Source organism: Canis aureus, chromosome 4, assembly GCF_053574225.1.
Source record: "Canis aureus isolate CA01 chromosome 4, VMU_Caureus_v.1.0, whole genome shotgun sequence".
In the NCBI taxonomy this organism is placed as follows: Eukaryota; Metazoa; Chordata; class Mammalia; order Carnivora; family Canidae; genus Canis; species Canis aureus.
In genome coordinates, this window is record NC_135614.1 from 56,483,191 (window position 1) to 56,627,369 (window position 144,179).

At 40.2% G+C, this 144,179-nt stretch overlaps 3 long non-coding RNA genes across 3 annotated transcripts; all 3 read right to left on the bottom strand.

Annotated features, from left to right (window-relative positions):
- Nucleotides 1-21,910: 21,910 nt before the first annotated feature.
- Nucleotides 21,911-87,760, bottom strand: LOC144311898 (uncharacterized). Its single transcript, XR_013377386.1, has 4 exons — nucleotides 87,629-87,760; nucleotides 82,818-82,971; nucleotides 50,572-50,671; nucleotides 21,911-22,347 (listed from the first exon to the last, which is right to left on the bottom strand). It is a non-coding gene; the product is annotated as an uncharacterized LOC144311898 (long non-coding RNA).
- A 36,446-nt stretch (nucleotides 87,761-124,206) lies between these two features.
- On the bottom strand, nucleotides 124,207-128,281 carry LOC144312754 (uncharacterized). Its single transcript, XR_013378330.1, has 3 exons — nucleotides 128,201-128,281; nucleotides 124,589-126,054; nucleotides 124,207-124,392 (listed from the first exon to the last, which is right to left on the bottom strand). It is a non-coding gene; the product is annotated as an uncharacterized LOC144312754 (long non-coding RNA).
- Nucleotides 128,282-129,930: 1,649 nt separating this feature from the next.
- On the bottom strand, nucleotides 129,931-134,181 carry LOC144312755 (uncharacterized). The gene is made up of 3 exons (XR_013378331.1): nucleotides 133,213-134,181; nucleotides 130,738-130,792; nucleotides 129,931-130,066 (listed from the first exon to the last, which is right to left on the bottom strand). It is a non-coding gene; the product is annotated as an uncharacterized LOC144312755 (long non-coding RNA).
- Nucleotides 134,182-144,179: the final 9,998 nt, after the last annotated feature.

Sequence of the window (144,179 nt, forward strand, 5' to 3'; positions counted from 1 at the left end):
CTGGGGTTTGGGGTGTCTCCAGCTCTTCAAACCAGAAGAACTTAACTCCTGTGACATTCAACACTGGAGTTTGTTGAAGTCTACGCAGGTGCTAACGGAACAGATGCTATAAGAGGAGTTTAGGTCAATAATAAACTGCAGGGACCTCTTTCAAATCCCAGCCATTTTTCTAGGGGTCTTCACAACTTCAGGTAAGAGAGAATCTTAGTGACTCCTACCCTTGAACTTCCTCCTGGGCTGCAAGTTGGACTTGTCTGAGAAGCCTGGACATGAACAATTCAAAGAAGAGAGATACTCACTGACATATCAGTTAAACCAGAGCTTCAACTTATTCCCTTTCCTCTAGATTGCATCATGCCTTTTAAAAATAATAATAATAATAATAATAATAATAATAATAATAATAATAATCAAAGGAAGGGGCCCTTAATGATCTTTATTTTCTCCTCTTAGTTCAATGCAGACAGCAAGGGAGAGGAGAATTCGTGGACTAAGCAAGTTGCCAGAGTGGCTGTTAAAGTGATGTGTGGAGGGGACAGCAGCAAAACCTGCTTAGTACTCAGAAACACCTGCTGGGAAATATTTTTTCTGCATGGGTTGCAAACAGTATTAAAACAATTTTCTTGCCTTTAACAAAAGAGGAGGGGTGCTAGGGGGCAGCTGATTCTGTGGGCTAGCATCATGGAACAAGACCAGAGAGAATTAAGAAATCAGCAAGAGGTGGAGAGAGTAGGCAAGGGGTTTCTGGCTACACTGGGGCCTAGAGCTCTGCTGAATTGACCCTTGCTCTGCAGCTCTGAAGGGAGTTTCTGGCTCAGGTCATCAATTCCCACTTGGCTGCCCTCATTTTTGAGTCTTTGGGGATTTCAGAGTGCTCGCTCAGCCTCAATTCTCTACAGCTGGTGTGGCAATGGCATTTTTATCGTGTGCTGAGGGTGAGGGAAAGACACATCCAGCTCCCTCCTGTCTCTGGGGAGGTCAGGAGCTAACATTCCCCTTCTGTCCACATTCTTTCTGCCCTAGTTCAGGTTCAGAGCACCTCTCAGCAGAATTTTTCAGATGGCCACCTACCAGGTCTCTCCACCTCTAGTTTTTCCCCTCAGTCCTCCACACTAGTGCCATAAACATCTAAAATGAAAGCAATCCTATCTGGCCAATGTCCCATAATATCTAAGGCTTCCTTTTGGCCACAGAATTCAGTCCTCACCTCTCAGCCCTGCTTGCCTTGATCTAACCCCAAGCCACCAATTCATCTTTAAATCTTCCATTAGGCTCATACCATCAATCTATGCTCAGAAGCTCATGATTCCCTCTGCCTTCCGAGAGGCCCCTCTCTCCCTGGCTTTGTTCTTGCTATTTGTTCTCTCAGTAGTGCCTTTTCTTGCCTACAGGGTTCTAAATTTCAAGCCCCAGGAAACTGAAGGAATAATGACATCATGGGCATAAATACAACATTTGGAAAGGAAAACAATTTCAAATTCGCATGACGTCAAGTTTGAGGTGGTAACAGGCCCTCCAAAAAAATATTCAAAGGATCAGAAATATATTTAATAGGTCCAGAAAGGAGAGCCAAAACCAGCTACATAGATTTAAGAGTCACTGTCTAGAAGACAATAGGTAGTTATAAACTGTTATGTTCTCCAGGGGAATAGGTGCTTTTGAGATTGTCTTTCTCACTGCTCAGATCCTTTTTCGATGTCTCATTTCATGTATTTTTAACCCTCTCAAAATTTCATCAGGCTGGTTTGGATCCCAGAAGAACCTGAATAATTAACATATGGATAGAGAGTGACAGTGGTGAAACATTTCATGAATTATGCCAACACCCATATTCCAAGATGGCCTTCTCCTTTAGGGGCACTCATTAACGTATTATACACAACAGCACTGAGACAGTAAGTTATATTCTGCTTCTGGTCTGTCCCCAGAGCACTTGTAACTTTCTCCCTCACTGTGTCCTACTTGCAAACAATCACATCAACATCGTAAAAGAATATTCCGAACTTTGAACTTTTCTTCTTCAACTGCTATCCTCTCAACAGAAGATCTAAAGAACTGGATGCATGAACACTTATGCAAAGTAGGAAAGATTTCTTTTGTTTTTCATCTTTCATACCTATAAAGAGGTTACATCGGTTATCACAGACAGGTTGTACTCAAGTGACAACCCCCAAAACCTCAGTGGCTCACAACCTTTATTTTTCACTCTTGCTACTTGTCCTTCTAGGTCATTTTATTTGGAATCTGAGGATAACAAAGCAGTGACTATGTAAGACATTGCTGGTTTCATGGCACAGGAGGGAACTCTTCACACTTCTGTGCAGAAATAATACGTGTCACACATGCTTACCATTGAGACTTTGTTTCTACTCGCATTTTGTTGACCAAAAGTAAATCACTTATCAACATGACAAATTATATAATCATTCCATCAGAGGGGAAGCAAATGTTGTGATCAATTACAATTTACGTGCAAACACAAATGTCATCCATTTGCTTATCTCAGCCAAGTTCAGGTACATGTGTTTAAATTGCCACCAACTGCATAAGCACCACATGCATGGACAGGCTGAGGAAATGAAATACAGGGGAACCGTGGCCACACATGGTAGGATAAGGACAGACTCTATTGAGATGCAACAACTCTCAATTCGAAAGCCACATAAAGACCCTCTGAGCTGCATGACTAGGTCTCCAGTCCAGCCCTGAGTGAGAGGCCCTGGCAGGAATGTAGCCTAACCAGCACTGTCTCATCCTAAAATCCAAATCTACAGCCACCTTCCTCCGCATTAGGTGATCTCCCATGAATTCAATCTTGTATCCAATTGTTTATTCAACAGCTATTTATTGTGCACCCACAATGCATAGGTTCTAAGCTCTTGGAAAACAGTGAAAATATCAGGACTTCTGCCCTTGGTAAGCTGATATTCTGGTAAATGGAGACCATTAATAAAAGACAAACATAAGAAATAAATTACATAGATTTGAGGATGAAAGTACTATATGAAGAAAAAAATACGTCAGGGAAAAATAGCCTACCTTCTCTAGAGGAAATGCTAGAAGCTCACAAATTAGACCAGGGCTTCTTAACATCAGTGCTATTGACATTTTGGAATGGATAATTCTTTGTTATGGGGAGCTTTGCTGTGTATCGTCAATTGTTTAATGGCATCTCTGACCTCTACCCACAAGAGACCATTTCCCCAGTTGGCATCCACTTCCCAAGTTTCAACAACCAAAAATGCCTCTGGATATTGCCAAATGTCCCCTAAAGGGTGCAGTAATCTTCAATTGAGAGCCACTGGGTTAGAGACACATAAGGTGTTCAACGTGTACTCAAATTTAAGTACAGATCCTCACAACTAGTCTCTTACCAGTTGACAACCTATCATCTACCAGCTGCATGACCTTGATTTCATTTCTTACCCTTTCTTATGTAAAACAGGAATAGTAGTGCTTTTCTCAAAGATGGGTTATAAGAATTCAATAACATGATATAGGTAAAGTACCTAGTACACACTGCCACGAAGAATAAACCTTTCCAGCTCAAAATCAGCAATTAGTAGCCCATTTTTCCATTTTGTGATCTTTTGATTAAGATAGGTTATCACTGTAGAGAATAGAGAATAAAGCTGGACCCTAACAGATTAAGCCAAGTGTCAAAACCCACGATTAGCAAGCAGAACTAAGACAATCCTCTCCATCCCAATTCCATCAGCCTTCTCACTGACCATACCACTTCTACCTCCCTAATTTTGATTGTAACCATTTAAGGACACGCCTACCAAGCCAAGCAAAAAGCGTACAAGTAAAGGAAAATATTTGAGTTATGACAGTTGTTACTGGAAATTGATTTAACTCACATGTAATGCTGACTGATACACTTTTGATGTGCCTTTCAGGAACCTCCAGATGGAAAAGCTCTGATCAAAAGGGCCCCATCCTGACCACCTCCAACACTGCCAACAGCATGGAAGCCCAGATCAAAGAACATTTTGTGTGTGGCTTCTCCTTGTCCCACTGAGTGTTAGTAAGGCAAGAGCTGGTAGTGCCCTATATCCAAGCTTCCCTTACTGGACCCTGGTACCTCAAAAGTGCAGATGCAGACAAGATTCAAATAACCAAATGAGTTGAGGAGGGGAATAAAGTAGAAAGACTAGATTAGACCATGGTCGACGGCTTTGGACAAGTAAGTGCATGCATCCTCCTGTTGCCATTTTAACAAGACTGGAGTCCTCTCAGAACACTAATTCCTCCCTGGATCACTGCTTCCCAAAGCAATAACATAAATCCACCTAACATTTAAGCAGAAGGATATTGAGCTTGGCAGATCAGTACAGTGTATGTTTGCCTCCTGGAGTGATAAGGTCACCTATTCAAGACCCACAAGGAAAGGTGTGTGGACATGCAGAGAGCCACAACATGAAGTGGCCAGGCCTAGTACAAAAAGTGGAGATAATCTTTGAAGAAACAAAGAATAATTGAGGAGAATCAAGCCAGATCCTTCCAAGAAACACAGGCTTGAGGTATCCAGCTGCCATTAACAAATGCAGAAAGTTAAAAACTGCATCCTGGTATTGAAGGGACATAAAAAGGAAGCATTATTATGTCTGGAACCCAAAAGAGGCAAGTTTCCAGCCCTAAAACATTGAACTTCAACTGCTTCATCCTGGTCAGGTGATTTTTCATGTCATTCAGTTCACAACCTCCCGAATCTAACCTGTACCTAACTTTTCAGACAAAACACCCAGGTGTCCATCATAACAGTATATCTTAGCAGGTGATCAAAACTTCTCAAACAATACAGAAGGAAACAGATATCTTCCCATGTTGTTGATAGCAATTTATATCAGTGCCACGTTTTGGAGAGTAACTGGGGAATGTCTAGCCCAATCTAAAAGTTAACATTTCATTTGGAAATTCCACTTTTAGCAATTTATCCAAAAGATACATGCATATGTGAACAAATTTGTGGGTACAGCTTTATGTAGTGTCTTTAGTAATAGCCAGAAACCAAGAACATTTTAAATGTCTATCAAAAAGGAATCTAGTTGAAACATGCCTGTGGAATAATAATCAGCTGTTAAAATGGATAAGGTATGTCTGCAGGTACTATGACAGAACAGATAATCTCCCAAATATACTGTTCAATGGAAAAAAAGAGCAAGATATAAGATTTACTATAGCATGCTACTCTCTATTCATGTAGAAAACGAAATCAGATGTGTATTCATACTTCTTTACATACACATGTATGAACATATATATACACACACACACTGATATTCACATATGTTCATATAGAATCTCTAGAAGGATGCACAAAGACATACAAGGATGCACATAGTAACAATAGCTGCCGCCAAGAAGGGAAGGAGACATTTCCTTTAATATGTTTTACTTTTTGCAGATATGACAGAGGACAAATTTTAAGGTAGATTTTTTGTAGGTTTCATAATCATTGTAGCCTGTAGAAGACCCTCAAATCTACACATCCAAGCAAGCCCCAACCTAGCTAAGAGGGCATACCAGGGATCCAGGAGGAGTCCTGCGAATGTTTTTAACTTCCCGTCATCTGTGTACATAGGATACAAATTTGCACATTATCCACTACAGTTTTTTTCCATTCTAAGGCATATTAACCTTGACACCTCAACACCCTCTTGAGCTACTTCAGCACACCAGTGGTTTGCAGTGAAAACTAATTTTCAAATTTGCCCCAGAAAATAGGATTTAAAAAGAAATCCACTCACTTGGGGACAACATGTTCAAGTCAAATACAAAAGGTTTACTGAAGCAGACAGCATGCCCTGAAAATCAGAGCGAGGGCAAATCATGAAAACACACTCTCATTTGCAGGTATAGGAGAGTGGCTTGGGGTGCCGCACCGGGGAGGAAACCTTCCCTCACACCCCCACCTCACCTGATTAAGGCTGCACTTCTGTGCTCTTCTCACACCCTCCAGCACACCACTTACCGTGCTGTGTTCTAATTGCCCATTTACACATCTGTCCCTCCTACTAGAGCACAGGCTGCTCAGGTTCAAGGGCCACATCATCACTCATCCCCCCAGCCGCTCACTCGGTATGTGGCAAACAGAGGATAGTTAATAAACATTTACTAAACCGGCTGCTCGGTTTCCCAGCAACACACGCAGTACTCATCAAGCACCGTTCTAGGTGCTTGTAACCTTTTGTACAATATTGAATGTTGCTACCCTTTGCTGTTTTAGGTATCCTTCTGCATTTAATACCCAGGTGAGGATGGAGGGGGCTATAAATGATAGAATGCACAGGCAGAGTTGGAATCATGATAGCTGTGTTAGCTGAAACAGGTTACCTCGTCTTCGGGAACCAGTTTTGTTATCCATGAAACAGAAATGTTATCACCCACCTTGCCAGTATGAGGTGAGGAGCAAATGAGATCATGTTGTAGTCTTGCTTGCACATGGCAGCCACTGAAGCAGTACTGGTTTCCATCTTTATCTTCCACATCCAAAAGTCAGGGGAGGGGCTTCCAGAGAAGGTCTCCCTTATTCACCTTGTACTGTCCTCATGCTAACCATGGTACCTCATGTGGACTGAGTGTTCCACAAAGGAGAGAAAATACTCTGGATGCAGTTGGACAGAAACTGGAAGCCAGGCTGTAGCTGAGTTTCAAGCTGAGTGTGGACAGACAAGTCACCTCAGCTCTGAGTCTCAGTTTCTTTTTCTGTAAAATGGATAGATCAATGCTAATCTCATGCAGTCTGGTGACTATTAAATGAGATGATACATTTAAAGTATGTAAAGCCTGAGAGCCAAGGGTCATGAGATGGTAGCACTTTTATTACCTATAATAAAACCCTTTGCCAACTGGGGCTTTGAGACACAAACACAACTCATGTTGATTTTACTATTTCCCTTGGGAGTAGAGAGAAGAGTCATACATCATGAAGAGATGCATTCTGCTAAGAACTAATTGTGTGAAAGGTAACCTGAAAGCAGTCCAGCTTTGAGGGCCCATGATCAGCCTCAGCGGAGAAAAGGAATTTGTCTGAGTAGCTACATGATTTTGCCAAACAGCACTACAGAAGGACAGCCTCCAGCAGGCTACATTAGAAGGTTACACAACTGCCCAGGAACCTGGGTAGTATATTTCCCATTTTTATGGATACAGAAACTGAGACTGAATTACTTGATCAGGAAAACTAAAATGTGGGTAAGCTGAACTTTACACCTAGGTCTTTTTGGACAATTAGCTCAATGCTCTTTCCACCACATCATCTGCCTTTAAAATAATAATAATAATAGTGATCAGAACCTCCCCACATAATAGATGACATTTCTCAAAGTATAATTTCAAAAAGTTAAAAATATAACCCCCCATACAAATATAGAATGAACATATGCCAACAACTTAAATCATTAAGGAAGAAAGCAGCTGGATAGTTCAAAGAGCGTTTGAGGAAAAGAAATTCATAAAGACAGAAAACAGATCCAAGTAAGTTCACTACATTTGTTAGGTTGGAGTCCTAAGGGGCAATAAGCCTATAACCTTTTGAGGTCCTCTCCATCCGTGGATGGAAAATTGTTTGAACCTTGATCCCACATTACTGCATCATAGCACAGAATCTGGTCACTAATAAATAAAGGTACATATCCTAGAATTATATGACCCTTGGGTAAGCTAATTCAACTATGCTCCAACAGAATATTGAAGGAACAAGCACTTTTCTTCTAATTCTGAATAATCTTCTAAACACTTTTTTTTTCTTCTAAACACTTTAAATGCACTTACTTTTGGGAAAGCATTGTGTTAACACTTCATGTATATTCATTCATGTGATCCTAGTGACAGTTGCTGTCGTTATCGCATTTTTATAGATTAGAAAAGTGAGACGCAGATGGATTGAGGGACCTGCCTAAGGTCAAAGAGCTAGTAAGTGGTATAGCAGGGATTTGAACTCAGACTGACACTATAACCCTCATCCTTAAGTAATATGGCATTTTCCCTTACCAAGATGGGGTCACGTGACACTCAGCTGTTACAGCAGGAGTTCCATCTCATCATTGTTGAATCCTGAGCACCTAGCTCAGTGTTCAACAGATGGATAATTATTAGTGTCTATAGGTTTTGCTTTTTGAACCCAGAGGTGAAACTAAAGAAAGCCATGACATTCCAATGTCAGTATGTGCTGAACACTGAGCTCGTTAATGAACTCCTAACTCGAGGTTTATGCTGAGCGATCCAGAAACATACCTACCAAGCAAACATAAAAGACAAGCCCCACCCGCACAGTCCACAGGAGAAACAGGTGATTGAGGACAGCAAATAGGACACATGTGGGGCCTGGGGGAATACAGGGTGCTGTGGAACACCACTACATGTGGGCTTCATGTGTTCAAGTGACCAGGGTCATTGGAGAATAACACTTGTCTATCTGTTACCGTTAGGCCCTAAAGGAACCATTTCAGGCCAAAGTCAAAGATTAGCCTAGTAGGGGCCTTATAAATGTCCTCATCAATATATTGCAGGGATTGGGACAGTTTGAGAAGACTGTGATGGTAGATGCAGTCTGGAGAATATGTACCACCTAATCAAGATCCCCAACAGGGCTGTGCCATAGTGGATGTTCAAATATAATTTGATGAATTTGATGAATGTGTCCATTTAAACGGATAGTTTATGGCTTTGTTTTATAAAGATTAGATGTGACCAATAAAATAAACTATTAGGTAAAAATACCTACTTGAAAACTTTGCCTTGAAGCTGAAGGAAGCATAAGTTGGCACTGAAACGCTCAGCTGCTCAAGCAAAGTACCCCACTGCTGTTCCTGACTTGGTCAGGCTATAGACCAACTATCTTCAAGCAAGGAAGGAATGGTGTTTCTCCAGGAGGGAGAATGGAAGAGCCATGGTTTTATGAGTTCCGACTCATAGCTCCTCCTGAGAAGAGAGTCTCTTACCAGCTATAATGAAGAGAATGGGGCCCGTGGAAGACACCAAAGAAAAGTAAGCCCAGCAGGGAAGAAGCCAATGATATATTTTATTCAATTAAGCCTGCTCTTTGTACATCCTTTTGGGCTTGAGCTAATGTAGCATGGGCCAATGGACATGGAATTAGTGCCAAGGCTTCCTACAATCAGCTGACACAAAGGCAGAGGTACCTTTGATACTCTTCTCCAGGATTTACAGTGTAGAATTCCATGCATACCTCAAGTCAAGAAGGTTCCAAATGTGTCTTATCCACCTGGTATTCCTAAGGGCCTAACAGAGTGTCTGGATCACATAAGAGATGCCACATATGCTCATTCTCTCTGGGCATGTGCCCTCTTGCATGCTTTGACCTGGCAGTTCCCATTCTAGAAGATGGACAGAAAGGAGCTGCATGCCACGCCTCTCAGCTTAAAAAAGAGCTTTGGTTACCTCACCCTGACAGAAAGTCAATGAGAAGCCATGTGATTTGTAGAGCCTGGCTTGAGCAAGCAGAGATGGATGGCCCAAGGCCAGGCTGGCCTCTGGGGTAAGGTGGCACTGGGCCAGTGAGTTCTTCTGGGAGGGTGATGTGGGCAAAGCTCGGCAATTTTTAATGCAGCTTTGAGCCCTTTCTAAAGGGAATTTACTTCCAAGCTTTGATCTTGGGTCTTTGTAGCTGAGGTCTGCATCTTTCAATAGAGAACTCCAAGTTGGCTTCTGAGAAGGGGTGGAATAGAATTGAAGGGTTTTTGTTTTTTAAGTTCTTGAAGCTTAATTAAGCTAGATATACCTGGTTCTTGGGGCATGCTCATACAGTACTTATTGAAGTAGCTAAAGTGTTCAGAGAGGTATAATACCCAAACTAGGGTTTCTAACAAGGTATATTTACCACTTCAAAATAGTCTATTTCTAATGTGTGCATACTAATGGGAAGGGGTGTAGGTTTCCAGGTTCTAGAATTTTAAGTTAAACAACACCAAAGCACCATCTAGGCCAGAGGTTGACACCAGTTTTTGTAATAAAGTTTTATTGGAACATAGCCATGCTGATTCCTTTCCAGGCTCTCTGCAACAGCAGAACTGAGTAGCGCAACAGCATGATCCGCAAAACCTCAATCGCTACCTGGCCCTTCACAGAAAAATGTTGCCAACCTCCTGTCTGGGCTTTCCACGCATTTTGCATTCTTTCCAGGTGAACAATAAGGGAAATTTCCTTGGCACTTTAGCTTACAAACTTGAACAGAATTTCTTTGCCTCTGACAAAGAACATGTCCTCAGCACTGTATCAATGATAATTTTTAACAATTTAATCAATGTATTTTTGCTCTCATTCCCAAGTCTATTGCAGCCTCCGAGCTTTTTGCCCCAAAGCAGGAGAAATCTTTGCCAGTCTTCAGCAAGATAATAAACAGGCTTGGAGAACAGGCTATTTGGAGGGGCTTTTCTAAATTCTTTATAATTCTTTTAAATCCCCATTTAACATAACCAAGGTCAGGCCACCGCTTCTCTAAACAGTTATATGCACCTGACACCTGATGGTCAATTTTACCCAAATAAAGCAATCACACTTTTCCTGTACTGGAGGGACTTTGGAACCCTGGCTAAAAGGGAACCATACTGAGGCCCCTTGGTCACTTTTTTGACCATAACTTCTGATTAATGTTGACTCCCTATGCTGCCACTGCATCAATTTCCATAACCCCAGGCTAAATGTTCATCTTTCTGGTCTGTGCTCAGTTACTCCCCATCGCCAGAAGTCATGAGTGGATGCAATTCACAAAGGGTAATGGAGGAGGTGGTGGTTAAAAAAAGTCATCAAATTGGGGCACTTGGGGCTCAGTTAGTTAATTGTCTGACTTGATTTCAGCTCAGGTCCTGACCTCAGGGTAACGAGATTGAGCCCTACATCAAGCCCCAAGTCAGGCTCTATGCTAGGTGTAGAGCCTGCTTGGGATCCTCTCTCTCTCTCTTTGATCCTCTCCCCCACCCCAATGACACACTCCCTTGCTCTTTCTCTCTCAAAATATTCTTAATTTTTTAAAAGATTTTATTTATTTATTCATGAGAGACACAGAGAGAGAGACAGAGACATAGGCAAAGGAAGAAGGAGGCTCTCTGTGGGAAGCCTGATGCAGAACTCGATCCCAGGACCCCAGGATCACAACCTAAGCCAAAGGCAGATGCTCAACCACTGAGCCACCCAGGTTCCCCTCAAAAAAATTCTTTAAAAAAAAATTCAACAAATCTACACATATACACATACATGGAAGATCAACTTACCCCCAATAAACTTAGGACTAGTTCATGTGTTCTTTGACTAACTTGTTCATTTATTCATTCAAAAGGTATGTAATATGCACCTAAAACACATCTAGCATTGACCTGGTGTCAATATTAATAAATTCTGGTGATACAGAAGTTAACACAAGAGAGAATGACTATCTCCTGGGGCTTATATTCTAATATGACGATCAACAAACCAGTGAATAAGTGAACATTACAAATTGTCATCACTGCTATGAAGGAAGCCATCAGGGTGAAATTATAGAGGGAACCTACTTGGAATGTTCATTGCCTAGAACAGTTCCTGGTACCTAGACTATGGACCATCTTTTTTTTTTTTATGACTCAATATACAACCAATTGTTTAAAATGCTGTATCTGTAATCACATCTATGTGGGCAGCTCAGGGCAACTTCAATTTGTAAAACAGGAATAACAGAAAGAGAGGAAAGTCCTAGAAGGCACTCCTTGCCTCCAATAAGATTATGATGGGCAAAACATTCTCTTTCAAGAGAATTTTTTAAACTTTTTTTTAAAGATATAATTATTTGAGAGAGTGAGCACAAGTGCACAAGTGGGAGGGGCAGAGGGAGAAGGAGAGAGAATCTCTAGCAGGCTCTACACTCAGCCAGGCTTGATCTCACAACCCTGAGATCACAACTTGAACCAAAACTAAGAGTCAGATGCTCAAGTGACTGTACCACCCGGGTACCTCCTCCTTCAAGAAAATTTTAAGGACAAGATATATACTTTACAAAGATCTCTCTCAGCAAGCTAATCTGGAAATCAGAACTGAGCTCAGTGGTTAAGAGAACAAAATCAAGTCAGATGTCCTAGGTCCAAGACCAGATTGATACATACTCATTATAGAACTTCAAGTTCTTAACTTGTCCAAGGCTCAGTGCCTCTTTAAGCTGGGCCTAAAAATAGTATATTATTATTATTATTATTATTATTATTATTATAGAAGATTCAATGAATTAACATTATTAAAACCACTTAGCAATGAACCCCACCTGTCACATGCATTCAATAAATGCTATGGCCCCCTCAGCTTCTGTGTGCCAGTCTCTTTGTGTAAGGATGAGAACAAATAATATTCACCTCATGGGAGTATTGAGAAGATTAAATGAACATAAAGCAACCACCATAGTAAGTGCTAGTAGGATCCTGCTCCGTAGGATCCCCAATTCTTATGAGGTGCCTTGAGGGGGGTGGTTGAGGGGGGTGGTTGCATCTATGTCTGTATCATAGATGCAAAATTTCAAGGATGTAGAGAAGCAGAAGAAAAATAGGGGGAGTGACTAGGGCATCTTTGCCCAGCATGAGGTGCCCCTGGCCACCTTCTGATGGGGATATAGACATGACCTAGGTACAACCAATCCTGGTACAGGGATGGGCAGATGATTTCAGCTGAGCCAGTTAGCCCTTCCACCAGTTTTTCTGGCTAGAGATGGTAGGAAAGTTCCCCCCACCCCACCCCTCACCCCCCGCTGCAAGTTATAAGAACAAAAGGCTGGAGCTATCTGAGGGCACACTGTCCCCTACATGGGGAGAAACCTTATCTGGAACAGAAGCAAGATGGTGACACACAAAAGATATTAAAGGAGAAATGAAAACCTAGAGCTCATGTCCCCATATCTAGTCACTGAGGTCCCTCTACATCTGCCACTTCCACATTTTATGTCAATGAAAAAAAAAAACAGAACTGAACAGTAGTTAGAGTAGTAACAACAGATTTTACTCAGGACTGTTACAGTAGGGAATGAGAGACCTCAATATAGAACTAGGCTCGTTTTTAAATAAAACATGAATAAGTGGGAATTTACTGCCAAGGAGCAGTGCAGGGAATCAGTGGATGGAAAAATACCAAGAGAAAACATCAAGGGTAGGAGTGTTGAACTAAATCACCCCCTAACAGGATCTTTACTGAAGATGGACCAGGATGAGCAGTTATCACCTGAGGATAGTAGATGTGGAAAAACCCCATTAGATATTGGGGGTGATCAGATATCAAGGTTGGGGACTCTTGCTAAACTTACTTAGGTTTTTTACTAACACTGTACTTTACAAGGAAGTGCACAGATAGGCCTAGGAGAAGGTGCAAAGTGCCCAGCTAAATCTTGGTCAAGCAGAGAATCTTTGTTACATTGGCTGAAACATTCCATTTTTCCTAAACTAGTTAAAATTGCCTTTCCTTATATCCAAAAGTCTAAAAAGGCTCTAAGAAGGGATCATCAAGCTCATTGATGACAAAAATGTGACAAGTATCACTTGTTGAGAGCTTACTCTGCATCACACTACATTACATATTTTTTTCTGCATCATTTCACCAAGTACAACTCTATGGGGTAAATACTTAGTAGTACCCCCTTTTTACACAGGGGAAATAAGCACAGAGGTATCAAGTAATTTGCCCAAGCTCAGAAAGTATCATAACAGAGATTCAAACCATATCTAACATCAGAGGCAAATACACATACCAAAGCCAGTGGGTCTTCAAGTAGAGTTCCTAGACTACCTGCATTAGGAATACTTCCGGTGCTTATGTAAAACGCAGATCACCAGACTCCTCCATCATTAAACCTCAACATGGGGATTAAAATTACAGTTCAGCAAGTTCATGGGAGGCACCGAAAAAGACACAAGAACATATTTTCTGGGTGATATCCTCACCATCACACTCACTATTCACCAAAATAAATCTGTTCAATGAGTAGTACTATTATTTCAGTCCTTCACAGAAGGAACCATATGAAGAATAAAAAGAAAGAAGGACAACAGGATGAATGGACAAGAATCAAGAGACCATCTCCCCAGTCTTATCCCCTCCTCCATATCCAGTCAGAGCTACAGACTCCATAAAAGCAAATCAAGGAGAAACAAGTTTAGCAACATGGCTTGCAGAATATTGTTAATAATTCTCCCCCTTGTACCTTGTGTATGGCTTAGGACCCAAAGGAGATAAAATTAAGAACTTACATAAAGACTGCTTAACCAACAATTTCAGACAGATCCTCTGAAAGCACATGGAGCTCCAAGAAGAATCAAAAGAAATAATAACAAGAATTTATTAGGTGCAGCTCAATTCTTCTTTGGCCACTTTGAATTGCTTTCCTTTCTCTCATTCTGGAAAGACATTTTCATTTTATTCTTATATTTGAGTTCATTTAGGTTTTTTTCCCTGAGAAGTAATGCTTTCTTGCCACTCCTTGTGTTTTATTTATTATACTTCACCCCCCATTAAGTTTCTCCCCAGAAAGGTTTTATCTGTATCTTGCAGATTCACCTCTCCTGTGACCCACCACTAGGAGATGATGGGCAGCTGTCCTCATTATTTTGTTACTCTGCACCAGCAAGCACTGCATTTCCACAGAAAGGAGAAAGGGAATAATGGCTAAGAATGCTGAAGTTCAGCACCTAGCTCATAGGAGTAACAGCAGGAGATCATGTTGGGTTTACAATTCTATCCTTAATCTACTCATTTTTGTTGTTAAGAGATCCAGAATCCATTTTTTTGCCATAGCTGTGGCCATAAAGTCAACACAGTGGAGATAGACCCTCTGAACTCAAAAAAACTCTAGGAGTTTCAACTGGGCACATGGTAGCCAAACTCACCTGAGGAATAATCTCACAGATTTTTCTGAGTCCCAACGTCATATGGACTCTTCTGATTGACTCCAAACCTCACTGCTACCGCCCCTACCCATCACCATGGCAACCCACTCAAGGAAAAGGAAGACATTTTCTCTTATGTGATATGTTTGAGGCCTTGCTTATCACTTGTTATTTCATGGTTTACATCACCACCAAACAGGCTTCGGTCAAACTGATTTATACCACCACCAGAGCACCTGGGTGGCTCCATAGCTGAGCATCTGCCTTCAGCTCAGTTTGTGATCCCGGGGTCCTGTGATCAAGTCCTGCATCAGGCTCCCCGCCCATGGGAAGCCTGCTTCTCCCTCTGCCTATGTCTCTGCCTCTCTCTGTGTGTTGCTCATGAATAAATGAAATCTTTTTTTAAAAATGTTTTCATACCGATGCCAAACAGGCAGCTAAACATAAATATTTAAAATCCCAAATAACCAAATTTAATATATCTTTCAAGGTATGCTACCCCCAAGCCTCCAAACTGTAGCAGAGACCTCTTAAGACACTCAGGAACTAGAGGAAAGCCATTTTGCACATATATGATTTCTCAAGGCAAAAGAGATTTGAAGGACCAGAACCAGACAAGTAGAGAATGGTAGGGTAGGAAGAATTAGAAATTTGTCTTCCTGTTTCACTCCAATACTATTTGAATATTAAATCTCTGAAATATCAACTTATTATCCTGCAACTCATTTTCCTGACTTGGACTCCTAGGGCAACAAATGAAGCAACAAACAATGTTCTGTTGTTGTTTTCACTGGCAATAATAAATGAGAATCACCTCCCCTCAACCAACACTACTTGGCCATTTTGCTGACATGAATTTGATAAGGGACTTTGCACAGTAATAGGAAAACTCTGCCTAGAGCTGCAACAGGCAGGTGTCATGTTGCCTGCTAATGACCCAGAGTCTTTTAACCCTCCTGGACCTGACTGAGGACTAATTCTCAATGTCCACGACATAAAACTAACATCCTATCTCTCAATAAAATATGTACAGTTCACTCTCAATACAATCAGAGATGGATAGCAGACTTAGGTCTTACTTCTTGTGTAGCCTAAATCTGGCTCTCTTTTCTGTTTGGGAAAACTGAAGCATCTTTCCAAGGGGTGTGTCTCTCTTGTCTAGCAAGTCATCAGTGCAACTTCGTTCTGACCTGTTGTAGTGGGCCTTGTGTCTGTTCTGTGATAGGCCCTACTTACTCCTTTCATTCTATCACACTGGTTAATAGATAAGCATAACTTCCCATTGGCTGGAACATCCATCTACATAGTTATTCTTCTATCCATGCGACATATAGTGTAGTATTTCCCACCCTTGTAAACATCATAGCACACCTAGATTTTATTTCATACTAGAGTAAACAGATGAAGCTACTATAGGTGGGAGGAGACTTGTCCTGGGACTCTGGCAATCCCTATTTCTGCGTGACCCCCCAGAAGGGCTGAACAATCAGTAACGCAACACACCTGTAACTCATCAGGGTACATTTATGCCAAGGTATCTGGTTGAGCATGGGTGGGAGCAGGCAGTCTGAGTTACTGTACTTGAGCCACACTAGGCTAAACCATGAGGACACATTCCAAGTAGGTTCTGGCCCTCATGGAGCTTACAGCTTACAGATAAGGGCAAATAATAAGCAAATTACTTCAAGAGTAACAGGTGCTACAATAGAGAAATTATGGAGGTGGCTCAAGCACATAACAGGAAAACCACCTAACCTGAGAAGTCTTACAGAGCTCAGTGAACTTTGGAAGTGATCCAAAACAACTGGGTGAGGATTTACCACTGTGAGAAGGTGAGAAATGTATTTAGAGGACACTTCACAAAGGATTAGCTGTACTAATCTGTTCTCCCTCTCCTTTTGAAATAGTCCTATCTAACTACTCCTTACACTCTTCAAGATCATTAACCATCGGGCTATTGTTGCATATAGAAGATACTTCTGAGATATAAGAATCTGTCAAATACTTTACATTTTCCTTCACATTTACCTATCATTCTCACATGGCCTATTACAAAAAAAAAAAAGCAACTTTCTTCTGAAATCTGCAGAATACTAACAAGTAGACTAACGATGCTTAACATTTACCAAGTGCTCAATACATGCAACCCACCATGCTGAGCATATTTACACGCACTGTATCTTTTGACTCCTCACAAGAATTTTATAAAGTAGATACTGTGTGCTTCCTTCCCCTTTTGCAGAAAGGGAAGGAGCGACTGAGACAAAAAGTTACTTATCCAAGTTAGGAAATGGTGGAGCTCCCAGGAAAAGCAAGCAGCACAAAGCCAGAACCACTACTCACACCATCAGGCAATACTGCCTCTGTCACAAAGAGACCAGAAAAACTCAAGACTACAAAAGGATTTGACAGCTGACAGGAACACTCATTTTCTAGCAAATATATTTATGTACTGAATATTCTTGATCACAGCACTTGCTTCTCTAGAGCTAAAGCCAGAGCTCCGTCTTGGGACTACTGCTGGAAAGTATCCTTGCCTTCTAAAAGGTAAACTGATATTTGATTTCTATGTGCAGAGAGTGTTAAACTGATACAGAAATGCAAGGAGCAATGTACAAAATCACAGACTTGCCATTTGGAAGTAACACCTGAAAACAGGAAGATCTTGCTGTTTGGGTTTTTCAGCATCAACTCTGGTGTCTGAGATTGGAGTTTTTATAATGGGATTGTTCACACCTGTTCTCAAACTCTAGCGTGATCAGAATCCCCTGGAGGGCTTGTTGAAACAGACTGCTGAGCCCCAACCCCATAGAGTTTCTAATTCATAGGTCTGAGTGTAGCCTGAGAATTTGCGTTTCTAACGAGTTCCCAGGTGACAATAATAATGCTGGTCTAGGGCCACATCTTACTCAGGCCTCAAAAGACGAAGTGACTTGTCCTGGATCACACAGCCGGCTTTTGACACAGCCAGAAGTCTTCCCTCCTGAAGCATGTGGTAGCTCTATTCTCTCTTCTCTTTTCCCCATCTAAATTTTTTGATATATTGTTTTTCCTTCATAACGACAGAAAGCTTGTCCATCACTAGAATAAATATGTGGGGTTAGGAAGTGATTACATTGAAAAATAGAGCAGGCCCATGCTTCTGCAATAAACTATCTTGAAGTCAAACTTAAATTCTTAGTTTTTTCCTCATATTTAACAAGCACACTCATGCATTCTGATTTGCCCAAGGTCAACACCAAGGAACTTCATGAAAATCCTTCAGTGGGGCGTCCAAGTGGCTCATTCAGTTGAGTGTCTGCCTTCAGCTCAGGGCCTGATCTCAGGATCCTGGGATTGACCCGTGTTGATTGATAGCGGGAGTCTGCTTTTCCCTCTCCCTCTGCCATCCCCCCACTCATGCCCTCTGTCTCTCTTTCTCTCAAACAAGTAAATAAAATCTTTTTAAAAATATCCTCCAGTTTGGAGTCAGGCCTCCTAGTTTTCCACGCAAACCTTAAAACTCATATTATTGCTTCTCCGTGATTCCCACAGGCAGTGTGTAAGAAAAAACAAGAGCCTGTGTCCAGTTCCAGCTTTGCCTTGGGCTGTCAGTCCCCTCTCTGGTCTCGGGGTTTTTTTACTTATAAAATGAGAAGCATAGCCTCTAAGGTCCCAATTCAGCTCCAACTTTCTAAAGAGCTGAGTAGAAACAGAAGCAACATGCCTGAATGACAATGAATTCTTTTTAAATAGCATACCATATAATATATATAATTTAACCACTGGGGAAGAAACATACAATCCTGGTGGAATAATAGTGGGGTGATGATAGTGAATAGAAGGCAGTAAGAGAGGTGGAGAGCCATTTGGGGCTGGGGCTAGGACCAGAAAGAGGAACAAATAAGTGGGCACGTTCGCAGTGATTCATTCTGTTTATCCTAGTTCCCCTTCCCTCCAGTGAATACATAGATCCATGACACATATAAGGATTTTTTTAAGACCACTTTATTTATAATGATTTCTCATTTATGCTTGGCAAAGAGACCAGAGAGGCAAAGAATGCTTGAGCATTTTTACAAGAAGAAGAGATGCTGTGGAGGGACACAATGTATTGCTCATTAAAGGAAAATTCACTCCCTGTGTAGCAGCAAAACATATGCCAACCAGAAATATTATTAAGCCAAATTTGCTCCCATTTAGGTAAAAGGATAAAACTGTCAAAAGTCTACAGTGCTATCATTTCAGAGTTAACACCTGTCAAGGAGAAAAGGAAAGTACCTTAGCGCATAATCTGTCTGAGAGTCAAGGTCAGAAGCAAGCGGGTCCTTCTTATTTTATTCATTTTTCCACAGGTACGAAAAGATTACATCTAGCAGATGGAGGCTTTTAGCATAAAATAAGCTCCTGTGGCTGCATTTACTTGCAACAACAAGAAATATATGGCTACAGATGACCATCTGTTTCTTAATTTTAAGGTGGAGGGCAAAGAAAGTTTTTAAACTTTAGTTTTTGGATTTACTAAATAATCATTATTATTGTTAAATACAGACATCATTAACAACCCCCCTACTGCACTGTTTGTCATCTAAGATCTTGCATATTGCATGAGGGGTTTTGCCAAAATGATAATACAGGGCATCAACACATATATATCAATAACACTTTTTTTAAGTGACCATGTTTGCAAATTAGCACCTAAGCACCCATTCCTGTTGAGAGCTCAATTTGCATTAGTGCATTATACTGTGCTCTGAGTGATTTATTCACACAGAAATGGGGCTGTTCCTGTTATTATGGGACACACAAAAAAACTGATGGGATTTACTGCACCTATTCTGAGACTTCCAAATAAGACCAAGGTGATCAAGAATAGAAAGGTAAGGCCAGACACCAGCAAGAGATGTGCGTGTTGTGACTAATTGAGAACTTCTACGTGGAGGCCCTGAAGAAATTAAGGGGCCTGGATGTTCACACCTGGCTCCTGCGAGGCAGATGGGGCCGCTGTGAAGATGGTGCTTGGAACATGTTCTGGTGGGAGGAACAGCATAGGAAAGATGCAGAGCTTGAGGGAATGGCAAAAGGGCCAATGCTCCAACCAAAGGGATAACCTGCAATGGCTACTCAGAATGGAAGAACTCAAGCCAACCTAAGACCAGCAGTGAGAAAAGCTCCATTCTGAGGTCCTGCACCTAATTTATTGTGCCAACCTATCACCCATCATGCATGGAGAAGTTCCTTCAGCCTATCATGTCCTCGATGGGATACTTAAAAGGGGAAAGCCTGGTACAGCAAAACAGAATGAACATAGTGTTGTGAAAAAATCTATGCTGTGAACCTAAGGAACATCAAGCAAAACCCAAAATAATACAATTTAGCTAGTTAGATACTGTCCGGGGGTTTCCAAATGCCAGTTTTGGAAGTTAGGCTACAAAGCATTCTCAGAAAATCCACATGAAGACTGAAAGTAGGGATTCCCAAGATAGATTCTCAGGCTTCTTTCCCCCAGTGGAGAATGGCAAGATGGATACAGACCCCCAATACTCTGCGATCATCAAACTCTTGTTAGCGTTTTCAGTGGAAGGGGAAGAGTTTGGGACATGAGTAATGCTAATAAATTAAAATAGATTTGTCTTATTTCTCTGATATAGGCCTGCAAATCAGTAATCTAACATTAACAAACTAAAGTATCCAGGTAGCAGGGTTTTGCCTTCTGAACCAAATTAACAGATGCAAAAGACAAAATTTCCTGCTTTTCAGAGGTATGATTCAGCTCCAGTTGCTGCAAGATGGACACATCTTAACATGCTGTCATCTCTTTAGGTACAATATTAGGGCAAAGCATTTAAACAAACTGTGTCCTGGAAACTAAAGATTTGAACTTATTACTGACACAGAGGAAAGTCATAGCAGGCTTTTTCAACTAAAAATAGTACCACCAATGCAGGAGAAGGTACAGCTCCATGGTCACCAGAGCCCATCAGGGTCCAACCATCCCACCCTCCTCCCATTTACCCCTATCCTCAAACTTAACTTGTTCCAACATGACTACTGGATTGTCGGCCATCACAAAGGCATTTCAGGCTGCAAGAGAAGAAGAGAAGGACAACGGGCACTTCTGCCACATGAGTAACTCCATTTAAGCAGCCAGTCTTAAAGATTCCACACAGCACTCTCACTTATAGCTCATCTGTCAGAATAGTCACATGGTTCTGGTTGCAAAGCAACCTGGGAATGTAGTCTTTCTGCTTGAGTCATTACCATCCCCATAAAATCAGAGTTCTGCTGTATGAAGAGGACTCTCAGATGACAACTGTTATAAGATAAAAGGAGCTAATATGAGTAAAATGTTTGGTGCAGTGCCTGATATATAGTAAACCCTGAATAAAAGATGAGAGTAGCATAGGAAGGGAATAAAATATCTTCTCCTCACTTTTGAGTTATTATATAACTGGTTGGTCTTTGTGACATTAACACAGTGTTCCCCAAACCCTGGTCATCTATATACCATCTTTGTGATTTTTCCCATATTGATATACTACCTGTGTCATTATTTAAATTTTTCTTTAAATCAAGTCAATTTTTACTTAACTATTTAGGTATACTATCTCCGTAAATAGGAAATCAATATGCCTCTAATACAATAAAAATTATCACTATTAAAATGAAAGTATTCATTTTGGATAGGACCAAAAACTATTTCATATGCCACATTTTAGAAAACGTTTCTCTGTTGAATGCCCTGGAGTAAATGACTTTTGTGATTGATTACCTCATGTTGGCTCTGGTCATTAATCAATCTCTGCTGCCATTTATTTGCTTCATCTAACACTGTACGATGGAGATGATTCTTTAAATATCTTTAGTAATTAGCAAAACTGGCATTTTCTTTAGGTTCAACCAACCTTTAATGAGAATTGATGACAAGAAGGATGTGGTTATGGGACTTTCCAGAAAGCTGACACATTCCACAGCTTTTTATTTTCTTTTTCAAGATCCAGACAGAATCGTATTGAGAGCTAATGATTGAACACATTGTCAACTCAACTATGTCTTCCATTTCTTTTCTTTCCTTTTTGGTCTCTGATTTATCTGTATGTAACTTTCCCCACCAAACTCCCTGACACAGCATTTAGTGTCCTCCATGATGCCTCCCTGCGGGCCTCTGCACACCCTAAAGTTCTTTTCCCCATAGTCTGAGCATGAGCAATTCTGACAATTTCAAGCTGCTGTTGACATCATGGTTACCTCAGATATAAACTGGCAACTTTGCCTCCTATCCCTGTTAACAGCTAACCCTGTCATGAGGGCAAAATAAGGCCACTTTTGAAAGTTGTTGGCAAAACAAGAAGGGCTACACAACAAAAGATAGCACCATCTAAGTCAGCTACCTTCATGCTGAAGTGATCGTGAGGATGGACTCCACACCCAGAGGACTTGGCTCACGACTGTTTATATGCTGCATGACCTTGAGGAAGCACTGCACCTCTCTGTGTCTCAGTTTCTTCCTCTGTAAAACAAAGATAGCATACAACACCACACAAGGTGGTGTGAAGAGTCAGTGGGTTAATACGGATAAAGCACCTAGAACACCTGGGACATACTTAGCTCTCAAAACATGTTAATTATTATTATTATTACCATCTGCAAAGCCTATCATTGAGTCTCTGGGTCCAGAGATTCATAGAATTGAATTCTGTGGAAAAGTAAGGAATTTTATTTGTCTTCCTGCTACTACCTTTTAGAAAAGGATCCCAGGGAGCAAAACTCCTTCCCACGGTCATCCCAGTGAGCTCTAGATTCAGGCAAATGTGATTTCAAATCCCAGCCCCATGACTCACTAGTGATACACGGTTAGGATACGTTGCTGTCCCATGTGCCAAGAAAATGGCGTTTCTTTATCCATGTCCCTACCAGACCTGCTCTTTCACACAAGAAAGAGCACAAGACCTGGGTATTGGGAAACAAGCAAACAAAAGACACACCCTAGATTCAGTCTATTCCAGCAAACCTACACACATGCAGTACTTTAAAATTCATTAGATGAGGTTCACCTTATCACCCTCCCTCCCAAGATGTTGAACAGGAATATGGGAGGCAGATTTATGTAAACTTGGAGAAGCAAGTACCTCCTAAAATTGTGTATACCTAAGCACCTCATGGCCATCACACTAGCCCCAGCCCTAGGGCAAGAGTACTCTGGTCTCATATTGACTTTGGGTATAAGCCAGCCACTTGGGGATCTCATAGTTGTTAGCAGTTCTATCCCTTGAGCATCCTGCTACTGTTGAAATCAGTGCCTGATGCATCTGTGTCTGGTCTCTATCGATGATAACCTAGAGAGATCCTCACTGCAGCTCTTGCTAAAGCTGCTAGTCCCGGTCACATCTTCCCATCCAGATTTTAGAAGTGGGCAGTCCACCAGCATCCTCCTTCATGCAGGTTGATGTCCCTCAGACCACTAATGACAGGAAGCACTCTCAGAAACATGTGGGAATGTCAGGGGTCCCTTCACACCACAAGGACACTGAAGGTGACTTAGAAAGCTATCTTTGGCCTTCTGTTTGCCTAACCATGCTGTGTTGCCAAGCTTTCCTTGATATGGCTCTCCCTCAGTTTGGAGCCAGGCAGCCTGAAGGCAATCTCTGCCCAGAGCCCCATATTCACCTTGAGTCCAAAGCCCTTGACCTGGTCACCTCCTCCACTAAGTCCACCCACCCCTGCTCCATCCGACCCAAAGCCCATAGTGGAGAGATTGGGACCCACATGCCCAGCTCTTGCCACTTCTCCTCATAAAAGCCCTGGTCAGAGGAGCAGGATCCTACTATTCTCATCATCACACTTTGCCATATCCTCATCCCAACATGGAGCAGGATGCCAAACAACCTAGCCAACAGGTCGAAGAGGTTTCTTCTCCACTCCATGAAAGAAACTATGACCTAAACCTTCCAAGTTGTCCTCTTGATATGCTAAAAATAAATTAAAAATAAATAAATGTCCTATCCTCTTCTCTCCCTACACCCCCTCCTTCTAAAACCTGGCTTTTAATCTTACTGCCTTGTCCCAAAATCTTATGCTAAGTATCAGAAGCTGATTAACTTATTCTATTACCTTTGCATTTCTGCTATAATGCTCCTTATACCGCCACCTCAACCTGAAGTAGATGAGTCACTCAGGACTTAGCTGGGGAGTCAGCAAACTATATGGAAGTGACAAAGAAGAAAGTGCACTTAATAATTTTTCAAAATATTATCCATGTTGCATTTATTGCCTTGGGCAAGTTTCATAATTTCTTGACCTTCAGTTTCAGTATCTAGAGAAAAAAATTATCATGGTTTAAACCATAGGGTAATTGGGATGATTAAAATTTTATGTATGTGCAGAGACACATGAGCAAATAGTCATACTGGCATTCATAATAATCTCAAACTGGAAAAATTCCAAATGCCCATCAATTTGTGAAAGGACAAACAAAAAGTTGTATAACTACATAATAAAATACTATTTGGTAATAAAAATGAATGGAAAGCTGGCACTTGGTACTACATGGGTGGATCTAAAAAACTTAGGCTACGTGAAAGAAGCTAGACTGAAAAGACTACATACTGTATAATTCTATTTATATGCAATATCCAGAAAAGGCAAATCCATAGAGACAGAAAGTAAAGCAGTCCAGGGCTGGGAGTGGAGATGAAATTGATTACAACCAGGCACCAGAGAAGAACTTGGAGTGATAGCGGTGTTCTAAAACAGGACCGTGATACAGTACTCACGTCTATATTTTACTCAAATCACTGAACTGTACATTCACACTGACTAAATGTTATGATATATAATTATACCTCGATGAAGTTGTTCTTAAGTGTTTCTGTATGTGTGTGGAGCCACACACAAGGCCTGACACAAAATCATCACTTAACAGATATTGATCACAACTGTTATCATGTTATTGAAATGCTTATTATTGCTATTAAACTCTCATTTCCCAAAAAAATAAAAAATAAAAAATAAATAAACTCTCATTTCCCATCACTTCCATGGCTATTGCCCCTAAAATAACTTGAGAGCTATTTATGTCTGGAAGATCATCTGCTTACTTAAAATGCCTATTATCAAAATCTTTGTATGTTCACAAATTCCAAGAGCTGCAACAGAAGGCCAACAAATGTCCTCATGATTTTATTGTCCTTGAAAATAAAAGGCAAACACACATTGTTAGAGTATTATTAGAATTCCCAACCGCTCTTTTTGCCTGTTGTGAAAGTCAATTTTCCAAATCACAATACTTGAGACTATAAATGAATAAATAAATAAAAACTAAGGCATTTAGCACACCTGCTTCAATCAGGTGCTGCAACCTTTTTATAGAATGTTAATATTTTTACCCTTCCCTTTAGTTTTTATAATGGATGCTCCTTCCTCAATGTTTAAAAGCATAACTACATCACCTACGTAGAGCTTGTAACCATTTGTTGCTATTCATAAGGTAATGTCTCTTTCAGCAGAAAAAGAAATCTGAGGCACGCATGCCCCTCTCATTAGCCAGGTACTCAGGCACATCTTTATGCTTTTTCCTTAAGGAATCTTTTTTGTTTTACTTTTGCTATGATTGACCAATCTACATTCTCCAGGGTTCAAAGACTCTTTGGCTTCATCCTCATTTGGCCTGTTTCCAAAATCCATTCCTTTGGCCTCCCCAAATTGGTCTTTGCCATATAGCCAGCCAGGTCCCTAAATTCCCAGTCCCCCTATCCACACACATTCTCTTTCTCACCACATGCCAATGAGATTTTACTCCCACCTTCAACCCAACCACAACTGCCTTCACCCCTCCAAGTCCTCAGTGACCTGGCTTCAGACTCCTGTCTCTGTCCTTCCAGCTCTATCCTTTAACTCAACACTCAGGACAACTTACCCTCTATTACCTGGCATGCATTTATTTTAGAATAAATGGCAGTATTTTTCTCCAGCATAAATTTGGTTATAAATGTCTCAAAGAAAAAGATCAGTGCTTCTATTTCTTTGAGAGTCCTCTGTCTCTCTCTTTCTCTTTCGGTCTCCCTCAGAGGTGAATTTCTCTAGCTCCATGGTTCTCAAAGCCTGGTCCCTGCCATTGGTGTCTCCTGTAAACTTGATAATAATGCAAAATCTCAGGCCCTACCCCAGACCAACTGAATCTGAAATTCTGAAGACAGAGGCCAGCAATTCACAGTTTCACAAGCCCTCCAGGTGACTCTAATGCACATTTAAACTGAAGTACCACTGCCCTCAAACAAGTGCCTGTATAATGCAACACTACTGTAATTGAGATCAATGGGCTACACACTTTGAAATCCTCACTATGTTACCGTATTTCTAAATTGTCAGCCACCCCATTAAAAAGACCTCTGTCGCCCTTCAGACATTTTGCCTTTACTGTAGCCAGACAACCACATTATGAGGATTAAAGCAAATCAACTGGTTAACTTCTGAGTTTCCAGAGCTGAGCTGACTTTATTACTGATCATCATCAGAGATGCTGATGGAAATAAAAAAGGCCTTTGGTGAGAACCATCTTGGCTTGTGTTCCATTGAAAACAAAGATGGGAGACATTCACCTTTGACAGGTTGAGGAGGATCAGTATAACAGGAAAGATCATTTGTAGCAAAGCTTTGACCAGGACTTAGAAAGTATAGCGCAATGATTTAAAAATCTCTTTAGTTAGGAGCACCTAGGTGGTTCAGTTGGTCAAGTATCTACCTTTGGCTCAGGTCATGATCCCAGGGTGCTGGGATCGAGCCCCTCATCAGGCTCTCTGCTCAATGGGGAGCCTCTCCCTCTCCCTCTGCCTGCTGCTCTGCCTACTTGTGGTGTGTGTGTGTGTGTGTGTGTGTGTGTGTGTGTCTGTCTGTCAAGTATTTTTTTTAATTTTTTTTTAATTTCCTTATTAAAAAAAAGTGGAGAATAGGCAGTGGCTTTCAAACAGCAGACATGATGGGTATATTAGCAGACTACAAAGGTGTATTAATCTTAATTCTTAAAAACTCCTTTTAAGTTATTGCTCTTTTTTTCACATTTGGAACTTCTAAGAAGATGTCCCTTTTTCTGTAGTCTGAAAACAATACACTTAAAAAGTCTTTGAAAAAGAACATAAGAGTGGAAGTAAAAAACATTTGCCTTGATAAGGCCAGTTTTTACAGATAATAGAGTGGAAGAAGATTGGGATTCATGTGAATGAAAACTATAAATACTTACTGATTGAGCACTGCATGTACATAATGCTCTCTGCTAAGAGGTGATCACCACCTCTACCATCAATTCACCATCATTCCTCCATGGATCTGCTGCAAGAGCCTCCTAACAGCCTTACCTGCTTCCATTATTGCATATAGCAATGGAGAGACTTCTTAAACATGGATCAGTCACCACACTCCCCATCCAGCACCCCACTCCCAAGGTTGCCATCACACTCAAAGTCCAGAATCCTACCCTTAACATGCTCCACCTATGTAGCCTGTGCTCTTCCTACAAGACCTCTAAACTCTTGTCCTACCTCCTCCTCTGACCTTCTTCCCTCCACTCCACCCCTCTTGTCTTACTGCTGTCATTTAAACATATTGAACACACTCTTACTTCAGGGCCTTTGCATCCGCTGTTCCCTCTACCTGGAACTCTCTTCCCCCCATAACAAAGTGGCTGCTTTCCGCGCTTCCTTCAGTCTCTATTCAAATGTCACCACAGCAGAGAAGCCACCTACAGAAAAGAGCACAGACATCCCTCTCTTCATTCTCTATCCTTATTCCTCTGTTTTTTCTCCTACCTGATGTATTATATTCTAATTTTTTAGCCTCATTCTTCTTGAGAATACTAGCCCCATACAAGCAGAGATTCTGTTTTGTTCACTTCTATATCCTCATCCTATGGTGCCTGGCACACAGTAGGTCCTCAGTAAATATTTGTTGGATGAAATAGTTGTTAGATTGATGAGGGACTACTAGGTGCTAAGGATACAAAAAGATAAACTACAGATTCCTGCCCCCAATGAGCTCACAATCAGGTTCATATTTATGTCCTTTCTCCTCTTGAAGACATTAAAATTGGTGGCGTATGCCAGTTCTGCAACATATCTGCTTCTCATGTTCACATTAGGAAAATGTGCAAACATATTAGAACCCAAATTGTTTCTATAAACCATTTGGTAAATCAAATTCATAAGGACAATTGGTTTAAAATTCTGCCTCCCGAAAAACCAATCTGTCACTATTCACTAGAAATAGCCACATTACTTCACTCTGTCTGATGGTAGAGCCAGGTATCTAGAAGTTCTTAATAACTGGTGAGTGACTTTGTTTGAATGTTAGTCCCAAGGAAACAGGAATGATGCACCTTTAAATGCCTCTAAGTGCAGGAAGGTCAACAAGATTTATGGTGTACCTAACGTGTAAAATACTTCACTTCATAAGTGATTCCCCAGGGAGTTGGAGAATCCTCAATAACCTTTCTTCCATGAAAGCAAGCAAAATAATCGTTACTATTAGAAATGCAGTTTCCTCATTAAGTCAGAGTAGTATGTCATGAGATTGACGTAAGCAATATTTTTCCCCTCTTCTGCCTTGTTTTAATGAAGGTAACATTATGAAGACATTTTCTCTCACTTTAACCAGTTGTGGAATAAAATGATTTTTTTCTTCCAAGTTTTTGTTTAAATTCTAACTAGTGAATCACTAAATCCTACACCTAAAACTAATACTATGCTGTATGTTAACAAACTGGAGTAAAATGATTTTAATAACACTCACCCTCCAGATAAACCTCACTTTTGGATTATTTGTTCCCTTGGTTACTGTATTTTTATATAGTAGAATCATGAAATAACAGCTTTTAGCACAAACTAGGATGTATTGGTGAAACATTAATCAATCATTGCATAGCAATGCCCTTGCGGAACCTAACTCAGGACATGGTTTTCAAAGGTCTTCAATGAAAATATATCCAAAGATTTTAAGTCCAATAAGTAAACATCTAACAGGAGAAATTCTTAGACTCGAAAATATAAAATATCACAAAGGTTGAAATCTGAGCCTTTGTGAATTGACTCCACATGGGTTGGTATCCCATCTCTGCATATGCCCTAAGTAAGGGGGTGACCTCTCTGCAGGGGTTCCCATCTCTCTGGGAGGAGGATATTCATTGGAAAATTCTCCCATGCCAGGCCCGGCATGTGGGGATTTCTAGTGAGAATCAGTCCTCTGCTATTCCAAAAAAACACCTGGAAGGGACTGATTTGGTTTCAAAGTTCCCTGTGGACCAATAACAACAAGCCTCTTGCCATTAGCCTGGCAGTAAAGACTGGTCCAATAAAAAGTTTTGCTCCATTACATCCAATTTTCATGCCTCAGAATCAGAAGCTTGAAGGCTGGTTGGTGATATATCCCCTTTCCACAGATGGCTCTTACAGAGGGCTCTACTACATACCCAGTCCTGATGGGTTCAACTGTAGAGAAGTACCAGTGTTCAAAGTCTGGACATTAAAGCTCCACTCAAGCTATATGGAAAATCAGAAACTCTAGCAAGCACTGGGGGGCCTGGCCTAAGGTTATTCTGGTGCATAACTTTCTGTTCTGAGCAGTTCTGTTATGTAGTCTCCTGAGCTAAATAATAGATACCAGACCCTAGAACACAAGTCTGTCTACCAGCAAGCGCTTCAAAGAAGGAGGGTGTGGAGTTTTATTAGCCAGAACTTACCAAGATATGGACTAGTGACATTGAAAGAGAGGAATGGATAGAGGAATGGGGAGATGTCTTTAGGTAACAGAGAATGACAAGCTTCGGCTGACATGTCAGAGAATTCAGGCAGCTTAAGAATCTAAGATCTCTCAAATTCCCTTGAGTATAAAGAAAAAAGTAAACAAGATGCAAAGATACCCTAAATATGAAGAAAGATAGAGGTTACAGGTTCCTAGAGATACCAGGTTAGGGGTCTCGGGAGCCTCTTCTCCAGTAATAGTTTAATGCTCAGGTTGGCTGTTATTCTGAATGACTTGTTGGTAATATTTCTAAATTTATGAAATGTATTTATTTATAAGATCTGGGGACTAAATAAATAACAGCAAATAACATTAGAGAAAAGACTTTAAAAATACTAGAGGACACATCAGGGGAAAGACTTTACAGAAACCAAAGTTTTTATGGACATAAACACCCCAGGGGGAGTTGCTGGCCTAACAGATTATGATTATAGGAATACCACCTACCCCCAGTAGTTCCCCAATAGTTCCCTATTGCAGCAGCACGAAATCAATTCGTGTGAGATTGGTCTTTGTCTTATAGATTCATCCATTATGAAATATTTTATCTATTTACTCAGAGACATTTGCCTTATTAGCCTAGGGCCCTCAGTGAAAGTGAATGGAGGTGCTCAGCCACAGTTAGCATGTGGGTTCTGGACTTGGATGAGCCTCAATGTGGACTTCAGCTCTACCACTCATGAGCTGAGGGCCCAGACAAGTTCCTAACCCTCCAAACCTGTAAACCGTGTGTCACAGTGCCTGGAGCAGCATCACCCAAGATGCCATTGAAAGAGAAGGGGCAATAGGAAGGGCTTGATGGAGCTGAACAACAGACAAGTCAAGCAAGAAACATCATCTCCCAGTGGAAAGAGGAATTTGGAATTCAGACAGATTGAAGACGTTTTTAGGTCCAACCATGGCAGGAAGATTCTGAATCTGTGTCTCATTCATCTTTTTCCTATGCATTTCCAAAAGTTAGCTAAGGGAAATGGCTCAGCATATCTTGCTCAAACTGAACTGGATTTGCAAACAAGGCAAGACTTAAGACTTACATCTATGAGTATTTCATCCCACTCGAATACCTACATCTGTTGTTTTTCATTTTCAACACTAAATGGAATATTTAAGGGCTGATTTATTCTCTTATTTATTTCACATGGCTAAGAATGGTGTGTGAAAATGGCTAAATATTTTTTAATTACCGTTAAGTAGTTTCCATGTGTCTACAAAACATCTGCATCCCACGCTGCAGGGGAAAAGAAAGAAAAAGAGGAGATCCCCACTTTTAAGAGGGGGAAAATCTAAATAGGCACATAAAGCATCCAAAAATCTGGAAGGAGTGATGTGGCCTTTTACAAAGAAAAGCAACAATAATGTACTGTTTTAAAACAGACAAAATATCTCTTTAAAAAGCTCGCTTTTAAAAAAAGGTCAGAGAAGTTTAAGGTTTACTCAAGTGTAAATGTCAATTGGAATAAGTGATACCTGTGAGAAAATGGGGAGACCACTGACCTTTTATCCAAAAGAAGGCTAGAAATGATGTCTAAGAAGGGTGAAGGGAGGGAAAATATTGTAAAGATTTTGAACAGAGAAAGAAGCAAGAATGAAGTAAAATTTAATTAAAATAAAAAGTTCCACACACAAGATGCTTTTAGTTGCTAAGCCATAACCAATCTGGTTAGACTTTTTAAAAGATGATATATTAAGTTATTAACTGATCCAACTGCAGGGGAAGTTTTACTCAAGTCTCATTGTGGTGCCAGACAACCTCTTTTAACCTCAGAACAGAGCTTCATCCTCAGACATACTGATCCCTGGTAGTCCCAGAAACTTCCATGTTCACACTTAAAAAAATCTGCTCACTGATGTAACTTAACCAAAATCCTTTAGTTTTCTCTTGATTAGTTTGATCTGGTTTATTTGCCCATCCCAGAGCCAAGTGCTGTGACCCAGAGTGGGGGGTGGGGAAAGGACATGCTGATTGGCTTATGCCCTTCGGAGCCTGTCCTTGGAGCTGAGAGGTCCATCCCACCCAAACCACATGGCTTGGCATACTGTGATCCATAGCAAGAAGATGGAATCAGAGAAAAGGACACAAGGTAAGCCACAAAAAGATATCCCCTTCACAAAAGAACTAGGTTTCTGTTTGAAAACAAGCATCATGCCTATGACTAAGCCACCCTTTCTTCAAAAGTTTGAAATGAAGTAATTTGCCCTCTTTTTTTAAAAAGATCTTTTTTTTATTTATTCATGAGAGACACCACGAGAGGGGCAGGCAGAGTGAAAAGCAGGCTCCTCGGTGAGAGCCCGATGGGGGACTCAATCCCCTGACTGATCCCTCCCTGAGCAGAAGGCAGATGCTCAACCACTGAGCCACCCGCATCCCAAACTAACCTGCCTTCTTAAGAGAAGAGCATACAAGCATCCTTGTGAACCTCATAAACTTATCACAACCCTATTTATCATCTAAAGAAATAGTATATATAAATAAGCACCATGAAATCAGCTTAAAGTGAAAAATCTTTATTTATTAAGTTGATGAGAAAAGGTGTTATTTTCTTAAATATTCAATATCACTAATCTAGACCAGTTTATAAAATTTTTCATAATCAGCATCTTACATGCTTTTCCAGCTTTATCTTCTTCACATTCTGTGCTCACCCCATTCTTTCTGTACAGTCAACATTTTTACCAGGATTTTCACAATTTCCTCCATCACAATTTTTACATATCTGTACAAAAATGTAGGTTATTTTTTTAAATTCCATTTTACCTCTATTATTGGCTTACTAAATATACCTTTTGTTATATTTTTAGTTGTTTCCCTAGGATTTATCAGCCTACCTTCAAATATGATGTGACTTCATGTAGAGTATAAGAACTCTACAATCCTATACCTCCAATTCCTCCCTCCCATAATTTATGATGCCACTGGTGTACATTTTACCTTTATAGACACCACACCCCAAAATACATCATTACCATTTGTGCTTTAGACAGTTATCTTTCAGAGTCTTTTAAAAATAAGAATAAAATCCCCTTCTATTTATCTTCATTTTTTACCATTTTTAGAGCTCTTTATTTCTTTGCCTACATCCATGTTTCTGTCTGATGTCATGTTACCTATGCCTGAAGACCTTTCTTTATTTCTTCTATCACAGGACCACTGGCAATAAATTCCCTCAGCTTTTGTTTACCTGAACCATTTCTCTACTTTACCTTCAATCTTGAAAGATCTTTTCACTGGGTATAAAATTTTGTGTGGCCATGGTTGTTGTTTTTTTTTTTTTCCTTTCAGTAATTTAAAGACATTACTTTATTGCCCACTGACTTGCATATCTTCTGAAAGAAGTCAGCTGTAATTCTTATCTTTATTCCCATCAATGTGTCTTTTTCTATAGGTTTTTTCATTTTTTTTTTATTTTTATTTTTTTTTTATTGGTGTTCAATTTACTAACATACAGAATAATACCCAGTGCCCGTCACCCATTCACTCCCACCCCCCGCCCTCCTCCCCTTCTACCACCCCTAGTTCGTTTCCCAGAGTTAGCAGTCTTTACGTTCTGTCTCCCTTTCTGATATTTCCCACCCATTTCTTCTCCCTTCCCTTATTTTCCCTTTCACTATTATTTATATTCCCCAAATGAATGAGAACATATAATGTTTGTCCTTCTCCGACTGACTTACTTCACTCAGCATAATACCCTCCAGTTCCATCCACGTTGAAGCAAATGGTGGGTATTTGTCATTTCTAATAGCTGAGTAATATTCCATTGTATACATAAACCACATCTTCTTTATCCATTCATCTTTCGTTGGACACCGAGGCTCCTTCCACAGTTTGGCTATAGTGGCCATTGCTGCTAGAAACATCGGGGTGCAGGTGTCCCGGCGTTTCATTGCATTTGTATCTTTGGGGTAAATCCCCAGCAGTGCAATTGCTGGGTCGTAGGGCAGGTATATTTTTAACTGTTTGAGGAACCTCCACACAGTTTTCCAGAGTGGCTGCACCAGTTCACATTCCCACCAACAGTGTAAGAGGGTTCCCTTTTCTCCGCATCCTCTCCAACATTTGTTGTTTCCTGCCTTGTTAATTTGCCCCATTCTCACTGGTGTGAGGTGGGATCTCATTGTAGTTTTGATTTGTATTTCCCTGATGGCAAGTGATGCAGAGCATTTTCTCATATGCATGTTGGCCATGTCTATGTCTTCCTCTGTGAGATTTCTGTTCATGTCTTTTGCCCATTTCATGATTGGATTGTTTGTTTCTTTGCTGTTGAGTTTAATAAGTTCTTTATAGATCGTGGAAACTAGCCCTTTATCTGATAGGTCATTTGCAAATATCTTCTCCCATTCTGTAGGTTGTCTTTGAGTTTTGTTGACTGTATCCTTCGCTGTGCAAAAGCTTCTTATCTTGATGAAGTCCCAATAGTTCATTTTTGCTTTTGTTTCTTTTGCCTTTGTGGATGTATCTTGCAAGAAGTTACTATGGCCGAGTTCAAAAAGGGTGTTGCCTGTGTTCTTCTCTAGGATTTTGATGGAATCTTGTCTCACATTTAGATCTTTCATCCATTTTGAGTTTATCTTTGTGTATGGTGAAAGAGAGTGGTCTAGTTTCATTCTTCTGCATGTGGATGTCCAATTTTCCCAGCACCATTTATTGAAGAGACTGTCTTTCTTCCAATGGATAGTCTTTCCTCCTTTATCGAATATTAGTTGCCCATAAAGTTCAGGGTCCACTTCTGGATTCTCTATTCTGTTCCACTGATCTATGTGTCTGTTTTTGTGCCAGTACCACACTGTCTTGATGACCACAGCTTTGTAGTACAACCTGAAATCTGGCATTGTGATGCCCCCAGATATGGTTTTCTTTTTTAAAATTCCCCTGGCTATTCGGGGTCTTTTCTGATTCCACACAAATCTTAAAATAACCTTACACATAAAGGAGCTAGAGAAAAAACAGCAAATAGATCCTACACCCAAGAGAAGAAGGGAGTTAATAAAGATTCGAGCAGAACTCAACGAAATCGAGACCAGAAGAACTGTGGAACAGATCAACAGAACCAGGAGTTGGTTCTTTGAAAGAATTAATAAGATAGATAAACCATTAGCCAGCCTTATTAAAAAGAAGAGAGAGAAGACTCAAATTAATAAAATCATGAATGAGAAAGGAGAGATCACTACCAACACCAAGGAAATACAAACGATTTTAAAAACATATTATGAACAGCTATACGCCAATAAATTAGGCAATCTAGAAGAAATGGATGCATTCCTGGAAATCCACAAACTACCAAAACTGGAACAGGAAGAAATAGAAAACCTTAACAGGCCAATAACCAGGGAGGAAATTGAAGCAGTCATCAAAAACTTCCCAAGACACAAGAGTCCAGGGCCAGATGGCTTCCCAGGGGAATTTTATCAAACGTTTAAAGAAGAAACCATACCTATTCTACTGAAGCTGTTTGGAAAGATAGAAAGAGATGGAGTACTTCCAAATTCGTTCTATGAGGCCAGCATCACCTTAATTCCAAAACCAGACAAAGACCCCACCAAAAAGGAGAATTACAGACCAATATCCCTGATGAACATGGATGCAAAAATTCTCAACAAGATACTGGCCAATAGGATCCAACAATACATTAAGAAAATTATTCACCCTGACCAAGTAGGATTTATCCCTGGGACACAAGGCTGGTTCAACACCCGTAAAACAATCAATGTGATTCATCATATCAGCAAGAGAAAAACCAAGAACCATATGATCCTCTCATTAGATGCAGAGAAAGCATTTGACAAAACACAGCATCCATTTCTGATCAAAACTCTTCAGAGTGTAGGGATAGAGGGAACATTCCTCGACATCTTAAAAGCCATCTATGAAAAGCCCATAGCACATATCATTCTCAATGGGGAAGCACTGGGAGCCTTTCCCCTAAGATCAGGAACAAGACAGGGATGTCCACTCTCACCACTGCTATTCAACATAGTACTGGAAGTCCTAGCCTCAGCAATCTATAGGTTTTTTCAATATTTTCTTCTTATTATTAGTTTTCAGCAGTTTGTATGTGTATTTAGTTGTGTGGTTTTTTAATTATTCTCAATTTTTTAATCCTTCTGGGAGTTTTCTGAGTTTCTTAGATATATAATTTGGTATATTTACTTATTTCTGGAATATTCTCAAATTTTTCTTCTGTCCCATTCTCTCTCCATCACTTTCTTCCTAGTGTTCCAATTATAAAAACGCCAAATCATGCGATATTGTGTCACAACTCTTGGATGTTTTGTTATGTTTTTTTCTCATTGTGTTGCAGTTTGGATAATTCTTACTGACCTATTTTCAGTTCATTAATTCTCTCCTTCTCTGTGTCAAGTCTACTGATAAGCTGAACAAAAGAATTCTTTATCTCTGATGTGTGTGTGTGTGTGTTCGTGTGTGTTTCTGGCATTTCTATGTAACTCTTCCTTATAGATTTTATCTCTCCACTAAAATTCCCCATCTGTTCTCATATGTTATTTTGTCCACCTTTTTGACTAGATCCTTTAACATACTAATCACAATTACTTTAAAGTCTCTGACTGATAGTTCTAATATCTTGATCATCTCTGAGTCTGGTTCTGTTGATTGCCTTGTCTCTTGAAAATGGGTATATTTGTTTTTATAATTCCTGTTTTGTGTGTCTCATAATTTTTATTAAATAACAGATATTGTGTGTAGAGCTGCGAGATCAATATTATTTATACCTGGAAATGGTCATGCATCTGTTTTGGTCAGGCCATCAGTGTCAGGAATTGAGTCATTCTAGCAAATGTAATGTAACAGAGGCTAAAAATGTGCCCGTGCAGTTATACCTTATAGTTATACCTATATCTTTTGAGCCTCTGTTTTTTCCTCTAGCAATAATGGATCCTTAGCTATTTCAGAGGGTTACAGAGTGCTGCCCTTCCCCAGCAGTTTAAGTCTTTTGCTCTGTCAGGAGATAAAGCTTTGGGCAGGAGGGTAGGGTTATTTTTCTTAAGATTTTATTTATTTATTTATTACTGAGAGACACACAGGGAGAGGCAGAGACACAGGCTCTGCCACCGGAGAAGCAAACTCCTCACCGGAGCCTGATGCAGGATTCAATCCCAGGACTCCAGGATCATGACCTGAGCTGAAGGCAGATGCTCAACCACTGAGCCACCCAGGCACCCCATGGACAGCAAGATTTTTTTCCCTTCTCCAGTCTCCTCCTCTATACCTGCATGAATGAGGATGACTCTCTCTTGTCTCTTGCCCTGCCTCCAAACTCTCTTATGAATACCTGGTGAAGATGTATAGAAAAGAGCCTGAGAGAAGTACAAATCCCTCTTGTGCCCCAAGATCCCCACTTTCTCTTATTTTATGCTAGCCCCTACTCACCCTAAAAAAATGATTTGAATGCTATTTAATTTCTTTTTACCTATTTGTACAGCAGCCTCCCTTCTTCCTGTCACAGAGGAAACAGTCTACATGTCAAGTCTCCCGTTGGAGGAACCTTTTCCATCTCAGAATTTAGGTTGTTTGCTCTGTGACCTCAGCTCTTTAATAGGTCCAAAACCCAGTTATGATTTTGTAATCAGCTGAATTTTTCCCATTGTTATACTGGGAGTGATCCTGTTCCCAACTTTCTACATCCAAAGTGGAAGCATAAATCCTCTATGTTTGTGTACACTAATAATAAAAAAAAGCTAATATTTATTGCATATCTATGATGTGCCTAGCATAATACTATGGGATTTACATGAATTAGCTCATTTAATCCTCACCATTTTTACATTCATTTCCTAGTTTGGGAAACCAGGACACAGAACAGTTAACTTACTTGCCCAAGGTCTCACAGTTGCTAAATGGTAGAGACTGAATAGAAACCCAGTCAGTCTGATTCAAAAGTAGTGCTATGACTCTATATTGTTGCCTCTACCTTATGAGCTCCTTGAGGACAGAAAGAAATTCAATTCTTGTGTTTATTTTTCCAGAGTCTTTCACATTGTCTCATTCAAAAGAGGCATTCAGTCAATGTTTGTTGAATTAAAGGCCTTCCTCCTGCCCCTGAAAATCAAAGTGGGGTTTGGAGGTAATAACCTGGTGCGGGGCTAACCCATCTTGTTGTTCTCACCTTCCAGTCCCACACACAGGAACTGTATGTCATAATACATGATGATAAAAAGTCCCCAGTACCTTGAACAATCTCCTCCCCATGCTGAACAAGTCAATCCATGACAAGAAAGCAATGATTAATGGCTTCTCTGCCAAGTGATGTTTGCTTGATTAACAGGAAATATGATCCATATTTCATATAAGTTTCCCTAAACTTCAAACACAGAGACTAGAAGTTCATACTCTGTTCTATCTAGCTACAGCTTCACCCTATGTGTCTTTGCCCTCCTCTTATCCTGATTAAGCAATAAAAACTTAAAGGGCAAAATCTATAAATTGTACTTCTCCATATCCCATACAGTACCTAGTGCGAAGCTCTACAAATACCTGTTGAATGAAGGAATGAAAAAGATTAACTTCCACTGCTCCAATGTTGCAGCTCAAACAAACCATGTCAGAGTCACATCTTCTACTGAATGCTGGAAATTTTTAGGATATATATGATTCAAAGGCTTGGCACCAAACTATTTCAGAGATAAGTAGTTTTATCCAACATGGGTGAATGTCAGTTCTAAATCTTTGTACTTGATATTCTCTTTCTGATTCTTCAATCTAAAAGGACACTGGACTTCAGAAAATAAAATCTAGATTCTAGCCTAAGTTTTACCATTTACTAACATTAAAAAATAAAGGTAATGATATCTCAGAGGCTGAGTTGTTGTGAAAATAGAGTAAGTTAACAAATGCAAAAGCACCTCAGAAATTATAAAGTACTATATAAATGCCTGTTTCTTATAATCATTTTCTCTTGGGTCAATGCATTTAAATCCTATGCTTAATAATTGGAATAATAATAATAACCAGTTTTTATTTAAGGTTATAAGCTTCTAGGCTATAACATCATTTAACCTTCACACAAAATCTCTACATATTAGATCCATTATTATCTCCATTATATAAGGAAACACTGAGACTCAGAGAAGTTAAGGGACTGGGTTAAGGTCACATAGTAAGTTAAAGTGTCTGTATTCAAACCCACACAGTCTGGTTCCAGAAACCTCACTCCTTAGCACAGTACTCTGCTATCTCCTAAATAGAAAGCAGAGATTTTGTTAAATCTGGTTATGGAAAAGCTGGTTAGAGAGTGAAATCACAGGACACTTCATGGGTTCTATTCTTGACCATCATCTCTACCCTATCCCTAGATTATCTCTACTACCTTATTGCTTCAACCTTCACTTATGTGCAAATAGTATCCAAACTTCTATCATCCTGATCTCTATATCCAACTATCTGACCAACTAGTCAGTCATTCATTTATTCAGCCAATGCCCATCAAGCATCTTTGTGTCAGGCCTGAGCTAGGTGTTGAATGGAGCATAAAATAAATAAGAGACATGATCTCATGGAGTTTACGCAGAGTAGAGAAAGGCAAATAAATATATTTACTAATTGAAAAGTAATGCAAAAATTTCAGACAGTATTTATTATATTGCATGAATGTTTCAAGGGTGAGCATCCTGAAAGGGAGAGTCTGATGGAAGCTGTATTGCTTTTTCTAACATAGGTTCAAAAGTCAAAGCCACTCACTTTACTCTATTAATTAAAAGTGAGTAACTAAAGACCAACCCATATTCAAGAGGAGGGGAATTAAAGCCCATCTTTTGATGAGAGCCATGCCAAAGAATTTGTTAATATACTTTAAAACTATCATCCCAGTCATTTTTTTCCAACCTTCAGAAGGATATGAGAATCTCAGGTCCTCTAGTCCAATCTGGCAGCTTTAAGTAAAGCTGCTTTGACACCCCCATATAAATCTCAGCTATTCTTTAGAATTCTTTAGAATTCTAGGAAGATGGCTTTGTCCATTCTGCTCAATGTAACCTTTTGTCTTCCCTCTTCTGACCTCATAGCACCCACACTCCCATCATGACATTGCCTTAATGATTATTCCATATTTCAACCGATATCAAAATAGAACTTCTTCTGGTCTCATCTAGATCATTGGCTCCTAAAGAGTATTAAATATGTATTGCATATGATTTCTGAGTATCTTTCACAGTATTTTAATTGGAGCTATAGTCACAGAGCATGGAATAGAGAAAGGAAGGAAGGAATTTTTCTCTATTTTCTGAGAATACCTATTGCTCTAAGACCTAGTCTATTTTTTACACTATGAAACACACACACACACACACACACACACTGTGGATTGCTCTGTACGTTATATAGAATATCACATTCTCTGACACTTAGGAAGTCCTTAAAGATCACCTAAGGTTCAGCCACCTTATTTTTTCCTTGAGTTTTACAAACATTTTTTATTTGATTTACATAATAAACCCATGAGGAAGATACTATTATTATATGTTTCTCCCATGAGAAAAAGGAAACTAAGAGAAAGCTATCCCTGAATTTACCTCAGTCAGCAATGGGAGCTCAAATATGGGTCTTCCTGCACCTAAATTAGGGGAGTTCATCAATGAGAAATCTCAGAGACTTGTCCAAGATGAGGATTAAATTCCCAATTCCCAATACAATGTTATACTCAGATAAATGAGAGAAAACTCTTTTCTTACTAAATTCAAAATTAGAATCAGTTCGCTCTCAACCTAAAATTTCAGATCATATATTTTATCTTCATTTTTTCCCTTCTTGGGTCCGAATTCAAATAAGTGGGAAAAGGTGAAAGGGCAAAAAGAATCATAGAAAGAGGGAGCTCTGATAATACAACATCTTGCCACATGAAAAGGTCAAATGATTCTGTTTCAGTCTGTAATAGGCTGCAATTTGAGCAACCCCAGCCATGAAATACCGGGCAATTTCCTGACCTTTTTAGCTGTGGCTGCAAGTGCTTTGATTCTTGGGGCATTCTATATCTATATTTAAAACTAACTAAAAAGACTGTTTCTCAAAACTCCACTCTCATGATATAAAATATAACCTACAGGCATGATGGACAATGGTTGTTGGTGGTTTAACTTGTTTGCTAAGCTTCATTTTGGTTGCCAATTATCCAAATGTCCTTCCTACCACTGAAGATATCGCATCTTAAGAATCTTGGTGGGACCATTTGCTTCAACGTGGATAGAACTGGAGGGTATTATGCTGAGGGGAGTAAGTCAATTGGAGAAGGACAAACATTATATGGTCTCACTCATTCAGGGAATATAAAAAAAATAGTAAAAGGGATTATAGGGGAAAGGAGAGAAAATGAGTGGGAAATATCAGTAAGGGTGACAGTACATGAGAGACTCCTAACTCTGGGAAACAAACAAGGGGTAGTGGAAGGGGAGGTGGGTGGGTGGATGGGTGACGGGCACTGAGGGGGGCACATGATGGGATGAGCACTGGGTGCTTTGCTATATGTTGGCAAATCAAACTCCAATAAAAAATATTTAAAAAAAGAAAAATATATACATATAATTTTTCAGTAAAATCTCTTCATACAGATAAAAAAAAAAGAATCTTGGTGGGAGGCGGCATCCACCTCCTACCACAGAAGCTGAAAAGACAAGACATTCCCCTCCCGGTGTCCCTTGCAACTAGGGCATAAAACCTGGGCATGATCAATCAGATGCCTCCACCCTGGAACAGAAGAGAGCAGGAACAGAGGAGAATCTGTTCTGGAAATGGGAGCAACAATAGCAGCAGAAGCTTCCAATTTCCAAAGACATCAGAGGCAGAGCATAGTATCCTCTGCCCATTGCCGATGACAGTGCAAGCCATGGCATCCAATATTCTACAGAGGGAACGGCATTGTCTTCACAAACTGGTTCTAAACATGATTTTGGCAGTGGTTGTAGCTGCTGCATTATCCATTGCTTTTGCCCATATTCTGAGCTTGGATCTCCAACCTTCCCAGGGATTCTTTGACCAAACCTGTATCACTTTAATAAACTCCTTTCCTGTTTAAGTCATCCAAAGACATTTTCTTTTGCTTGCAACTAATACATCAAGGAATAAAACTAAAATGTAACAAAAATATGAGGGGCTGGGTGAGGTAGAATTTCTTTTAAAATTATATTCAAATGTTCTTGATGAAAAATTTCACTCAAAATGACTCCTGTACAAAGGAGTCAATACCTCAGGCTATTATCACATTTTCACAATTTGAAAAACAGGATCAAGATCTAGACTGGTTTCCCACTCATATCCAGGTCTCCCTCTAGATAATCTCCATTTGTGTCAAGGACACTATCAATTTCCTCATCATTCATGCCTGAAAGCCCCACAACTGTCCCCATCTTTCTATTTTCCTTAATAATGACTTCTCTCAGTTCTCTTCCTGCCTTCATACTCCCAGTGGCCAAACTTAATAGAGACAATTATCACCCTTACATGAGTTATTGCTATAATTTTTTAACTGTCCTACCTGTCTCCAATGTGTTCCATGCCAAATTAATTTTCTCAAGACATTGTGCCTCATCACTCTCCAGATCAAAATCCTCAATAGCTTACCACTATCTACAGGATAAAATCCAAACTGTTCACCATGACATATGAGACTCTTCATGATCTGGTGGTTTCTTGCCTTCTCAGTTTGACCACCACATGCACTATAATAGTATTTGACCAAGGAAAATATTTTTTAACATAATATACTTACTTTTTAATAAAATCAAGAATATAATACACGCTCAAATAGAGAATTTGTATAGCAATTAAAAATTGCCAAATATGTTGTTAGAAGATTTTTATGGCCGCAATATTAAAACAACCAATGCTAAAAATAACTGTCATGTGCAAAATGCTTATTATGTGCCAGACAATGTTCTAAATGTTCTATTAGTATTGTCTATATAAATATGACAGCAACTTTATAAGGTGGGTGTTATTTACATGTGGGAAAACTGCAGTGCTGAGGGTCTGAGAAATGTATTCCAAATCATTCAGCTAATAAAGGCAGAGCAAAAATTCAAATGCCATGAAATCAATTCTTAAGGAGCATATTTTCTCAAAGGCAGATTATCACAGGGGTAGAACAACTACATAGATATTTAAGGTTTTTGTGATATGTCCTTTAAGCCAATGGTAAAAAGAACAATATTGCTAGCATCAACTTCCCAGTGGAATCTTATTAGCATCTAATAGACTATCGGTGTTCCATGCATAATAACTTAGAAGGCTTGTAAAAAATCCAGATTCTCAAACCCTGCCCTCCAAGAATTCTATTCCAGTGGATCTTGCATGGAGTTCAGTACCATGCATTTTTATTAAACACCTGAGTGTTGCTGGTGCAGCTGATGTAACTGAGCCATGACTCTAGCTTTGAGAGATCCTGAGACAGCTAACCACTATGTGGTAATGGCCATGAGACTTGAGTTCTGTTTCTTTGGCTCTGTCATTCACTTGTATTACCTTGAATAATTATTTTATTGACTCTCAATTGTATCATCTCTCAGTGAAGGAATATGGTATATATTATCTAACTTTTTCTGCATATTTTACTCATGAATGTGCCAGTCCAGGAAGACCCAAAAATGCTCAAACTGTTCAGTTGGTAGTGCCTGCCTGAAGCTCTGTTGGGAAGGATTCTGAGGTCCTATTTAAGACCAGTCAGGGAAGGGGGAGAGATGATCATTCAGAGATGTGTCATTCATGTGGGAAGGAGATTGGAAACATGTGTTCTGAGTGTTTGATAGTTTCAATATAGCCAACCAGATCTATTTTCCCTTTCTCTAAAAAACCATTCCTTCACTCACATTGTTCCCTTAACTTACTGAAATTAGCCCTCTATTTCCACTTCAAAGGTTCCATAAATACTTTCTCATTACCCCTTTCTACATCCTAATTTTTATAATTCCAACAAGTAATTGCTTCATTTTGCCTTGTAACATGGGTAGTATTTTATCTGCCTCTCTTTCCTCAAAAGAAAGCAAGGTCACTGAATTGATGTGGGGCTATGGTGAAATAACTTATCTAAAGTGCCTAGAACCCAGTAGAAGTACAATTATTATTTATTATAATCTATTCAGTTCTAAAATTCTAGACATCTAGGGTAAAAGTTATTAAATGTTGGCAATAGACAAAAGATGCTGGAGATGGAGTTGGAACTCAGAACCTTGGACAGCTCAGAATGTTTTCACAGCATTCCTACTGCAGCTCTGACACTGCCCACAATATTTTCCAGCCTCATCTCTCTGTCAGGGTAAACTAAGGGCTCTTCGCCTAACAAATGTGTAATCTGCCCGTCTCCAGAAAGAGGAACATTCTTGTCTATTAAAGATTTATGATGTATGTGATGTCTAACTAGTTCTCTCATTGCAGAGTAACAGTGAATTTAAGAGTGCAGGCTCTGGGTCAGATTACTCCAGATCCAGAGTCCTGACTCCCCTCACTTGACAGCTGTGTGACACCAGATATGTTGTGTGGCATTTTAGTGTCTCTGTTACCTCATCTGGTACATGAGAATAATCAGTACCTACTTCATAGAACTTTAGTGAAGACAAAAAGGATATAATCTGTACAGTGCTCAGAACAACCTAGCACATATCAAGTCCTTAGTGATGTCAGCTGTTAGCTGCCACCATGAAGCCAAAGAACTGGTTCTATCCTAGCCCTATTGTAAACTCATGTGACCTCAAGAAAGGCCCCTTCAACTGTGAAACAAGAGAGTTGGACCAGAGCAGATATATCTATAATGTAATCCACAAAACCTGAAATCTTCTTTCTTGTGTCCCAATAAAACTTTTCCTATTTAACTTCTGTTCCTTTGTTCACTCATCCTTAGATGTGGTCAAGGGTCAGACTTAGAGTAGTATAATGATCTTGAACACCATTACCACAGCAATTAGTTCAGAACCCCTGACTTTAGTGTCATGAATTTTGGATGAGAGCCTCCCTACCAAATAAAAAAATGCCTGAGATTCTCAGCCTCTCACTGGCCCAACTTTTCCGAGCCTTTCTCAGGTCCAATTCCAACTTCAACTGACTGGTGAAGGAGATACCCCCAAGAAAGGGGAGGAGGCATAAAGCATCAGTATTTCCATGCCATCATCCCACACTCCACAGCAAGATTTTCCTTGGTCCCTCTAGTCATCCATTTCAATAATCCTAGATTTTTATTTCAAGGGTTTGGATGGCCTGGATATTTTCATTTTCTATTGCATATTTCTTACTAAGAGCTCCTGAAACAAAGGCATTAAGCCCCAAGTCCCTGTATACAGACCTGCTTATGAATTTTCTCTTTAATCCTCAGCATCTTTCCCCAAGTGCTTTTAAAAGTGGTATGAACCCAAACAGTTCCCTGGCCCACTGCAGCTTCTAACATGAGATCATGACTTTAAATCTGAAAATCACAGTATACCTAGTTATTAATAGCAGGGGATTTCAGCTCAACACAATGCTCTGGTAGACTGCCAGCAATCCAAGTTTAACATCCTCCAGGGTGTGAAATTAAAAGGAAAAAAATTCTAAAAGCCTGAGAGTTTCTTCATTTGAACTAGAGTTTAACTCCTTCTCTGCACCTTCCATTGGCTATAAGATCACTACACTTGCAGTTCATGATCAATTTTTTAGTGTTATTAAGGCAAATGACTCTGTCTTACTCATCTTTGTAGCCTTAGTGAGTAGTACATATTAAGTGCTTATAGGAGACTGGATTATTATTCAGTAATATTTATTTTCTCTTTTTTTCTTAGGAGTAACATGTTTCACTGATTTGGGCTTGGCCATGTGTCTTGCCCTTAGCCAATAAGATGCTAACAAATGTGATATAGCCAAGGCTGAAAATGTGTTCCTGCTCTCTTCAACCTCTGGTGGAACCATGAGAAGAAAATTTCTAGGATACCTCACTGGTCTCAGAAGGAGTATAGGAAATATGGGGAGCAGAATTTAATGGCTCCTACTGAGTACAGCCTGTATCAGTCAATCTCCAATAAATAAATAAGCATCATGATTTCAGTATTGTCATACACCAACTATTTATCTCCTAGAGAGTAACAAGAAAGAAACCAGGTCATTCATCACTAGAGAGTAATTCCAATACCTGTTTCTCCTTCAACTGGGGATGAAAGCTTAAGAGCATCATAGCCACATTTGGAAAGTTAGTAGACATGATCCATAACATGTTCTTACTTAACCTCAGGTTAAGCAAAGGGACAAAGTTTGCTAATTTTGTTGTATACTCTTTCTTTCACTGACCTTGTCTCTATCTCACAAATAAGGAAACTACTCTTTTGAGAAGGGCAGAACTGCCTGGAAGACACATTGTGCTGGGGGAAAATCTAGTCTCTGCTGTAATAAAACTCTATAGAATTTATAAGAATCAGGAATTCCCAACAAGCATATAATTGAACCTGTTTTTACTACCATGATAAAACTGGGCCAAAAATTAAAAATTCATTACCTAGTGTAGTTTACAGAAGCTATGTCTCAGCTCCTTGGAAAAGGTTCCCAATCTACTCAATGTAACAAACATAAGAACACAAAAATTACCAAACCAGGTCACCCCTAGTACCTTTCAGCATAGTTCTCTGTCAGTTGAAAAAAAAAAGTTGCCTTGATGAAAAGTTAGGTTTTGCAAATAAAAGACCCCGGTTGCCCTCAATAAATCATGTTGGATCTATGAAGCTTGTGATAGAATATCTGATGCCATATTTTCCCTATGCTACAAACAACCTAAAAATAGATACACCAAAGAAACCACTATGACCGGGATCCCTGGGTGGCGCAGCGGTTTGGCGTCTGCCTTTGGCCCAGGGTGCTATCCTGGAGACCCGGGATCGAATCCCACATTGGGCTCCCGGTGCATGGATCCTGCTTCTCCCTCTGCCTGTGTCTCTGCCTCTCTCTATATATATATATCTGTGACTATCATAAATAAAAAAATTAAAAAAAAAAAGAAACCACTATGACCAGGCACCGAACAATAGTGCAAGAACTGCACCCCTGAGAGACAGGGAACTTGCGAACTGAGCTGCAAAATCACCCTAGTAATATGTGTAGGACAGTTTGCCAACTAAAGCACAATGAGCTGAAGTCCAAGCACAACCTGGTAGTCTTACTGAGGTGAAGTGGCAAAGAGCAAAGTTTGCAGCAGCTGACATAGGGCCCTGGAGAAGAGAGAACAGAGAAGTTCATGTTGGACCCATGGGGTTCCCCCATGTTCGGAATCCCCTGACTAGATCCACAAAGGAAACAGCTTAGAACCTGAATCCCACCAAATTAGAGAGGCTTGTGAATTACCTTGGGCTTTTCACAGATAAGACGTAACAAAAAATAAAATAAAATAAAATAAAATAAAATAAAGTGTACACATTATTAGGTGATCATCCAGCAATTACACTGTCTACTAAACAAAAATAAATCATCTTCAGAGGAAGATTACAAAATCCAGAGTCTACAAAATATCACTAATGAGCAGTTCACAATAAAATATTACAAGATGCAAAGATACACACACACACACACACACACACACACATAACCATAGTGAAGAGAAAATTAGTCCAGAGAAAGTGACGTAGATATTTACCCAACAAAAATGAAAACCTACATTCACACAAAAACCCTGTACATAAATGCTTAAGACAGCTCTATTTAGGGATGCCTGGGTGGCTCAATGGTTGAGCATGTGCCTTTGGCTCAGGTCGTGATCCTGGGGTCCTGGGATGGAGCTTCACATTGGGCTCCCTGCATGGAGCCTGCTTCTCCCTCTGCCTATGTCTTTGCCTCTCTCTCTGTATCTCTCATGAATAAATGAATAAAATCTTTTTTAAAAAAGACAGTTCTATTTATAGTCACCAAAAACTTAAAACAATTCAAATGTCTCTGGACAAATGAATAAACAAATGTTTGCACATCCATCCAACAGAACACCACTTAGCAACAGAAAGAAATGAACTATTGAATACTTAGAGCAATCTCAAAGGCATTTTGCTGAGAGAAAGAAACCAGTTTCCAAAAGTTTCATACTGCATGATTACACTTACATTACACTTGAGGAAAGGCTCTATAGCTGTAGAAAACAGACCAATAGTCACCAAAGTTTAGGGATGGGGTAGGATTGGACTATAAATGGGCAGCAAAAGGGAATTTTTTGGATGATGGAACCTTTCCATGTCCTGATTGTGGGGGTGGTAACAAGAGTCTATTACATGTGTTAAAAGTTATAGAACTGGGCACCAAAAAAGTACATTTGACTAAACGTTAATTTTTTAAATAAAGCTTAAAGTCTGCAAGGAAAAAGTTTATAAAGGGAATGTTATAAACATGTTTAATAAATTTAATAACAGAAAACTATTACATATCCTAACCATTTAAAGATAGGCGAAGGACATATACAGACAATTTACAGAATAGGAAACATAAATTACCCTTAAATATATAAAGATACGTTCAACGGCATTTTTACACTTATTGGTTGCCAAAGGCAAAAAGAATGTATCATGTTGGTGAGAATTTAAGTCAACAGACACTCTAATACATTGCTGATGAAAGGTAAATTGGTATAACCTTCATAAGGAAAACTGTCAAGAGCTATCAAAAATTTTTTAAATGCATGTGCCATTTCATCCAACAACCCCTCTTCCAGAAATTTATCCTACAGATATATTCGCACATGTATCAAATAACCTATGAACCAAATTATTTATTGAAGCCTTGTTTTTATTAGCAAAAGGTGGGGAAAACCCAAGTGTCCTTCAGTACCAGATTGGTTAAGTGGAATATGATATATATACCATGGGATACAATGTGCCATTCAAATGAAAGAGAACCTCTCAAGTTCTAAAATAAAATATTAAGTGAGTAAGAACATAACAAAGTAAAAAAGAGTATCTTCAGGGGTACCTGGGTGGCTAAGTCAGTTAAGTATCTGCGTTAAGCTCAGGTCATGATCCTGGAGTCCCAAGATTGAGCTCCACATGGGGCTCCCTGCTCAGCGGGGAGTTTGCTTCTCCCTCTGCCCCTCACCCCATTCCTGCTCTCTCCTCTCTCCCTCTCTCTCAAATAAATAAATAAATAACCTTTAAAAAAAAAGAATCTCTTCATGTTAAGCATACATATGCATTGTCCGTTTTTTTAATCCACAAAGTTTGACATTCCACAAACGCTTATTTTTCATTTTTAAATTAACCTATGGAATGTTTTTTTTATTTATTTTTTATTGGTGTTCAATTTACTAACATACAGAATAACCCCCAGTGCTGTCACCTGTTCACTCCCACCCCCCGCCCTCCTCCCCTTCTACCACCCCTAGTTCGTTTCCCAGAGTTAGCAGTCTTTACGTTCTGTCTCCCTTTCTGATAACCTATGGAATGTTAACCATGCTTACTGTTGGAGGTAATACATAGCCACTTTCAGGGTCTAATATAAGAGATTCTGTATGAGCTCTTAGATTCTGCCCCAAAATCTACCTCTGGCATGTGCTAATACCTAAAATTCTTAGAATCATAATAATAGCAATAATAATAATAATAATAATAATGGCTAAAATTTATTGAGCACTTATAGTGTGCTTAGGATATATGCAAGGCACTTTGCTATGCTCTTTACATCAATCCAATTTCAGTCTCAGTTACAATTTCTTTGAAGTCGTACAGCACTGGAGATGGGTTACAAATTGGAAGGAAGAAAGATAAACACAGACACACACAAACTGAGATTTAAAGAAATCAACTTGCATAAGATAATTTCATTCATGATCTCTAGATCCAGATGTGGGCAGCCTGACTTTAAAGTTCATGCTCTCCTCATTACCCAACACCAGATATAACTTCAGAATCTTTGCACAGGGATGAAGTCTTCAGGTCTTCTAGTTAAATCTTTCAATGACTACAGGACCCACTGGACAACATGCTTGACAAGAAGCAATGCAGCCTCTGCAGAGTGACAAGGATTTCACAATCTCCTGAGACATCCTATTCCATCACAAGACAACTCTGATTCTTTTTTTAAAAAGCTCTTCTTTCCGTGGAGCTCAAACCATCTGTTTCCCTCACACTCCCTTTTTCTCCCCACTGGAATGACACAAATGGGCATCTAGTCCCTCCATCACAGACAGTTCTTGCAGTCTCTAGTGTCAGCTCTCCTGCTGCCTCTCTTCTCTCTCCTCTTCTGGCTCAGTCCTTAATTCTTCCTACACAATGACTCCAAGATTCCTCAACATCCAAATGGGCTTCATTTCAATACCTCCTTGGTTTTTTTATGTTACAAATCAACCCTATTAGGTACAACTTACATATAATGAAGAACACAGACTTTAAATATTATATTTAAAGTTTTGACCAAAAAAGCACCTATATAACCCATGCCTCTATTAAAATATAGACTATCTCCATCACCTCAGAAACTTCTCTAGGAACTCCCCTCCCCACTCCCACCCAAGAGAACTTCTGAACTGACTCCTATCACCATAGATTAATATTAACTCTAATCACATAGTAAGTACTCTTTTGCATCTGACTTCTTTAACTCAGCACAATATTTTGGGAATTCATTGTGTTGCAAACTACAGTAATACATTCCATTTTTATTGTTGAGTAGTATTTCGTTGTGGAAATATACCATAATTTTTGTATCCATTCTCCTATTGATGGACATTTGATTATTCTCAGTTGGGGGCTCTTTTGAATACAGTTCCTTCAAAATTCTAAAACAAGTTTTTGTTTGAGCATATATTTCTATTTCTCTTGGGTAAATACCCAGGAATGAAATAACTGAGATCATGGGGTGGGTGTATATTTAATTTTCAGGGAAATGCAATTAAAAGCACAGAGATATACCATTTCACACTCAGTAAAGCAGGTATAATTAAAAAGACTGATGACCCTGAGTGTTGGCAAGAATGTGAAACAACACTCCATTCAAAGGGAGATTCTTCAAATTGCATAAACAACTCACTGTGTTGGTTGATTAGCTCCAGGTACAGTTATCTCCTCTGTTCTGGGCCTTCAGCATCCATTCATTAATCCAGCTGGACTTTCTCCTGGCTCCGAGTGACCTGGCCATTGCAGAGACATTGTTGCATTTAGTCTTATTAAGATTATTCCCTTGAACTTCTTCTGTGCAAATAGTTTTTCTGATCCAGGTGCTGAACACAATTTTCCAACTTTAATGAACTTTATAACAAATTACATTTGTCCCCACACAAAAAGAGGAAATCATTATTTAACATCAAAGCAATCAAAGAAAGCACATAAGAAAAACTGAAATTAAAATGTTTATGAAATATCTATAGAACAATGTCTATAAAACAAAATCCAAAAACTACAAAATACGGAAAAGAGGAATGCAAGTAGTTGAGAATGAAGATATAGTAACTATCTTTTAGTCTAGAAAACTGTCCTAGACCTGATCTCACTTAGTAGCTCAGCCATCCTGGCAGGTGTTTATATTCCTTCTATTTTGTAAATGAGGAGGCAAGTTCAAAGAGGGTTAAGTGCTCAAGATCACACGACTAATAAGATCAAATCATGACCTAAAACCAAGTTCACGTCTACAAATTGTGTGATTTTTCTGCTACATTGGCACATCTCACCCTGATTACTCCAAATATCCCATGAGTAACCCAAATCCATTTGACCCATTTGCAATAGACTTACCGAGGATAGCCTTTGGCCCCCATTTTATAACCCTTGGTTAGAGTTAAAATATGCCTTTTGAAACACTTTGACTAGCATTTTCTTCATCCTTGTGTCTGAGTTCTGGTAGCAGCCTGCCACAGAGCCAAGAACACTGACAGAAGAGTCAAGAGGCTTGTATTCTGATCCTGCCTGGGGCAATGACAAGCCCTAGGACTTTGTGTAGAGAGAAAATGGTGGTGGAAGAGAATGTGGGCTTTGAAGACAAAAAAGACCTGAGTTCAAACCAGCTACTACAATGACCCTGGTGACATTATTTCACCTCTCTGAGCCCTACTTTCCCCACCTGAAACTAGGATAACAATACCTCTCTTGAAAAGTTATTGTAAAGATTAAATGAGGTAATATGTGTAGAGGAGGTCTGAAATAGTAGGTGTTCAAAGAATGCCATCTACACCATAATAATCCTCCTCCTCATCATCATGACTTAACTGCTATCTCAAAGTGCAATAGAAGAGTTTTAAGCTCATGACCAGCTTTTTCTGATATTCTTTGAGCCCATTTATGATCACATCTTTGTATATATAACAGAAAACTGGTTGCTTAGAAGTTCCTTTAAAATAATTGGACAGTTCCAAATAATTGAATGGTTACCATCTCACTCTCTGGAATGTTCACATAGAAGTGTTTTCTTGACTCAGTCATGCATTCATCCATTATTGCCAACCTAGTATGGGCCAGACACCTTGTTAGGCAGGGAGTGAGCATCCAATGAACCTGATAATTATCCTCTATATAGGAGTATGCATTTTTTTTTCCTGAAGGGAGTGCTAAGGAACCAGTGCAGATCCTTTCTAAAAGTAGTATTGCTCTTTTAATGTCTGTGAATGTTTATCCACTTCTGACAATCACCATTCAGCTAGAAGGACTTACCAGAGAACCTCCTTATTGTTCCACAGATGGTATGTTTGGTGGGGGGAAAATGTGAATTACACATTAATTCAACAATGCTGCATATTTCTTCAGATTAGAAGCTGCTTCCAATAGGACCCATAAATGCAGAAAAACAACACAGAATTCATAAGCATTTTACTTCTCTTCCAGGGGACTGCAGGTAGGCTCCTCACACAAATGGCATTCTGAACAACTGTGTGCAAATTGATTACTCCTTAAATGAAAGTCCACCTCAAATATACCTAAAGTAGCTATCTTTAAAAGGAAACTATACCAAATGCTTTTGCAATGCTAAAAATTATCTTGGAAAATAAATAATGAATCCTGGAATTTATAAATCTAGACTGTCACATATCAAGGTTGCTTAATAAAACAACTTAGATGCACATTTTCTATGAAAATTCCATTTAAACCTTCCACATGTGTGATTATTCGTCATCGTGGTCTGCAGCCACCAACGAAGTCCAAAAATAATTCATTCCTACTTCATTTCGTTAAACAGGCACATTATGGATATGAGGCAATAAATGGCAATTTTCATAACATTTAGCTCTTTCACACAATGAATTAGCAGGAACTGAGACTACAAGAAGGTTTGAGTCAATGAACAACTCTCATCCTAATTATGAAGGATTTACAAGAAGGGAGTGGAGTGACTAGGGCATGGTAATGGGGCTGGAAAAGGCCAACTTCCAGAACAGGAAATCTATTTGACTATCAAGCTGCAAACTGTAATTTATTAAAAATGTAATTATCCACAAAACTCTTATTTGCAGAACCCATTGAAGAAATATTGACATTTGGAGCTGTGTTAAGGTCTCTGAAGTCCTCATAGGGCAATGGAACCTTCCTTATCTAGTTTCATGTTTGTGAAGGTTTTCTCCTTCCCAAAAGGCACAAAAAAACAGGAGGAAATTGCTCTATAACAACAGTTCCTCAGGTCAGTTATTGGAAAAGAAAAAAAGAGGTGCAGGGCCTTGGGATCCTTCCTTTGGCCCTTCTCATCCCCTTTCCATAATGACCCCACGTCCAAGGGCTGGTGTCATGGGTAGGTGTACAGCATGTGCACATGCTTCCGTGCTCTGGGCTCGGAAGAGCCCCCATGCAGGCTTTAATGTTCTGCTGTCACTGTCTTTAAATTCTGAATTAATTTTTAACAAGGGGCCAATCATTTTCATTTCTCACTGGGCCACACAAATTATGAAGCCATCCTGCCAAGCCTCCTTCCCACCCACGCACACACACCACAGACATCTTCTCCAGGACCTCTTCATAGCCACTTGTTCTAACCTCCACTGGGTCAAGATGATGGAACACTGGTTTGGAGCTAGAGGTCAGAGTGCACTACTGGGTTCAAACCGTCCTCCTTGTGAGCTTTGTGACTCTGATCTCCTCATAGAGAGATAGCACTCACCCACCTCACAGGGTTGTTACAAGAACTAAATGAGATAAAGCATGTAAAGGTAGGTGAGAACACATACCACAGAATATTCTTTCTGTGGTAATTACTACATTAGGAACAGGAAGAGAAGAGGAAGGAAGAGGACGGCCTCACCTGTGAAACGCTGCCTGCCCTCCCAGGCTGAGTTCACTAGGCTCCCCTCTATTTAATGAACCATTCTGAGTATAGCATTACCATCCCACCAAAATACTGCATTTTCCTAGACTTTAGACATCCATGTACCACTTTCAAATTCCACTCTATCACTGCTATCTATCTATCTAATAGGTTTGTTTAGATCAACTTACTTGTTTAAGTGAAATTGTTTTACCTTGCAAATAAACTGTGTAAAGTGAACACCAATATCCCACATAAAAAGGGAAGGTAACACACAACAATTAGAATTTTTACATGGTTATTCACATACCACCTAAAATCCTCTTAGACACCACCAGTAGCACCCATGTTGACTTTGTGTCCTCTTCCACTGGGCTCTGAGCTCTCTAAGCGTAGCAATTATAGTCTCAATTCTATTTCACCAGCTAGAGAACAGTGCACTATGAGCAGAAAGTTCTCTGGAACCATTTGCTGAATGAATACTTGTCAACAAACTGTTAAGAGTGATAGGCCCTTACAAAGATGCTCATGCTTTAGCGGGCAGCTTCCTAAGGCCCTAAAACCTTCATATCCTAAAGGCAATGGATCTCTCCAATGCAGCATTCCTCAAAATGTGGTCTGAGAACCACCTGTATCAGCATCACCCTGAGAGCTTGCTAAAAAGGCAGATTCCAACCCTAGTCAGAACGTATTGAATCAGAACCTCTGTACATAAAGTACAGCCTAGTGGTAAAATTTCAGGCATTGACATATAGTAGTAGTAACAGTAGTACTAAAAACAGCTAACACTCTCTTTGTTTTGCATATGTACCAGGACTTATGCTAAACATTTTACATACATTATCTCACCTAATCTGCTTATCAATTCAATGAGGTAGGTGCTTGCCAAAGTCACAGAACTATTCAGGGGCAGGGACCATTTAGGCCAGGCAGCCTGACTCCGGAACCAAATTCTCAATGACAGTACTATACTCATGAGTAGAACAGAAGTTTCTGGAGAGAAGAACTATGGATCAATCCATGGGTCCTTTGGATCTCACCATGTATTTTTCCGTTTATAAGCTCAGATCTGCCTGCAGTATAGTCATCAGCCAAGTAGAAAGCATCACACACAAAAATTATATTTTGGCTCATCATGTGCATTCAAAGTGCAACCTATCAAAGTTGACTGAATACAACTGGAATAAAAAAGCATTCCTCATTATCAAGGGAATAGGGACCTCCATTACTTGGGGGGACAAAGCTGCCCTTTCAGAGTCAGAAGACCACACTGAGGAAGCCACAGTCTCTAACCTTCAAGAAGTGGTCGAATGTTCTCATAAGTGAGCTGTCTCAATCTGAAATACTGAGTTCCCTGACACTGTAGATGAACACTGCAAATGAGCTAAATCATCAGTGTCCAGATATTCTAGAGATTTCTGCCCCAGGGAGAATTAAAGTTGATTAACTCCTGAGATAGTCTCCAAATCTAACTTTGGGATGCTTCCATCTTGCAAATAACAAAAAGAAAATCAATTTAAAGTACTGTTTGAAATAGATACATTTGTGTTCTGCTTTAAAAAAAAAAAAAGGAACAACAACAACAACAACAAAGAAGAAAGAAAAAAATGGAAAAAAAGAAAAGGAACCCCACTGGCTGATGTTAAGAATCCTAGAAGTCTCATAAACACTATGGAAGAACAGACCAGATGCAAGCATTGCTGAGCAGGCATATTATTAATCATGAGTCAAAAAGAAAACAAAAAACGCACTGAGTTGGGTGACATCCATTCTGGAAATATTTAGCACAGCCTGGTTCCTGCTGAAGTCCCGATGTGGGAGTTTACAGTTCAGTGCCCAATGGAAACATTTACCTTAGCAAGAGCTGAACACCATGCACATTCTTGTTCCATGCAATTATCAATCTCAGTGGTGGCAAAAAGATTCTTAAATAAATAGGCTACACTGCCTGTTCTTGAGTCTTCTGATTTAATAAACCAAAGAGATAGGAACCATCTTTATCTAAACTGGATTAGTAGGTCAGTGATGAGCAATTGTTATTATAGAAGAGTCATTTCTGAAATAGTCACCACGAGAAGAAAGTCCTAGAATGAGTCCCTTTAGTGTTTTTTGTTGCTGTGAACTTCGTTTGGATACTTTGTTTGGAATTTTGGATGAAAAGCCACATATATAGGCCATGTTCCCAGGGCTGTTGTTAGGCTGGCTGGACATTTCAACAGTATTAAAAGCTGCTTATTAACAAACTGTTGTGATTACAGGGGTAAGGAGAGAAAATGAATGGGAAATATCAGAGAGGGTGACAAAACATGAGAGACTCCTAACTCTGGGAAACAAACAAGAGGTAGTGAAAAGGGAGGTGGGCGGGAGGATGGGGTGACTGGGTGACAGACACTGAGGGGGGCACTTGACGGGATGATCACTGGCTGTTATGCTATATGTTGGCAAATCGAACTCCAGTAAAAAAATATACAGAAAAAAAAAAAACTGTTGTGAGTACACAAATCTGCCCTCGGTGCTATGAGGCTTTTATGTGGCTCAAATAACTTCCTGTATGTAGGTGGCAATCATGGGGTTGGCCATTTTTTTTTCTCCTTGTTAGTATTTTTGTTCACTTAGCTCTTTAGCTAGTTGTTATGCTGCTGCCATGGTTTTGACTTCCAATTTTTTTTCATTTGTTAATTTGTTTCCAATGTAACTACTTGTGGAAAGAAACATTTAGAGTTACTTTGCATAAATGGAGTTATTTGGGAAGTATATTTTCTTGGACTTTTGCATTTCCTTTGGATCTCTTGTTCAGAGAATACCATCTTTTCTGGATATAAAATTCTTGGAACACAGCTGAGATCACTTGGATACTCTGTGTCCTTCTGATGTTAGTTATTTAATGTGAAAAGGCTGAAACTAATTTGATTTTTGTCCTTTTAAAATTACCTCTTTTCTTTTTTTCCTCTAATTTTCTGTTTGGAAGATTGTCCCCAAAACTTGAAATCCTTACCAGGATTTGTCTTGACATAGAGTCTATTTAAGGTTTGGTGGGAAAATCTGGGAAACAATTTCTATCCAAGTGGGTTTTTGTTGTTTTGTTTTGGAAGATTTTCCTTGATTGTTCATTTAATCATTACAGATAATCTCTTTGCTCTATATTTTTCTTCCAATATTCTTATCATTTGTAGGTTACACTTGTCACCTCTGGTTTCTGTATCTCTCCCTGCCTTTCATCTAAATCACCTTTCCCTGCATTCTTTCTAAAATGTATCTCCTGGTGGCACCTGGGTAGTTCAATCGGTTAATTATCTTCCTTTGGCTCAGGTCATGAACTCAGGGTCCTGGGATCAAGCCCCACATTGGACTCCCTGCTCAGTGGGGAATCAGCTTCTCCTTCTGCCCCTCCTTCCTGCTCTTGTGCATGCTCTCTCTCTTACTCTCTTACTCTCTTGCTCTCTCTCAAATAAATAAAATCTTAAAACAAAATAAAATAAAATGTATCTCCTGTTCCTGATGACATTTCTACAGTATAGACTCCATTTTTCCCTGCTTCTAATCAACAATCCCAGTTGTGACTTTCATTTTGTTTTACTTTCTTTCATCCCAGACATTTTAAGAAATTATATCCTCTATTTATCTTATTCAGGATGAAGTATTTTCAAAATTGTGCTTCTGCCCATTGGAAAGTTTATTTCAAGAGAAGAACTTTCCCCTGCACTTCTGACACTTGACTCTCCTCCCCTGGTGCTACAGAGTTTCTCCCCACACCCAGGGAGTTCTTCATTTGGCGCAAGTTCCACGGGTGTTTGTACAGTCTTGATCTTTCTCAGGTTCTGGCTGGGACAAGTAGTTTTTTGGGTTTGGGATTTTTAAAATATATATACATTCTTATTTTCTTCAACCTATGTCCACGGGGAACATGGAAATCTTAGTGTGATAAGCTTGAGGAGTGGCACCCCAAAATATACCACTTTGGCATAAGGATTATTTTAAGCTAAAGATTCTTCAAAAAGCAAGAAGGAAATTCCGATCTTTCCTTTTCTTCCTGAAAACGAGAGATAAAAACTCCCATATGAAAGATACCCTCCCTGTACCAGAAAAAAAGAAACATTTTTTCAATGGTGAATCATAGAAAAGAAAAATCAACAGACCTTGTTAAAATAGTTCATATCTTCCTTTAGCCTCCCCACATAGTTTACTTTTTCCAAGTTGCTTCTCTTTGTTCAAGGCAGCACAAAACTATTTAGGTTTCACCATTTCATTGGGTCTTCCCTCCTTATGAGGACTCCCTTGACACATAAAACTCGTATTAAGTACATTTGTGTGGTATTTTCCTGTTAATCTGTCTTGCATTGGCCTTGTCCCTGTCCTTGTCCCTGTCACTCCACTTGAGAATCTCCCACCCGCATCCCTGAGCACTTATTGAAATCCTCCTTATCCCCAAACCCTGGGTTAGTCTCAGGGCCAATGTTATTAGTCTTAGCCCTGTTTTGTATCTCTCCTTCTACAAATCATTTCTCTGCCATGCTTCTTTTAATTCTCTTAGTATTTTCCACTCAAGGTGTATTAACAGGTCCTCAATATAAAATTTACTAATGCAATATTTTCTATTTTTTATATGAAGCATTCAAAATTACCTCCTTGAGGGTTTTCTGGTTTTGCTGACCAGGTCTGGAATTGGCTTCTGATCAATATTTATTAAAGTGAGAAGTATTCTTCTGCTCTTTTAGAGAATATGAACAACTTTCCAGTTACCCACGTTCCATATTTCAAGGATGGACTAGATTTCCACTTCCTCTTTCCCATCAGATCGGCATCTGAGCCTCAGCTGTTGATCTGCAGCCACGGGGCCTAGGACAGGCTTCCATACTTCTACTAAGTGAGTGTGTTCATCTCTGAGGTGTGAGGGGAGAACCTCTATGGGTCTGCTTAAGAAAAATCAAGTCTTGCACGGTTTGTCGGGACGGAGGATGTTAGCAAGCAGCCCCTACGCTGAATCTAGCACGCATGTGTTGCATGGCTTGTATCATGTCTTTAAAAATTGCCAAGTTAGTTGTTAATGTATAAGCCCCTGGATTTATTGCTGAAATATCCAGATTTTGACTAGGATGGTTAGCACTTTCTGCGGTTACCAGCTGTCTCTGGCACCACCTGCTGGCCACATCACTCAGTGCATCCATCAGACAGTTGACTACAAAGATGAGGTCCCTAAAGGTGAACCAGAATCCATTTGCCCTGAGGATCAGAAACATCCCTTAAAGGCCAATGTTCCAAGGCTCAGATGGACACAACAGTAAGTTCTTCCCAAGAAAATCTCTCTGTTTATTCTTCTTCTGCTTTCTAGGGTCAAAACGTGTGCTTTATTGTGGTTGTTGTTTTAATAAATACAGCCACTATTGTGTATGGTTGAATGACCATAATCATGACACTGCCTTCCCCATCTAGTGAGTTTACTATGTAGTCTGCACTGCATTACCTCACGATATTCCCAAAATGGAAGGTGCTGGTAATAGAAGGGCAGACACCTGAGTCCACTTCTCAAAGACCACCCCTCAGCCACGTGGCCTTGATAAAGTCACTTCTCCCTGCAGTGCCTTTAGTGAGTGCTAGCTCACCAACACTGAACTCCTCTCCAACTGAGATAATCCTATAAAGCTGTGAACACAGGCATCTTGTTGTATTGCACCTCACAGATATCCAACTGTTTACAAACTGAAGCTGTATAGCAACCCTGTCTGGAGCAAGTCTATTGGCACAATTTTCCAACAGCATTTGCTCACTTCATGTATCTGTGCCACATGTGGGTAATTCTCACAATATTTTAGGCTTTTTTATTATGATTGTATTTGTAATGGGGCTCTGTGACCAGTGACTACACCTTTTAACTTTAATTTTTTAATTAAGATATATACATGTTTTTAGATTTAATAGGCTACAGTATAGGGTAAACATATGCACTGGGAAACCAGAAAATTCATTGGACTTGCTTTGTTACAGTATTCACTCTTTTGCATGGTCTGAAATTGTACCTGTGGTATCTCTAAGGGGCACCTGATTAGGGTCAGGCCCTCAGGCACCATCCAAACCCATGCTGTCCAGTATGAAGCTACCAGCCATGTATGACTATTGAGAACCTGAAATGTAGCTAATCCAATCTGAAATATGCAATAAATATAGAATGTATACTGAATTTTGAAGACAATATGAAAAAAAGAATATAAAAATACCACATTCAGGGTTACCTGGGTGGCACAGTCGGTTAAGCATCTGCCCTAAGCTCAGGTCATGATCCCAGAGTGTTAGGATCAAGTTCTGCATCAGGCTCCCTGCTCTGTAGGGAGCCTTCTTCTCCCTCTCCCTCTGCCTGCCGTTCCCCCTGCCTATGCTCTCTCTCTGTTGAATAAATGAACAAAATCTTTTTTTAAAAATACCACATTCATATTTTTATATTGATTGCAAGTTGTTATGATAATATTTTGATTATATTCAGTTAAATAAAATGCTATTAAAATTCATTCCACCAGTTTCTTCTTAATTTTTTATTGTGACACTAGATAATTTTAAATTGTACACATGATTCATGTCATATTTCCACCGAATAGCACTGCTCTAAACAGCTGAATGTTTAAAGCACACAGTTATCTTACATAGCAGCAGGAAGAGCAATTCTATATCCAGGACCTTTTTAATTTGTGTATTTTGTCCTTTTATGTATGAATCTCTATGATAAATATAAATACCTGGGTCTTCTGTTCATAGGATGGTCACTTTAGTCTGTCAGCACCTGTGAATCTTGAAGATGGCCTCCTGGGAGCAGGAGTCAGGCTGCCTGGGAAATCTCATGAAATCTTCTCTACAAGGCATCTTAAAGAGGTGCTCTGGTTCAGAGATAGAATTAGAGGGAGTCAGCAGCGACTGAAGAAGAACTATAAATAACTAATACACTTATGAAAATGCTCTCTCATGCTGATAATCAAAGAAATGAAATTAAAACATGAGATTTCATTTTTAGTCTGTCAGGACACAGAATTTTTTTTAATTATAGCCAAAGTTAGCAAGAGTATATAGAAATCAGTATATGTATTCCCTGCCTGGGAGAGTTGAAGTTTACACAGCCTTTCTAGGGGGTAAGTTAGCAATATGGAAAAACAGCCTTAGAACTGCACATGTCCTCTGAGCAAGCAAGTCCACCTCTAGGGATTTCATCTAAAGCAATTGTCATGGCTGTGCACATTAACTTTTCTGTAAGGATATTCATTATTTTGCAAATTATAACAAAAATAACATCAAATAGAGGACTTTTTAAAATTAAGTCATATTGAAAAAATAAAATGCTGCCATTAAAAATTATGCAACAGACTATTCAATAATAAATTCCTCCTCCCCCTCCTCCTCCATCCACACTCTTCAATTCAGCGTGTGTGATCTTTTTATGGTGAAGCAGACTGTGTCACTCTCCTGTTTAAAACCCTCACTATTAAAAAACAAATTTAAAAAAAAAAACCTTCACTATTGTGGCACCTGCGGGGCTCAGTCGGTTAAGTAATCAACTCTTGATTTCAGCTCAGGTCATGATCTTGGAGTCATGAGATGGAGCCCTGAGAGGGCTCTCTGCTGGAGATTGTCTCTCTCCCTCTCCCCCTCCCCCAACTCTAAATAAATAAATAAATAAATAAATCTTAAAAAAATAAATCCTTCACTGTCTTAATTGGGTGTTAGGATGAAGCCCTTAATCCACGTATGGCCCTAGGGTCTGGGCCTGACTCCCTCTCCAGCTTCATCTCCCGCCAGGCTCCTCCCTCTGCTCCCGTCCTACTGGCCGCAGGGACCCTCTTTCAGCCCCATGGGCCTAGAAAGCTCTTGTTGGCTCTGGGTCTTCATTCATATCACTCTGCTAAGATGCTGCCTGCACCCCACTCTTTCTGGCAAAAACCTCCTCATTCTAGAAGGCTCATGTTAAGTGCCGCTTCCCCAGAAAACCATTCCCTAACCCCTCCCTGTAAATTAGGTCTCTTTGTTTCCTAGCATCTTCTCTTCCTCCCTGTGACTTCTCAGTTTCTGACTCTGCATTTATTACTGTGATTATTTGTGGAATGCCAGTCTCCCCACCTCCCTGTAGGACTTTGCTCATATCTGGCATGCAGGAGATGTCCCATAAATGCATGCTGACCAGGGGCACCTGGGTGGCTCAGTGGTTGAGCATCTATCTGCCTTTGGCTCAGGGTGTGATCCTAGGTCAAGTCCCGTGGGGGGAGCCTGCTACCCCTTCTGCCTATGTCTCTGCCTCTCTCTGTGTGTCTCTCATGAATAAATAAATAAATAATATTTTTTAAAAATGCATGCTGAACAAATGAATGATATTTAATTCATAAAAAGCAGGTTATACTAAACGAAGTCAGACACAGAAAGACAAATACTATATTATCTCACTTATATGTAAAATCTTAAAAAAGAGAGAAAGAAAAAGCCAAACTCACAGTTATAGAAAACAGATTGACAGAGGCAAGGGGGGTGGGCAGGGGGGAATGGGCGAAGCTGATAAAAATAAATAAGTCCTGGTGATGTAAGTTACAGCACAGTGACTATAGCTAATAACTTTGCATTGCATATTTGGAAGTTGCTAAGAGAAGTAGATCTTAAAAGATCTCATCACAAGGGGAAAAAATGTGCAACTATGTTGAGGTGACAGATGTTGACTAGATGTATTGTGGTGATCATTTCACAATAAATACGAATATCAAATCATTGTGTGGTGTACCTGAAACTAGTATCATGTTGTGTTATATCTCAATTTTTGAAAGGCAGGTCATAAAATGGTGTAATAGGATTTTAGTATCAATGTGCATATGCATATGATTCTAACATCTAGACGTAGAAAATAAAAAAGACCAGAGGAAAATCCAAACTGTTCATAGAAATGTTTCTGTGTCATGACGTTACTTTGCTTCTTTCATTCTGATTTTCTACAGGGAACATATCTAACTTTCAAAATCAGGAGAAAATTTATTTCAAAAATACTAATAATCACAAAAGCCCTGGGTTTGAGTCTCCACTCTTAACGCAAGTTTGATCTCGGGAAATCTCAGTCAGCTCTTCACAGACTCTTCACTATAAATGGGGACAAGGACACCTGCCCTGACTATTGATAGGAGAATTAATGGAATAATATACTTGTAAAGTTTTGCACATATTACAGTAATTACTCGGGTGCTTTAGGGTGTGAGATGGACCCACTGTGTAGGGTGACTGGCATTTGCCCAGTGGTTGTGTACTTTGCAAATACCGCAAGGAAATGAGTTGGGTAAATGGAAGCTGTGTCTTTTGATGGACACCTTGATAGTCATCACCACCCAGTGAGGTGAGGCTTGGGCTTTGTTAATGCAGAAGGAGAGCCACTATGGGGAGAGAAGTGTAAGGAATGTTACAGAACAAGGATATTGCCTCTCCTTTCCCCAAGGCCAAAAGCTGGGGAAACAGGTGGCCTCCCTGCTGGCTCTCAGCAAGGGTGAGAAAGATGCAAACGGCAACATGCAGCTATTGGGAGAGACAGTATTTTTTTTGTACTGAATAACTCAACTTGGTGGACTCTTTCTACAGTCTCTTGGTAAAAATCCAATGATTATGGGCATTCTTTCGGGGTTCTTTCTCTTCAGTCTTTTGCTTGTTGAATGCAACTTCGAAGAAGAGCTGCTCTGATTCTGATGGAAGAAAGCAGCTTATTCAACTTATTCCATAAATATTTATTGAGCATTTGTAAGTGGTGAGGCACTATGCTAGGAGCAGAGGATCAAGTGGATGAACAAGGCACTGCCCTTGCATTCAAATAGCACAATCTAATCATTATGATCTCCTGATTGTAAATTCCCTTAACCTCCCCCCACCCCGCACTGCCCACTTCCTGACTTCTTGCTCTGTGTCCCCACCACCCCCATTTTAGCATTTATCCCACTGAACTGTACTCATGAACCTTGGAGCCTATCTCATTTAGCCTGTAATCTCCTTGAGGACACAGACACTACTCTGAATCTGCATCTGCAGCATAAGTCTGTTATATATGGTGCTCAATGAATCAGCAAGTGAACAAATGACTTAAATAATTTCATAAGCAAATGCCAATAAAATAGGGAAGATGATCTAGGAAGTAACTGTTCAGTTAGGCTTCATGCTTTGCAAACTGAGTAGAGATATCCGCTACCTTCACACCTGTGTCCTTTCTACAGGAAATAGACTGGGGGTTCACCTAGAGGATAGGTACAGGAATAAGGAGCTGTTTCTCCAAAGCTCTCTCTAATCCAGATGTATGTCTGATACAGGTGCTTCAGTGCCCCTGGAGAAGCTCACAGCTAACAGGATTCCAACAGACTAAGAGTTCCTCCTAAGAGAAGTCATTGTATTTACTGAAGGCTATCAAAGATATAGGTCATCACTACCCTCCCCCCATTATCACAAGGTATAAAACTGGACAAAACTGTATAACAGCTTGTGTACCCAATGGCAAGGGCCATATTCTGAGAAACACAGGAAGAAACTGAAGATAAATAGTTCAGAAGAAACAAAGTTCAGGGAAGATGTAATAACTGATTTCAAACATCAGAATGGGGATCCCTGGGTGGCTCAGCGGTTTAGCACCTGCCTTTGTCCTGGGGCCTGATCCTGGAGTCCCCAGATCGAGTCCCATATCAGGCTCCCTGCATGAAGCCTGCTTCTCCCTCTACCTGTGTCTCTGCCTCTGTGTCTCTCTCATGAATAAATGGATAAAATCTTTTAAAAAAAATCAGAATGACCAAAGTTAGAAAATAAATGGTATTTTTTCCTTAATGCCCCCCAAGGTCAAAGCTAGGCCCCCACAGGTGGGTATTAGAGAGAGGTGGGTTCCATGAGAGACTTCTAACTCTGGGAAGCAAACAAGGGGTAGTGGAAGGGGGGAGGATGGGGTGACTGGGTGACAGGCACTGAGGGGGGCACTTGACGGGATGAGCATTGGGTATTATACTATATGTTGGCAAATCGAACTCCAATAAAAATATATATACAAAAAAAGAGAGAGAGAGAGATGGGTTCCTGGCTCAATGGAAGAGGTACAAGTCAGGAAATGATTATAAAGGATGCATGTTGGTAACTCAAGGTCAAAGGCAATAACACAAAACAGAACTGCCTTTGAAATGTTTCTTTCCAAGTTCACAAATACAATGCTGGATATGCTTGCTAAGGATACTTAACTGAATCACTTAGTTCCCTTCTACTAGGAAAGGATGCCAAAGCTAACATCCTGTGAGTGCTCTTCTCAGATTGATGGACTCATGGCTTTGAAGGGGCTTTGGCTTTTCGGCAACTTGCCCCCTTCATAACAGCTCTACTTACTTTGAGTGCACTTTTGACCTGTTCAAGTCCACAAGGCTCAGCTAACATCTCTATAATGAAATGTCCATGGATCGCTGTGGGCCACAATTATCCCTCCGTTCTTCAAAACTCATCGCCAGGGTCCTTCTGCTTTGACCTCTTTGGACTTGTCATTTCAGCTGTTCAAGTATTTATGTTTGCCCTCCAGTTAGATTCTAGTCTCCTTAAAGGAAGATGCTATATGCTTTTAATCCACAGGGACTAACAGAGTTTCTCACATTTAACAGGCCCTCAATAAATGTCCACAGATCTGGTGCTGCTGGATTCAAGCCAGAGAATGGAGGGAACCCATTCTGTCAAGGTCTTGGAAAACATCTGTGTTTTTTCAGCACAGCATTTGCCATCCATCATAGAGGAGATTGAAACAGAAAGAAGTCAAGCAAAGTACAAGGTCATTCGCAGGAGCCCCAGCAACTCCATTCTCCAAGGTTGGAATGTTCTCTCCCTCTCTCCAAACAGCAGACCAGATGGTCTCCTAAATCTTGGCTTTCATGGTTTAACTCTAATTACAATGTTAGTTAGCAATGAGCTCGGTGATTCAAAATCACTAGTAGATACTTTCCAGGCAGTCGAGCTTTTTTTTTTCTGCTCTCACTACCAACAGGGCGGCTTTGTCATCAGCCTTGCTTTTGCCTCCTGTATTATAATTGCCTAGCTGTTTAGAAAATGAAATGAGCTCAAGACTACCAAACCTAGCTGAAAACAGTGAGCACTCCAGGAGACAGGAGGTAGCAGCAGCCAGATGGCTAAGTAGCCTCTGATGATATTGCAGTCAAATTGGGAGACACAAATCAGAGAATGCTCCTCAGTTGTGCAAATGCCATGTACCAGGTGTGGAACTCAGAGGTGCACATGTGTTTGCCTAGTCATTTTGTGAATGTGGGTGAGAAGAAACCCTTACAAGTGAATCCCTGGAATTGTAAATGTTAGAAAGAACTTTTCAAGGTCATCTCATCAAGACCTTTCCAAATACACAAATGCTCCATTAAAAGGACTCACTCAAGTTCTGGTTCAAACTTCCCATAAAGGAAATTCATAAAAGGGCCTCCTCATCCATCAGATAAACCTTTTCAAATAATTAAAGAAGATCTCATGCCCCCCCAAATCTTTACTTGTTTAAATATTCCCCCAAGTACTTAACTACACTACTTGTTTTAATCTCAAATTTCTGCCCTTAACCTCACCATATATTTTCCCCAGGGAATCTATTCCCCACCAGAGCCCTGCTGAGGTGGCTTGATCAGGTTCCATACCACATGACCCTACCTCCTGGTCATGGTTGATTGGTCCAGAGGTGGACACCTAGCATAAGCACAGCTACCCATTGGCATCCTGCATCATCAGTCTGGCAAGAAAGATGAGCTGGGCCAATCTGGTTACCCTCCTAAAAACTGGGACCTTGGTAGCTGAGAGATTGTTGTCATTCAACTGTGGGCTGCTAAATTGGAGGGTTATGCAGTCAGGGTAGGAGTAGCCATTTGAGGCCAGGAGCAGGATGAGTAAGCAAAGGAAGGAAGCATTTTAGGAAAGACAGAATATTGGAACAGATGTAGAGAGAGAAGCAGAGTCCCCACCAAGTAAGATTGAGATGAGAAAAAGACCATTCCTGCCTACCCCAAGACTTGAGTCGTAGCTTTTTCGGGATCCCAGGGCTCCTCAGCCTTTAATTAAAGGATGAGGAAAATTGAAAGAATCTCTATTCCTTGCAACTCTAAGATGCTGGGCTAGGAACTCTCTTTTCTAGTGGCTCTCCCCTTGAAGGGCAGTCATACATTTCCATGCTACTCCAAGGGTAGACTTTTTTCAATTGGGTTTGCCATTTGTGTATGTGTGTGTATGTGCACATATGTGTATGATAGATACCACATACATTATAAAGTCTGTCTAGATGAAACAACTTAGAAATGACAGCATGTGACAACCATGCAGATATTTATTGTATGCTCACTGCCCACAATGTATATAGTACTGGATACAAAGTAGTAGTGGCCATGCTCAAGGAGGGTAGAAAGTCCAGTAGTAAAGTAAATGCAGTCACATAAAACACAGCAGATTGTTATATGCTACAGTTAAAGATATGCTACAGTTAAAGATATGGGGGGGGGGCGCCATTATTTTTTCTCTCATTCCTTTCTGTACTATCAGATTTTTCCAACAAAACACACGCATGATTTTTTATGTCAAGAAATATTATCTGGGCATGGAAATTATGGGTACTTTCTTTTGTTTTCTCCCATTTATTTTTGACTATGAAAAAAAGCTTTGGATTTTTAATAAATGCAAAGTTAAGATAAAAGAGAAATTTAAGATAAATAATTTCATGAGAAATTTAAGATAAAATACAGACATCAACACATTTGGAAATACAGGGGAGAGAAAATTCCTGACTGGGGAGATCCAGAAAGATGTGGTAATGACACCATTTCATTAGGACTATGACAGATGGAAAAATAAAATAGGAGGCTATGTGAGGAGAAGATCCTCCAGGGATCTGCAAAAAAATAGCTAAGGCAGAAAGGCACGATACAAGGTGGTATGTCCAGGGTGAGCAATCCAGCATAGCTGAACAATGGCTGTAAGGCAGGGAAAAGCACAAAGGTTGTTTGGCCCAATTTGTGGAAGGTCTTGAATGCCCAGCAAAGGAAAGACATGGTCAGAGTTTTGCTTAAGATGGCAGCAAAGAGAATGGAAATGAAAAGAAAGAGCTTAGAAGCAGGATCAGTAGTGAGAAGTCATTGCAATATCATTTCCCAAAAAAAGTGACCTTTTGTTCATGTGAAGCTATCAACATGAAAGTTATATTGTATGATGAGCATGTTTGGAATCGCCTTGAAACATGTTTCAAGGCACCTGTGACTACATATCTTTTTTATCCATTTCATTCATTTTAAGCTAACTGTGTCATCCAGATTGCTTGCTGGCAAAATTGAATTCAAGTACTTCTGTCTTTTCCTTGGGGGATGCAGGGAAGTATTGGGGAGGGCTTGTGTGAGAAGCCAATAACCAAATAAATCTGTGAAGATGAAAGTGAAAGTAGGGTAAAAATGAAGACAGCATTGAAAACTTCATCTATAGTTTTATCAGGAAGAAGGTAATGGTGGCCATGTGTCAGAACTTCAAGCAGCTTCTCCAGCTTAAGCTTATTCCATGTGGTTGGGTTGTGAATACTACACTCTTCCCTCCACGAGGAGTTTTAAAATATTGCTACATGGCTTTGATCAACTAAAAAGATGTACTTCTTCATGTGTCAATGCCCACATGAACTTACAGAAAATTCAGGAATCAAAGTTCAGCCTCATTCAGCCTAGAACCCAGACCTAGCATCAACAGATCACAGTTTATTCCAATTTGTGGCAACTTTCTATTCACTGGGATGGTAGTTTGAGGCATTCAGCAAGGTTGTAACACACTATTAGAGAGTCTTTACTTCCAGATTCAAAGACTGCTTACAGAAAGGTGAGCCACAGTCACTGAAAGTGATCAACCTTATTTCACAGAATAATCTTGCTCGTTTATCACTCAAGAAACTGTTTCTTTGCAGAAATAAATGCTTGAGAACTTTACTGCCCACACAAGAGATCATGAAGCCAAGCTAAGAGGCAAGGAAATGGGAAGTGTGCAGTGGGATGGGAAGAGAAGACACTTGAGAGGTAGGAATTACAATATCTGATGACTAAGTATAAAGATCGAGAAGGAGAGAAGAAACAAAGGTGGTGCCTTTCCTCCATCAATAATTAGGCACGTGTGCCCACTATGTCTTCCACATTGTGCTGGGTGGGGAGGTTACACCTGTGAGGGAGCCCTCATGTTGCTCGCTCTCTGGTAACCATGACAAACAAGTGAGTAGGAGATCACAACAAAGTGGAGAAACAAGATGACGCTGTGGAAATGGTTAGAGGAGAATTCTAACATAGCCAAGAGGCATCAGAAAAGATTGCCAAGTAGAATGAATAATAAGAGGTACTGTATAAAAGTAAGCCATGTGAATGGCAGATCACAAGAGGAAGTGATTCAAGGCATATACCCTGAGTCAGATGTTGCAGATTCAAATCCTGGCTCTGATACTTGCCAGTGGTGTGACAAGTTACTAATTCACTTTGTGTCTCATTGGCCTTATATATTAAGTGGGCATAATAATTCCTTCTTTGCAGAGCTGTGGTAAGGACCATATTAAATCAACTAACAAAGCTCTCAGCACAGTGACTGGCACATGGTAAGTGTGAAGTGAATGGTAACACTATTTCTGAGAAGAAACAGCATGTGCAAGGCTATAAGGTACAAAAGAATACGTGAAAAGGCTGTAAGGTAGGAAAGAACGTTCAAGGGAAGTAGTTCAGTGTTGCCGAAGTGAACAATATGTGTCAGAGGAACCGGAAATGCTGAGCCTAGAGAGGTAAGCAAAGGCGAGATGGGGGAGGCTCTTCTAATATTACCTAGATGGCCAATAGGATGCAGTAATGTTACTTGAAAAGACACAAACTTGGAGAGAAATCTAGCACGTTCTTCAGGGTTTCATAGTCTTGGGGATTACTTAACAATCATTTTATAACTACTCCCATGAGGAAGCATGCATTTCCCAGAGGAGAAAACAATGGAGATGAGACTGAAGTAAAAGCCATAAATGTCAGGTCAGTAGTGGGAAGCAGCCAAGGAGTCAGGAATGGTAGGAAACCAGGAGGTAGCCAAGCCCTTGGATCAAAGCTCTCAGAGAAGGAATTGGGCCCATTTCAATAATGTGACAGAAGGAAAAGTTACTTTATCAAAACTGTTTCTGACCTGGCAACTTACTAGTGACAAAACCACTCCCTTCCTCCATGTCTTAGTAAACAGGGGAGTAGCCTAGCTTGGTCCTTTTCAACCTAGGAACCGCACCTAGGAAGGAATCCATGAAGATGCTAAAGAGAGGTTCACACTCTCTTGTCAACACACTTTTTTAAGACCCCAAGGCAATGCTACTTCTTTCAAAGCTCCAGTAGACATGGTACATCTTCAATTGATTCATAATCATTAGGAGACTACATCATTTGTTTTTCAAAAAATTGAAAAAAATATATAATAAAAGGAGGACTGGTAGTAAAGAAGTTTGAGAACACTGGACCAAATCGTTTCAAAAGACCATTCGGGTTCTAACATTCCAGAATCCTACTTTCACCTACAGTAGGTATTGGGCCTATAAAAGTCAATGTCTTTGAGGTTAAAAACATGGGATTCAGAGTCAGAAAGACCTGGGTTCAAATCCCAGTTCTAGTACTTGCAAGATAAATGCCCATAGCCAAATTATTTAACCTCTATAAATTGCAATTTTGTAATAACTAAATTGAGATTAAAATAACATTTTCCTGACAAAGTTGTTGGAAGGAGTAAAATAATACAAACTTCAGTCATTGGTGTATTCCTTCCTGATCTTTACCATATCTGCATAAAACCTGAAATATTAGTCAGATAATATTTTTCTTTAAATCAATTTATGTTTTCACTTAAGTCAATGTACTATAACAGGAAACTTTAAATTGTTATCATAAATAGAAAACCAGTATCACCATAAATTGATAGTAACCATAAGAGATGCCAATAAAAATCATATTGAAAATTTTGTCACAGTAAATAACAATTACATTTTTGTTAGATTATAGCTAAGTACTATTTCCTGCTTAAGGCTCTGGGCCTGAGGCTATCCTCTCTTCATTAAAATGGAGATTAGCGTGCATTAAGAATAGAGTTAAAAACACAGCAATTTCCGAAAGCTCAAAAGAGAGTTAAGAAGGAAACTTTCTACATGATTCAGTGCTATTCAGTGCTTCAACTGGTATTACCTAAAATAATCTCTCATAACACATATGCCACATTTGAGGTACACTGAGATAATGTATTCAGAGCTCTTGTCATTAGGCTTCTCATAAAGTCACTGGATAAGTGTTCATTTTATTGCTCTTGTTAAGAACCAAGCCACCTGGCCCTGACACAGGCCCCTGCCCTCCCCACCCCACACTGGCTAGAGGCAGCCTGGCCACATCACTGCAGAAGCCTCCATAAGGAGCATAGTCATTCACTCCTCCTGTCTTTCAAGATCACTTAGTCAGTTGGATACATCCAGGATACATCTTTAATTTACCCCTTTCTGTCCATTTCCATAATGACTGCCCATCATATAAACCTGGTTCTTATAACAATCTACCCTGCCTCCTTACCCTTCAAGATTCAGCTGGAAACATTGCACTAAGAAGACTTTCCTGGCCCTCAACCCCATGCCAGGCTGAGGCAACAACCCTAGACTGGTGTACAAACTTCTATAAACCTTGCTATATTGCAGTACTCTGTTTGTGTCTGTCTTCCCCACTCAATCATAAACCTCGGGAAGCCAGACGCTATGTTCAGTTCACCTTTGTATTTGTTTGTACTTAACATAATAGATACTGAGTTCAGTTTTCCTACAAGGACAGAAAAAAGAATGGATGGATGGATGGATAGAAAGAAGGGAAGGAGGAAGAGAATGAGAGAAGGAAAGAAGGAAGGAAGGAAGGAAGGAAGGAAGGAAGGAAGGAAGGAAGGAAGGAAGGAATAGTGGGTCTGACAATGATAGATCACATTGTTTCTGACTTCCTGATTTCCTAAAACAGAAGAAAAACAAGGTAATTCAGGCAGAGTTGGCTTAATTCCCTCTTGTCCAATTTCTGTACATCCCCTCCACACACCATCCGTGGCATTTTCCTCGTCTTACAAATACCTAAGGACTGTAGCCTTCACAGAAACTACCTTGGCTCCCTGCCAGAAAACAAACAAGCTTAAGAATAAAGAAAAATAAATAAATAACAACAGTGACATCTCGTACTTTGAGGTCTGGGAAATGAATTCCAAATGGGAGCTGAACTCCAAACCAAATGTTTGGCTTTCAGTGACAACCAGCTACTTGGCCGAAAGCCTCAGCCCCCTCCTGAGACCACTTAGAAAATGTTGGCCCAGAGCTCTTCCTGAGAACTGCTGTCTCCCCTACACCTTTCCTAAGCAAAGAAGAAATTACTGCCAAGAGAAAACAATCAAACTTTTCTACCAACTTCCTCAAGGCTGTTGTTTGTGGTTGATATTTTTCTTACTTGGGAACTTTCCAAATAATTCCTCAGCAATTAGACTGTGTTTAGAGAAAGTCTACTCAAATCGGCTGATTAACACACCTCTCTCTCTCTCTCTCTCCCTCTCTCTCTCTCTCTCTCATACAGACACACACACACATGAAATCAGACTGTTAATCTGGTGACTCTGTGCTATTCAGATTGCGCAGAAATTTAGGTCTCACAGCATGTAGCTACTTACACACCCTGCACTTGGGAACAAAATGAGCTTCCAGAATGTGGACAAAATTGAGAAGAGGGACCACGGAGGCTCCAAGGCATGCCAGGAGGGGACACTGGGAAAAATGCACACAGTAAAAGAAAACATTTCCTGTGTACCTGACTCAGCTAGACTAAGCTTCTGAAAAAATGTTAATAATGCTGGTTCTGACCGAAATCATGGAGTTATTTCTCTGCTCCCATCTTCTCTTTAAATTTCTCCTCAAGACCAATATCCCTGATGAACAAGACCAATATCCCTGATGAACACAGATGCAAAAATTCTCAACAAGATACTAGTCAATAGAATCCAACAATACATTAAGAAGATTATTCACCATGACCAAGTGGGATTTACCCCGGGATGCAAGGCTGGTTCAACACTAGTACAGCAATCAATGTGATTGATCATATCAGCAAGATAAAAAACAAGAACCATATGATCTTCTCAATAGATGTAGAGAAAGAATTTGACAAAATACAGCATCCATTCCTGATCAAACTCTTCAGAGTATAGGGATAGAGGGAACATTCCTCATCATCTTAAAAGCCATCTACAAAAAACCCACAGCAAATATCATTCTTAATGGGGAAACACTGGGAGCCTTTCCCCTACGATCAGGAACAAGACAGGGATGTCCACTCTCACCACTGCTATTCAACATAGTACTAGAAGTCCTAGCCTCAGCAATCAGGCACAAAAAGAAATAAAGGCATTCAAATTGCAAAGAAGAAGTCAAACTCACCCTCTTCGCAGATGACATGATACTGTACCTAGAAAACCCAAAAGACTCCACCTCAAGATTGCTAGAACTCATACAGCAATTCAGCAGTGTGGCAGGATACAAAATCAATGCCCAGAAATCAGTGGCATTTCTATATACTAACAATGAGACTGAAGAAAGAGAAATTAAGGAGTCAATCCCTTTGACAATTTCACCCAAAAGCATAAGATACCTAGGAATAAACCTAACCAAAGAGGTAAAGGATCTATACCCTAAAAACTACACAACACTTCTGAAAGAAATTGAGGAACACACAAAGAGATGGAAAAATATTCCATGCTCATGGATTGGAAGAATTAATATTGTGAAAATGTCAATGCTACCCAGGGCAATTTACACATTTAATGCAATCCCTATCAAAATACCATGGACTTTCTTCAGAGAGTTGGAACAAATCATCTTAAGATTTGTGTGGAATCAGAAAAGACCTTGAATAGCCAGAGGAGTATTAAAAAAGAAAACCAGAGCTGGGGCTGGTTCACAATGCCAGATTTCAGGTTGTACTGCAAAGCTGTGATCATCAAGACAGTGTGGTATTGGCACAAAAGCAGACACATAGATCAATGGAACAGAATAGAATCCAGAAGTCGACCCTCAACTTTATGGTCAACTACTATTCGACAAAGCAGGAAAGACTATGCACTGGAAAAAGGACAGTCTCTTCAATAAATGGTGCTGGGAAAATTGGACACATGCAGAAGAATGAAACTAGACCACTCTCTTGCACCATACACTAAGATAAACTCAAAATGGATGAAAAATCTAAATGTGAGACAAGATTCCATCAAAATCCTAGAGGAGAACACAGGCAACACCCTTTTTGAACTTGCCCACAGCAACTTCTTGCAAGATACATCCATGAAGGCAAGAGAAACAAAAGCAAAAATGAATTATTGAGACTTCATCAAGATAAAAAGCTTCTGCACAGCAAAAGAAACAGTCAACAAAACTGAAAGACAACCTACAGAATGGGAGAAGATATTTGCAAATGACGTATCAGATAAAGGGCTAGTTTCCAAGATCTATAAGAACTTATTAAACTCAACAGCAAAGAAACAAACAATCCAATCATGAAATGGACAAAAGACATGAACAGAAATTTCACAGAGGAAGACATAGACATGGCCACCAAGCACATGAGAAAATGCTCCGCATCACTTGCCATCAGGGAAATACAAATCAAAACCACAATGAGATACCACCTCACACCAGTGAGAATGGGGAAAATTAACAAGACAGGAAACAACAAATGTGGTAGAGGATGTGGAGAAAGTGCTCTTGCACTGTTGGTGGGAATGTGAACTGGTGCAGCCACTCTGGAAAACTGTGTGGAGGTTCCTCAAAGAGTTAAAAATAGACCTGCCCTACGACCCAGCAATTGCACTGCTGGGGATTTATCCCAAAGATACAGATGCAATGAAACGCCAGGTCACCTGCACCCCAATGTTTATAGCAGGATTGTCCACAATAGCCAAACTGTGGAAGGAACCTCGGTGTCCATCAAAAGATGAATGGATAAAGAGGATGTGGTTTATGTATACAATGGAATATTACTCAGCCATCAGAAATAACAAATATCCACCATTTGCTTCAACATGGATGGAACTGGAGGGTATTATGCTGAGTGAAGTAAGTCAATCGGAGAAGGACAAACATTATATGGTCTCATTTATTTGGGGAATTTAAATAATAGTGAAAGGGAATAGAAGGGAAGGGAGCAGAAATGGGTAGGAAATATCAGAAAGGGAGACAGAACATAAAGACTCCTAACTCTGGGAAACGAACTAGGGGTGGTGGAAGGGGAGGAGGGGGGGGTGGGGGTGAATGGGTGATGGGCACTGAGGGGGGCACTTGACGGGATGAGCACTGGGTGTTATTCTGTATGTTGGCAAATTGAACACCAATAAAAAATAAATTATTAAAAAATAAATAAATAAAAATAATAATAAAAAATAAAAAATAAATGTGGTCTATGTATACAATGGAATGTTCCTCAGCCATTAGAAACGACAAATACCCACCTTTTGCTTCTACATGGATGGAACTGGAGGGTATTATGCTGAGTGAAATAAGTCAATCGGAAAAGGGCAAACATTATATGGTCTCATTCATTTGGCTAATATAAAAATTAGTGAAAGGGAATAAAGGGAAAGGAGAGAAAATGAGTGAAAATATCAGCGAGGGTGACAAATATCAGTGAAGGAGACACCTAACTCTGGGAAATGAACAAGGGGTAGTGGTAGGGGAGGTGGACAGGGGGTTAGGGTGACTGGGTGATGGGCACTGAGGGGGGCACTTGGCGGGATGAGCACTGGGTGTTATGCTATCTGTTGGCAAATTGAACTCCAATTAAAAAAATAAATTTTAAAAAATTTAAAAAATTAAAAATTCTCACCAAAAAAAAAAAAAAAAAAAACAAACAAGAACTTCTCCTCAGACCACATGTTGAAAAGCCAAGTTCAAGGCCTTACTTAGTTCTCATTTCCAATGCTACAATATTTGGCCTTAGCTTTCTTTCCACTAATGTCCCTGGTGGCAAGGTATCCATGACAACACAGGCAGGCCCACCATCCTGACTCCTCTGTTCTGGTCTTAACTCAGTCTGAGGGAAGCATTGAGCTCCAACTATACTATATGCAACAAAGCCAGTGAAGACCTAAACAGTCACAGAGCTTCGATGAGGGGCAGCCTTACAGATCAGATATACACAGATTTGGGAGAAATATTTGAGCTTCAGATCCAAGCTCAACTGTGCAAAGTACTCATACTTCTGAGCTTGAATTCCTCATCTGTAGGAATGTTCCCTGTTTTAAAGGATTAAATATGATGATGAAATTAAATGATGCTACATATATAATGTGCAGGATCTATTATGATGTAGGTGCTTCAACAAATGTTATTGAATGCTAAAAGAATGATGAATTCCCTTGTTCAGACTCCTAGTTAAGAAAATCCAGGCAGATCTTGGAGTCTCTAAGAGCAGTTTGCTCAGTCCCTGGATCCCATAAACCACTCCTCCTTGCCCCTATTCCCCAAGCACCAGGACACAGGCAGTAGGAGCAACTGGCCCCGTGCAGGAATTAAAGGGGAGCATTATCTTTAGAGAATTTAAAACCAACAAAAGTCAGTCTGATTTTATTTTCACCATACTCCAGCGATTCTAAGCACTGTCAGTGATAAAATACTCCTCCTCACCCCCATCCCCCACCTGCATCACTCAAGGATTATGCACCACATCTTGGCTGAGTCCTTGCCTGGCCTCACATTCTATCTGGATGGGTCAGAAGCCAAACACCTGGATTCATCCAGGAATCAGAGATACTCTTAGATCTTTGCCTGAATCTATCTATCCTTAGGCTTTTTGGTTTCAAACCAAAAGAGAAGAAACATTCTGAGAATAAGAGATAGTTATTCTAGGCCAGCAAGTACGTAAACAGGCCCAGACCAGAATAAGGGCCCAATTATCAGACAGAGCTCCACTCTCCTCTTTCACTGCCCCTTGTTTGGTGTCAATGGGCCTATTTCTTTGAAAATTGAAACTTGATCCTTAGGCCTCTATTTGGTTTTTATATATAGATAAAGGGGAGTGCAGGGAGAATCATGTGACCAAGCTAGAGGGGCTATCTAGTTCAACTTTTTAAAATGGGGTAACTGATGCTCAGAGAGGTAAAGTGATTGATCCAAAGTCACACAGCAAGAGAGCAGCAAAGGGGGTAATGAACACCTAACTGTGCCTTTGTGAAAAGTAAGGCAGTGCAAACAAAATGGCATGCTCCCTGCTGGCACAAAGTAAGCAATTGGTAAGAATTAACTACCACTTCTATGTTGCTGCTGTTGTTTTTGTTAAAACAGGATTAGAACCCACATCTCCAGGTGTTGGGGAAGTCTCTTCCCAGCACCTAGCTCAGTAACCATCCAACCTGTGTGTGACCATCTCTGGTGTGAAACACTCCCCTCACCTCCAGAGACACCCCATCCTGCCTCCAGGCCCCTCTATGAAACAACTCCACTTTATAATGAGTTGATGTGAATCATCTATCCTCTCATCCCTTGTGTCCATTGGTGAGTCCTAGATTTAATCTCAGTAGCATCAAGCCTTTTACAAAGAGATTTGGATATTAAATCAGACCATGTTGGTCTCTGGATAGAGACCATCCAACTAGCCTGCCTGAGTGGTAAAAAAAAAAAAAATGTATATATATATATATATAATCAGTCATTCACCTCAAGAAAGAAAAGGCCAGTCTTTATCTAACTAACAAAGAGGACACCTTCATCATGGCAAGCCTGCTGAATAAATCAAAACAATAAGTTTGCAGGAGGCAAATGCCCTCTATTAGATAAATTAAGATGAGTGCCTCAGTAGATGCCCATTATCCTGACAGGAGCAGAGAGGAGAGCTCGTGTCTGTCAATCTTCCCTCTGAAAAGACAGCACTGATTAGATGCTGACACGCAGTTGTGTCTGAAGAGCAGAAACAGACAACAAACAAAAGGGGTGCCTTGGACATCATCTTTCCACTCGATGTCACACAGAACATTTAACACAACCTTACAGCTCTACACAGCCTTTTGTACCCTTTAAAAGAATGTTTATCACTTTATTTGGCCCTCAAGGAAATTCTGTGATATGAATTTACAAAGGTGTTTGATTTTACAGATGTGGAAATTAAATAGAGAACAGCCGGCCATGGAATGGACAGGCCAATGATGCATTCACTGGGCAAGTGAGTGAATACCCAGCACTGGGCCAGGCTCTGCAGAGGTGAAGGGAAGCAAGACAGATACTCCTCTGCTTCCACAACCCTTAAAGAGAGAGAACACAGAAAATTAAACACATGTGTGGTCAGGTAAGTGCTCGGATTGGGGAAGCAGAGCGGGAGAAGCAGGAAACCTGGTTGAGGGTCCCCAGGGATGAATAGGAGGTGGCCAAGCAGAGACTCTAATCCTAGGAGGGCAGGCCTCACAGGGAAATCCAAGAATATAGGGCAGGCAAAGTGATGAGAAATACCAACAAGGCCTCACAAGAGAACACAGCAGGATACAGGAGACTGCTAAATAAGGAGAGGGGAAATAGTTTGGTGAATCCAAATGCTTTAATACCCCACAGGCTCTGGGGGCTTCAGAATGTTCTGGAGTTTCACAGTGTTAGGGTGAGATATAATGAAATTTGACCACATTTGAAAGGTAAGGGGAAGCCAGAACAACTGCTTTTCCCTCCTGTCAGGCGCCCCCCACTGGCCCTCAGGTTTGCCTCTACTGGCAGGCCAGACAAGGCTAAACACTCAAGTCCCAAGACCTGGTTTTACCTGTAATTATATCCCTGCCAGCCTCCCTGCCTGTACAACAGCAGGATGTGCCAGAGTTGAGGGGCCCCTCCAGCTGGCCGGGCTGACAGGAAGAGGAAAAAGGCACTTATCTCCTCTCTCCCCTCTCAGCTGAAGGCCTGGACCTACAGAGACACCCTCCCCCACCCCCACCCCCACCCCCCCCCCACCCCCGCCAGGCTGTGAAGAAGAGGATGGCGCAGGCTCTCTGCACAGGAAAGATATGTCACAACTCTGTAACATTGTCTCTGTGGACACTACCAGTTGATTTTTCAAGGAGCACAAATGAGAAATGCCTCAAATCTAAGGCGTCTCTATTTTGGGGTCAGATTGATGGTTCTTTTTGTGAACTCTGCATTTTTGAAACAGGTTTCACCGGGGATAGTTTATTTCCACTTTCATTCCCACATAAGGGGTGGGCAACATGGTCCAAATGAATCCAGGTTTGCATCCTCTGTTTGGTTCCTTGAGCTTCTCCATTTGTCTGATTGCTTCTTGCCCTTCCCTTCCTCTCAAATTTGAGTTCTCTCCTGTAACCACTTTCTCCAGCTCTGAGTCCTACCCATTCCGATTTGTTTTCTAGATCTGTAAAATACTTTGCCTTTCCTCAGTCAACAAAATTTATTAAAGTTACTTTGTTATGAGTTGGCTATTGCAGTGCCCCTTCTCCGGCAGCCATAAATTCCCGAGGCAACTCCTCTGTGCTCCGTTACCCGGAAGACTGAGGAGCTTTTACGACATTGCTGTAGGTACAGAAACATTGCCAAGGAGCTCCAAAACATAAGGAAATAAAGAGCTCTCGCCACAATCCTCTAAGCCAAACTCCCATTCAATCAGGTAAATGAAGTTTCTCTTATGCCTCACGGGAATGATAAAATTACAACTGATCTGGTTCTATTCTTTATATTCTTAAGAGTATCTACTGTCAACCTGTGGTCTGGGGCCATTGATGACCAATAAAAAGCCTTTATTGATTCATATAACAACTATGTAGAACTTGCTGTCTCTAAGGCCTACCCTCACTTCCTTTGTATGAAAATGCTGTTCTCATCGCACAATCACCATCTAAATTTATGTTTTTATCTTTGTTTATTCAGTCTCTCCCAACAAAACATATGTTCTGTGAAAACAAGGACCTCATTTGTTTTACCTGGAATTATATCCCCAGTGTAGAATGTCTGATAGACAGTAGATGCTCAGTAAATACTTGTTGGATGGATGAATGGATAGTATTAAGGGCTAAGATGCACTATGAACAACTCAATACCCTCAAGGCTTTTACAAGTGGAACAGCTGATTTTTATGCCCTGATGTTTATAATACAATTACAAGCGGGCTTCCTCTCACATATAAATCTTTTTTTTCCCCCACACCAGGCATTATGTCATTCAGATTTCAGTCAAACAAGTACCTTTGTTTCTTGCCTCAATGGGGGGAATTTGGTCATATACACACTGGAGCCCAAAGCCCAACGCACCATTGGTAAGGCTGGGAAATTTTTCATTACCACTTTCTGAAGATATATGGGGCACCTATGAGAATTCAAACATATCTGATAGTGCCTATGCCACACCAAGAATCTGGGAAGCCTCATGAGAAATAAGGAGCTTCAAATAGAATATCACCACTTACTGGTTTATTGTATTTATGGTATTGGGTACCATAAAGGATTGTGGGAAAGGGAGTCCCTTAGATTTTTTTAAAAAATTGAAACTGCTTTTCTAGGTAATATCTAAGGCCCTTCATGCAGAAAGGCCTTATAGCTCTCCCATTTCCACTCAAGGACTCCAAACTTTCCTTTCCTTATTCCTTCCACACTTGTAAAATAAATAAATATATTTACAGTAGAGCTCCAAATCTAATATACATAGATCTGTATATCCTTCAGAATGGGAATGTAACAATATATTATAGAGATTTCTATCCTTTTAAATCTTCTTTGATCTTATGACAGACTTGTGAACTTTGTATAATAGACTATTTATCTCCCTTCCTCCAAAGTGGCATGTAAGAAAACCGTAAGGCTGAGGTTTGTCCAAAGTCTCATAGTGCATTATGGCTAAGCCAATACCAGACCCAATTCCTAATCTTGCAATCTTCGTCCCAGTGGAGGATGGCAAAACGAATGACACTCTGTCCCTCTAACACACGTCAGGCATTACTAATCAAGCTCTGCCTTCCTTCCCCCCCTCAGCCATGCCTAGAGGAAACTTGATTTAGAAGCCACTACCAATCAATGTCAAGTTGAAACCTATTTGCCTTCAGTGAGCTAACCAAGTTCCCTCTGTAAATTAGGGAGCCCCTCGTGAAAAGCAATGCAGAGTGAAAACTGCTGCTTGAAACAGGAAGATGAATATTAAAAAAAAACACAGGAAGGTGAGCTACTGGGACATAGATGGGATAAATTGTGAATTGCATATTCTATAGTTGCCTGAGAGTCATAAGACCTGGGTTTAATTTTCATCTAGTTGCTATAGGAAGGAGGGATGAATCATTGTCACCACCATGAAATAATCAATTGTTACATGCAAATGGTTGTTAATTACATTCCCTACTTCCATTAAAAAGGTAAATGACCATATCAACCTCTCCCTGGGTGACCAGTATGTACATATTCTGCCTTTAATCCCTCCATGGAAACATCTAAATGGTGCTTTTTACAATCAACCCAGCTTTAAGCAAGGCACATTTAGAGGTGATGTGTTAACTCTGAAATAACATCTTACATAAACTCAAATGATCCTTAGTTATGAGGAAACAATGTAGGTGCATCTCTTAGAATCTTTCTTTCTTTTTTGGGTGATTCATTCTCATTCCTAATTTAGCAAAAAAAATGCTAAATAATAATAAAACTGATAGCATACCTGAAGAGGTGAATCATCCAACACCACCAGATCATTTCCTATGCACTGACTGTATCTTTCATATTTTTACCCAATAAGTAGCTTTTCAAAGAGATGCTTCTTAAATTAGCACTTAGCAGAAATAAAACTCTATTTATTATTTGCTGGATAACTGGAACAAAAATAGAAATATGCATGGATCCAAAGATTGATGACTTTCCAACCTAAATAAAGGTTGTTGAGATCATCTGTATCTGAGAACATCCGCCTTTTGAGTTCTGCAAAGAAGTTCCCCTGCAAAAAGTCTGTGAGCTGAAAATAAACATTTTCCCCTGCAATGCCTAATCTCTAATCTTTTCCTAAACTAAGCACATGGGGCCTCAAGGTAGGTCTACAGCTGAAGATCACTGGGCCTTTTCCTATCTAATTATATTTGAAAGCAGATTGTATTCTCAAGCACCTTTGGCCAGGTGCATTTGGGAATTTCCCCATCTCCTTGATAGAGGTCACCTATTTTAGCTTTCATTATGACCTCTTCCCCCAGATTAGCCTTGAAGGTATGTGTCTGGTACATTCTGGACATCAGCAGGCCTTGCATTCTGACTCTTCCGGCCAGTACTCAAACTCAAGTTTCTCTAAGTTAGCCATGATAACTATCACTTACTAAGGACTATTATATGCTTAGCACTATCCCAAGAGATTTATGGATGTCATCTTCTAAGAACTCAAAATATGAGGTAAAGGTAATGTCCATTTTATAAATGAGGACACTGAGGCTGAGAGAGATTACGTACTGTCTTCCAAGTCTAGTAAGTGGCAAAGCCTGGATTAAAACCTTTTGCGTAAATTCTATATAACGTTGTCTTGTAGCCAAGGACATTACATCAGATACTCAAGGACATGATAGAGAGAATGAATTCTGTCATGGTCCTCCATCCATCCATGTGGTTGTGTTGAACCAACAAAACATTTTAATAGTAGAACTAAAATATCAAATAGATGATTTTTTTATTACCAAAAATAGCTTAAAATGAAATGTCATAAGCATTTGTATTTTGGTGACCCAGACAATGAAATTCTTTTTCCTTGTTTGGAGAATTCCCTCCACCATAAGTAGCTTATTAGGAGGCAGAGCCTGAAAATGTGGGGATGCTTGCCTTCCCAGTTTTCCTTGAAAGTATGATATGGGAAAGGGCCGAGGCCCATCTGCTCAGACAGTCCCACCCAAGACTTTGAAATAACAACTACAGATGCAGAGAAGCAGAGACTATGAAAAATTTATTCCTGAAGCTAAGTGGTAGCAAAAAATACCATGAGTGATGTCAGTATGTGACCACACCCCAACGGTCTGTGGTGTCCAGGTCAGGGGCAGCAGGCACAGGAAACTTACCAATCTAATTCTGTGACTGGAGTCTGTCTGAAATTCTAGCTTGGTCCTCCCCAGCTCTGCAGGCTTTCAGGTTATTGTTAGGGTTGCCCTGTGCTCTTTCAACACACTTCTTCTCTCCTTATAACAGTCAGTCAGTTTTCATTGCCTGCTTTGCCTAGAACAAGGAGGTAGAAGTTGATGATCACCAAGGTCTCCATTCTCCACAATCTTTACCAATCATATCACTAAAGGGGAAGGGAAGGGATAGAAGAATCTAATTTTATTATAAAATCCAGAATCTGAAAATTCTGCACCTACGTATACATGGGATTATCTATCTAGGAGTAAAAGTCTATTCTGAAAGAACTCATTTGTACTTGGCCATTGCAGCTAAATTTACCAGGTCTGCAGATGCCCCAAACAATTCAAGTTTCATTTTAGAAGCATGGAGCTGGACCCCAGGAATGACCACAGGGTTTGCAAAAGTACAAAATATCCTGGGGAGCAGGATAATGTGTCTCCAGATTAAAGAGACTAAACAAGGCAAGGAAACTAATTTAAACGAGGCAGAGAACTTTCCTATGTAAAGAAGTTTTTTTTTGTTTTTTTTTTTAATTTTTATTTATTTATGATAGCCACACAGAGAGAGAGAGAGAGAGGCAGTGACATAGGCAGAGGGAGAAGCAGGCTCCATGCACTGGGAGCCCGATGTGGGATTCGATCCCGGGTCTCCAGGATTGCGCCCTCGGCCAAAGGCAGGTGCTAAACCGCTGCGCCACCCAGGGATCCCAAGAAGGTTTTTGTGAAAGAAAATATTCCTCAAGTCATCAAGTGAATAAAAGCCAAAATACACAAGGTACATAAATCCCAGTGCTTTATTCTCTATGACCCTGTGCTTTCAAGGCTACACGCCCTTGTGGAGTGGGTTTTAAACACGCACATGCTACAAAATGATGTTTAAATATTTTCCACAAAAATGTACCCCTTAAAATTCCTAGCTGCCTCTGATCATATTCCCAGTAAGATACCCACATATACATATTTCAGTAAACTATAATTCATCAGATGTTTTCTATATATTAAGCACTTTGCCAGGCATAAGAATGCACAGTCCTTGTCCCTGAGAACTCTCAGGCTATTTCAGAAATGGCCTCATGAACAGATACACACAATGCAGTGTGAAAGAGCTAATGAAGAGAAATAAAGCATGACAGGAACATGGATGATGGAGGAGCTGCCTGGAAGATCCCAGAAAGGCAAAATATATTTAAACAAACTTCAAAGGAAAAAACAGTATAAAGTTCACTCTTCACTAATAAGTAATCAACCCTATCATTTCACATGCTACAAATGCCTATATCCAATTCCTCCATCTTAATAACACTCCAGTTTCCTTTTGGAGATTTACCTTCACACCATTGTATATAATGGAGGGAGGGTAATTCCAGGTGCCCACCTCCTAATATAAAAGCTAAAGCACCAGAACCTTCGTCTCTCCACTGTCAAAACTGCCAAGGAGTAGACCTACATCCTATCCTCAACGAGTTGGATCTTTTTCTAAAGGACCCTGAGTCTAGAACAATATCTGGACTTTTAAGTCCTTCCCTTGCTGCAGAGAAGAGTTGACCGTTATCAGCCAGTAGATAAGTCAGCCTCTTATCACCACAAAGCAGTGCTGTTGCTCCTATTGCCCAGTCTTTCTTGAGTCCTGTTTGGTTCCTGCCCTTTCCCAAAGCTGTTACAACAGCCTGTCTTATAACCTGTGAACCTCCCATAGTTTCTCACTATGGGATCCACTTCCCATAGCTTCCATTAAATTCCCATTTGCTTATGTAACCAAAATATTTACAGCCAGGATCCTTTGTAGCTGGACCTCTTGTGACAGACTATATAAAGCCCACCAATGTTGAGGTCACATCCTCCATGCCAAAAACTACCAATCAATCATTTTTCTTTCCCCTGCCACCTTCATATTCCTCTTACATTTTGTCTTCCCCCTCAAGGGTTCAGCAGTTCAGTTCCTCATTTGAAAATCTATGGCCTCCAAACCCAAGAAATTATTTCACATGGGGTTTTTGGATCATATCTAGCCACTGGTTAAGGATAAGCCATGCACACACCCTTCCAAGCCTTTGAAAGCTGTTAAATGTAATGTTGTAGGATTAGCCACATAGAGATTACTGAGCTGGAAAATGATGTTAGACCTCAAGTATCCTTGCTTCAGCGTTGTGGGTGATTAAGCTGAAAGTGCTGCCAGGGCTTGAAGGATCAATTAAATTGAATGTATGGTGTAGAGTGTCCATCTCCACAGCTTGTTCTAGAAGGTGTTGGGGGCTTACTGTACAAACAAGTCACTGCTGGAGCTTCATGCTCAGTCTCCACACATAAAACAAATGGGCTAGCAGTAGAGAGTTATTGCTGAGAATAATAAACAGTTACTACTACAATTTATCAAGCATTCCAAGAGGGCAGAGACCAAATCTACTTTGTTTATTGCTGAATCCCCAAAGCCTAACAGGTTGAAGTAAGTACTCATCATGTATTTTTATGAATCAGTGAATGTCAGGCATAGGGCTAAGCTCTTTATTTACATTATCTCATTTATTCTCTTAACAGTGTGGCAGGTATTATTCTCCATCTGTGGTGGATGTGGCATGGGAGTCTCTGAAAGGGTAAGCAACTAGGAAGTAATGGAGTTAGAACTTGAATCCATACTCAAGTGACTCCAAGGCTTGTACTGTTAAGGCTATGTGGTGCTGCCGTGCCCTATGCGGCCTAATCCCCACCACAAAGGAGCCACTGTCCAATGAAGAAGGCAGATGGACAGCACTATTACTGTAGGAAGCTGAGCAGGACAGGGTTAAGAAATGGGTCACAGGCAATGCCCACATGTCCACTGGCACTACCTCACTTGACAAGTCTCACATGACTGCTCACATGCTTCCCTACCATCACCACCACTTCACTGATTTCCATTTTCCTTTCATCACACTGCTGGAAATGGTATATTCGTACCACACAAAGAGGCTATTTAATTCTCCTTACCTAAAACTTTCCCATGATTTTCCCATTGCCCTTATGATACATCAGAAAGCTTGCTACTCAAAGTGGACCATGGGCCAGCAGCACCGTTATCACCTGGGAGCCTGTTAGAAATGCAGGATCTCAGGTTTCACCCCAGACCTTCTGAATCTAAATCTGCATTTTAACAAGATCTCTAAGTTATTAACAAGCACCTGGATATAAAGTCTTTAAGGAATCCATCAAGGTCATATGACCTGGTTACCCCTACAGCCAGATTTCCACTCTATCACACCTCACACTCAAGCCTCTCTGAACATGTCCCTATTCCTTGCATGTGCCAACTCTCTCCATGCTCCAGTGCTTTACATGTGCTGTTTCTCCTTTTGTATTAGCAATGTCTGCCTCATTGCTTTGGCCTTAGCTAAAACAAGACTCTTCTCTAGAAGCCATCCTTGCCCATCACCCATGCCCTCAGCCTTAGATATTTTATACGCCCCTGCTGCACATGCTCATAGCCCAGTGCAGTATCCATTTGCAGTTGTGTATTAAGTTGTATCTCTCTCCAATAAAACAAAAAAAGGGATCAGTTTTGTCCATGTTCTCATCATATCCCTAGTGCCTAGAGAATAGCATAAAGTACTGAATAAAATCAAACACCGTCTTAAAAAACAATGTCCAGTTCCCTAATCATTCCGTTGTCAGCCTCATTTCTGGCTCTAATTCCCCAAAATTTAAAAAAAGATGCATGAAACCTATTTAAACAGCATTTCTCTCCTTATCGACTTTCGTGTGGAATCAATAGTAGAGGTGACTGATAGCTGAGACCAACACACACTCATACATGCTCACCTACACAAAATAACAGCAATTATTCACTCAGAAAAAGGGAGAAGGAATTTATACACTCAAGTCAAAAGGGCTAGGTGAAGGAGCATTAGAAAAGAAAATTAAGTCCCTGCAACATGCGCTGAGTCATGAAGCTATCACGGGGAAGACCAATGAAGCTTCACAGAGTAAGGGATGGGAAGGCAAGGAAATATTTAACAGACAAGGCACAAAAACAGAAGTGTTAGGGGTTTCTCCAGTGCCATTTGTCTCTAACTTTCTTGAGTTCAGGTGGACTCTAGGGAACAAGTAAAAAATCAGAGAATTTTTTTTTCAACATCTAAAGATCAGTTTCATTTTTATGCACCAACAACGAACAATCCAAAAGGGAAATTAAGAAAACAATTCCATTTATAATAGCATAAAAAAGAATAAAATACTAAGGAACTTAACCAAATAGGAAAAAGAGCTATACACTGAAAACTATAAAACGTTGTTCAAATGAAAGAAAGCACAAATAAATGGAATGACATCCCATGTTCATAGATTAGAAAAACTTGATACTGTTAGGATAGCAATACTTCCCAAAATGATCTAAAATTCAATGCAATCCTTATCAAAATTCCAAATACAATATTGGGTTGTTTCTTGTTTGTTTGTTTGTTTGTTTGTTTGCAGAAATGAAAAACTGATTCTAAAAATCAAAAATTTTTTTAACTTGTGAGAAAACCTAGCCAGAGAGGTGACATTAAAGTGGCAGAGTATGAAAGATGCCTCACACTCATGGTGACAACTTAAACCATCTCTATTTCCCCAATTCCAGTAAGGCCTTAACTTTAAATCATTTTGCATAAATCTATACAGGAATTAACATAAAGTCACTGACACTTTCATATAACAAAAACAAATTTTTGTCAAATCCAACTATGAAGCAGCACCAAGGTGACATGAGAGAAGGGAAGCTAACTAACTTCAAGACTTACAGAGATTATACTTTCAGAAAATCCAATACACCAGCCTGTGTCAGTCTGCAAGTCTGATACGGACTCCTCCCAGCTCTGGGAGGGGTGATAAGCCCCTGGCCAGCATGCTGCATGTCCCTCTTCCTCAGGCACCACCAGTGCTCTGGTCACTCTTACCAGGATGTGACTTCTGAAAGTTCTTGTACATCATGTTCCAGGCAGCCACCATTAACTGATCAGGACCTGCATCCAAAATGAGCTGTCTTTGCCTCTGCTCATCTAGAACACAATGCTCTACTTAAATTAAGCAGATTTTCTCCCCACTTCCCATGTAGCTACACACTTAGCTCAAGTCCTGTAATCTATCAAAGATTTAGATATGAATCAAAAGTACCCTTTCCGTGTACATCTTGAACATAGAAGCCTTCTCTGAATCAAGTCAAATGATAATCCATTTAATGTCTTTCTTTTTATTGTGCTTTTAACTTTTTTGAAAGCATTCTAAATTACATTACTATTTCATTTTCAGAAAATCCCTGTGAGCTAGGTTAAGCAAGTAGTATTATCTCCAAAAGAACTAAGGCCCAGAGAGTTGAAATGAATCAGGAAATCACCTAGTGGGTGAGAGAAAAAACTAGGTTGAACATCCAGGCTGCCTAGTTGCCATTCCACACCCCTCCTACAACACCACACTGCCTCAGATTCTTCTGCATCTCCCAGGTGACAGAGCCTTAGCTTCAAGTAAGCTCCCTTAGCTCCCCAGAGCTCACACACACATACAGCTGCACATGTGCATGCCTACATATACACACATACTCACGCAGACCAGGATACCCACATACACACAGAAAGAGATACCCTCACACATGTGCATGTGCATACATATACTCATGCAGACCAGGATGTACCTACACACAGAAACCTATATATAGAAAGAGATAACCACATAGAAAGAGATATACACACAAACGCTAAGAGAAAGAGACAGAGATACAGAGGCAAAGACTCAGGAGGACACACAGAGAGACACAAATAGATGCACACACATAGATGCATACACACAGACACACAATGAGATACATACAAGGACATATAGGTACACAGCAACCCATGCACAGACAGAGACAAACGCAGATACAGAGGCAGACACACACACAGAGACACACACACACACACAACACACTAACAACTTTCATTTCATAGGCCCAGGGTGGAAAATCCTGTTTTCTTGTGGGATTTTACCAATGTGAGTCATGGGGAATATCACAGCCTCTGACCTTGTTCCATAAAGAACAGGCCTCCCTCTGTGAGCTCAGTGATAAGAGCATGGGATATTATGATGGGATATTATGGCTCCTTGCAGAACTCAGCAGTGGCATGTGGAGATCTGTACAGCACTCATCCATTTATTAATCAATCATTTATAACCTAGTCTGTGTTGAGATATTCTCAGAGGCTGTTACGCTTATTATGGGGAATCAGGGATGCATTGTGGCTGTCACACTGGGTTCTCATGACCCCATCTGGGGGCCGAATCCCTACTGCAATGGTCACATTTGCTTTAAGAACATGCTATTTGTGCCATCATCTGATTTCCCAAGAACAGAGTCATTTGCTCTTGGTACTAAAAATTGTAATGGATCTCTGTGGAGTGGTAAGGTGAGAGAAGGAGCAAATACAAGAGTGAGAAAATGGTAGAGTAGATAAGAATAATAAAGAATTCAAAGTTCGGTCTTTTTGGGGGTCTTAGGCTATGGGAATAAGGAAAGCCACCTTTATTTTCTTTCTCCTGCGCTTCCTAATTGAGCTACTTTCCTTACTGGAAGTTTACGCAGACACTATCAGTCACCCATCCAAATCCATTCTCTCTTGAGGCCCTTTTATGGTGGCAGAGCATCAGGTTGAGGAATATTTGCTACATCCATGAGGCGTGATGCTCAAGAAAAGTCATCTCATCTTTAGCCCAAGAGTGGTATGTCTTGATTTGGCTGAGCTGATTACAGTTAATTATATTCTTTCTGGCAATGACTGACCTGGGAAGGAACATTTGACCCAATTCTGTCCATGAGACATGAGGAGAAGCCTGGTGATGAAGCCGCTGGGAAATGCTTTATTTTTCTACGTCTAGAGATTGATGCATGAGATCATGATGCATAGACCTGCTGCTACTGCCCTCCTAACAGCCACCTGGGGAACTAGTTCACATGCTGAGTGTAAAGTAGAAAATTTTTTTAAATAGCTGAAAATTCTTTGACACTTCTCTCAGAAAAGATAATATCTATGTCCTCTCTTCTGGAATCTGGGAGGGCTTTTGAATACTTTGGTCAATAGAACATGACAAAAGTGACACTAGGTCATAAAAGGCCATGCAACTTCTGCCTTTTTATCTTGCAACACCCTCTTGACGTGCTTATTCTGAGGAAAGTCGTCCACCATATAAGATGTCTGACTACTCTGAGGCCATCATGCTAAAGAAGCCAAGTGTATATTTTCTGACTGACAGTCTCAGAGAAGGTGTCCTCCAGCATCCCAAGGTTCAAGACATGTGAGTGAAAAAGCCATCTCATAAATAGAGTTTTCAGCCCCTGCTGTTCCAGTTCCCAGCCATGAAAGTCACCTTCCATTGTTTAAGTCACCTCCAGCCTTTCAAGGTACCCAGCTAAGGACCCAGCATAGTGAAGCAGAAACAAGCCATACCTGCTATGCCTTGTCCCAAGTCCCAACCCACAGAACCCATGAGTATGATAAAACGGATTTATACACTACTACGTTTTGAAGTAAGTTGTTTAGGTAGCAAAAGTAACTGGATCAAATGGCAAAGTAAAAAAATGGAAAAAACCTGTCTCCTTAAATGGCAACACCTAGTGACTAAATTAACCAATCCTGGAATGCCTCATCTCTGGGCTGCTGATTAAGTAAGCTAATTAATTTATATAGTGTTTAAGCCCTTTGAAATGATGTATTAGTCTGCTGGGGAAGCCATAACAAAATACCACATACCAGGTGTCTCAAATAACAGAAATTTATTTTCTCATAGTTCTGAAGACTGGAAGTCCAAGATCAAGATGTTGGCAGGGTTAGTTTCTTCTGAGATCTCTCTCATTTGCTTACAGATGACCACCTTCTTGCTATGTCCTCACATGGCCTTTCCTCTAGGCACACTCATCCCTGGTGTCTTTCTGTGTGTCCAGTTTCCTCTTCTTACAAGGATACCAATCAAATTGTATTAGGGCACATCCTAACATCCTCAATTTAACTTACCTCTTCAAAGATTGTCTCCAAATAGAGTCATGTTCCAAAATACTTAGGGTTAGACCTTCAACATACATATTTGGAGGGACACAATTCAGAACATAATAGATGAGTTCCTTGCTGCTAAAAACATCTTTAGAAATAAAATGAGAAAAAAATATTAAACTACTTCAGCAAATGCTGAAAAGCTCAAGAATTAAAGAGCAACATGACAGCAAATCCAAGAATGTCAGTAACTAGAATTGGGGGCTCAATGACACTCAAACACACCTCACTTCTCCCTTTCACACAACTCTGATTCTGAGTTTTGCCTTCATTCTCTCCAGAGCCACCACACTGAGCATTATCTTACCTCTCTCACACTGAAATACATCAGTCTTCCAGTGAGTTATGGGAATGTTGAGAGGAATGAAGCTAGAACTGGCACAGTTCCACACACCTGCTTAGGGAGAGCAGTAAGACTCTCAGTGCTATGTGAAAGGAGTAATCAACGCTTCCCAGCTTCCAGAGTTGCCTACCATATGCCTGCCCACCTTTTGTTCCAGCCTAAGACACACTCCACTTTATGATACCAAGAGAAAAATGAACCATGAAATAATCTGATGAGAGCAGACATATGGTAGCCTCCTTGGAACTCATGGTAGAAAAGGAGCTAAAAACTATTGAAACTGAGGTTTCTGCTACTAATGAGACTATGAGTTCACCTCACATATGGATTTTAAAATAATTCTCGCTCTTAAAAAACAAACAAAAACAAAACAAACAACCAGGGAGTAACGTAAAACCTGGAATGTAAATAAATTATGAATTGTCCACAAAAGAAATATTATAGAATCACTTAAAAAGAATGCAGCATCTCAATGTGGAAACATCTTTAATTATCCTACAAAGATGAGAGCAAGGCGCACATCAGTATATATACTATGCTACTATGGGAGGAGGGGAGAAATATTTACCTCTATCTTTTTAAATGTATACATCATCACTGAAAAATACTCAATAAGCCAGTAACAGCAGTTGCCTTAGCACAGGGGAATTGGAAGATAGGTACACTGAGTCAGAAGAGGGATTACTATATATCATTTTGCCAGTAGATTAGACACTGCAGAAGAAAATATTCATGAACTTAAAGACTTAGCAATGGAAATTATTCCAAATGAAGCACAGACATCATAGAAATAAATGAACAGAGGGAGAAATAAATGAACAGGGAGAAATAAATGAACAGAGCATCAGTGAACCCTGTGACAACTTTAAGCAGCCTAATATATGTGTCATTAGAGTTCCAGAAGGAAGGAGAGAAGAAAAAGGTACTTAAAGAAAAATGACCAGAAATTTCCCAAATTTGATGAAAACAATAAACCCACAGATCCAACAAGTTCAATGAACCCCAAAAAAGAACACTGAGGCACATCATAATCAAACTGTCTAAAATCAATGATAAAGAGAAAATCTTAAAAGCACCCAGAGAACATGAAGCACAAAGGAAGAAAAATAAAAATGGCGCTTGACAGATATTGGGGGAAGCCATTGAAAAGGCATGACCAATGGTTGACCTTTGAGCCAGATCCCAATAGTTGGAGGCTCCTCACCTCTTCCCCTATCCTTGGAATGTGGGTTCCACTTGCCTTCCCTACTCCCAGAGTTTGCTCCAAGGACATAGCCTTGATATAATGATGTGGTACTGAGATCATCTAGATGGTGTATGTGACTGAACTCAGTTAAGGCCTCTATGTAAACTTTTAAGACTTGGCAAGTGGGCATCTGCTGTCCAAGACAAGCATTATACATAAATCCCTTTGCATATTAAAACTTCCATCTACTAAGCTGGAGTAGCCTGCCTCTTTCTTTCCTCTCTAGGCCTCTGTGTATGGGGCCAGCTTCAGATTATAGCCAGAAAGCTCCTGAGGATTGTAAACAAATAACAGAAAACTAGAATACAGGTGGAGCACCATCTTTCAGGCACTGAAAGAAGAAAAGTCAATCTTGACTTCTCTACTCAGTGAAGGTATCTTTTGAAACAAAGGCAAAATAAAGACTTTATTGGATGTAGAAAAATAAAAAGCTGAAAGAATCCATTGCCAGCAGTCACACACTATAAAAAATGTAAAATGAAGTCTGTCGGTCAGAAGGAAAATGTACCAAATGGATATCATGGACTACACAAAGGAATGGAAAGCATTGGAAATGATGAATATGTGGGTAAATACATAATAATTTGTTCTCATTTACAAATCACTTTAAAATATTTAAATAATAAGAAGTATGAGGATGCATTTCACTATAAAATATGCAAATATATTGAAGTATATATATTAAAGTACATATGTATAAATACTTTAATGACAAATTAATTGCAAAAACATGCTAAAAAGCAACTGAATTCAGTAATAGTTTTCAATGGAAGTTTTAAAATTTTATCATAATATTATCCACGTATGTTTGAAAACAGCCATTTATTTATGGTAAATACATATGTGTAAATACATTTACGTTTATTACTCATTCTTGGTGAACATGCAGATTTGTGGACTTCTTGCAACAAGTCACTGTCCAGGGTGCTCTGCAAGCCACGGATAGGACTGAGATTCTTTTGTAAAGCAAACAAGAATCCTATGACAGTGTAAACATTGACACTTTCCCTCTCATTAACACCTTGATAATCCATTTTATATATTTATATAGTCCATTTTATATATTTCGGTTTCCAAAGCCTACTCTAGCCCCCATATTTGTTATACCATAAAATGGAGCCTTGTACATAGCAGGCACTCAATATAGTTGACCAACAAATGCATGGCATCTTCAACATCATCAGTATATAGCTACTATTTTCTGATGGCTACCAAAAAAGAGAATCATAAGTCCTGAGTCACAGATATCAGTAAACTTGATATCTAAACTGGAGTATCTCTTCTCAATTTACTCTGCCTTTCCCACTGCAAATCCTTGAACTCTTCAAGCCATGTCTCCAGTGACTCCAACCACATTCCCTGAAGCTACACAGCAGTGGCTGGAACCGACACAGTAAATCAGCCTTCAGAGGGAGACTCAAAAGGATACATTTAAATCATAAAAGAACCAAGCAGGAGTTGCAATTATGCTGAGCAAAGCAGACCTCTGTGTTGTGCATAATTTAAATGACTGTAGGACTGCTCTGTACATAGCAGCTGGAAAAAACATCTCTTTCTTTAATGGGCATAAAAATGAGACATGAGCAGCCTGTTGTAACTAGGTGCAAACTTCACCTTGAAATAACTTTACCAGTCCCAGACCTTCATAAAGAAGACTACCTCCCTACCTGTTGCCTTTAGCCTTGACAAGTTGAAGGTGTTAGAATTACTACAGTCATAAACCACTCAAAGAGTCAAAGGTTACAGTCTACTCAGAATGTACATTGTCAGTCAGACTTCCTTAAAAACAAACGGGGGTTCAAAATGAAGATCTTGCTTTTCCTCTGGGAAGTTCCCATGCTTACAATCTAAAACATGCCTGCAACAAACAATGGATTCCCACCCAAGCTTTATCTCATTCATGCCTATTTTACTTACTGCCTATCAGTTTTCCTCAGTCGTGCCCCACTCATCCGCACGGCTCAGACGGAACTAAAAAAATTCTCACACCGCTGGCTCAGTCAGCTTCATGGGAATGAGGAAATATTATCCACACTCTGCCTAAAACGACAGCTCAGGCAGAGTGGGAGCAGTCAGCGAGCCTCGTTTTCCTAATTTCATATTTGATTGAACATTATTAAAAGAACTGTTAAAGTTATGAAATTCTACGCTCATATTAGGTTTAGGATGGGGTGGCTAAGGACACATATAAAAAGAGTTATTCTCCTTCTTCTTTTCTTAGTAATAATACTTAGCACTCAGATATTGCTTTTCATCTCCATCACTCTTTAGGAACATTAACTATACAATTTCACTACGTTAACTGCAAAGAGAGAGAGTCAGAAATGGCCCTATAATTTTGTAGTCACTTTGGTAGCATTCATTGTCTCTCAAAATGTATACTACACTCCAGAGCCTATGTTTTAACCTGGTTTAAGGTAGGAAGGTACGAGATGGGGGAAATTGGGGGAAATGTCATATTCTAAAACAACAGAGATCTCAAAAGCCTACCTAGGACTCCAAGGATACAGCCTATGGATTTATACATGGAATGGTTAGTGAACTGAAGGATGTAACTACATTTTGAATAGTAGTATTATGCTTAGCATATAATACTTTGTATTTCTTTAAAGGCAAAAGTTTCCAAATCCTGCCTAGCAGAGAAAAGTTCCTCCAAATTAAAAGAAAAATTTGTAGAGCACAATGAGTATATGGATTTAATATAAAAAAAGTCATGCTACTATTATTATCATTTTTGGTAATACTTTTATAGCTGCCATTTGTGGAATAGATACTGTGGGAGAGTTGCCATGCTAAGTATTTCAAATGTACTCATTTGACTTAATTTTCCCACATGCAAAATGAAGAAATTTATGTAGAGCAGAGATCAGACAACTACAGCCCATGAGCTAAATCCCAATACTACTTTTGTAAATGAGGCTTTATTGGAACACAGCCATGACCATTCATTTATAAATTGTGTATGACTGCTTTCTCACTACCAGGGCAGGCCTGCATAGTTGCAACTAAAACAATATGGTCCAAACACCATAAAATATTTACTATCTGTTTTTTTACAGCAAAAGTTTGTCATCCTCTGGTCTAGAAGATGGCCTCATAGGACCTTCAGATACTAACATCATATGCCTCTGACTCTGGGTACTGAGAACTCTTTCTCTACTTTGTCCACTATATCCTAGTAGCATTAAGCAGCAAAAAACAGTATATTGCCCTGAATTTTCCTGTGCTGTTAGGTAAGCTTCTATATCAGTGTCAGTTCTTTAGAAAAATATTCCTTGTGCTTCCAATTCTACATAATTGATTTTTCAGCCCACTGTTGCAAGCTAACAACTTCAGTTAATCCCATTTTAAACTGTATGCTATTGATAACACCTATATCAACTACTAAAAAGTAAAATCACAAGGGCATCTAGGTGGCTCAATTGGTTAGGCATCTGCCTTCAGCTCCAGTCATGATCCCAGGGTCCTGGGATCAAGCCCTGCATCAGGCTCCCTGGTTAGCAGGGAGTCTGTTTCCCCTTCTCCCTCTGCCCCTCAACCCCTGCTTGTGCACACACTCTTAAGCTCTCTTTCTCTCTCTCTCTCAAATAAATAAATAAATTTTTTAAAAAGTAAAATTATAGAACTCTAGTAAATTACACTGATAAAAAAAGAACATCAAATTCTGTTATTTTTTCCCCTCACTCTCTCAAGTCATTGCTTCTCCTTTTCTCTGCCATGATTGAGCCCCACTGCTTGTTGCCACTTCATCTCATACTTGAATTATTGCTTGAGCAGCATTCAGCCCAATCCTAGGCACAAAGTAGAAGTTCACACATCTGAAATCCAAGACTCGTCTTTTGAAAGAATCAGAGCTGGGGTCATAGGAATTTTTCTTAAATGTTCTCATTTATTTCAAAAACCAGAAGCAATTAAGTGCTACCCTATTTTTTCATATCCTTTCATATTTATAATTTTCATGTAGGATGACAATCTGATAGAATACATGAGTAGGATGAAAATTTACAAGGCTTTAAGCAAATTTTATTACCATACCTGTTGTTTCACAAGGGCCTAGGAATGCCACAAGTTTACAAATAATTTGGTTTCCTATACTACAGCTTAGATTCTGCAAAGATCATTCTAAAACAGCCAAAGTGATGTTGTAGAGAGGACATGAGCACACTGCATTACAGAAGACTGCCAAGTTAGTGTCAGTATATTCAGGGCACAGTTTCAAAGACATATTTTTAGCCTCAGTAAAAATCAGGTGCTGGATTTCAGTATTTTTCATAAGCACTTTTTTCCTGTTCACCCTAAAATATTAATCGTTCTCTCAATTGACTGAATCACTAACTTTTCCATCCAATTTGTTAATAGCCATCAGCGGGTTCACTCTAAACTACTTAAGTACTGACCCAGTAATCATCTAGATTCAGTTATTAATTGCAGCTTGAGTATTAGAAGAAAAGGAAGTAAAGTTTATCTCTTTGAATATCAACTTCTGATTGTATCACCAAAGTATCTGTTAAATACCATTCTTAACCTTTGAAGTAAAAGATAGGACATTAAAGAGAAAGACTATAAAAAATCCAAATTTGGCCCATATTGAAATCTTCTCATGGAATTGAAGTTATTTTTATTCTATAGACTAATCCTACTCATGAGTCTCCAGGAGTAGTAACAGAACTGAATTAGCTTCTTTAATGAACTGGTTTACAACCTCTGTGGTATTGCTTGTGCTTGTCCTTTTTCCTCTCCATCTAGTCCTGGGCTTTTTTTTTTTTGTTGGGAGGCTTTTGATTACTAATTCAATCTCCTTACTTGTTATTGGTCTATCCAGATTTTCTATATCTTCATGATTCAGTCATGGTAGGTTGTAAGTTTGTAGGAATTTATCCGTTTCTTCTTCTTTTTTTTTTTAAGATTTTATTTATTTATTCATGACAGACACAGAGAGAGAGAGAGAGGCAGAGACACAGGCAGAGGGAGAAGCAGGCTCCATGCAGGGAGCCTGACGTGGATGCAGGGAGCCCGACATGGGATTCGATCCTGGGGCTCCAGGATTACACCCCAGGCCGGAGGCGGCGCTAAACCGCTGAGCCACTGGGGCTGCCCCATTTCTTCTAAGTTATCCAATTTGTTGGTAATCATTCATCATAGTTTCATGATCCTTTGTATTTCTGTAGTATCAGTTGCAATGTCTCTTCTTTCATTTATAATTTTATTTGCTCAAATCCTCTCCTGTTTTTCTTGGTGAGTCTAGCTACAAATTTGTCAATTGCATTTATCTTTTCAAAAAAACAACTCCTGGAGCACCTGGGTGCTCAGTCCATCAAGCATCAGACTCTTGGTTTTGTTGAGGTCATGATCTCATGGGTCTGAGATCCAACCCCACATCAGGCTTGCCTCAGCAGGGAGTCTGCTTGAGAATTTTTCCTCCTCTCTCTCCCTCCCCCTTCACCCCTCCCCCCGCTTGCCTACAGGCTCATGCTTGCTCTCTCTCTCTCTCTCCCTCTCTCATAAGTAAGTAAATAAATAATAAATAAATAAATAAAATCTTTTAAAAAACAACTCTTAGTTCCATTGATATTTTCTATTGCTTTTCTAGTCTTTATTCCATAATTTCTATTCTAACCTTTCTAATTTCCTTCCTTCTGTTAACTTTGGGCTTAGCTTATTTTTCCTTTTCTAGTTTATTGAGGTGTAAAGTTAGGTTGTTTGAGATCATTATTTCTTAATACAGGCATTCATCACTCCTCATAGAACTTCTTCTGGTATATCCCATAAATTTGAGTATGTTGAGTTTCCATTTTCATTTATCTCAAGATACTTTTTGATCCATTGCTTGCTCAGGAGTGTATTACTTAATTTTCTCCTACTTGTGAATTTTGCTGTTTTCTTCCTGCTATTGGCAGAAAATTATTGATTTCTAGTTTAAGACCAGTGTGGTCAGAAAAGATACTTGATATAATTTCAGTCTTCTTGAATTTGTTAAGACTTTTTTGTGGCCTAATATGTGTTCTATCCTAAAGAATATTCCGTGTGTATTTGAGAAGAATGCATATTTTGCTGCCATCAGATGGAATGTTCTGTACATGTCTGATAGGTCCATTTGATCTACAGTGCTGTTCAAAATCACTGTTTCTCTGTTGGTTTTCTGTCTCAATGATCTACCCACTGTTGGCATTAGAGTGTTAAAGCCCCCTACTCTTATTGTGTGTTGTTTATTTCTCCTTTCAGTTCTATTAATATTTGCTCTCTATATATAAAGGTGCTCTGATGTTGGGTGTATAAATATTTATAATTATTACGTACTCTTGGAGAATTGGCCCAATAATCATTATGTAATGACCTTCCTTGTCCCTTGTGGCAATTTTTGACTTAAATCTATTTTTTCTGACATTAAACATCTTATGGGGTGCCTGGATGGATCAGTTGGATAAGCATCTGACTCTTAATTTTGGTTCAGATCATGATCTCAGGGTCATGATCTCAGAGTTGTGAGATTGAGACCCACTCAGTGCTCTACCCTTAGTGCAGAGTCTGCTTGAGATCCTCTCCCTTTGCCCCTCCTCTCACTCTCTCTCTCTCTAAAAGAACAATAAATAAAACGAGTCTTTAAAAAAAGATTATAGTAGTCTATTTTAAACTGATAATTTAAGTTTGATCACATACAAAAACACCATCATTTTATCCTCCCATGTGCTATGTTTTTGATGTCATAATTTACCTCTTTTTATACTATGGATCCATTACCAAATTATTTTAGTTATGATTATTTTTAAGATGTTTTCTTTTAACTCTTATACCAGAGTTAAAAGCAATTTATGTACCATCATTACAATATTAGAGAATTCTGAATTTGACTATATATTTACCTTCACTAGTGAGTTTTATACATTCCTGTTTTATTTTTTTTTTTTAAGATTTTATTTATTCATTCATGAAAGACACAGAGAGAAAAGCAGAGACATAGGCAGAGGGAGAAGTAGGCTCCCTGCAAGGAGCCCAATGTAGGACTCGATCCCAGACCCTGGGATCATGCCCTGAGCCAAAGGCAGATGCCCAACCACTGAGCCACCCAGGCATCCCTATATATTCCTATGCTTTAATGTTATTGGCATCCTTTCATTTCAGCTTAAAGAACTCCCTTTAAGATTTCTTGTAGGGCAGATCAAGTGTTGATAAATCCCCTCATCTTATGTTTGGGAAAACCTTTTCTCTCCTTCATTTATGAAGGACAGCTTAGCCAAGTATAGTATTTTGGATTGGCAGTTTTTTCTTTCAATACTTAGAATATATCATCACAGTCTCTCCTAGCCTACAAGTTTTCTCCTAAGAAATTCTCTGATAGCCTTTTAGGGTTTCCCTTATGAGAAGTCTTTGTGATAAGATAGGGTTTCCTCTGTGACAAGGCTCTTTTCTCTTACTGCTTTTAAAAATCTCTTTCTTTGATATTTTACATTTGAATTATAGTGTGTCTTAATCAGATCCTTTTTGGGTTCAAGATGTTTGGGGTCCTTTGTGTATCATGTACCTACATGTCCATATCTCTCCCCAAATTTAAGGAGTTTCAACCATTATTTTTCTAAATAGACTTTCTTCCCCTTTCTCTCTCTTCTCCTACTGAGACTCACATAATGCACAATTTACCATAAATCCTATAGGTTTTCTTCACTTTTTTTCTTCTCTGACCAGATAATTTCAAATTATTTGCCTTTGATTTGATTCTTTCTTCTGATCAAGTCTATTGTTGAAGTTCTCTATTGAATTTTTCAGTTCAGTGGTATTCTTCAGCTCTAGAATTTGTTTGGATTTTTTTATGGTTTCTATTTTTTGTTGAATGTTATTTGTTCATGTGTTGTTTTTCTAATTTTGTTTAGTTAGTCCCAGATATCAAAGGTCAATAAAGCCTAAGATGCAGAAAGTCAGATCCATGTATGGCCTTTTTATGTTACTCTAGAACCCTAAAATTCCTTATCTAAAATGTAATCCTGGAGGGGCGCCTGGGTGACTCGGTTAAGCATCTGACTCTTGGTTTCAGCTCAGGTCATGATCTAATGAGTGGTGAGATCAAACTCTGCACTGGACTGCGCACTCAAAGGGGAATCTGTTGGAAGATTCTCTCCCCTTGCCCCTCCCCCAACTCACACATCTGCTCCCTCTCAAATAAATAAAATCTTTAAAAATCAAACAATAAAATAGGGTCCTGGAACTGATCCCAACACATATTTTGAAAAAAAAAAAAAAAAAAGAATAATCTACTTTTATTTGGGTTTTAAAAGTTACCAGGATCAGAGACAAGTATATTTCACATTTCCACTGTCCTTTCCCCATGTCTCTTAGATTTCCTGGGTCCTAGCCACAGAAATAGTCCTTAAGTGTACATACATATAGGCCAAACTCACACAGGTTGCACTAACCCATCTTCCTGACACAGGCCTTAATGAGTACGGCCATAGGAGAAAAAGCATAGCTCCTGGGTCTTTGGTTAGGCAAATACTCGGAACCAACTTTGGAGCAGGAGCTAGAGAGGATCTAACTGTTGTGCATAATAAAGTAAAAGGAATTTGTTGGAGGAATAGTGGAAAGGAAGAGAAAGTGAGGAGCTGGAACCTCTGTGAACATACTTGACTCAGGGAATACTCTTAAGGAACAGAAATATGTCTATATTCACATATAAATCACATATACTAAGACAATTTTAAATGTTCCCACCTCTTCAACTCTTTCGGAAAGTTAGCTTGACCTCCCTAAACCACTAAATCACTTTTTCTTCCCTAGAAAAAAAGTAACTGAAAAGATTGAAAGAAAGGTCAGAAAAAAACTTCCTTAATTCTTTCAAAATGGTGAAACTTCCTGTGTCATAGACTAGAAGAAATGTAGGAGGAAGATGGTGTCACCTCAGAAGCTAGAAAGGAAAATACTGTTGGAGGACCCTGGCCATCAGTTAAGAAATCTTATAAACCTATGCCATTGGTTTTCATTCCTATATGGGAAGTTATTGCATATAGAAAAATTAAGTGTGTTTCCAGAACTTTCTGGAACCTGAACAGCCAGCCCCTAGTTCTGATTCAGTTCTACAATCTGTCTCCCTGAGAGGGCACAGAGAGCAAGTATCTCAGCTAGTAGACACCAGAGTTAAACTCCAGTGAACTTTCAGCCCACATTTTCCACATGCTTACCCTCCTAATCTGATTCAGTATCAGGATTCATGCAGAGGTTGACTCTTTTGAACTTATTTACAAGTTTTATCATTATGCTTGCCCACATTATGCAAGCAGTTTGCAATCTCCCCTAATTCTCTGACTTTAATTATATAATTGAACAAGCCAAAAACTCATTTTTCCCAGGAAACATTAAACATTACCATCTTAATGAAATTCTTAATGAAATGGTCCACTATGCATGCAAATGACCCATAGTGGCTGGGCCCCTATCTTATCACTGGGTGAGGCAGTCACTGGGAATGGCAGTCCTCACCCACACTTTTGGCTGGAATGATAATTCCACAAGACCAGAAGATGGGCCTCTGCGAGACACATGGATATAATTAAGATCAGATGAAAGAGTTTAAATGAAGTAGGAACTGATCTTAACCTATACGAATCAAAACTTATTTTCAAAGCTGAAAGAGCTCACTTAAACTTGTCTTCCAATTAAAAAATAAAAGTTATCAATTTTACTTGCTTTCTCCAGAGACCAGAAGTCTGAGAGATTAACAGTTCTCTTCTCAACTTATGTTCCAGGACAGAAAGCAGAAAATGGCAAGAATATAAGAAACTTGGGGAAACTTCTGAAATTTTCAGCATAATTAGTGGATAATTCGTCAAGTATCTGTTCCTTCCCTGCTGCATTTTTCAAATGCCTTTGTTGCATCAAACTTAAATCTTATATACACCACACACTGTCCTCATGCCAAAATCATTGCCTGCCAAAAGCTAAAATGGAAGGAAGGCAGACCTGTTCACACTTTTGTTCAAATAGCATGGACAACAATGTCCTGTGCCAAGTAGACACCAAATTAAAGTATTTAATAATAGGTACTATTTATGTAACAAACTCCCAGTTCTCAAGCCTTCTAAAATCTTTCCATTGCCAGGAAAATGTCAAGATGCCCAAAATGTCCAACGGAACCTTACTCTAAACATTCATGGTACTTTAGAGAAAAGAATGCAATTGCTGCAGCTACCACAGTGGCTGGCTGAGGAAACATTATTTCCCTTCTTCCATCTTTCCAAAGAAGGACTTAAGGAGAAGGAGAATTATATTCATAAGTTTTTTAACAGCTTTATTGAAATATAATTCACATATCATATAATTTACTCATTTAAAGTGTAAAATTCAGTGGTTTATGGTATATTATATTATTAACTTTTTAATTGTGGAAAAATATATATATCATATTTGCCATTTTTAAGTGGAATCATACAGCATTTGTCCTTATGTGTCTGGCTCACTCTACCTAGTATAATGTCTTCAAGATTCATCCATGTTATAGCATGTATGAATTTCATTTTTTTGGCTGAAAGATATTCCATTCTATGTATATACCATATTTGGTTTATTTGCTCATCCGTTGATTGTATATTTGTTGTTATTGTTGTTGTTTAATTCTTTGAGTGCAGAGAATTGAGAAATCTCAAACTTCAATTCACAACACACTCTTGTCATCAGTCAAGATATGCCTCTCTTGGGTTTTCTTCATCTGTAAAAATATAACTGTGTTATTTTAATTTATATGAATGCATTTGATATATATAAATCTCATTCTGTTTCTTCCTTTTCCACTCAATTTTATGTTTTTCATCTCTGCACATATTATTATCTTTAGCTAACTGTTCATTGTTGAACGTTTAGTCTCTCAACTGTGACATAAGTAGACTAACTGGTCTCATGTTATTATAATTTTTCCAGTGAGAAAAATGACTCCCAGGGTAATTGCTGTCCTTCTCTGTGAGCCGCTGAACAAACTCTTAATCTCTCCTAGCCTTGGTTTCTTTGTCTGTATAATGAGAGGGTTCCACCAGATTAGAGATCCTTGATGGGCAGTATGCATCAAATGACCTGGGAAACTTTTTCAAAATAATATGCCCAACCCAAGAGCAGAATCTAAGGCAGTAAAACTCTGGCATCAATAAGTGTTGGGGGAAAAAAACTTGCCAGATGATTCGGATAGGCACTCCTGCTAAATCTGCTGCTCAACATGGATCTCTGAAGTCTCTTCCAGTTAATATACTAGGATTCTGTGACTATAGAGATAATCTCCTGGCAAAGGTCCTACAGTAAACCAAAAACTAGAACCTGGCAATAAAAATGATGCCTCTGTCCCAGCTCTCTGTTTTCTAAATATAAAATCTATTTTAAAAGCATTAATGGTATTTTATTGCTACCCTCTATAAGTATATTCCAAGAATTAACTGCTCCCTGGTTAACACACTCATCCACAACTTCTCAGGGCTCAGTCCTTTCTTAACTTGGATCATGCTCTCTCATTCTCATACTTGATAAAAGCTGAATGATACTGGGAATATTGGTGTTCAATTTACTAACATACAGAATAACACCCAGTGCCCGTCACCCATTCACTCCCACCCCCCACCCTCCTCCCCTTCTACCACCCCTAGTTCGTTTCCCAGAGTTAGCAGTCTTTACGTTCTGTCTCCCTTTCTGATATTTCCCACACATTTCTTCTCCCTTCCCTTATTTTCCCTTTCACTATTATTTATATTCCCCAAATGAATGAGAACATATAATGTTTGTCCTTCTCCGACTGACTTACTTCACTCAGCATAATACCCTCCAGTTCCATCCACGTTGAAGCAAATGGTGGGTATTTGTCATTTCTAATAGCTGAGTAATATTCCATTGTATACATAAACCACATCTTCTTTATCCATTCATCTTTCGTTGGACACCGAGGCTCCTTCCACAGTTTGGCTATCGTGGCCATTGCTGCTAGAAACATCGGGGTGCAGGTGTCCCGGCGTTTCATTGCATTTGATACTGGGAATATCTTTCATTTCTATTCCCATCAGAAAGTTGTGTAGCTCAAGAGGGTCACCTTTGTGTCTCTGCTTTTGCAAGGAATATAGATCTAGTTTCTATAGTCTGGTTTAAAAGAAAATATCAGTCCCATTCTGAACATATGGCGCTGTTCCTGCCTCATCCTCCACATCTCATTCAGAACTAACAGTCATAGGCTTCTCTTTCTTGCCCACAAATAACATTGTTTTAAAACTCGGAAATAGAATAGAAAGAAGAAAATAAAAAGTACTATAATTTCCCTACTGACATAATTTTTCTTCACAAACATATCCCCTTCATTCAGGCTGCTATAACAAAATGTCATATGCTGGGAGGCTTATAAATAAGCACTTATTTTCTCATGGTTCTGGAAGATCAGGGGACCAGCATGATCAGGTTCTAGTGAGGGCCTTCTTCCAGGCTGTAGACTGCCAACTTCCTGTTGTAACCTCACCTGAAAGAGAGGAGAGAGAGGAAAGGAAGCAAGCTCTCCATAACTCACACCAGGGCACTAATCTCCCTATGAGAGGGCCCCACCCTCACGCTTTCAACTAACCTGAATCACTTCTCTAAGGCCTCATTTCCCAATAGGATCACTTTGGGGGATAGAGTTTCAACACAAGAAGTTGGAAGGGACACAAACTCTCAGTCTCTAACATTCTAACCTATTCCTGTTAGTGATACTGTATTGGTCCCATTGCTTAACCCAGAAACCCAGGAATTATGCCAGACTCCTCTCTTTTCCTTTCTACCCCCAACCCATCAGCTCAACTACCAAATATATCCTGAATATATCCTCATTTTTCTGCTGCCATTCCCACCACCTTAGGCCCAAACTGCCATCATTTCTTACCTGAGCTGCTACTCACTTTGCCTCACTGGTAAATTACTGAAAGGATAAAAAATATTGACTGACAGAACCAGGAGACAAAAATACCCAGACCTGCTTGAAGAAGTAGGCCAAAAATAACAGGACTAAATTTAATACAAATAAATATAAGCTTCTGCATTTACTTTCCAAAATTCCATGGCACCAGTTACAAGATATTAAAGGACTTGGGTGACTTACTTGACTGCAAGCATAATTAACAAATCAATGTGATACACTCAACCAAAAAAAAAAAAAAATTCTTACTACTTTGGCTGAATGAATAAAAATACTAAGTCTGGTACAAACAGCATAATAGAGTCCTTTTACACTAGTCATACACAATGTTTTATTCTGGGTGCCAAATTTAAGATATATATACATATATCTTAATCAATAATCAATTATGATTAAAAAGTATTTGGGCTAAGCTAAATTGGGTCACATGACAACAGCTGAACTAACTGGGGATGTTTGTCTGAAAAAGACAGAAGACTGATGGTATAAAAGGCACACCCACTGTGGAGGGTAGGACATGTGAAGGTCTTGATCCTGCCACGGGGAGACATTTCCAACAATGCAGCTCCAGAAGGAAGGGCAGACTTTGATTCAAAAGAAATCCTCACAACCTTCATGCATCAGCTGAAATGCCTCCTCCTCCTCCAGGCAGAAGCCCTCCCTGCTTACCCTGTCTGAATAGCCTGGTCACTCTCCCCCATGTCACCCTATTGCATTCCCTTCCTTGTACTTATTGCCAGCCAGCATTAGCCTGGTTTTCACTGAAGTGGCTGCTGTCTCCCTGACTTCACTGTGAGAGGAAGGATCCTGGGTATCCTGTTCACCATAACATTCTGGGACTGAGAGAAGTGTCTGGCACACAGTAAGAGCTCCATAAAGACTCTTGGATGAAAAGAGTAAATGGGTAAATGAATACCTTTCCTCCCCAAAGAAGCTTCCACCATGAAAAGTTCATGAAGAACCATTCTCAAGGAGACATGGTAAAGCATTTGGGGATCCTTCTAGGAAAATAGGTTGCAGAGAGTTGAATTCATGATCTCCTACCTCCTGTGCTTTCTCCCTTACTCAGTATTTCTCATTCCATGACTCAATCTGCAGATCCATGACTGCAGATTCCTTACATGTTCCCTGGTCTCAGATTGTCCTTGGATGAGAACCTTATTTTGGTGTCTCCACAGAGGGAGCTCCTGCTTTTCCTCAAGATTTGGCTGGGTGGGGCTTCCTTAAGCCCAGGACATTGTTGACTTTTGGCCTCCTCATTCTGACCCCACAGAGGTGTCTGGAGACCCCAGCTTATAGAAACCAAGAGGAAGGCTCCAGAACACTGTTCCTCTCAGCCTGGCACACTCCTTCCTGAAAGGTGAACTGAATCTAGCAGGTGGATTTTGTCTCCAGTCATGTCTTTAGAAGGCCGCTTAAAATGTAAGGCCATTAAAATAATAATAGCATCTCTGTCTATATACAGAAACCTACAGGTATACAGGTTCCCCCAATATCTGAAGGTAGAGCATTCCTATGAAACTTTTCCTAAAGCAAAATGGTATATGGAGAAGAAGCAATCATCATTTCACAGAAGGAAAAATCCTCTTTGGATTTCTTTCAGTTAGCATAACTAGATACTAATGTAGTTCTTTTGTAAAAGCGAATTGGTGTAAAGTGAACTTTTGGATAGTGGAGGAAACCTGTATTTTTAAATTAAAAAGCAGAGTACAAAACAATATGTTGAATATAATCCCATTTTTGTTGCAAAATACAGTACATATAAAAAGTATGTCAAGAGATACATTAAAATGTTAACTGTGTAATCACTAGGTAGGGGGAACATGGGTATCTTTATTTCCTTTTCTATAATTAAAAAAAATTTTTGCAATGATGCAAAAGCAATTTTTAATTTTCATAACTTAAAAAATGGTGTTTTGCAGTTTAAAGGTGGTTTGCTTGCTAAAGAAAATTTTTGACTTTCTGCTTGAGACAGATCAGGAAGTGTGGGAGAGGACGGGTTACATTTGTGGGATGTCCACTTCATACCAGGGGCTGCAGTAGGCACTTCTCCTACTTTCTCTCCTTTAATCTGCACAACCGTCCCATGAAGTGACGGTCCCATTTTATAGCTTGGAAAACTGAGGCTGAGGGAAGTTTAGCAATTTGCTGAAATCATACTATTTGGGGGAGATGAGATCTGAATCCAGCTCTGCTTAATCCTGCAAAGGTGCTTCTCTAGTTAAAGCACCCTTTCTCCCACTAAACTGGCAAGGCTGAGGCTGGGGCAAGAGAGGCACCAGTCCTTGGGATTTGGTGGATTCATTATTTGAGGAGTCTTCTCAAAGTTTTAGACTTCTCTGTCTACGATGAACTTTGTTCCTGGCGACAGGCTGCATGGCAGTGCTGGCACCTTCTAGAAATGAAGGATCTCAGGCACCCCTCCAGGCTTACTGAGTCAAAACCTGCATTTTCACAGGACGCCCAGATGATTCACATGCACCTTACAATTTGAGAAGTGCTGCTTTACAAATGACTCCCCAGCCCCACTCCCAACCCATGTTACTATGAAAACTACCAGTCCTGACCTCTGTCCCCATTTTCCGTCTCTGTCCCCAAAGCAAAGTCCTCTGTCATACTCATGGGAGCCTTGGAGTCCAAGAGGGAAAAAACTATTTCCAAAGACACTTTATTCATCAAAATAATGCCTGGTACTTGGTGGGGTTTTTGTGTAAGCCTCAAGAGTAGCTGGAGTGGGTCCCTCTACAACAGCCAGAGCAGTGATGTGTTGGTAAATGTTTAACGAGCAGCTTGGGGTGGAGCCCTGATTTGTAGCACTTGCCATTTCCATGGAGCAAATCCCCCCACCAGGGCCAATTCCACACCACCAAGGCGATGGCACTGGAAGAGATGGCTCACATGAGCAGGCATAGGCAGATACCAGCTCTAGCATGCCACTCGGCCAGAGCCTCATTTTTCTGAGTCAAGATCCTTCATATGAGAGGGGAAGCCACAGCATTATTTCAGCTAATGAGGACATAATGTTTTGTTGTTGGCTTCCACAACCATTTAAATTTATCCATCTCTAATTAGTTTTGGAAAACAGAAAATGACTCGCCAAATATACTCCGCAACAGCCTGTCAGACCGTAAAATTGTCTGTGCTGGCTGTTCTTTCAGAAAACAGAGGAAGTCTTGGGTTTGCAACAGAGAAGAGCTGGGAAGCCTGGGACCAGCCTCATGAATAAAATACCAGCAGCTTCTAGATGGGAGGACAATGGGGGTCAGGAAAAGCCTGTGCCATGTACTTCCCCCTAATTCTTCAGTGTCTATTCTTGCTCATCTCTCAAAAGGGACAAAGTACAGCAGATGTGTAATTTTGAGTTAAGGTGAGAGTAAGTCCAGTTGGGAACCTGGGGGAGGTGGGGATTTAAGCCTGACAGAGAAGAGATGGAAGACAGTGTGGGTAATGGGAAACTGGCAACAAACATATAGAGGCAGGAAACAAGAGCTATTTGAAAAACACGGAGTCAGTCCATTTGTCTGGAGGAAAAAGTTGTTCTTTATTGTCATCATTATTAGCCACTGCTTCCTGAGCACTTACCATATGCCAGGCTCTATGCTAAGCACTTTAAGTCAATTATCTCATTGACTTTTCAAGAAATCCTGTATCATCATCATCATCATCATCTCCCTTTTACACGGGAGGAGACAGTGGTTTAAAAAGTTGAAGATATTTGCTCAAGGTCACACAACTAGTAAGAGAAGGGGCCAGAACTCTAACCCAGGCTTGCCAGATTCCGAAGCACATGCTGTAACTACTGTGATATATCACCTGTAAATTTGTGGGAGAGGCAGAGGCATGGCTGGAAAGGAAGATGTCCCCTCCTGAGGCAGGTTCCAAGAACCTCTGAGCAGGCAGAGGAAGGGAGAAGAGATGGACCACCAACAACCCTTCCCTCCAGGGTCTTGAGGGATGAGAGCATAGTGTCTAAGTTCCAACAGACTCACCTCAGTTCTACCCAGCTCAGACCATTTCTGGGCTCCATGCTCAGTTCTGAAAATGACATTTTCCACAAAATACTGACAAATCAATGCATAACCACAAGGGAATGACTAGACTGTGAAGAAATTCAAAAGCTAGCCTTGTATGGCCAGGTTTGGTCCCTAAAAATCTCCCATATGCAGTCCTTCATGCTCTTTCTCCTTCCACAGGGACCACAGCGGTCATTTGTTGAAGAAGGCAGAGCCACAGGACAGAAGAAGCTGGGTCTTTGAATTACTGCTTGGGGACAAGCCCCTTACTCATTAAAAACACTGAATTAAACTTTATTTGAGCAAGAAATAAACTTGTATTTAGAAAAGTGTTGTGGTGGTTTTTTTTAAATGTATTCTTGCCAAAGCAACTGGAACCATTAGCCTCAAGAAAACTCATAGGTAGAGAGTCATCATCATATCCAACCTCAAATATCTGATGGGCCACCATAAGTTAAAAGTTTTCTTGATATTATTCGAAGGGAAGGAACTAAGACCAGGGCTTACATTTATAAGGAGACTGATTGTAACCCAGTATAAGGAAGAAACTCCTAAGAATCAGATGTGTCCAAAGATCTGGCTCCTACCCACCCTCTGACCTCTGTACCCAGCATTCTCCGCTTGGCTACCCACTCTTCCTTCTGATCCATAAGCATCATGGGTACTTTCTTTCCTCTGAGCCAAAAGGCATTAGATCCCGCTGTCTCAAACACTCTCCCTGATTCTTTGCTGGCTTTATTTACATATTTGTGCAACAGCTGTGCATTGTTCCACACCTGCTCCATGCCATGCACTGTTCAGGGTGCTTGTGATACAAATCAGTGAACAAAACAGACAAAAAAAAAAAATCACTGTTCTCATGGAACTTCAATTCTAGCCAGATAAACACTGTAAAGAATAAACATAAGTAATGACTTAAGTACTAAGTAATAAAAAGAAAGCTAAATTATAACAAAGAAAGGAAGAGTGGGAGCTCTGGGACAGGAGACAGGGGGGGCTAATAGGCAAGTTGCCACTACAAGTAGGGTGGGCATGGTGATAGTAGGCCTCATTGAGAAGTTGATAGTGAGCCTATAGTTGAAGGAGGTGAGAAAATGAGTCGAAGACTACTTGGGGGAAAAGCATTCCAGGCAGAGTGAAGGCCTTGAGGTAGAAGTATCTCCACTATCTTCCAAGAACAGCAAGAAGGCCACCTCAGAGCAGTGAGCAAGAGGTGTCGTAGTCAGAGAGGGGATGAGAGAGGTACCAGGGGCAATTGAGACTTTATATTAAATGTCACCTCCACAGGGAGGCCTTTGTGAATCCCCAAATCTGCACTACATTTCCCTCCTTCAATCCCATTATTTTCTCTCACAGCACATTTATCTTTCATGACATTATACTCACTTGCCAGGGCTGCCACAACAAAGTACCACAAACAAGAAGGGTTTTGACAACACAAACATATCATCTCACACTTCTGGAGGCTGGAAGTCTGAGATCAAGGTATCAGCAGGGTTAGTTCCCTGTGGGGGTCGTGAGCGAAAGACGTATTCTAGTGTCTCTCCTTGGCTTGTAGATGGCCATCTTGGCTTTGACTCTTCACAACTTCATCCCCTGTGCTGGTCTCTGTGTCCACAATTCCCCCTATTATAAGGACGTCAGTCATATTGGAGGAGGGACCATCTCAATGAGCTCACAGTAACTTGATGACCTCCGTAAAGACCCTATCTCCAAATCAGGCCACATTCTGTGGTCTTGGGGTGGGGGGTAGCAGCTAGAACTTCAATACATGAATTTGGGGGAAAACAATCAACTCACAGCAGACATTGTAAGTTATACTTATAACTGAAGCTTATAATATAATATTATAATTATAATTATAAATGTGCAGTGTTATTATAATATTATAAGCTTATAACCCAGGCACTGAATTGTTGAGCACCCCTAATTCCCACTGGACTGCTGGTACCACCAGAGCAGGGACCAAGGCAACATCAATCATCCCACTGCTCCCAGCGTCTTGTGCAGTGCCTGACAAGTGCACAATTGCTATTTGGTTCTTAGTATTTGTGTATTTCTTGATGAAGTGAATGGCTATTGGAATAAGCTGCCTCCAGAGGCAGTGGGTGCCTGACCCTGGAGCCACTGGGACAGTAGTTGGGTGGTCATCAGGTGGTGATTCAGCCACACAGGACATGGGTGTACAAAGCAAACTTAAAATCCTTTCCCACCCTATAAGCTGCAATTCCCTGACATTCCTGAACTAAAGCCCTAAACTCATTTTGTTCTGCAGGAAAACAGGCAGCACAACCTCCTCTTGTCCTTCAGTTCTGCCTAGTTCTTTCTTTCTGTTTAAAATCCTCTTCCTCAGGGCTACCCCTCGAGGCTGTGCTGTGTTTTGTTGACAAATCAGAAAGCCTACTGGGTTTCCAGCTTGATACTGCCTGTTGGCCCTTTGAAAGAACAACCACGTAATCATCCCTGTAGTTTTAATGAACCTGGGTTTATGGGCTCTCTTGTTTCCCTCACCCCCTTACAGTCTCCATTACACAGCCAGTTGGCTGCGGAAGCACATCACATAATATGGCATAAACCTCTGGACAGAGACCAATAACACATCAGAAGTTTCATTTAGAGAAACACATGGCAAATTCATCAAAGAAAGCAAAGGCATAGTGTAGACTTTGGTCTTCATGCCTTGTCCCCATGCTGATTTGTGGTAAAACTTCAGAGATGTAATTTAATTTGTCTGGGCCTCAGTCTCCTCATCTATAAAATGAAGAGAATAACTAATGGGTTTGTAGCATAATGACATAGGGATATCCACACACAGTGAGGGTTTATATGCATTATTCTAATGTGGAATGCTTTATTATGATATGATGATGATTTTGAATAGCTCTCAAGCATTTCATTAAGTGCATTGTGAGATAATGGAAAATATATACATTGGTCTCTTTCCAGTTCCTGATGCAGAAGTCCAGAATACCACGTCATTTCCTAAGTGATAAGAGTACTAGGAGCATCTTTTGTCCTAATGAGGCTACTTTGGGTGCCCTTGGATGGGGACTGGTCCCCAGAAAGAGCAAGCCATGATTAAAAGCTTGGGCTCTTCAGCCCCACCCCACCCCCATCCATTCTCTAGAGGAGAGGGGCTGGAAATCAATCATGCCTACATGAGGAAATTCCAAAAGTGTGAGGTTCAGAGAGCTTCCATAGTGGCAAACACATTCACACCGACAAGGTGATATACCCCAACTCTACCTGGACAGAAGCTATTGCACTCAAGACCTTCCCACATCTCACCCTATGAAAATCTTCACCTGTATCCTTGATCATGTCCTTTTAATAAACCGTAAACATAGGTCTTTCCCTGTTTTCTGTTCTCTTTCTAGCTATGTGAACTTGAACAAGCTTATTTACCTCTATGAGCCTCAGTTTTTGTAAACTGGGAACAATAATTCCATCTCCTACGGTCCCGATACAGATAAAGATGATAACTCATATAAAGCTCTTTGCAATAGGCTTGGTATATAGCATGCATGCAGTAAGTTTTAGCTAATTATAGCAGCCATCATGCTGGCTGAAAAATCTTTCCAAAATGACCACAACCACTAGAAGAACTCTGGTTCCAAATGACCTTGTTCCCAGAGTTTTGCCTGGAGTTGAGACTTAGTTGATATGATGAAGTTCAGGATGAAACTGGGCCATTCCAGTAAAAATCCTGCCAACTTCTGTGGCGTTCCCTTATTGAGAATTAGACCCCATAGAGGGTGAAGAAGGAGAAAAGTTCAAAGAACCCATAAAGAGATACATTGATAAATCAGGGGAGAGAATGTGGTATGCCCAGCTAAATTTGCAAGCAAAACAGACACTTTTGGAAAGCTTCTGAAAGGAGTAAGGCATTGGCCTTGAAATGAAGGTAAGACTTGGGTGGGAAAGGCAAGGCAGAGCCAGGTGTGCAGGAAAAGTGTGTGTGGGGGGGGGACCTGTGGCTAAAGCAGAGAGTGTGAGTGTGTGCCAGGGAGCTGTGAGCAGAAGTTTCCTTGCCTTCCATTCTTCGCCTGTTCCACCATCCTCTTCCCTTCCCAAAATAACTCAGCCCTATGGCTAAGCTATCAGGATGTTCCAAGTCGGTTCTGCTTGCAGTGTTTCTCCAGCTAGCTAATTAAACATAGCACATTTAATTGAATCATAGTGAAGCCCATAGCTGATGTCTCTACACCCGGAGGGGAAAAGGTGGATTGTGATGAAAACCAGCTGAGTCTTACTGGTGCCAGCTAGAATTCTGTAGATATTTTCAAACCTCAGCATAAAAGGCATGATATTCGAGGCAATATCATGTATAGATTAGAGTAATCTCCCAAACAAGGGAAGAGAAGATATCCCTTTTATACAACAACAGTTCAGTAAATTTTGTTTAGCTTGCGTAGGATACAGTTAATTACAGTAATTTATCAAAGTGGCATAAGGTGGTATTCACACACACAAAGAGGATTTTCCCACAGTTGAAAATCCTTAGTTTTATATAAGCTGGAGCCAGTACTAATTGAATTTTCACTTGGGTAGATAAAATCTTTAACAACTCTGGAATAACTAAATGGTCTTTGCTCAATGATGTGGATCAGGATGATTTACAACACCTTTCACACAATCATGCTAATTTTGCTTTCATATGATTAATTAAAACAATATGTTCATTCTTCCTAAAGTGGAATTAGGGCACCCAAGGAGTTGGCTTTTATTACCAACTTCCCTATCCAGCAATAAAAGCAATTTTCACACTTTGTCATCAAGAAAGTGGTAAGTACACAGGGCCTGATGGAAAGTCTTCGTCAAGTTCAACATTGTTCTTTGGAAGGCAACAAAGGTAGTTTGATGAGCAGATAGAGGTTTCTAGGACTTCAGAGTCAGAAAGAACTTTAGAGGCAATCTCATGAAAACCCCCATTTCACAGAGGAGAAAACTGAGGTGGCCAGCATGTTGTCCCCAGCTTGGAAAGACTCCATTTGGGGCAGAACTGATATCAGTATCCAACCACCTAGTCTTCTGGAAAAACAGCACTGGACTAGGAGTCAGCCAAACCTGGATTTAAGACCTGATTCTGCTGCTGACTCCTATCACTGCCACCCCTAGATGCTGCCTCTTCCCTAGCCCATTCTTCGGACCCCTACCCTCTGGCATGAGTGGCAGTGGGTGGCAACTCTCTCAGATGGTGGTCCTTAATCCTGAGGGAGTCCTACTCTACTCTAATGTTTTGGTTCATCTAGCCCATCCCAGAAAGGGGACCCTTTTTCATCAGGACCTCTGACAGCAGATTCAAATTCTTAAACAATTAAAGATATATAAAAGACTTCAGCCACCTTCATTTTACAGATGGGAGAACTGAGGCCTAGAAGGAAAGAAAAGAAAGCACTAAGTACATCTGATATACCAGACATCCCTTCAGATGCTTTCTCACATCACCACACGGACTTCAAGGGCAGAAAGGAAATATGACTTGTCCAAGGTCACCTGGCTGCCAAAGGCTTAATCAAGACTCACTCAGAACTGCTATTTTCCATGCAAATGCCAGTCGTCTCTGAGGCTTACTCTCTACCATTTCTGGAGTGTCCAGTGTAAACTAAGTGTTTTACATGAATACATGTATTCATTGTATACTTTGAATAATACTCAATGGTGTTAGGGGGAGGCAGGTACTACTATCACCCTTACTTTGGAGATGAGGGAAGGGAAGCACAGAGGTAAAGTTTCCTGCCTGAACTCACAGGACCATGAGGCCAAAGGTTGAGACTCAAATCCAGGCATGGTATCTCCAAAGTGCACAGTCCAAACCACTATACTCAACGGCCACCTCCAATACACTGGGTCTGCTTAAACTTCTGGTAGGTCTGCAAGGTCTTTGGACTTTAATGGAGCAATGCTCACTATACAAGCAAAGAACAAAATCAATTAGGAGGTGCCAACTACAGGTGTCATAAGCCTTGAAACTGATAGCACAAAGACTGCCAATGGACCTTCAAGAGTTCTTGCTTCCCTCAAAGGGTCACTGGCTCTGGCTCCACAGATGCCATTAGCATAATGACAACCATGCATGCAGCCTCAGCCCCCATGCTGCTGTGCCTGTGAGACCAGCTGCCTCCCACAGCCTCCCCTTTGCTTCACGCTCCACTGGAGAGCACAGACAGCTGTGTTCATCTACTGCAGAAAGCTTAAAAACCACTCAGCAACAGCCGCCCTTGCCCTATGGCCAGTTCACCAGAAAGACCCATGGGTTTCTCCAAGCTGGCCTGACATTCAAAAGGAGTGAAAGCAATAAAATAAAAACCATGGGCGACATGGGGTAATACAGCAGAAAAAAATCAGGGGTTTTATGCAGTTGAAAACATTAATTCATTCACTGAAGATTCTTATTCTCACAATTTCTCACCTTCTCAATCTCCGTACACCTAGGCAAAGATTCTAGAATTACACCAAATTATTGAATATTTCTTCTGGATTCTTTTAAAATAAAAAAAAATATAAGGATTTGTATTTCACTTCTGCAAAACAGAATTATACATACTTCTACAAAACAGCCACAAATGATTTTGTCATGCTTTGAAGAGAAGGTCAGAGAAAGAAAAAAATAGAAAACACTTTCTATAAACCTTGTTACCAAACTCATGCCTGGGGGCACCTGGGTGGCTCAGTTGATTAAGTGTCCGACTCTTGATTTTGGCTCAGGTCATGATCTCAGGGTCATGAGATCAAGTTCCACATCAAGCTCTGAGCTCAGCATGGAGTCTGCTTAAGATTCTCTCTCTCTCTCTCTCTCTCTCTCTCTCTCTCTCTCTCCCTCTCTCCCCCTGCCCCTCCCCTGACCTGCTCATGCTCTATCTATATATCTCCAATAAATAAATAAATCTTTAAAAATAAAAACAAAAAATACTCATGCTCATGGAGAAATGCTAAGACTGTGAGCTTGGGAATTGAGCTGAGTCTTATTCTCCTCCCACCACTTACAAACTGTGTGCCCTTGAGCCAGTGACCTGTCTCGGCTGGCTTTACTCTCTTCCTCTGTAAAGTGGGGATGACACTAATAAGTATACCGATGTCATGGGATTGTTATCAGGGTCAAATGAGATTATGTATGTAAAGGTTTCAATAAATGCTGGTGGTTATCAGCAATGAGATTATTTCTGTCGACAAATACAATATTTGTTATATTAATGAGAATTCTACTGGAAGAGACAGAAACCAACTGAAATTAGTTTAAACAAAAAAGAAAGAGAATGTATAGGCTGACGCATGTGGACACACACAGATGGTGCTGGACCCAGGCTAGTCAGGATCCAGAAGCTCAAACAGCATCAGAATCACTCTCTGTTCAATATTCCTGATTTCATGTCAGCTTTGGTCTCTCTGAGTTGTCCTCATTGTCTCAGGCTCCTCAGGGATCAATTCCTTACAGCTTATGACACAGGGGGCAGATGAGGGCTACCACTCCCATCTTCAACTCAAAAAATTCCAGGGAAGTTATATGGCTTTTCCAGTGGCTAGGGGAGTGGAGGCTATAATTATCTACCCCATCTGAACCACATGGAGCATGAGAAGTTTTTCAAAGGAAGAAAGCTGCACTACGCTGGTTAGAACTAGAACAGATGTTCTTTACACCTGTTATTAATATATGAAGTAGCTTGTCATGAACAAAATCCCTTTAAAGAGTATATGCTACATCTATCTATAATATTCAATATATATACATGTTATTCAACCAACAATAGAGATGAACCATGAATTGTATAGATTTTGCAAACAAAGATTAAGTTTATCTTTCTTCTCTCCTCCACAGTGCCCAGCACAGAACAGGCTCTCTGCGAAGTATTTGTGAGATGACTAATAACTTAGCTCTGGAATCAAATTACATACTGTAGGGTAGCCCAGGTGGCTCAGCGGTTTAGCACCACCTTCAGCCCAGGGGGCGATCCTGGAGACCCGGGATTGAGTCCCACATCAGGCTCCCTGCATGGAGCCTGCTTCTCCCTCTGCCTGTGTCTCTGCTTCTCTCTCTGTGTGTCTCTCATGAATAAATAAATAAAGTATTTTTTTAAAAAATCTTTAATAAAAAAACAAATTACATACTGTATAATTTGGAACGAATTAGATTATGCTTCAGTTAAAAAAAAATAACCCCCAAAATCTTAGTGATTTAGCATAGTTGGTTTCTCATTCACACAAAGTCCACTGTAACATAGGTGATTTTCCAGGGCAACTGTCCTAAGAAGATGCTCAGAGACCCAAGTTGACTGAGGCCCCACGGTCCTGTAGTGCACCCTTAGTAACAGAGGGACTCCTCAGGGAACATGGAGAAGATAAAGATCTGGTCGTGAGCTTGGTGGGGGAAGGTGTTTGTTACTGGCAATTAAGTCCTTCACTCCAGAAGTGACCCATATCATTCTGCTCACAACCCACTGGCTAGACGTAGTCACCAGCTCCACATACTGCAAAGAATTGGAAAATATCTTCTATATGCTTGGAAGGAGAAGAGAATCAGATATGTGTGACTTCTAGCCATCTCTATCCAAATCAATTAAAATAAAACTGTATTTTATAAAAATTATACCCCAATTTTTAAATATTAAGAAGATCTCAAAAAAAAATAGCCTAGACCTATTAATAGGGCTTTCCTACTATATCACTGAACACCATTCCCACATTTCTGACTAAACCCATAATACAACCCAGCAGAGACTAATTCCATTTGAAAGTTCAAAGTTTATTTATTTTGCACGCTCCACTATTAGACAGAAATGACCTTCAAAATCCAATTGAGCATACAATCTCACTAGAGGCAATTGACAGTTCTTTGCAAAAGCCTTTAAAAAAATATGCCTACTCTTTGACCCTGTAATTCCACTTCTGTGATTTAACCTGAGGAAATAAGCATGGATGTGCACACAGATTTTGCTATAAGTATGTTTCTTGCAGCCCATTTTTAACAGGAAAATGTAAAAATTGACCTAAGTGCCAGCCAAAATGCATTGGTTAAATAAAGTGTATCCTCACATCAGAGTAATATGAATCCATCAATAATCACACTATGAAGGTATATTTATTAATATGAAAAGAGATTTGTGGCACATGAAGTGGGGGAGGGAAGCAAGCTATAAAATGGTACATATACCACATATGCCTGGGAAAGATTCTAAAAAAAAAGTAATGTTTGCTCCTATGTGGGTGGGATTATGGTTATTTTTATTTTCTTTTTTGCTAGACTATTGTTTTCTGCTATTATGAGTAATGCTGTTGAAATAAGAAAAACAAGGTACTCTAAATTATAAATAAATAATATGCTTGGGCTTATCACACACCCACTGCTCCTAATGGGGCTTTTATCTTAGAAACTACAGACGATTAGGTTCTTCTAGTCTTCACTGCTACAGTCACTCCCAGCGACAATTAATAGCAAGAGAATTTGGGAGAGACAGCACTTCCCAGTTTATAATCCCTTTCATTTTCACAATCTCCCCCACAGGTATAAAGGGAGAGAATATAGGCCTTGCTGCCTGCATTTGATAATTAAGACCCAAAGCCATTAAGGGACTTGCTCAAGAACAGAGACCACACCAGAATCCAAAACTCTTCCATCCCCTGCACTGTTCGACTCCAGGGAGCATCACTGTATTCTAGTGGTGCCATTCACTTAGCATATAATGTGAAAAGCACACCCTGGAGTTGTGCAGTGCTCAATCCTGCTCAAAACCTTACTAGATGGTCACAGGTCTTCCAACAAGAATTAGCCAGCCTGTATCATAGTAGATTACAGGTAAATAAGCAAATCTGTACTCTACAGGTATCTATTGAGTACCCCTATAGTTTAGCATTGTTGAGGCACCTGAAGCTAATAAGTTTGGCTTTTATCCTTTAGGCAAGGAAGAAATATTTGAGGGTCCTGAGTAGTAAAATGAGGTAATCAGAGCTGTATCTTGGAAGGAAAATTTTGGTAAAAATAAGAGTCAGTGGAGGTGAGCAAGACCAGAGGAAACAGGGAGACCAGTAAGTTAGGAGGCTATTACAATCATCTGGACAGGAAAAATAAATGCCTAAACTAAGGCAGAGCCATATGCTATCTTAGCAATTTACATAATGATCCCATTCAACTTCAAACTAAGCCAATGAGGTAGGTACTATTTTTGTCCCCATTTCTGAGGTTAGGGTTCAGAAGAGTTAGGTCACCTGCCCAAGGCTGCACAGCAACTATATGGCAATTATTCCAACTTAAGCCCATGTAACTTCCAATTTCATCACTGGGCCATCATGCTAACAATGAGTAAAAAAGAGCGGATGATAATCAACTTAATATAGACTGCTATACGAATAAAATAATATAAATAAATTTTATGGTAATCATGAATCAAAAACTTTGATATACAAAAAATAAAGTAAAAATATTTCAAGTAGGGATCCCTGGGTGGTGCAGCGGTTTGGCGCCTGCCTTTGGCCCAGGGCGCGATCCTCGAGATCCCGGATCAAATCCCACATCGGGCTCCCGGTGCATGGAGCCTGCTTCTCCCTCTGCCTATGTCTCTGCCTCTTTCTCTCTCTGTATGACTATCATAAGTAAATAAAATTAAAAAAAAAATTTCAAGTATATCACTAAAGTCATCAAAAAGCAAGAGAAGAAAGAAACAGAAAGGAGCTACAAAAACATTCAGAAAACAAGTGACAAAATGATAATAAATACATACCTATCAATCATTACTTTGAATGTAAATGGACTAAATGCTCCAGTTAAAAGGCAGAGGGTGACAGGATGGATAAAACAGCAAGACTCATCTGTATGAAAAACTTATTTCAGACCTAAAGATACATGTGGATGGAAGTAAAGGGACGGAAAAGCGTTTATCATGTAAGTGGAAATGAAAAGAAATCCCGAGTAGCAATAATACTTAGACAAAACAGACTTTAAAACAAAGACTAACAACGACAACCAAAACAAAGACTAACAAGAGACAAAGAAAGACACCACATAATCATAAAGAGAACAATTCAACAAAAAGTTATAACAATTGTAAATATTTACACACCCAACATGGGAGTACCCAAATATATAAAGCAACTATTCACAAACATAAAGAAAGAGATCAACAGTGACACAATAATAGTAGGTGACTTAACACCCCACTTATATCACTAGGTAGATAATCCAGACAGAAAATCAACAAGGAAACAGTGGCTTTGAATGACACATTGGACTAGATAGATCTAACAGATGTACTCAGAACATTCCATCCAAAATCAGCAAAAGATATGTTCTTTTCACATGCACATGGAACATTCTCTAAACTATAGCACACATTAGGCCACAGAACAGTCTCAAAAAATTCAAAAACAATGAAATTACATCATGCATCTTTTCCAACCACAACCTATAAAACTAGAAATCAACCACAAGAAAACATCTGGGAAGAACACAAATACATGGAGGCTCCTGGCCTTTTTCCACGTATACTGGATTCATCCATCTAGATATCCCACGGCAGTCCACATTTCTGGAAGTGAACTCATTGTCTTCCCTGTCATCATCATCATCCACTTATTTATCTACCATCTTTCATTTCTTTTAAATATTTATTTATTTTTTAAAAATTCCAGTACAGTTAACACACAGCATTATATTAATTTCTGGCATACAACAGTGATTCAACAATTCTTTACATTAGTCAGTGCTCATCATGTTAAGTGTACTCTTAATTCCCATAATACATTTAACCCATCTTCCCCCTCCCTTCTGGTAACCATTAGTTTTTTCTCTATAGATAAGAGCCTGGTGTTTGGGAGCAGGTGTATCTTTAATTACACAAATGAGTTAAATCATACAGTATTAGTGTTTCTCTGATTTATTTCACTTAGCATTATATCTTCTAGTTCCATTTGTATTGTTGCAAATGGCAAGTTTCATTTTTTATGGCTGAGTAATATTCCTTTGTGTGTGTGTGTCCTACATCTTTATTCATTCATCTATTGATGGACAATAAGATTAGTTAGGGATAGTAGACCTATTCCTGAGGAAATTAGGGCATGATCAATCAGCACTTGGTGGATGAAGGTGAGTAGACAAGAATCTTAAAGTTGAAATGTAGAAATTTAAAAAAATCATAGTTTGATGAAAGCTAAAGAATTCTAAAACTTTAGTGTTGGAAGAGGCCAGGACATTCATCAATGCTGTTCACCAAATGCCAGGTGCACAATACCACTGACTGCACTATCTGGTCCCCTATGTTTGTGTAGGGCCAAAGGATGTGTTCCATCCAATGAATTGTGAGAGCACATGACACCTGTCACTTCTCGGCCACAGGACTGCCAGTGAGAGACAGCCCCTCCTCCCCCCAGTGCTCCCCTCTGTCACTTCCATCACAACAATCTGCAGCAACAGAAACTAGCTGCTCCATCTGAGTCCCAGAGCAAGGAGACATGGAAACAAGCCCTTGCTGACCTACAGTGAACATGTGGCACGGATGAGAAATAAATCTGGCTGATACAAAGCCTTCAGTGTGACCTGGATAGAGAAACTGAGGAGCCAAAAGGAAAGAGATCCAACCAATATCATAGAGCTGGCTACTTAGAAGCATGGAGGCAAGTTTCCCAGCCCCCCACATCTCCTCTGGTTGTCTTCTCCTTTAGACTTCACTGAGCATGTCACACATCTTGCAGGTTGCTGCCCCTTCTAACCCGAAGCATATTCTGCTTCTGTAAATTAATGCAAAGTCTGAATTATCATTGCCTAATTTTTACAAACTGCCTCCTAGTGCACCACACTCAGAAGAGATCTATCTCTCAGGAGATAGAGGGAGACATCAAGGGGGTCTGGAGGGATGGGGGAGGGAAACTTGCTCTATTATTTATAGAATCGAGGCTAATTTAATTAAGTTTTGACAGAAAGTGCTCAATTTCGCAGACAGTTGCCACCCGTTTCTCCTGCAGTCTGGATTTCCTCACAGTAACTGACTCCGCTCCATCTTCCTCTTTGATGTATGAGGCTATAAAACAGGGAGTGAGCAAGTCACCTTCGAAGAGGCCTTTTGTCATTGCAATAACTAGAAGTAATTTATGGGCACCTGGAATTTGGGTTCTCTGTCTCTGACTCGGCAACAGACTGAAATCACAATCTGGATGCTGGCAGCCAATCAGAAGGTCAAAGTGACTCTGAGATGTACCAGTCTTCTAGAATCTAGGGTAAGGAAACAGCAATGCCTACCTGCAGTGGTGAAATCATCAGCAAAGATTTTAGATTCAGGCTGTCTTTTGGGTATTTGGGGTGTCCTGGGATACCCTCCCTGATCCTGATCACCATCCAAGTCCCTGCCATCCTTCAAACCTAGTTTAACTCCTGCCTCTTCTAGGAAGGGCTGACTCCCCTTATCCAGACACGTACTGTATACTCTGACTTTACAATTATCTTGGCACCTGTCACCCTCTCACTTGGTGCATACTCTTTATGTATGCAGGTTGACACTCTACAGATCATCATTCTGTAGACATAGGTTTCATTTCCCATGCCACTGATCATGTTAGTAGTGGCTGCCTCGAGTGCTGGAGGGAGAACTCTGACGCTGCATCTGGGCTCAGTGGTTAAGAGTGGAATGATTGATTGGCAAAGTCTGCAATGGGCAGGGCCAGCTGAAAACAGAAAAGGTATGCCCTGTGTTTGCCCTCTGTGCTGTATGTAGTAAATTCTTTAAAGATCAAGTCCATAATGTACACTTTCTTAAATTCCCAGGGACATTTGCATAGGTACACAATGCATGCCCCAAAATTATTTGATGAATAAGTATTTCCCATTTTAAGTATGACTTAGCTTCAATACATTAATCTTCTGTGTTCTAATTATAATTCTTTCAAACAATCCTTAACATACATATATGTGGAGACCAGATTCCCCTCAGAAATTTTTATAAAACCAAATTTTATATGAGGCTTTTGATAGATCAGCCCCTTGAATCCAAAAATATTAATACTTTTAAAATTCCTAACATCTGTACAGTAACTAAGGATTGTCAAACTTTTTGTAGCTCATTCCTCATTTGATCACAACATGAGTTTCATGAGATAAAGAGTTATTTCTATTTTACAGCTTTGAAACAACTCATTTAGTACCATAATGATTAGGATCAGAAAAGGTAACCCAGCACACATTAACCAACCCCCTCTCCCCTGGTAAAGTAAAATAGGCATTGAAGGTGTAGGCCAGTGTTTCCTATGGTATTTTTTCTCACAGAACACCATGGATTTTTTGTGGCCAAATAAGTTTGGAAAACACATCGGGTTTCCCTACGTAGGACTCCTCAGAGCTGCTACTACATGAATGTAGATGATTAATGTAATAGGACCCTCAATGTGAAATATTCCCCACCTATTCGACTCTAGAACTCCTTTACAAAAAGCATCTGAGTCCTACAAAACCTTTTGGGAAATGCTAGCCTGAGATCATCAAACTCCTTTCCCCAGATTTATCTGAAGTTACCAGCAGAGGCACTAGAAGGAAGCAGAATAGTGAAGAGTCCAGGCTCTAGAATGCCACTGAGTTCAAATTTTGACTCCAGCATTTACCGGCCGTGACCTTGGATGAGTCACTGAATGCCCAGCCTCATGTCCCTACCTCTAGCACACAGATTCTAATAGAGCCTCTCACCCAGGGCTCTCGGAAAGACTGAGTGAAAGGAGGCAGGTAACAAAAAAAAAAAAAAAAAAAGAAAGAAAGAAAGAAAGAAAGAAAGAAAGAAAGAAAGAAAGAAAAGAAAAGAAAAGAAAAGAAAAGAAAAGAAAAAAGAGGCAGGTAGAGTGCCTGCCTCATACAAGCACTCGATAACATGTCAGCTGATAGTATCACCAGTGAGGAGGAAGGTCAGAGTGGAATCTATCCAAAAACAGAACAAAATGTGGCAGGTCCATCTCCATGGGAAGCAGACTCCAAAATGGAATCTAGAGTGCTGGATGTTGTTTGAGGGGTGCTCCTGGGGTCAACATCTGTGGAAAGGAAGGGAGGGAATGGCATGAAGGGAACGTGAAACTGCGATGCAACCCAACAGCAGCCCACCCCATGGGGAGAGACGCTGAGCTAAAATGACCCTTTGGAATTGTCCCCGTTGGGCTGAGAAGGTTGGGCCTTTATAACCCCATGTGGATCAATTGCTGAATTTGGGTCACCCCAGGAAGGCCTCACCTTGGGCAAGACGACTCTCTACAACTCAGTCACTCCAGGGGCCACCAGCACTCCCAGCAGCTGGGCCAAGTCCTCTACCTCCTCAGACGGGCATCTGAGCAGTGCACACATTGACCTCACACAGTGTCCACCATGCAAAGAAAAAAAAAATGTCAAAAAAAAAACAAAACAAAGCAAAAGCTTCCTCTGATCCTCTGGGAAGGAAAAAGGGCAATCTGCAGACATCAACCAAATCTAGTCATTTATTCGTTCATCATTTATTCATGCCTACCATATGCCAGGCCCCAGGGCTTAGGGCTTATGAATCAGGTAGTGATTCTCTAGCAATAATAATAATAATGTTTTCTCCTGACTTTTTAAGGCATGAAAATAAAGACAGGGAAACAGAGAAGGAAGAGTTATCAAATCACTTGAAGCCAGGATGTATTCTCAGGTGATCAGTCACCTGTCAGCCCAGTATGAAAAGGTGTTAATTTGAATGAAGAAAGGGACACGGCAATTTTTTTCCCCACAGCAATACATCAAGTTGTTCTCCTGATGACTTAGCGTGCTTGGCAAACTGTGTGCGCTGCACAAAATTGAATTCCCAGGTTTGGGGAAGCCTGGGCAGGCTCGAGGTACATGAGGATTTATTGCTTTAGGTACTTAAAATGCCTCCCACTAAATTTGTTGTGACCTTCTCCCCCTGCCCATGGCCCCAAGTTAAACACAGCCTGGGGCTGAGCAAAGGTTAACAGCACACCAAATCAAGCAAAGCAGCCCCAGGGAGACAGGTCCCTGTGTGGTGGAGAAATGGAGAAAGTCCTTTGTGTCCCTGAAAGTCTCAGCTGCCTTCCTCTGGCCCCCCGGAGGCTTCAGTCCTCAGGCCTCACCCAGCCCTCCAACCTCCTCTCAATCTCTCCATCCTGCTGCTTAACTATTCTCCCTAGGGGCCCCTGGAGCACTGTTCTCCTTGAGCATCAGAGGGCTCTCACTTTTCCCACTGCACTTCTCACCTGCTTATGTCAAGTCTTCTCAAGAGGCCAGCAAGATAGTCTGCAACTGACACTTCACATTCGCATAGCACGCTACCATTCTCAACCTGCTTCTGGGCCTTGCAACCAGCCAAGAGGCAAAATGATCACTCCTACTCTAGAAGTGAGGGCAGTGAGGCCTACAGAGGCAAAGAGACCTGCCCAAGGCCACAGAGCAAAAAAAGGCAGGACATATGCCAAACCCTTTCTGCCATGAACTGGCCCTACTCTCTGCCTCTCAGCCAAAGGGACCAGGCCATGCCTTGGCAATGTGCCTTATACTTAGTAGGACAACTGATCCAGATCCTGCTCTGGGGGGATTACCTGGGAATCCACAGTGAAAATGGCCAGCCTCCCAGAGGAGGCTCCCGTCTACACTTCTGTGCAAATATATTATCCAAATTGAACCCACCTGGAGAAGCCAAAGTTGGGTTTTTTCCCCTCTTCATGTACCTATTGAGCCAAAGCGACAGGTTAAAGTTTTGAAGCAAAATAAGTGTTGTTTTTATTTTTTCTTACTTTCATCATCTCAAGTGAATTTAGAGAATTAACATCCTCCAAGCTGGAATATTTTTCTTGTCAGTTAAATGTCTTGTCTAAAAATTTCCCCGAGTATAATTTTCAGAATGAGTTCTTGGCAAGTATTTACTCTACACGTTCTCTCTCACTCACACAAATACCAACTGAACACCTGCGGTGGGGAGACGCTGTGCTAAGTGCTGAGGACCAGGTTGGCAGATCCCTGCGAGGAGGATGGGGATTTGCCAGCCTGGTCCTTGCATTGTTATTAAACAGGTAAGTATAATGCAGGATTTAGAAACACTGCTCTTTGTACCTGTTGGTGGGAGTTTAAAATAGGACAAGCTTTATGAAGAGCAATTCTGGCAGTAGCTACAGAAATTTTCAATGTGAATAACTTAGGACCCAGTTGATGCAAAAGTAAAACAAAGCAAACTACACTAAAATAGCAGATACTAATGAAAGGGCAGGATGTTATGGGTATGAAAAGATTCATTTCAGCATTGTTAATAATAGTCAAAAGAAAAAGAAGGAAGAAAGAGGAGAAGAGAAGGTGGAGGGTGGTTCTAAAAATTGTAGTACATTTAAACCATAGATTGCAAGGCAGGCTATAAATATGAGGCATCTACCTGTACTGATTTGAGAAAATGCTTATAAAATATGCTGAGTGAAAACAAGCAAGTTGGAAAATGATGTACACGTAGCTGTGGATGAGGATATGTGGATACACCTACACAGGCACGTATGTACATAGGAGTTCGTGTTGTACATGTTAAACTCAAAGGAAAACAAAAACAGGAGGAGTACAGACCAAACTCTTACTGGTGGATCTCTCTGAGGAGAAGAAACAGGGATGGGTTAAAGGGACAAATTTCTCAATTATTTGCAAAGTAACGTTACTTTTGTAATTTTAAAAACCCAGGTTAGCAAAATAAAGAGCACTAGACACTCTGGCAGGGGAAGAAGAGAACTTGAGAACTTGTGACCACCAAGGAAGTCGCCCTCACTTGTCATTTCAAACGCTTGTCCCACTATCTCCGACAAGCCCCAGCAAGACCCCACACATCCTGTGATTTGCAACCCCACCTAGGGGCAGACAGGTGCCAGCCAGGCGCCCAAACCTGTAGGGAAATCCTGTTTGCAAAAGGAGGGCAAATGGGGTGGACTTCATAGCTAAATGCTGTGCAACGACAAGCGACAAAATGGGCCCTTAGAGAGCCCCACCTACCTCACAGGTCAATGAGCGCAACAAATGAGCCAAGTATGTGTAGAGGCTACGATTGATTCCCAGTTCACACATTCATTTGTGCAAAAACACAATTTCTTTCACTCTTATGACTCAGCTCAACTTGAATGTGAGTTCTTATTCTGTCAAGATGACAGAAACTCATTTTCAATACACATAGTACCTCTGGTTCCCAGTACACACATTTACCCACAGATAACACCAGGATCATGTCAAAGCTCATGGGTGGGGTCTCTGGGGGCCAGTAGGCTGGGAGTGAGGTCAGGTCTACACAAGATGCCCCTGTGGCTTCACACTTGGCTTCTTCGGGCCCAGCAACCTGCCCTTGCTTCTGAGTGGAGCACTCTGTGCTTGGCCTGCCCTGCCTCTCCAATAAGATTGGCTGCACCACAATGCTCTCCTATGAGCCCAAGGGGCAGGATGCAGGATATCTCTCTCCCAGACCCACAGCGTCCACTGTTTATATCACCTCTCCACACCACGGGATATTTTTCCAGTCCAGATAGGGCTATGGAGAGTAGTAAATCTCTCTTTCAACACTACTTGAACTCAGTGGATGGGAGCACAAAAAGCCTAGAAGTTCTGCCTCACCCTCCCCTGAGGGCAGGAAGCTCAGTGTAGGCACTATGCAGGGATGGGGAAAAGGAAAAACAGAAGGGGAAAAAGAAGAGGCTAAGTGCCATGTGCAAATGTTGTAGCCTTAATTAACAATTTGGTTTTTGGCATATAGTTGTCTAGGTTTGAATCCCCACTTTAGCATTTGTTGGTCAAATAGTGGTCAAACTATTTCACTTTTCTTCAAGGATGGCAGTATCTATCAATGATATTATCTACCTTTGTGGGCCATTGCAGGAATTCAGCGAGGTAAAGGGATGCAGATACTGAATCTGTCTTTTCTTTTTCTTCCCACTCCACCTACGAATAAAGGCTGAAATTTGACATTGGTCCATCGCAATTCAATTAAGAGTGCTTTACACACCACCTCTGCCTGAAGGTGGAAAGTGTCCACTGTCTCAGTGTGAACCTCATGCTGACATCACTTATTCTTCTGAAAGATAAAAGACAGAGTAGTACCACCTTCTATAGCTGAGCCTCTAAAAGGAGTTCCCAGGCCAATATCTATCTCTTCAGGAATTATAACTTTTCCCAAGGCTGAGAGAAGCTATCATTGGAACTTAATGGCAATACCTACCTAAGGCCTCCTGAGGGCTTAATCTCAAAGACTTTGCTCAGAAAAGCCTTCACAGAGATATATCCTATGAAGCCTTGAGCCAAGAGACAAGCCTCTCCCTAAAGAGATGAAGGCAATGGTTTTCCCAAATTCTGCATGCATGGGGCTCATGGGGAAAGCTTCTGTAAGCCCAGGGTAGGGGCCATGAATCTGCATTTCTAACAAGTTCCCAGGTAATTTTGATGTGGTCAGGAGGAGATCATCCCTGAGAACAACTGGATTAATGAAAAACACAGCTCAATAGAAGGGCCAAACTTATTTTAGAATACTAAAATTGACATGGATTTGCCTATGTAACTCATTCTCCCTGGGGTAATATTATAGATAACTTACAGGAAAGAGTGCAATGATCTTTAGCACACCTTGCTCAAGAACTAAGGTCTAACATTCATTAACACTCATCATTCGTATTAGAACAGAAAATGTTACAAGGCTGGTACACAGGAAATTTCAGGCCTCAATGGGAAGAATTTCTTTCATATGCTCCCAAATATCACTCCATATAAACCATCCAGACAGAAACAGGGAATCCATTCATTCTTTAATTCTCCATACACATTTCTTCATTTCTTCCCACCCAGACTCTGAAGTTAAAGACTATGCTCCCAGCCCACTCTCATCCCTTCTGTGGATGGGTCCCTTCTTCCAAATTCAGTAAGGCAAGGCAACCACTGAACCAGTCCTTTACTAGCTCACAAAAGCCAGCTCATCTAGAAATTTCCCCCGATCTATGCAAGGGGATGAGAGCCAGGGAGCCCTACTCTCTATCATTTCTGATTAGACTAAGAAGTAATAGATCTGGCCCAAGCCAATCAGATCACTCCTGGGAATATGAAATCAAGACTCAGACACCTATTCAGTATCTGAGACTAGCTGGACTGATAATTATGAGGTAGCCAGAATTTACCAAATAGCCTGAGGAGCAGAAGAAACTAATCTACAGGAGATAAAAGAACAAAGTAACTGTGCACAGGTAGACAGAGAATTGACAAGCCTGTCCCTGTGGCATTCAAGACCCCAGCTTATATCTCTTCCTGAGGCCTTCCTCATCCCCACCCATGGGTTCATGTGACAATTGATGTTTTCTACATTATTTTCCCCTCTATACTTATGTTAGCTCCAGGCTGGCCACTCATCTATTCAGTCACCAGCTAGCTGTCAAGGCCCCAAGCTGAGCCAGGTGCTGTTCTTGGTGCTGATCCCATGGAGCTAAGCTGCAAACATGTTCGTTATCTGCAACCCAGGACCCTTAGTATAGCCCCTATACTGGCCCCAATAAGAGATACGCACACACAGAAAGAAAAGTTATACAAAAACATACACAGTTTATTGAGCATCTACTATGTGCCAGGCACCCTGCTAAGTGCTTCACATGCACCTTCTCTCAGTGAGGCAGATACTATTATCATCTTCACTTGCTCAAGGACACCCAGGATTCACAACTAACGTGGTCCGAATCTTCAGAGCCACTAAGAGACAAGAGAGAGAGAAAGGTCCAGAACAAAAGCACACACATACAAACACACACCCACACTCACATACACACCCACACGCAGACTTAAGGCCAGCCGCATCAGCACAGACTCGAGCATCCTCTTGTTCTTTATCAGATGCTGGCTTCTGTTCTTTATCTCCACCCTATGAGGAGACAAAAACCAACCCCTCCCTCTTCAGAAACCTTGAGGAGTAGTTGGGCTCTGTAATACTTTAATTGGACAAGAGCCTTCCAAATGTGCCCTCCTGAGAACAGCAGGGATGCATTTCCACCTGCCTTTCAGGGATTGTGCCCTCCCTGGATTGCGTATGAATGCTCTTAGAGAAATGCCAGAGAATCATTTTGAATGCTTTCCACCAGCAGGTCAGCACTTAGCCACTGGATGCCTCCCTGGGAGCCCCATTCCCCTTCCCTTTCACTTCTGACCCCAGACCCTGTCTGCTCCTGGCAGACCCAGAAGAGTAGGGAGCAGTGCTGACCCAGGTGGGCAGAAGAATGGATCTCTCTGCCCACGGCCCCTGCCTCCTCAGGGTGGTAAGCAAAGCACTCAAGCCTGGCCAAGGTTTTGGGGCCTGCTGTGCCTGGAAAGGACAGGGGATTCTAAGAGGAGAGAGAGAATATGGGAAGCAGAGCACAGAGACTCACTGTGTGCCTCTCATCTTCCTCATCTGTAGAGCTGGGATCCTCAAATCTGCCCAGCCTAGAAATGGATATCATTCACTAAGCACAGGCACTGTGCTAAACACATTTGCACATTATCTTTAAAAACCCTAGTCTATAGCGATGTCTCTCCCACTTTATAAGGGACAAAATTGAAGCTCCAAAAGACACAGCTGTTAAAAAAAAGAAGAAGAAGAAAGAAAGAAAGAAAGAAAGAAAGAAAGAAAGAAAGAAAGAAAGAAAGAAAGAAAGAAAGAAAGAAAAAAGAAAGAAAGAAAAAAGAAAGAAAAAAGAAAGAAAGAAAAAAGAAAGAAAGAAAGAAAAAGAAAGAAGAAAGAAAGAGAAAGAAAGAAAGAAGAAAGAAAGAAAGAAAGAAAGAAAGAAAGAAAGAAAGAAAGAAAGAAAGAAAGAAAGAAAGAAAGAAAGAAAGAAAGAAAGAAAGAAAGAAAGAAAGAAAGAAAGAAAGAAAGAAAGAAAGAAAAAAGAAAGAAAGAAAGAAAGAAAGAAAGAAAGAAAGAAAGAAAGAAAGAAAGAAAGAAAGAGCTGGTTCACATAGCTAGTCCTGGTTCCCATTATGAGCAAAGGCGGAACTGTCCCTTTCCAGATTCTACACTCTTAGCCACTAGCTGGCCTCCCTCGACTTGTGTTTAAACAAATAAAGCTGGCTGTCTGGGGAAAGAGGAAAAGGTCATGCCACTGGCACATCTCCTTCTCCATAATGTGCCAGAATTCAGCCTCATGGAGCTGGAACCCCGCTTCCTTACCTCCCCCACCCACACCTGAATCATCTCCTCACCCAGCAGCAGACTCCTTGGGACCATTTCCTGAATCCTAAGGCAGGAGGCTCAACCCCAGAACCCCTCAGCTGCCACCCAGCCCAGCAAGTCCACAGAGCTCTGGAACAAACGTGCTGACAAATCCATACCCCATCATTGTGGCTAGAGATTCTTAAAAGATGTAAGATGTGCTGAGGGAATTGGGAAGTGGTATCAGAGTTTAGGCTTCGAAGACTCTTGAAGGAACAACAGGAAACGTCTGCCTTAAAGCCCCCTATATTGGAGCTTTATGATAAATTTGGGGAACCCTCTTTGAAATCCTTTGTCTCCTATCCTCTCACTCACACTTCCCATCTAGTGTTTCTAGTTTGGCTCGCTCGTGGCTGCAGAGTGAGCCTCCTCTCCACTTGTCTGCCCTGGATTCTCAAGGTTCTCAACAAAAGAGGACAAAAACAGAAACAGCCAAATACTATCCAGTCCTCTTTGGAAAAATAAATCCTCATTGACACATGTCTCAGAAACAGAAAAGGCTATGTTTTTTTTGGAGGGGGGCTAAATATCTTCTTTATTTCCTTTCCAGCTTTTATTGAGATATAATCCACATACAGCACAGTGTACATTTAAGGTATAGAGCATACTGATTTGACTTAACCCATCATGAAGCTATTACTGCAATAAGTTTAGTTCACACCCATTACCCTATATAGATACCAAAAAAAAAGAGAGAGAGACAGAAAAAGAGAAAAAGTTTTCTCCCCTGTGATAAGAACTCAAGATTCACTCTAACAACTTCCAATATACCATACAGAGTGTTAACTGTGGTCATCATGCTGTACATTACATTCCTAGTACTTATTTATCCTCTAACTGAAAAATTTGTACATTTGGACAACCTTCATCCAATTCGCTCTCTTCACACCTCCCTAGAAAGACATGCTTTTATCTGATGCCAGATATGGCACATTTCCAGTCACAGAAGAGAACAATCAAATCCTAGAGCTAACTGTGACGCAGACGTCAGCTAGAGTCTCTCTGTGCTCATCATCCAGAGAAGGTAAAATGAAAGCTTGTTGAGTGCAGGCATTTTGCCCTTTCTTTTCCTCCACTGCTATATCCTCAGTGCCTAGAGTAGTGTGTTATTATTGTGCTTTACATTTAGATCTTCAATAAATATTTTTGAATAAATAAATAAGATTGCCTGAACACACACACACACACACACACACACATCCTCCAAGGTAGGCAATCTTATCAAATGGTCCCAGTGCTTCTCACCTCCTAGTATTTTTGCTCTTGAACAATTCTGTAATGGATGTGTTACTGAACAAGATGTGGGGAATGTTTCACAAGACAAGCTAACATACCTGTACCTGTATATCAACTCATCACAACGTACACCTTAAATAATCTTACAACTTTATGTGTTAATTCTGCCTCGGTAAAGATGAAATTTAAATTTTTTAATTAAAGTTTTAACCTAGAAAAGTGCAGCTTATATATGCCCTCCCTTTACTGCCTTACTTCCTTACTCCCCTACTAGCGCTTCCTAGAATAAACTAAATAAAGTATATGTCTTCAAATTCTTGTCTCAAGTCCTATTTCTGGGACAGTACAAATTAAGACAGCATGTTTGTTCTTAAAAGTCCTCGTGCACTTCACTTCTAGAAAATTCTAACTCACTTACTCTAGCTTCGTGCCGTCCCTTGGTTTCCTTTCCTCTTCCCCCTTTGTGACAGAGATGATCAGTTATTCGCAATATATGTTCTCCCTCCTTCCTCACCTACAGAATCCCTGGTTTTTACCTGGGCACATCTGAGTACAGATACATTTTCCAGCTTCCCTTGAAATTAGGTGCAGCCATCTTCATTCTGGCTAATTAGATATAAGAGGAAATAGTTTGTGTTCATGGTCTTTGAGAAATGTCCGTATTGGGAGGTATGTGCTCTCCTCTGCCCTTCCTACTTCCTGCTGGCTAGAGTGTAGGTATCATGACTAGAACTCCAGGAGTCACTTGGAACAGGAGGTGACTTTGACACAAGATTGAAGGAGCATAGATCTCTTACAATACTACCTAACTGAACCACTTACACATGAGAAAAAATATCTCTCTACCTTATTTAAATGGCTGTTATTTTTATTTTCTATTACTTTTGTTAATCCTAATCCAAACTGCTAAAAGCCTCTGGAATCTTACCTCCACCCATTCCTATCAAATTTAAATTTAAATGTAAAGCAGTTTACCTATCTTCTTTGGTGACCCATAACCTTTGAATCTCATGTCTCTCATCAGGTGGCTTTTTCATTGTATTTCCCTAAAAGTATGATGAGGAAAAATGGTGCCAGCTAATATATTTCACCACTCTACACAATCATAATAATTTTACCACTCTCTATGAGATTTATTCTAGATACTGTGCCCAGTGCTTACATGATTAACTCATATTTAAAAATCCATATTTTCATTTTGTAAAAATAACAGCTTTGTATGTCTTTCCTTTATAAGCTATATCTCAGTATATTGAACTAGTTAATGAAGAAACATTTTCAGTATATAAGAATTTCAGTTATTAAACTGTGAAGAAATTTGGAATTGGAATAGCACCATTTTTGTTCTCTCTAATGAATTATGGATCTATGCAATGATTTTTCAATGGCTACTAAAATTATAAAAAAGAAAGACCAACCATACTTACATGCCCTCCCAATGGAAGAACACAGCACCTATGAAACAGTCTTGCAAAAACAAGTCAAATGTAAATGTAATCATGCACCTTACTCTTGATTCACAGGAAATACAGGGACAGAAGAACATGTTAAATGACAAGGATGCAATCAGCAAAATCTAAAGTGGATAGAAAATAATCTGATTTCATCAACAAAAATATTTCAAAGAAAAAAATGTGATGATGGAGGAACCTAGAGATGAAAAGAAACTTCAGAAGCTGATATCAATGAGGAGAATGAGGACTTCCAAAAATTTTCTCCATAGAATCAGTGAGAACAGTGGCAAACTGTCAAAATTAACTGCATATTAGCCAAAGGCTTACAGCAATCTAGGGAGGATTTATTCAGGATAAATGATTGAATCTCAATAAGAACAATGAGTTTTGTGGTATTTTAACTTGCTCTTGTCTCATCTCTTCTCCCCAGCTCAGCAGTGCCTAAAAACCAGTGGTGAAAAGCAACAATCTAGCAGCCACAGAAGAGGCCAGAATGGAGTTGGAGCTCCTTCAAAGTCCCATGTTCAGAAAATTATCATTATTTGACCTATCTTCTGGTTTCCTTGGAAGACCCCTCTTGAAAGTATGAGTATGAAAAAAAAAGAAAGTATGAGTATGTCTTTCTTTGATTTGACTTGGAGCCTGACTAGTTTGAACAGACTTTTCCCCAGGGGCATCTGTTGAACACAAGTGTTTAATACCAACAGCTGTTAGGGGGTTGGGGGCTGGGGAGGGAAAAAGAGTACAGATAATGTTTGAAGCAAACAGTAAGTTAACCAAACAGCTTAAAAGGGAAAAATAAGAAATGAGATCTCCATAATTGGTTTTGAAGGGCTCTAAAATATTGCTGTAAATCTAGCAGACCACATGCATTCATAGCTGCGTGTGCAAGCTGAAAAAGACTTGAAAAGGTCCTAAGTTCTCATCTCTGGCTAAACTGAGGCTCCTTTCAAGCAGGAAGTTAAGGCTAAGGAAAGCTACAGAACTGCCTGGCTCAACATTAAACATGTGCCCCAACACAAACACAGAGCCCTCATTAAAGATAGGGCAACTCACTGGTTCCAAAAATTGAAGGAAATCTTCATTCAATTAGTTAGATTAAACTAACACTAATAGTTTGTCCTATAGGACTTTGTAGACTAACAAATGAGCACCTTGAGAGAAGACTATTGCATTAATAATTTTATGTCACTGAGCAATGATTGCATTTATATAAATGCACAAAATTTGCCTACTATAACTATTTTCCAGACAGTATTCTCTGACATTTCACTCTGGTTTTCCACACTTGACAACACAGAGACAAGTTACTTCAGCTCTGCCAAGGGTCTCTGATCCTCCTCCAGCAGTTCTTGCCCACTCCCAGCTGGATGGCAGTGTGGAATGCTGCAGCCACCAAGGTTCTCTTTCTACCTCTCAGAGGGGCTTTGTGGCATCATGGAAAACTTGGCTCTCATCCCCAGCTCTGGCACTACTCACCAGGTTACCTAGAACAAGTAATTCATGCTGGACCTCAGCTTCCCCATCCATCACATAAAAGAAGTTAAACCACATGAGCTTTAAAAACTCACATTTTTCTCTGACAAGGCATAATTCCATGAAATAAAATAGATCTTTCTGTATCAGTGAGGTGAGGGAAGGGAAAAGAGATTTTTTTTAAAAATCTCCATTAGCAGAAATAAAATCCTATAAAACAGAAAATAATACATATATGTAAACATATAAACTAAACAGATGTATATTTATTTCACTACAGACTGTTAGGGTACAGCACTATTTTACACCACTAATAGTGGATTCAGATATCAGACTGAAGCTTGCAGTCCAGCTTGCAGACTGAAGCTTTGTCAATCAGTAGATATATTACTTTATTGATAATAATAATAATAATAGTTAAAAGTCATTGGATATTACCTATATGTCACAAACTCAAAACTCTACTGTTCCATCTGTGACAAATTACTTAAGTCTCAATTACCAAGGATGAATGGGAGCACACATAATACACTAGCTGCAATATTACAGATTCTCAGCAAGCACTTTTAAAAATCATATCATGTTATTTTGAACAATATGTAAGTTTATCAAAAATAATTACTCCAGGGGCACCTGGGTGGCTCAGTCAGTTAAGTGTCTATCTTTGGCTCAGATCATGATCTCCGGGTCCTGGGACGGAGACCCATCTCAGGCTCCCTGAACAGTGGGGAGTCTGCTTCTCCCTCTCTCTCTACCCCTCTCCTCTGCTCATGTATTCTATTTCTTTCTCTCTCAAATAAATAAATAAAATCTTTCTTTAAAAAGAATAATTACTCCATTATCGTCCAAGCTAATATAAAGTTTGTAGCCACCAGCTGTGGAAAAAAATCTCTTCAAATATGTTTGCCTTTACTTTTCTTGGAAACTACTATTTTTAAATATCGCATCTTTTAGGTTGTTCATTCCAAAGGCAATAATGGTAATAAATATATTATTTCCCTACCTTTCCTATTATTATTCCAAAATGATTTCTAACAAATTCAGGCAGCTTATCAAGAACAAATGAGAAAAATGACATCTGTGAGAGAGGTAAGCTCTATTGAAAAGCTATAGCCAAAAACTAAAGATTTTTAAATTAGACAGTTGCTCTAACCAGGCACTTAAGTGTTAATGAGACTGTTTTTATCACCACATGGCTATGTTCTTTCATTTAACTTTTATTATTTTTAGTGATTCCACAACAGATTCAGAAGAGCACTTAGAGATCAACCAGTTTGATATCCTTCCAGTTCCAATCCCTGTGTTCAGAAGAAAAAAATGAGACCTTAAAGAACCAGCCAATCAGTCAACTATCAGCTGTTGTACATTTATCATTAATTGCTAGGCTCTGTGTAGGTTCTTGGGGTACCTCATGAACAAAAGAACACTAAAGAGAATCCCTGCCCTCACAATGCTCACATTCTAGTGGAGAGAAATGACTTATCCAAGCAACATTTAAGGCCAGTGGCAAAGCTGGGTCACCAAACATCCAAGACCTCAAATAGCCAAAGCAATCTTGAAAAAGAAAAACAAAACTGGAGGTATCACAAATCCAGGCTTCAAGTTATACTACAAAGCTATAGTAATCAAAACAGTATGGTACTGGTACAAAAAAATAGACACAAATCTATAGAACAGAATAGAAAATCCAGTAGTGAACTCACAACTATATGGTCAATTAGCCTTTGACAAGGCAAGAAAGACTATCCAGTGAAAAGTGGTATCTTTAACAAATGGTGTTGGGAGAACTGGACAGCTACATACAAAAGAAAGAAACTGGACCACTTTCTTGTACCATATACAAAAATAAACTCAAAATGGATCAAAGACCTAAATGTGAGACCTGAAACCATAAAAATCCTAGAAGAGAGCACAGGCAGCAATTTTATCAGCTGTAGAACATTTTTCTAGATTCTGATGTAAGAGAAATAAAAGTAAAAATTAGGACAACATCAAAATAAAAACCTACATAGCAAAGCAAACAGTCAACAAAACTAAAAGGCAACCTACTAAATAGGAGAAGATATTTTCACATATCCAATAAAGGGTTAGTATCCAAAATATATAAAGAACTGATACATAACTCAATACAGACAGAAAAAAAAACAAATAATCCAATTTAACAATGGGCAGAAGACATGTGAACAGACTCTCTCCAGAGAAGACATACAGATGGCCAACAGACACATGAAAAGATGCCCAACATCCCTCACCATCAGGGAAATGCAAATCAAAACTACAATTAGATATTACCTCACCCTGATGGGAACCGCTAAAATCAAAAACACAAGAAACAAAGAAAAATACCATATGATTTCATTTGTGTCTGGAAATTAAGAAACAAAACAAACAAGCAAAGGTAAAAAAAATAATAATAAGAGAAAGAAAGTAAGAAACAGACTGTTAATTATAGAAAACAATCTGATGGTTACCAGAGGGGAGGGGGTTGGAGGGATCAGTTAAATATGTGATAGGGATTAAGGAGTACACTTGTCATAATGAGCACAGGGTGATGTGTGGACCTGTTGAATTACTATATTGTATATCTGAAACTAATATAACATTGTATATTAATTAGGGACATTTATGAAAAGCCCAAAGCTAAAATCATACTCAATGGCTAAAAAGTGACAGCTTTTCCTCAAAGATCAGGAACAAAGCAAGGATGTCCATTCTCTCCACTTCTCTTTAATGTAATTCCAAAAGTCCTAGCCACAGCATTTGGGCAAGAAAAATAAATAAGAGTCATCTAAATAGGAAAGGAAGAAGTTAAATCTGTCCCTTTTTGCAGATAATATAAACCCTATAAAAGAGACCCTAAAGATACCAAAGAACTATCAGAACCATTACACAGATTAAATAAAGTCACAGGATACAAACAAAAAAAAAAGTTGTGTTTTTATACACTAACAATAAATTATCTGAAAGGGAAATTAAGGAAACAATCTCATTTACAATAGCACCAAAAAGAATAGAATATATAGGAAGAAAATTAAGAAAATAAATGACTTATACGACTGAAGACTACAAAAGAAAGAAATTAAAGAAGACACAAACAAATTGAAATACATCCAGTGTTCATGCATAGGAAGACTTAATATTGTTAATATTTCCATACTACCCAAAGCAATCTATAGATTCAATACAATTTCTGCCAAAATTCCAATGGTATTCTTTACAGTAACAGAAAACCAATTCTAAAATTCATATGAAACCACAAAAGACCAGAATTGTCAAATGAATCTCAAGAAACAGGAACAAAGCTGGAGGCATCACAACTCCAGATTTTGAAGTGTATTACAAAGCTACTGTAATCAAAACAATATGATACTAGCATAAAGACAGATACGTAGGCCAATGGAACAAAATGGAGAACCCAGAAATAAATCCATGTACATATCAAATGACCTTCAACAATGATGCCAGGAATACACAATGGAGAAATGCTGTTAAGAAAACTGAATATCAGAGCACCTGGGTAGCTCAGTCAGTTAGGCATCTGCCTTTAGCTCAGGTCATGATCTCAGGGTTCTAGGACTAGGTTCTAGTCCAACCCATGTTGGACTCCTTGCTCAGAGGGGAGCCTGCTTCTCCTTCTTCTGTCTCTCCCCCCAACCCTGCTCATGCACTCTCTACCTCTCTCAAACAAATAAATAAAATCTTAAAAAAAAAAAAAGGAACAAAGCTGAATATCTACATGCAAATTGGACCTTTGAAGATGGCGGAAGAGTAGGGTCTCCAAATCACCTGTCTCCACCAAACTACCTAGAAAACCTTCAAATTATCCTGAAAATCTATGAATTCGGCCTGAGATTTAAAGAGAGACCAGCTGGAATGCAACAGTGAGAAGAGTTCACGCATCTATCAAGGTAGGAAGACGGGGAAAAAGAAATAAAGGAACAAAGGCCTCCAAGGGGGAGGGGCCCCGCGAGGAGCCGGGCTGAGGCCGGGGCGAGTGTCCCCAGGACAGGAGAGCCCCGTCCCGGAGGAGCAGGAGCTGCACCGACCTTCCCGGGGGAAAGGGGCTCCCAGGGAGTTGGAGCAGGACCCAGGAGGGCGAGGATCTCCACGGGCTCCCTGGGACAGTAACAGAGCAACTGCGCGCCCAGGAGAGTGCGCCGAGCTCCCTAAGGGCTGCAGCGCGCACGGCGGGTCCCGGAGCAGCTCGGGGGGGCTCGGGCGGCAGCTCCGAGGAGGGGGTTCGGCGGCCCGGGAGCGCGAATCCAACAGCGCAGGCTCCGGAGCACAGGGCGCCGGGACACAGCCCAGGATCCCGCCTCCCCCGGGACAGGCAGAGGCCGGGAGGGCCCAGGACAGCGAGGACGCTCCTGCCCCAGCTGAGCACATCAGCGGCCCTGCCCCGGAGCCTCCAGGCCCTGCAGACGGAGTTCCTGCCGGAGCTGAATCCAGGTTTCCAGAGCTGCCCCGCCACTGGGGCTGTTCCTCCTGCGGCCTCACGGGGTAAACAACCCCCACTGAGCCCTGCACCAGGCAGGGGCACAGCAGCTCCCCCAACTGCTAACACCTGAAAATCAGCACAACAGGCCCCTCCCCCAGAACACCAGCTAGACTGACAACTTCCAGGAGAAGCCAAGGGTCTTAAAGAACACAGAATCAGAAGATACTCCCCTGTGGTTCTTTTTTTTTGTCTTGTTTTTGATTTTGTTTTGTTTTGTTTTGTTTTTGTTTTGTTTTGCTTTTTGATTTGTTTCCTTCCCCCACCCCCTTTTTTTCTCCTTTCTTTTTCTTTCTCTTTTTCTTCTTTTTTTTTTCCGTTTTTTTTTTTTCTCTTTTTCTTCCCTTTTTTTTTTTCTTCTCTTTCTCTTTTCTTTCCTTCTTTCTCTCCTCTCTTTTTCTCTTTTTCCCAATACAATTTGCTTTTGGCCACTCTGCACTGAGCAAAATGACTAGAAGGAAAACCTCACCTCAAAAGAAAGAATCAGAAACAGTCCTCTCTCCCACAGAGTTACAAAATCTGGATTACAATTCAATGTCAGAAAGCCAATTCAGAAGCACTATTATACAGCTACTGGTGGCTCTAGAAAAAAGTATAAAGGACTCAAGAGACTTCATGACTGCAGAATTTAGAGCTAATCAGGCAGAAATTAAAAATCAATTGAATGAGATGCAATCCAAACTAGAAGTCCTAACGACGAGGGTTAACGAGGTGGAAGAACGAGTGAGTGACATAGAAGACAAGTTGATAGCAAAGAGGGAAACTGAGGAAAAAAGAGACAAACAATTAAAAGACCATGAAGATAGATTAAGGGAAATAAACGACAGCCTGAGGAAGAAAAACCTACGTTTAATTGGGGTTCCCGAGGGCGCCGAAAGGGACAGAGGGCCAGAATATGTATTTGAACAAATTCTAGCTGAAAACTTTCCTAATCTGGGAAGGGAAACAGGCATTCAGATCCAGGAAATAGAGAGATCCCCCCCTAAAATCAATAAAAACCGTTCAACACCTCGACATTTAATTGTGAAGCTTGCAAATTCCAAAGATAAAGAGAAGATCCTTAAAGCAGCAAGAGACAAGAAATCCCTGACTTTTATGGGGAGGAGTATTAGGGTAACAGCAGACCTCTCCACAGAGACCTGGCAGGCCAGAAAGGCCTGGCAGGATATATTCAGGGTCCTAAAGGAGAAGAACATGCAACCAAGAATACTTTATCCAGCAAGGCTCTCATTCAAAATGGAAGGAGAGATAAAGAGCTTCCAAGACAGGCAGCAACTAAAAGAATATGTGACCTCCAAACCAGCTCTGCAAGAAATTTTAAGGGGGACTCTTAAAATTCCCCTTTAAGAAGAAGTTCAGTGGAATAGTCCACAAAAACAAAGACTGAATAGATATCATGATGACACTAAACTCATATCTCTCAATAGTAACTCTGAATGTGAACGGGCTTAATGACCCCATCAAAAGGCGCAGGGTTTCAGACTGGATAAAAAAGCAGGACCCATCTATTTGCTGTCTACAAGAGACTCATTTTAGACAGAAGGACACCTACAGCCTGAAAATAAAAGGTTGGAGAACCATTTACCATTCGAATGGTCCTCAAAAGAAAGCAGGGGTAGCCATCCTTATATCAGATAAACTAAAATTTACCCCAAAGACTGTAGTGAGAGATGAAGAGGGACACTATATCATACTTAAAGGATCTATTCAACAAGAGGACTTAACAATCCTCAATATATATGCTCCGAATGTGGGAGCTGCCAAATATATAAATCAATTATTAACCAAAGTGAAGAAATACTTAGATAATAATACACTTATACTTGGTGACTTCAATCTAGCTCTTTCTATACTCGATAGGTCTTCTAAGCAAAACATCTCCAAAGAAACGAGAGCTTTAAATGATACACTGGACCAGATGGATTTCACAGATATCTACAGAACTTTACATCCAAACTCAACTGAATACACATTCTTCTCAAGCGCACATGGAACTTTCTCCAGAATAGACCACATATTGGGTCACAAATCGGGGCTGAACCGATACCAAAAGATTGGGATTGTCCCCTGCATATTCTCAGACCATAATGCCTTGAAATTAGAACTAAATCACAACAAGAAGTTTGGAAGGACCTCAAACACGTGGAGGTTAAGGACCATCCTGCTAAAAGATGAAAGGGTCAACCAGGAAATTAAGGAAGAATTAAAAAGATTCATGGAAACTAATGAGAATGAAGATACAACCGTTCAAAATCTTTGGGATGCAGCAAAAGCAGTCCTAAGGGGGAAATACATCGCAATACAAGCATCCATTCAAAAACAGGAAAGAACTCAAATACAAAAGCTCACCTTACACATAAAGGAGCTAGAGAAAAAACAGCAAATAGATCCTACACCCAAGAGAAGAAAGGAGTTAATAAAGATTCGAGCAGAACTCAACGAAATCGAGACCAGAAGAACTGTGGAACAGATTAACAAAACCAGGAGTTGGTTCTTTGAAAGAATTAACAAGATAGATAAACCATTAGCCAGCCTTATTAAAAAGAAGAGAGAGAAGACTCAAATTAATAAAATCATGAATGAGAAAGGAGAGATCACTACCAACACCAAGGAAATACAAACGATTTTAAAAACATATTATGAACAGCTATACGCCAATAAATTAGGCAATCTGGAAGAAATGGACGCATTCCTGGAAAGCCACAAACTACCAAAACTGGAACAGGAAGAAATAGAAAACCTGAACAGACCAATAACCAGGGAGGAAATTGAAGCAGTCATCAAAAACCTCCCAAGACACAAGAGTCCAGGGCCAGATGGCTTCCCAGGGGAATTTTATCAAACGTTTAAAGAAGAAACCATACCTATTCTCCTAAAGCTGTTTGGAAAGATAGAAAGAGATGGAGTACTTCCAAATTCGTTCTATGAAGCCAGCATCACCTTAATTCCAAAGCCAGACAAAGACCCCGCCAAAAAGGAGAATTACAGACCAATATCCCTGATGAACATGGATGCAAAAATTCTCAACAAGATACTGGCCAATAGGATCCAACAGTACATTAAGAAAATTATTCACCATGACCAAGTAGGATTTATCCCTGGGACACAAGGCTGGTTCAACACCCGTAAAACAATCAATGTGATTCATCATATCAGCAAGAGAAAAACCAAGAACCATATGATCCTCTCATTGGATGCAGAGAAAGCATTTGACAAAATACAGCATCCATTCCTGATCAAAACTCTTCAGAGTGTAGGGATAGAGGGAACATTCCTCGACATCTTAAAAGCCATCTACGAAAAGCCCACAGCAAATATCATTCTCAATGGGGAAGCACTAGGAGCCTTTCCCCTAAGATCAGGAACAAGACAGGGATGTCCACTCTCACCACTGCTGTTCAACATAGTACTGGAAGTCCTAGCCTCAGCAATCAGACAACAAAAAGACATTAAAGGCATTCAAATTGGCAAAGAGGAAGTCAAACTCTCCCTCTTCGCCGATGACATGATACTCTACATAGAAAACCCAAAAGTCTCCATCCCAAGATTGCTAGAACTCATACAGCAATTCGGTAGCGTGGCAGGATACAAAATCAATGCCCAGAAGTCAGTGGCATTTCTATACACTAACAATGAGACTGAAGAAAGAGAAATTAAGGAGTCAATCCCATTTACAATTGCACCCAAAAGCATAAGATACCTAGGAATAAACCTAACCAAAGAGGTAAAGGATCTATACCCTAAAAACTATAGAACACTTCTGAAAGAAATTGAGGAAGACACAAAGAGATGGAAAAATATTCCATGCTCATGGATTGGCAGAATTAATATTGTGAAAATGTCAATGTTACCCAGGGCAATATACACGTTTAATGCAATCCCTATCAAAATACCATGGACTTTCTTCAGAGAGTTAGAACAAATTATTTTAAGATTTGTGTGGAATCAGAAAAGACCCCG